Source organism: Grus americana, chromosome 1 (genome assembly GCF_028858705.1).
Source record: "Grus americana isolate bGruAme1 chromosome 1, bGruAme1.mat, whole genome shotgun sequence".
Classification (NCBI taxonomy): domain Eukaryota; kingdom Metazoa; phylum Chordata; class Aves; order Gruiformes; family Gruidae; genus Grus; species Grus americana.
The window spans coordinates 121554359-121683596 of NC_072852.1; the positions used below are offsets into that span (position 1 = coordinate 121554359).

The following is a 129238-nucleotide window of genomic DNA, read 5'->3' on the forward strand; positions in this document are numbered from 1 at the left end:
ACGTGTGTGTATATATACATATGCCACATAAACATATGCATACACAGACATACACACATACATTTATATAAAAATATATTAAAACATAGAGATACATAAATATTTTTTTCCTAACCAATGCAGCTACACCAAGGCTGCATTTGATATTTGACCTTCTGGTCAAATATCAAAAATAGCTGTGAACTTGAGGGTGTATTGCCTTCCACTATAAATAGGTCCAGCACAGGTCAATCCTTTAAGCAAAGGGCTACTTAGCGAAGTAGGTCTTGGCCTGCTATCAGAAGCAGAATATGCTAGTCTTCACAGTTTGATAGTTTCTCTCGCTTCACATTAGTCCCTAGCACCTATCCACACGTATGGCCATAACATCGCTGTGCAGACTGATGTGCCTCTAAACATCACCCCAAAGAGCCCCCGAGGGGGTGGCACTGCCCTGTTCTGCTTCCCTCTGGAAACAGACTGCTGACAGTGGAGGAAAGCCGTAAACATCAGGCATTAAAAGCGGGTTAGATGTAAACATGAAGCAGGGTATGACTTAGCTGTAATGTGAGAGTGATGCCACCGAAATGGTGAGCAATGTGTCAGGGACGGTCTGTGTGAAAAGCAAAGGGGGCATGTGCAAAAAGTCTCATCTGCGTTTCACCAGCGATGATGGGCTTGGTCGGTGGGGTACCTGCCTTCAGCCCCTCCCAAGGCCTTTTCCCCTCCATCCACTGGGAATGCTCTGCTGCAGCCCCAGGGACCAGCGGTCCAGCCAGAGTTACCTGCGCCATCCAGAGGTCTGAATCCTGGCAGCCTGTCACACCCTGCCTGGGCATTAACACACACCCCCCCACACACGCCCCCCAGGAATCCTTTCTTCTTGGTTTGTAGGGCACTGACCATGCATGTCGTACTGCAACCACCTGAGACACCTTCTGTGGCTCTTACATCCTTCTGCCGGGGGGGGATGAAGGCACCTGCATAAAGAACATTTCTGAGCTCTGTACAGCAAGGATTATACAGGATGATGCCATAGAAACTTATTTAAATAAATCTTGCTTATATTATTAACACTAGATCAACTAAACATTTAGAAAATCTCCTTTACTTCTGAATGTTGGCTTATTTTTGGAGTTCATTTAACTTGGAGAATGAAAATTGATTAGACCTTTTGTAAAGTAATCCTTTAGGGATGTTCCCAACAACACTTTATTTTTCCTTATGTCACATACATAACAGAGTGAGGGGCACCCATACACAATCTGAAGGTAGCTACATAGCTTTACTCCCTATGTCTCTGCTAGTAGAATGAGGCTGTTCGCTTTGAGCTGCTGGATAGTTTAAATCCAAAATTAAATCTACTTTTCACCAACTCAAGAAAGAAAGAAAAAAAAGCTGCAGTAATTCCTGACCAGATTCAGAAAAAAGCTAGTTTTGAGCTGCTCAAAAAGCAGCACTGCTGGGAAAGCAGATCTGTGTGTGACTGTGCTACCACGGCTAAGAGAAACACAAATCACTGGTGTCCTGATCTCTCCCTCCTTCTGACAGGAACAATATGGAAAGTGTCTTCATTTGCTGTGTCTGTCACGTCTTTCATGATCCCGTACCAACTGATGTTTTACCTCTGCACATAGCACGAGTATAATATTCACTTAATATTTAGTACTTCTTAGTAATGAAGCAAGCCCCCTGTGAAAGATATTTAGCAGCACACCTAAGGGATAGAGTTCATTTTCTTCCTAGCAGCAGGTATAGTGCTGTGTTTTGGATTTAGGAGGAGAATAATGTTGATAACACACTGATGTTTTAGTTGTTGCCACAGTCAAGGACTTTTCAGCTTCTCATACTGCCCTGCCAACGAGAAGGCGGGGGGCACCCAAGAAGCTGGAAGGGACAACGGCCAGGACAGCTGACCTAAACTGGCCAGAGGGATATTCCATACCATATGACATCACGCTCAGTATATAACTGAGGGGTGGCCCAGGAGGCAGTTCAGCTGGAGAACTAGCTGAGCATTAGTTTCAGGTGATGAGCAATTGTGCTGCCCATCACTTGTTTTGTAAATTCTTTTATCAGTATTATCATCATCATCATCATCTTTGCTGTTCTATTAAACTGTCTTTATCTCAACCCACAAGTTTTTTGGTTTTTTTTTTCTTTTCCATTTGCAATTATTTCCCCCATCCCACTGGGAGAGGGGAGAGTGAGTGAATGCCTGTGTGGTTGTTTTAGCTGCCTGCCATGACAGCAGTGCAGGATAATTTCAGATGGCTTGATTTTACACCCAGTACAACTGCTGGGTGCTGATACACCGACTCCTGTGCTTACCCTCCAGGACGCTGCCGAGCCCCACAACCCATGACGTGATGAGGAGCCAGAGCAACGTCTTCTGCATGGCTGTCCTCTGTCTGCAGGTTGTGTCCCCACAGAAAAAAGTCACTTCTGAGGCTTTTGCTTTATATCAGTTGTGTTTGTCCAAATACTCTGATTTACACTTGCCTGAGGAGGAGATTTTTGGCTGTTTGGGGTATTTTTGGTCACTCTTGATTAACATGTTGTTGGCACATTTGGTGTCGGGGGAAAGGTTGGCAAAGATACCCAATCAGTGTTAGGTTTGTGTGGTAGGGAGGTTCGACCATCAAATTGGTCATTCTCACCAGCACTAGCCCAGCTCTCGTTTATCACTGGGTGTGTGTTCTGCTAGTTGTTAAATAAGTTTTCTTCAATACGTTGAATCACCGAGTCAATGCTTTTATGTGTGTGTACAGCAATATTTTTTATTTACTTCTTAAATTATGCAGGTGATGAAGAGCCTTCAAATAATGCTGGGTCCGGAGACAAAATGAATGTGAGATGCAAGTACTGGGGAAAAAAGCAAGAAATGGGGTTTATTCTTTAGTGAGGCACATAAGCACAGAGCCAAATGAGAACAGATTTGCAGAGGGGCTTGTTATTATCCCTCCTTTCTTTTAACAGTGTCTGGTAGATATGTGCTCCCAGGTTAATAGCGGGAGAGCAGTCGTGCAGCCCCTCCACTCCCTGGGGGGCCGGCTCTTACCACCTTGCTGGATAATATATTCAGGTTTTCTGTAGCACTGGGGAAAAGTAGGACTATGGGTCATGTGGACCTGCATTTCTCTCTTTCGTGCTGCAAAAACATCATCAGTAAAACAGCCTGGAAGAAGTCAAGTTCCTGTGTAGGTCTGGTTTCTTTTGCTTCCCAGGAACGTCAACAGGAAGAACAAAGCCTCTTTCAACAAAGGCCCTTAAAATATTACACTCATTGCAGTTGCAAATGCTAACCATAGGGACTGATAAATGCTCAGTCAACATCAGGGCGCTGCTGATGTCGGTGCGTTGAAAGGGGTGACAGTGCTGCTCGCTGTGCAACATGGCCGGAGGGGTTATGGCAGCCCTCGGGTGCAGGCAGCCCTCGCAGGGCTGCAGGAGCCCTTCCTGGGGGGAAGCTGGCAGTGCGGGCTGGGGGCTCTCCCCTGGCTCCAGGTGGGCACTGGCCTTCTCCTGGGACAGCCCTGGGTCTGTCCCTGCTCTGCCGTAGTGTTCACGCTTCAGTGTGTGTGTGTGAGATTTATGAGGTTCTAGCGAGTGGCAAATCCCCCGTGACACGCAGGTCTCCGTAAGGACGGGTCCCTGGTGCCTCACGAAGGGATGCTGGCAGCGCTGGGAGCTGCCGGGAGCAGCAGTCACTGCTCTCCTCTCCATCTCACCCATGTCTCAGGCAGGGACGAGCAGCTTCAGGTCTCAGAGGAGTCAGTAGTCAGCATTTGCTTGCTGTCCTACTGCAATGTGAAGGGGGATGAAGCATCTGGAGCAGCATTTCTGAGTCTCCAGTCCCGGTCTGTTAGTGACCAGGGGTTGATCTGCACAGCAGCTGCCCCCCCCCGCCAAAAAAAAAAGGGGAAAAAAAAAAAATTTATAAATATGTACACCTGCCCATGCATACAGATGGGTGAACAAAAACCAGAATCTAGCATAGATAAAGAAGCATGTCTACTTGTCAATAAAAAAATCATTTTGGCTGCATGGTTCAGAAATGTGGGAAATGCTGATCCCGGTGCAGCACACATGCAGTGTATCTGGCATTACACAGCAGGCAGGGCTGCCAGTGAAAAAGACCTTGCATTTCGCAATGTGTAAACTGGGATGCTCCCAGTTTGCTCTGCCTGCTGCTGGCAGGGCGAGCAATGGCTCTGAGTCTCTCCGACGGAGGCAGGGGCTCCAGCACGGGGTCCTCAAAGCTGCCCGAGGCCGGGAGATGTGTTCTGCCTCTGCAGCCGCTGACCTGGGCTTGATTTTCTCCGTGGAGTCCAATCCCACCACGCACACCCTTCAGGGGTGCTCCTGGGCTGAGGGTGGCTGTGAACTGGGGGGAGCAGCAAGGTCCGGAGGGATGCTGGAAATGAACCACAGCCATAAAGCTCTTTTAACTTTTCCAAGGCTTTTTTTTGGTTGTCAGTTTCCTGGCTTATGTTTATTTTCAGGCCTATCTGCTTTTTTAAGGCTTCATTCTTTTCTCCACTTCACCCAAGAAGACAAACCTCTGAAGGCTCGATTCCCCGAGGCTGAAGGACGAGGCGGCCAGCGAGGCTGCGGTTGCCCTAAGAAGGAGGGGTGCGTGGTGCCCAGACAGCATGGCCACGGCGGGGGGCTGCATGTGACCCCCATCCCTGGAGCAGGGGACAGGGCTCTGCCATGTCTGGTGCCTGTGCGGGGACGGCAGGAGAGTCTTTGCCCCAAGGGGGTGAGGGGTTGAGGAGGGGGAGAAGCTGCTGCCTTTGGGAGGGAGTGAAGGCTTGAAGCTGTCCCATGCCTTGGGGATACCTGTGGGGTTTGCCTGGCTTTTGCAAGCAGGCAGCACATCTATCCTCCTCCTGCCTGGCCTCCGGGTCTCCTAAATGGCTCCTGACCCTGTTGGACATTTAAAATAAATTTGAGAGAAACTATTGAAACAGTCATACCAACTTCTGACGAGTTTTGTGCATGTTTGCAGCTGGGAGGAAAAAAAGAGATCTGAACGCCTGTCCCTGCTGAAGGAAAAGCAGGAAGGTTTCAGACTTTGGTTTGGTGTCAGCAGATCGGGGCCGCTGGGCTGACCAGCTGGCTGGTGCTTGTCCTGCCTCCTGCCCAGCCAAATCCCATGGGATGGGGACGCGAGGGGCAGCCAGCGGCCCTAGGGGAGGGAAGATGGGTATTTAGGGATATGGGGGATAGAGAAAGCCAAGGGCTTGTGAGGGAAGAAAGAGGTCTTGAGAGGTAGAGAGGATCTAGGGGTATTGCAGAGGCGGCACTATAAAAAGCTGGGATTATTGTGGTGTGGGTGGATGTGGGGACGCAGAGCCACGGAGGGGCAGGGACGCAGAGCCTGACCGCAGCCTCCCGCTGGGAGAGGCAGGAGGTGAAGGAAACCTTAAACAGGTGATCATCTTTCCCTTCACTCTCGCTGCACCCGCAGTGTGATGAAGTAATTTGTATCCTAGTAAAAGTGCAAGTAAAAAGTAAAGTTGCTAAATCTCTGAATAAACTTTTTTCTTTCTGCCATTGGTGAGTGACACAAAGTAATTTGTAGGGAAAAGCTTCTTTTTCACTGTTATTGTCCAATTATAGCTTCAGTCTTAGATAGGAATAGTCTAACCAGGTGGTTGGAGATGTGGATAATATACTGCTCAATAGAGCTCTCTGGATCAAAACCAGCTCTGCAGTGATATTTTACTGCTATTCCACCATAATTCTTTAATATACTAAATATATCAAATATATCACTTTTAAATATATCAAAGCATGAGAAAGCCTGAGGCTGTGATATCCAGGGCATCCTGTACCGTGAGGAGCCAGCAGCACAAACACACAGCACAGCCATGCAGTTTGGGGAGCTGGGGCCAGCACCCACCGGAGACGTGGGCAGGCTTGCGGATGCTCTGACCGCGTGCCCGGGTGCCTGGGAGTTGCCTTCTCTGCTCGGGGAGCTGCATCTCCCCAGTAACCTCCCCTCTAATAGCCAAGGGTGGGATGGGAACCATAACTGTGTTCGCATTACCCACTTCTGGCAGTTGAGGCATGAACTGTTTGGGTATTTATTTATTTTTTTTTTAAACAGAGGCTGTAGGCAAAATTTTGATGTATGCTGCCATCTGCTGTGGGCTTAATATTATCATAAGTGTTGCAAATTTGTTTCTGATAGAGGTAATGCTGCTGAGGGTAAGGGTGCTCAAATAAATGATACATGGCAGTCTCACTAGTAAAAAAAATATCTAAAACTCCTTTCCATTTGACCTTCTATGCAAAACATACTTCAAAAAGTGGGAAAACTGTAGAAAGGGATTACAGTTTACTGATTACTGTATTTTTAAGTGCAATTTTTTTCCCCCTCAAGTGCTTTATGCTGTGGTGCTTTAAGACAGTCTTAGTTTTTAACTCTTCCCTTCTCACTTTTCACTCCCTCACCGCCCTTGCTCTCTCACCTGAGAGCTTTTGGGGGACCATATTTATTTTAAGACCACACCTCAGAGAAGAAGGCCTCATTCCCAATATTTCCATTGGGAACCACTGTAATCATATTCGGCAACACCCATGTAAGCAAATCCTTTCTCAGGACAGCCGCAGGCGGTCACTCATCCACCAGAGCCCCACCAGCCTGCCCCGCTCAGCAGAGGACGGTCCTTGAAAAAATGGCTGCAGAGGGTGGCATCCAACTTGCGGCAGCTAATTTCCATTTACTTAGTCCTCTGCTGAAGGATTAAAGTGGTTGCTTTGGCCTTATCTTCTAAGGCTGCATTTTGCCAAGCTTGTTTTCACCGTGCGGCCGATACCCAGCCCGGGTTCTGGGGACACACGGATGCGTGCTGGTAACCTCAGAGCAGAGGTCTAACGTGGGTGCCTGACGCAAGACCGGGCTCCCCGCTCAGCTGCCAGTCATGTGCCTGCATTTACCCTGTGTAAATGCACTCCAGCATTAGGAGATGGGGTGTAATTTTATTTTTATTTTTTTATTTCCTCTTGCCTGTTACATTTTTACATTCATATTGCTCAGACTGGCAGCTACCAAAGCAGTCGTCATAAAAACAAGCCCGTTATGGAGTCGATTTTCTTTTAATCAGGAAAAATTAGTCTGACTGTTTTGTGCCATCCACAGGGTTGCGTTTTTACCTCTCCCCTGCCAAATCTTGAAGCAAACTGTTCAAAATCCTACCCATCTAACCAGTGTTGATGCTGGGAACACAACCTGCTGCCCTCTCCCGGAGCAAGAGCTCCACCAGCAAGAAAACGTGTGACAAAAGCAGGAAAGCAAACTCAGAATCCTCTGCTCATGTCAAATACATAAAAATAGAGATTAAAGGCAATGATCGAGTGTGCTCTTTCAGTTCAGATAGGAAACACTTCCTTGTACCTTCCCTAAACAGCCAAAGTAAGCTCCTTTCTTACTGTGCTTTATGTAATCTCAGCTCCTGCTGCCCACAAGTTTGCAACTGCTTCTCACAGGGCTATTAGTTGACAAAAATAAATTTGATTTGCACGTCTTAAAATGGTACTACACTCACAAAGATAGCGGAGAGTGTGTACCTTTCAGGGATCAAACTAGGTTTGTCACCACAACAGCAAGATTTACAGTGCAGCACATGGAATGTAAGATTTCAACCTGCTTTGTTCGGGTATTGAAGACTCTCAAAAAATTGGATGAGCCAGATCTTTTTCTTTCTTTTTTTTTTTTTTTTTAAGTGTAACGTGCAGTTCTTGTATTCGCATCTGCAGAGTTATATGAACCTTGATGGTGAGAGAGCCCCTAGGAGCAGAGCTCTGTGCCATCCTCACCTCTGTGCAGCGACTGATTCCTGGTGCAGGATGTGTTAGCATGGTAAAAGCACGTCATCTCTCAGAAAACACTTTGGCTTTCTCACACATCAAAACTAGGCATTTGTTTTTATGCTTATCTCTGTACCTTTACAGAAAGTGCATTTTTATTTGTATGTTTCAAGTGGGAAAAAAAAAAAAGAAAATAATTTCATATTGGCTAAAGGAGAGTTTGTGTGTGATGTTTTTTTCTGGGCAAACTGCATATTGTATAAATGTTACATGTGATTCATCCAAACTTCTTAGGTTTTTCACAGTTTCTGGACTCAAATGTAATGATGACAGGAACAGCTGATGAATGGCAAAGGAATTTTTTTCATATGCTGGACATTTCTTGTGAAGTTATATGTTGGATTCATTTTCTGAGAGTCTATTACACGTTGGTGCAAGTTTGCTCCACAGGCTACGCATACAAGGAGGTTGTATTTCTAAGGGTTATACTATGGCTGTAACGTAATCCTATGTTACAGCAACCATTTTAACCAGTGGTCTGAGTTCACAAGCTAGCAACTGTTTCATCAGCTTCTTTAATAACATAGCATATATACACTGCTCTAGTATAAAGATCTTAAACACTTCCAAGATGTTTACCATGAAACTCCTAATCGGGATTAGTTAAAATAGAGCTGCCTTGAGCCCCACCTCGTTTGGCAAGCCTCTGTACACGCACATGCAGTAGAGCTAATTATTTTCCTTGAACAGAGAGAAGAAAATCCAAGGCAAAGGAAAGATTTTGTAACCTGTCATATAACCTCTTTGAAAAATCACTTTACAGTCTACCTGTTCATTCCAGCCGTAATACTGACTACCAGTAGACACCAGCTCATCGGTCCTACCGCTCTTTGAATAAAATGCAATGCTTATCTTTGTACAAAACCCTTCCCACAGCAAATGTCCTAAAGCCCCATGTATCTTCACCTGAGTTAGCACAGAGAAATATGCTAATATTGTGATTATATTTATTTTTAAACCTCTCACATGTATGCTAATGGCCTGAGTTGAGGGAGGAAAATCCAGCTTTACAGAGTGACTCTTTTGTGTTCTGCCTATACCTGAGACACCACAGCAAGGAGCATAACAGAAATCAGAAGAAAGATTTGCAGCTCTGTGAGTGTGGGCTACGTCTACCCATAAGTGATTGTCATTGACCTGGGGGTCAATGTGGCTTCTTGCTTGGAAGACTTCACTAGTTTTCTACATTTTACATAGGATTTCTCTTTAATATAAAGGCAGACCACAATGGATACTTATCATACAGTCTTTTTACGGAAATAGAAGGAGTTTAAAAGGAATTTTGAGGAGTGTTTTCAGAAATATGAAGTAACAACTCTGTAAGCTCAGAGACTAGTCCCCTCATTACCAGAATGCTGATCATACTAAAAGACAAGCCATGTTGGGGCTGTGAAAATGTTATGATAACAAACAGTCAGCATTAAAAATCTTCTGAAAACATTGTAGTTACACAAAGGTTCAACATACTTTGTATTTATTCTGTCACAGTTCTGTCAAGTTGAAATTTTCCATTTCATTCCAGCTTTTGTGTCAGTTTTGCAATAATGTTCCCCTCTTCTTTTAAACAATATGCCGTTTCTGAAGTGCTGCTTCCATTGCACTGCAGTTTCTTTAGCCAGGGTGAAAGGTATTGGTGCAGTGTCCTCTGAGACCAACGTTTCTATCTACAGGACAACGTGGAGGTTGACAGTTCATGCGGGTTTGCTGTTCTCTCTCAATTTTCACATGACGTGTTGCAGTGAGAACGCAGTTCCAGTTCCGCCAGTGCTTTCTTGCAGCGGTAGTGGATGACAGTGGTCATGCAGATACTGATTTAGAAGCACACAGACTGCATCCAAAACCACATATCCAAGCAGATCAGCAGCACTTGATTAGATGATAAGATCAATTTTGGCTGGTATTGAAAAGCCCTGACAATATTATCCATTATTCAGCCTACCTAGTCCCTGGCAATCAAGTTTAAAATTGACAACTTTCATCCCAGGGTTTTTAGGAAGGGCAAGTGCAAAACGGTCAGGCATTTTCCAACCTAACAACACAAGGCTGTTATATTAAAATGGCTTGTAAATCAGGAAACCACAGCAACACTTCAGATATTTTGTCCCTTGCCCGGCTGGCATCAATTCATCCGCAACACTGATGTCACTGATAGGTACAAAGAGTGTGGGATCTGTGTTGTCCTGTCTGCAGAGAAAGGGAGGGAAAACAGAGATAGCGACTGAGCACGAGTGCCTGTACTACATGATGTGAGCTTGGGAGTATTCAATGGCTATTGCGCTGTATGGTACGTCATAGATAGACCAATGGTTTTGGCTCTACAGCCTATCGAAAGGCAGTAAAGAAGCTCCTCTTCCCTTTAAGACTGTTCAGTAATCTCAGGATTTTTCAGTAAAGTTACAGACTGTGCGTTGCTTATTTCAGAGCTATTTACCACAAGAAAACACCTAAGAATTCAATTTTTAGGAACTTGTTCTCAATCACATGATAAAGGATTTGAATCTAGAGATTTTTTGCTAACAAGAGTTGAACATACTTGCCAATGCTTGCCAAAATTGCCAGCTGCTTGCTTCCTGCTTGCTTTATGGCTTCAAAGAAAGCTGCCGCTGCCTGTGCAACAGAGCATGGATCTCACATACGAATACTTTCAGGAAAAAAGTCTTTTCATAGTATGGTTCTTGGAAGGTGAGTACTAAATTAATAGCTAGGAACCTGACCTGAAGTTGCTCTAGTCTTTTACTCATGATGCCTGCAAAACTTTATTGTGATAGCATCCTAGGTTATCAGTCTTAACACTTTTTCTACACGTGAAATTTGTAGCTGACGGCAAATACGCATGCCCATCATCCAGCCTCCAACTGCCTCTTCCATCCTAAAGAGGCTGAATGCTCAACAGTTTTCATTAAGTTACCAGTACCAAAAAGAAATGGTAAAAAGTAGTCCGTGAAGGTACAAAGCTCAGAGCAGGTGTCCAGAAGAGTGTGGTGGGTCCTTCTGTGGAGCTGGAGTGTGATGTGGGTTTTCAGAAGTCCAGCGCACCGCCTCTCTCCCTTAGGTCTGCAGTTCTTCTCTCTGGAAAGCAAAACCAGTTATGCATCTATCCAAATGCTCATGTTGTTGCCTATTGAATTCTGAAAGGGAATTACTTTTTTTTTCCCCGCTGTACTAGGGTCACCAAAGGAACCGCGGGGCTGCTGGAGCCAGTTCTGCCAGCTGAAGTTCTTTAGAAAAACACACCACCTCAGCAAAAGCAGTGCGATCCAATTCCCATTGCGTGCACTGTGAACCTGAGCAAATGCCATCAGCTTCTCTCACTGCTTTCATTCACTAGTTCTCAGCCTCACATGAGCTGAGACAGGAACCTAAGGCTCATAAATAAATATGGCTATGAGGGGTGGAGGAATATATTATTAATGGTGGTAGATACTGCACACATGGGACACATGCATACAGGCAGCTAAATAGGCTTTGAAGGGGTTTATTTTGTTTCCTCTTAGTTGTTCCATTGCTGGTTTCTTTTTTTTTTTTTTTTTTTCATTTTTGCTGGGGTGGGAACCTTTCATGTCTATTCAGATCTAATAGTTGAAGCATAATATTTCTCAGACAGTAATGTATGTAGGTACTGGTACTCCCCTTAGTGCTATAAACTTTTTGCTTCCTCCCTAGTGGGAGAGCTGTTCAAAATGGAGGCAGCAGAAATTCTGTTCACAATGTTGGAGAAACATCTCTCTAAATGACTAATTTTTACCACTCAGTGGAAAGCAATAAAAAACTTTTCTTTGCACTCATAGGAAGAGAATCTTTAGCAAAATATTTGTATCCTCCTGAAAATCTGAGAGACAGAAGTGCTTTACTCAGGTTTCAAAACTGGAAATGGAAGATCAGAAAACACAGATGCCTGCTCTTTGATCATACCTTCCATTAGATGACTGGCTCTGACAGGTGAGCTGTTATAAAGCTAATTTCTGGAAAGAAAACTTTTAAGGGCATGCTGATGGACAAACTCCTTATCTTGCAATTTTGCATCTCTCAGATCAAAATGGATCTCTTTCCTAACTCCTTTGCTAAACCTTAATTAGAAGAGTGAATTTTGTTTGAACAAAGCACAGAAACTTCTGGAGAGACCACATGAACCCACAGTGCGCAATAGCAGGTAAGAGCAGATCAGGAGCATTATGCCACAATACAGAATTGTTCAGGTGCAAGCCATTTCCTTGGTCCATTTTTCAAAGGCATGCTATTTCTACTTTCTTTTGGTTTGTTTCAGAGTCCATTAAACAGAGTCCGTGTTTCTATATTGCAGTTGAAAATCCTAAGAGGGTAAATGAATGAATTAATGTTTACATCTGAAGGATGTCCCTGTGAAAAATTATAAGATATTAGCATTTAGCTAAATAAAGATTAAGCTGTACTTTTTTCCACTGATCACTTCTTTATAATAGAAATCTGTGCTTTCATTGGATACAAATTCTTCATATGAAATGTCTGGGCTTCTGTGCCTGCAAATAAATCACAATGATGTATATATTTTGGGGTGAAGAAAAAGAATGTAATATCAGAGGTCTTAAAGATTTAGAAATGCTATCCTGTCTTCTTCAGCTTTGTTGAGTGACAGATAAGCATGTGATAGCATAAATCTTCATGTGTAAGATAGGTTGTGAAAACAGTGTGTGTCATACAATATACAGGTGGGAGGTTGAACTTAAAAGGCACACATAACCTTACTTCGGTCATTTCCTTGTGTGTGAAAGCCTGATATTGGCACTTCGGTTTGAGGAGGAAGTCTCACGTATTTCACAAACAAGACGGGGGCAGGAGTGTTTTCACCACGTGCCATCACAGTGGCACAGGCAGCTGTCGTGGCTGACGGCCGTATTGCTGGTGCTGGCATAGCATCATTGCTATTCGTTCATTCATTCATTCATTCATTCATTCATTCATTCATTCCAGCAAACTGGGTGCTGGAATAGCAGCACTGCCACCACTGTCTGTGAGGACCAGGCTAGAGCAGGATGGGATGTACACTTTGGTGCTTAGGGTGGCTTTGTCATGAAGCTAAGAAAATGACAATTAGGAGCCTGTGCACAGGTGTCTACCTGTGAGCTATGTGTCTAGGCTCCTACCAAGGCAGTGGAGGATGGTTCACTTGCCTTGCACGTGCACTATCTATTGCCACTTGAGGTGTCTTAGTGCACTTTGCCTGACCCCCAGCAGTTGGTCCCGAAGGCCTCAGATCTCCCGTATCTGCTATCAGATCCTCTATCGTATCTGCCTGAGCTGTTGCAGGGCATCTGAGACATCCCTGCGAGCATGGTGGATACAATCCAGGGCTACCTGCAGATCCTTGCCCTTCAGGGACACCCATGAGCCAGGCAGGAGAGCCTGGGATCTCTAAAATGGCTATAGATGCCTCTGCTTAGGCATCAGATCCCTGCCTGGGAGTCCACCTGAGGCACAACAACTGTCCCTGCTCAGCTGACTGAAGCCAGCAACTCTCTGCCAGCGCTGGAGGGGTGCTGACAGCAGAGGACCTGGTCTCCAGAGAGTGGGTTGCCTGCCCTGGTGCTCCCTGCATCTCTCTAAGACCCCCGCACTCTGCCCTGTCCGCTCTGCTCATGGACCTGCCCCGATCCCCAAATGCACCCTCGGGTCACACGTCTCTATACGATACAACTCAGCTGTGACAAATATGTGCTAAACCTTGTGTAGCACAGGCGGAGCAAAGTGACAACCAGAGGTGGAGAGACAGGGCAAAACCAGACCTCCATCTGTTCGTGTATCCAGTCCAGGAAGGAGGTGGTTCGGCTGTAGACACCTGGCTTGTTCTTTTCTGCACAGCCCACGCCAAAGCTGGTCGTCCCCACCAACTTCCAGACACTCATATCTTCACATGCTAAAGGGCCCCCACTATCTCCCTGGAGGACAAAAGATTAAAACAAACGTCAGTGCCCCAGAAAAGGAGAGGAACTCATAATTGGGGGGCAGGGGGAGAGGCATAGTCCAGTAATTCAGTGTCTCCTATTTCTGCTCTGTTCTGGGTCCTAGGAAAAGCATATGCTACAGCAGAAGTTGGAGACCTCTTGGAGATGTGTATTAGATCATATTTTTCCTTCTCCAGTTAGCAGTACTGTACAACAGAAGCAACACTGAAGCTTGCTGTTAAACAACATTTAGGTGCTGGGGAACGTGCCTGTCCTGCAGGCAGGACATCACTAATCTGCAGTCTCCATGCCATGGCCTTGGTCTCTCACAGCTGCTTCTCTCAAAAAGCTCCTAGCTATTGAGCCGAGCTGAGACCAGGATTGCAACAGCAAGCTTGTATCCCACCTCCTTCCCTGCCTGCTCCTGCCCGCAGTCTGGCACGCTGCTTTTCTGGCTTCCCAGAGACTGTGCTAGACAGATTCAACTCGATGGACTCACATCTAAGTACTGAAAAATTTCAATTTATTTTGCTGGGGCGGTTTCCTGCCCTGTGAACATCAAAGCCAGCACAACAACAGAAAAAAATGAAATTTGGAATGAGCCTCTCCCTCTGGTGAGCAGGGCTCATTTTGTCAGTTGGAGCCATACGCCAGACACAGTGACGTGCTGGTACCGGGTACTTTGCTGGGGAGGGTGGTGCAAGCAGGCGCTTCAGTGAAGATCTATGCAGCTAATGCCTTTGCCTCGTCTTGTCCCAGATGTCATTGGGACTGAGCAACCCTAGAAACATGAAGTTCCTCCCCAGCCCTTGCTCTTCATCCATGACTAGCTAGGTGAGTCCACATTAGTGTGTGTGGGGATGAGACTTGGCACGAGGTGGGCAGTGCCATGACTCTGACAATGATTTTGAGTCATCACCACCCTGTGATGTGAAGGATCCTCTGATCCGTCACTGCTATGACCCCATCTTCCCCAGAGTCATTACTAATACTCTGAGTTACTCAAACACCTCTCTCTTTCTTCTTTCTCCCTGCCTCACTCTGCTTTTTCCAAAATCACACGCTTCTACTTCTCTTCTTGATATATGCTTTGACTGCTTTTCACCATGGAGTTTCTACACCTTGCAGGTCTCTGGAGCTGCTCACAGTGCAGTGCAGTGTAGAGGCCACAGCCAGGGCAAAGAAAGGCACCATGCCGTAGCGCATGGAAGAAATTAAAAAATCTCTTAAGTAAATTTGGCTTCAGAAGTAGCAGATATGGTCCACAGAAGAAATATAAGAAGGGAATTGTAGCATATGAATGCATGCACAGTGAGTGGTCGATACTCATGGTAAACAGAGTAAATGGCACAAAACCAAATGTTTGCCCAAGAAAAGCCTGGGAGTGCCTTCTGATAACTTATCACTCATGTTTTTCCATTGCTGCTGTTAATGAGCACAGCTGCAGTTTGGAAACTTCCATACCTGGCAGGTGTCTACCCCTCCCTTTAGGAAACCAGCACAAAGCATTGAAGGAGTTATGATCCCACCGTAGACATCCCTGTGATTGCAAATTGCATTAGAAATCAAAGGAACACCTGCGTAATTCATGGTTTCAGATGTATCACCTGTTAAAAAAACACAAAAAAACCCCAAAGAAAAAACCCTCTCTATGCTTGAAATTAATCTCTAGTTATTAGCAGAAAATGTTTTAGCATATGAAGAATTGGCAAGATAGAGTGAAAGAAATACAGTTAAAATGAGAACATACTAGTAAGTCAACCAAGTGTCTCATTATTTACAGAATCCAGTAACTAGTGACTCTATAGAGCTGTGCATTATCACAGTATATAATATAAAGCTGTACATTATATGTTTCTACTTCAAACTAGACAATCAATGACAGTCATGAGCTTAAAAGCTAGCTGGACACTGTTTTCAATACTAGTGCCAAAATTTGTTTCGAATTTATCCCTGCAAACACTGGATTTATTTTATAAATATTTCTTTTATTTTATTCATACAATCATGGAATCATTTTGGTTGGAAAAGACCTTTAAGATCATCAAGTCCAACTGTTAACCTAGCACTGACAAGTCCACCACTAAACCATGTCCATAAGCACCACATCCATGCGTGTTTTAAATACCTCCAGGGATCATGACTCAACCACTTCCCTGGACAGCCTGTTCCAATGACTGACAACCCTTTCGGTGAAGATTTTTTTCCTAATATCCAATCTAAACCTCCCCTGGCGCAACTTGAGGCCATTTCCTCTTGTCCTATCACTTGTTACTTGGGCGAAGAGACCGACACCCACCTGGCTACAACCTCCTTTCAGGTAGTTGTAGAGAGCAATGAGGTCTCCCCTCAGCCTCCTTTTCTTCAGGCCAGTTCCCTCAGCTGCTCCTCATAAGACTTGTGCTGTAAAGCCTTCACCAGCTTTGTTGCCCTTCTCTGGACACGCTCCAGCACCTCAATGTCTTTCTTGTACTGAGGGGCCCAAAAGTGAACACAGGACTTGAGGTGCGGCCTCACCAGTGCTGAGTACAGGGGGACCATAACTTCCCTACTCCTGCTGGCCACACTATGTCTGATACAAGCCAGGATGCTGTTGGCCTTCTTGGCCACCTGGGCACACTGTCAGCTCATATTCAGATGGCTGTAGACCAACACCCCCAGGTCCTTTTCTGCCGGGCAGCTTTCCAGCCACTCTGCCCCAAGCCTGTAGCACTGCATGGGGCTGTTGTGACCCAAGTGCAGGACCTGGCATTTGGCCTTGATGAACCTCATAGAGTTGGCCTTGGCCTATCGATCTAGGTTGTCCAGACCCCTCTGCAGAGCCTTCCTACCCTCGAGCAGATCAACAGTCCTGTCTGCAAATTTACTGAGGGTACTTGATCCCCTCGTCCAGATCATTGATAAAGATATTCAGAGCCTGAATGAATCATTTCTATAAATGGGAGTATTTGCACACTAATGCCAACTTATAGTGACTTTTTATGTGGTAAACCTTGCTTTGATTTTTTCCCATCTTTTGCTATTATCTGTTAGTCAGGTAACATACTGTTCTTGTTCTCTGAACAATGGGAACAACACGTTAAATGAAACAAATGGATAATGATAAAAAACAATGACCTGAGAATTGAAGCATTTTCACATGAAAGTGATTCAGTATATACTATTGATTAACATGACGTGTGAGCCATGGTAAAAAAAAAAATATCCCTTTTTTTTTGTGACATTATTCACAGATCCAATTTCTACATCATCCAACCTGCCTGAAAATGCATACATGCTTTCTCTGAAAAAAATGGATGGTTGATTCTTGCATTCATGCTGTGCTTTCTATGCCTGAAGTTATAAAGGACACAGCTTGTTTGACTGAGGCTGAGTACAACATTATGGACAGTGTTGCTGTCTACCTGTAATTTTCAACATTTTCACAGAATGTAGCCATCTATTCCTTGTGATAAGGGTTTGTACAGCACTTTTGCAGTTCAGGATGAGCAAAAAGTTTAGGAATATGTCTTCTTCCCCCCCCCTTTATATATATATATAAAGTTGAACAATGCTCCAACCAAATCCTGTATTTACTGTATGTAAGATGTTTTCATGTAGTGTAATCAACAGCAAACCATTTAAAATACCTCCTTCCACAGTTGCTCCCCATCCTGATACCCAACACATTTTCCCTTCTGGGAACTGTTCACCAAAATTAGGCAGACAAATTGGCTCTGTGTGACCTATTAAAGAAAAAGAGAGAGAGAAGCGAGAATTGCTTTTAAGATTTAGCAAACATCTGTATGCCTCAGTAAAACTTTGAGGATTTGGCTTGCAGTGAACTTGTTATGACCACCACCCACTCCCCACATCAATAGCCTGGCAGTTCTGCAGGCCTTTTGTCTTATAGCCAATATCATAGTTTCGAAACAATACCTACATCAGGCCTAATTAGTTTCAAGCATGAAGAAACAGAAGGAGGTGTTGGCAGGTCAATCAACTGAAGAATGAGCAAACAAGAAATGCACTGTGTACACAGCTGACGGGCAGATCAGAGACCCCATGGCACGTTGCTCGGGCAGAGAAATGGCCTTGGCTAACCACAGCACAACTGCGTGGCACCTCCTCACAGGTTTTGTGCAGCAGCACGTGCAAAGAGCCGTGCGTGCACATCTCTGCGCTCTTCTGAAAGGGCAACAAGATGTCTGGGGTCCTCTTTGCTTCTCACCCATCGGCTCACAGAGTTTTAGGACCTCTCTGCTCTGAGGCACTGAATGCCATGCAACATGATGGTTGATGCTTGTGGGGACAAACTGGGACACGTCAAGATGAGCTGGCAATGAGCAAAGGGAGGGAGGGAAGATACGATGTGATACTGAGCATTTCCTCGTTGTTCAGTTCTCCATAATGCAAAGATCCCAGCTCGAAGCACCAAAAACACCCAGCGTTGAGCGTCCAAGCCCCCCTCGGCTGCCCCCAGCCCCCGGGGCATAGCATGGACGTAGCTCAGGTGTGAAGCTGTTACTGTTCTTGACAGCCTCCCAAACTTATTCCCAAGCAAAAGAAAACAGCACTAGCTGAGATTTTAAACAGAACAAAATCAAACTTAATTTTCATCTAAAGTGGAAGTTTAAAATTTTTCAAGAGAATTGATTTAGAAACTGACAATCTAGATGTGTCAGAAAGAGCCAGGCTCCCCTTTGCAGAGAGCTGAGAGTGATTAGGAGGTATTGTTAGGTGATTATTTAAATTCATACAATATTATTATACATTATTTCAATTCACTAACTGTGTCAGCTGTAGGTAGCATCCTGCTGAGAAAATGAAAGTAGTTTTGATTTAAAAGCATCATTATATTTGAACTGCCTTTTCTTCTCTTTGAAATTTAAGCTTGATTTTCAGCTTTGGACACTGCTGGATCTCCATGTACTCACAGAAAGGACACGATAAAAATCTCTGTGGCCTCCAAGTAAAACGAGGCGGGGCATTTATTTTAGATAGGAAAAATATTTAGAAAGAATAAAGTTAATGTTTGCCTATTATTAAATGTCTTCAGTAAGCCAATATCAGAATGGACTGGGAACATTTTGCAGAGCCCTGTGACCATGTCGTTGCTCTCTGCGCCTGGATATCGAGTACAGAGGAGTTCCTGATACGGAGGCCGAGGTTTTTCTGCCAGTTTAGTGTGAACAGGGATCGCTGCGTTGCCATCGCAGCAGCAGGCTGGCTATGTCTACACTGCATATCTCTCATTGCTTTTAGAGGTGGTGGGGATCCACTCGACTGTCCTGGGTCAGGCATAGGGCGCCAACAGGAATTTCCCTGTCTGTACTAGGAAAGACCCTTCTCACTTTTGGCTAGAAAGGTGAGAAAGTCAAGTGGAAGCTAACAGAAAGAATTACCATTGAGAGCAAGTGGTGCTGCCAGTTTCATCAGTGCTATGTCATTTCCCATTGTCTTTGGTTTATAATTTCGATGGTATATAATTTTTTCCACTGAATATGGGTGAACTTGGGTGTCTTGATGAGTCACAAAACCAACCTGCACACTCCATGAGCTCGGCAAGTACAGGCTGAAACAAAGAGGTAGGAGAGAGTGAAAAACCTTCAAGAAAACCCTCAGGTTTTCTAATTTTCTGCTGAGCTTACAAACCACATAAAACTCTACAGGCAAATAGCTACAGTCTGCTCTATTTGCTCACCTATCTATTAATATTGGCTATGTTTTGCATCTAATTTAAAAGAATATAGAAAGTGTGACTAATCTTAGTAACACACTGGGTCACTGCTATATTATCTGCGCAGCTTTCTCCAAATATATGAGAGTTTTGCATTGACCTACCTGTCTGTCCTATGTGACCCCACAGCCATCGATGCTGCTGCCTGGCACACCTGTGCTCAGCCATCCGGCTAGCTCAGCGGCACTTGTGGCAAATACGTATGTATGTATGTATGTATGTATATATGCTTCCAAGGGAGAGGCTTTCCTTCTGGAAGGTGTTTCTGCCCCCAGTTCATGAGCAGCCACATCTTTCAGCTTCCAGCACACGAGCAGCTGCTCTTCTCTTGGCTTCACCCCACTGGGCTAGCAGAGGGCTAGCAGCGGGCTAGCAGCAGTGCTAGGAAAAGGCTCCAGGGATGTGGGTTGTGCTGCCAGCTCCCACCCCCATCAGCCTTTGAACACACCACAACCAACTGGGTTCTGGGGAACAGAGCTAAGGACAAAAGTCCTAAAATGCTTAATTCCTAAGTAATTATTTTTATGGCAACAAAGGGCTCTAAACAGGATCTACGAGTGGGATTTGTCTGTCCCATCTCTTCTCTCTACTGGATATAAAAGCATCCTACAGGACTTGCTCAGAAGCAGGCATCCCTGTTGTGGGTGCCTAAACATGGCCAGACAATCCCATTTTAGTTGTCTAAATGTCTTTGGTGAAAGAGGCCTGGAGTTCGTAAGAGCAAGAAGAGTTCTCATGCACTATTAGCAAGAATGAGACTGCAAAACCAGACAACTCATTATAAATGAGAGGGCTATGTTTATAATCACACAAAAAAGAAGAGTCTAAATAACTATTTAGCATCTATTTACAACTCAAAGATTACTTCAAACAGCATAAAAAGGAGCAGTGCATATGTGGTAAGGGGCACTAAGCACAGAACAACTCGCTAACTGCCACTGATTGATCCTGTCAACTTGAAAAGGATCATGTAATTTATTTTGGAGCTCCAGAGTACCAGAGCAGCCAAGTACAAATTCCTCCTGAACTGTTAATTCATATGCAATGTACAGAAATTGCAGATCAGGGTACCTAAAAATCTAGCACTTAAATGTTGTTTTAAGCTGATTTCCTAGGAATCTGGGAGTGCCCAGAATATCTGAAAATTGAGGTCCCTGATTTGGACCACCTCTCGGGAGGACTTTTTTTCAATGAAGACTTGCACTCATGCAAGGAGAGAGAGAGAGAGAGACAGTTTAAATGTTTAATGGGAGCAAGCCCATAAAATAAGCATAACCTAATCTCTCCTGCAGTTTAAGAAAAGGCACGGTGCATTAGCCCTCCTCTGCAGTGGCCACACACACAGACCCACTGCAAGCAGGGTCAGTGGGACACACCGAACAAGGCGATTTAGGGACTTACTCATAGACACAGTGGGCGGCGGTGATGATCCAGCGCGGGGTGATGACGGATCCTCCGCAGAGGTGATGCCCATGGAACTGCAGGCTGACCTGCCAGGGCCACTGCCGGGGGGAGGACACGTTGCCCCCCACGATCCGTGGCCTGTAGCTGGCCCGTGTCCCGCACGCTGCCAGAAAGCAAAGGTTATGGTCCATGGAGGAAACACAGGAGTGGTTTTGGACGCCTTCATTCAGCCCCTCTATTCCCAGCCTTGCTGACGCGGGGAGGTCTCTGCAGCATGACCGTCCCCATTCCCAGGGCTCACATCTCGCTGTGGCTGCTCCCAGAGGTTTCTCGTCCACCCTCCCATGCCTGCGGCATCGTGCCTGGCAGATGGTATGGGGGCTGTGGGGCTCACATCTTCTCCTCTGCAGACGTAGTGCTCAGCTGAGCTGTAAACCCCACTGTTCTGCCCTCCTTAAATGCACAGGGGCTCAGGGGCCCACATAGGCAGGTTGAAGCATCTCCTCTCCCCTGGTGATTATTTTGCTGCTGGGTTTTTTTGACTTTTCATATCCCAATCTGAAAACTAGTTGACATGGAAAGATGTGGGGTGAAAGTTCAAATGTTAAGACAGAATTTCCCTTTCCCCACCAAGACGGCAAAGAGTTGGGATTACAGTATCAGTCCATGGACTCAACTCACAGTCCTTAAATGTCTACTTCCTACTGTGATTCTCACCAAAACGGTCCTGCTGCCTAATGCTCCCAATCTGCCCTTCCGGCCTATTCTCACTTTCTGAAATTCTTTTAAATTTTATATAAGAAATATAATTTTTCTCTGGTATGATAAACTGATGGTATAGTATGCCCCAAGTACACAAGTTCTCCTAACTCTTGCAGTGGATGAAGGACAGTGTCTGGTTTTATATTAACTTTTCCTGATTCTTACCCAGACATTTTAAGATGATCACATTTCCAGAAGTGCATTCCTCTCTAAGATGAAAAGACAGTGCAGTATTAGTTCCAATTCACAAATACTGGGATTTTTTTCAATATTGTGTCATTTTCCTGTACAGCTACATGCACATAAATACAAATAATTTATATATTGAAAGAGGTACAAAGTCGTGTACTCATCCAATCTACTTAGGGCATTTAGTTGAAATACTTAAATTAGGAGCTTAGACACCATCGGGAGCCTGCAGACCATATGCTGCCCTGCTGAAGAGTGGTTCACTTTTCCACAAGGAGAGGCTCATCAGCAATTTTCAACATGTGATCTGTAGTCTCCTTGGATCTATAGCTTGCTTCTCAGTGAAAGGTAACTGAAAACACCCAAGCAGTTGTCAGGAGGAAGAAATGGACCATAAAGGGCTCATAAGCCCACTGGGAAATATCTAGGGATCTGTAAACCAAAACAAACTGCTTCACAATGGAAAAAGATAAGTGCCTGGTGTCTATCCATTTGCAAAAAAGGGATCATGGGACAAATAGGCTTTTCAAACAGCTCATTTTAAAGCCTTTGTGGATTTTAATGGGCCTTGGATAAGGCTCTTAATTCATATTCTAGCAAGACTGCTACTGAAACTTGGTCTATGATGCATAACAACACTAACCACTTATGAAGTACTACATGCCTGAGAAAACAGGCAACAATCTCAAACTATTAGTAATTCTTCTATTGATTGCTCTCTTTCTGTCAGGATGAAGCAGCTGAGGCATACCTGAGGTTTGTTGCATTGTGCAGGGATGTCGCTTGGTCAGCTGATAACCAGTGGCTGAGGGATACGAAATGTCTTTGAAACTGTTTTTCAACTGCAGCCACGGGCAGGTAACCTGAACTCACGTAACTGCAAATAAACCATAAGCACAGCTTCCTCAGACAGCATTTCAGTAATCTGTTTAAATAATTCAGCAGTTCTGCTAATGAAAACGCAGTGTAGCAACCACAATAATCGGATTTTGACACTTGATAAAACAATCCTAACCTCCCCAAGAAACGGTTCTTATAACGTGCATGTATTTTTGCCATAATCATGTGTGGAAGTCACACATGCTGAGAGGCATTTAACAGGCAGAGAAAGTAAATTTTAATTCTAATATTGCAATAAAGTTCTTATCATAACTGGTTGGCACATTTCCTGAAGCACTAACAAGCTCATTGTCTCCTTTTTCCAGAGTTATGTTTTGCAGCAGGGAGCATGAATAATTTGTAATTTTTCTTGTCTTTTTTTGTTGAACAATTGAGATGTATTTTATCCTAAAGGCAACAAAAATTTATTCAAAGAAGCTTTATGCTGGTAACTATAATGTGCAGAAATGAGAATGACACCGTTGTAAGAAATAACAAAGCATCATTGCAAGTCACAGCTTCAAACTCTTTCTCAATTGTGTGAAAGCTTGTGTAAGAAACAGGTGCTTTTTCAGGAATGGGATCAATCCAGTAAGAACCACCTCGCCAGGTTCTTCCCTAATTGTGAGGTGGACCTTAATTCCTAACAGATGCCATGACATGAATTGTATATACAATTTTCCTTCAGAGGAAGTAAAAGAAATGGAAAATGCTCATATGTTTTTTTGTGCTGTAAGCTACTAGAGAGACAAGTAGGATTGAGGCACCTGTACCCCATAGGGAAGATTTAACCAAACTATTGTATTTAGCCATCGTTCAGGATTTATAGCAGTAATAAACGGTATTTGCAGTGCACAAGTATTCAGGACTATTTCCCACATCATCCTAAATCTCCTCAACCATGTCATTCACAAAGGTGGATTGTTAAGTCCTTTTTTCTTTTAAAGCGCAGACTAATACAGGGTTTCATTATAAAGATTGATAACCTCAGAGTTTGTTCAAAATACCAAATAAAGTTTCTTCCATTTTATGTTCATACCTTGAGAAACCCAGGTGTTTGCAGGTAGTATTTCCATACTCTGCTTTCCAGTCGTCAGAGCAGACCGTTCGCCAGGATCCAGAAGTGAACACTTGCAGTACTGCTTTCTTGCCACTCAACCTGACTTTGAGATTCAGGAGAAAAACCCGAGTGAGTTGTGAAGAACAACCACCAGGTACACAACAGGTACACAACAGTGTCATGCACCACTGCGGCATCCACATTTCTTCGCTTATCGAGTTTTTACTACTTGTCTTTTTCATCACTTGAATCCTTTGACAGAATTTTTCTGTGCTTTACCCTCCCTACCCCCATTAAGGAAGGGAACCAAGGTACGCTGAGCTAGAACAGCCAGGAGAAAAAAGTCTGTGCTCATGGGAACGGATAGGGGATGCGAGCTCTAACACAGATGGAGAAGGCTGCTTTGCCCTCCACTGAGCCTGAGCAAGTCTTGTTGATTGCAGTGAGTTAGAGCTGCAGATGCTTGGCACTGAGGAAACCTACGATCAAGATAAGAGATCTTATCATGGTTGGCACCTCCTGCGCTGCACAGCACAGTCGGAGAGGTGGATGCACTTGCACCCAGCCGCCCCTGGGCTTCCACTGAGTTTCCTGCCTACTTCCCTCTGCTGAAATGGGGCTGGCGTGTCTGGGCTGACAAGCGTGTAAAGGCTGGGGAGAGGAGAGATGCACAGGTTGGGAGCTCAGCTCCCGAGGGCTCCCCCCCTGTGCCAGCCTGGATCTGCTCAGCACAGCCCTTCCCCATGGGCGGACGGCTCTTCACGCCAGCCCGGCCCCATGGAGCTAGCGCTGCTGCGAGCCATGCTGCCTCCAGCCAAGAGACCGACAGGGAAATACTGCAGGAAGCCCAGGTATAGAACCATCACCCACGGTCCCTTTGTCCTGCATGTCGCCATGTCCTCCTCACCCCTGCACCCCGCACCACAGCTGCTGCCGGGGTGCAGAGCCCCGGATGAGCAGGAGGCACCTGGGCCTGGGAAAGGGCATGTCTACATGGACTTCCCAGGGAGAAAGGAGGCCACGCTCGTGGTCGCTGCTGGACGGGGGTTTCCCACAGGCGCCCATGGGCCACTGTTATGGCATTGCAAAGGTGGACAAGAAAAGCAGATTTATTGCCCGGAGGCTCCACAGAGGCCTGAAGCCTCCCTGGGGAAAACACACCAAAGGTTGAAAGCACTGTGCAGGGTTAGCTGGGGCCAAAACCTCATGGTTCTTGTCATTCCTCATATTGCACAGATGGAAAGCTGTGCTGCCTCCTTACCTATAGCTACAGGAGTCAGAATTACAAGTGCACTGCTCTAGAAATCATTTATTCTGTTTACTAACGTTAAAGTCCTTTCCCTCCAGTGGCTGCAAGCACTACAGTCATCTTCCATAGCACAGGACAGGGAAGGACTATTTAAAATGGCCCTGTGATGCCCGAAACCATTACAGAGAGAAGCTCAGACATGCTCAGACATGGGGGCGTACATTTCACAGAGGAAGCAGCAAACTCCGCAGTACTCAATGCACAAAAGGCAGCGCTGATCTCTCCCGTTCCCACATCCTTTAAGATAATAATGGGCTTCTGCAATCTTCAAAACCAACACAGTGCAACTGTATGCCAGTGAATGCAGAGTGTGCTGTATATACACACCATAATGCAGTATACCTTGGGGGCAGAGGAAGGGCTAGCAGTCAAAAAGCATCTGGACTTCTAATGGAGAAACATGCCGGATATGGCAGTGGCAATATTCAGCAATTAACACATTTATCCTAAGAGCAGTTTGATTTCTCATAAACTGTAAATCAATACCTCAGAGAGATTGTTCCCCTGAAGTGGTGATTTAGATAATCCATAAGTCTCTATCCTTCTTATCTCACCCAAACTCTTTACAACATGTATTTCTTGATAACGTGCCAGATGTTACAGGAGGAGAGAGGAGGGATTTATAATCAAATTTAAATTACCACATCCATACTCATCCTCCCCTTCTTTACAGTTGAAGACACCATTGCACCTGGCTGATTTCTGGATGCACTTAAAGGACGATCGGCAGCGAAACTTCCCGATGCAGTTGTATTGGACTAACAAGAATGAAAGAAAACAGGGTGATTAAAACACACTTGGATATTAATATAACGCTTCTGCCTTCCCTTATCTGACCAGATTTCTGTCTTGCTAAGGAAAAGACAACTCCCGTACTCTAGGAACTTTTGAAATACAACCTGGATGTTGCTACACGGTGCGGCTAAACTCATCCATTAGTAATGACTTGTAGAATGAGTCAGCCTTGCTGTCTGTGCTGACTTGTTCCCAGCTCCCTCTATCCAGTTTATGTTTCACTCCAGGACAAGTTTCTGCCTGGTCCCTCAGCACCTCAGCAGCAAAGCAAGGACACCCTTGCAAAACACAACCAGCGCACTCTCTTCCTGAGGGGATGCCCCAACCTCCTGCAAGCTTATCCCTGTTGCAGGTGTGAAGGCACTGCACTAGCATCAACATATTAGGCACCTAGACCTGGGCAGGTCACGCTTCCCAGTTGCAACTAAGCTCATTCAGTGTTTTCTTTTCCTTTGTAGCATTTATTTGTGTTAGGGGAAAGTTCTTTAATTCTTTGAAAACAAACTTAGAGAAGAGAATAACAGGACAAAAAAATGGTGTGTGTTACCTGAAGCCTCCCCCAGTTTCTAAACTCTTAGCTCACCACCTGAGAGGAATCCGTGAAGTTTTACTAGAGAAAGGTTTCCTGGAGCTGCAGGTTGCCCAGTGTTTTAAATATTACGCCAATCCTCTCATGAGTGCCAGATCTATTTTATCCCTACATGTAAATAAAATTTAAAGCCATCACATCAACAAGATTTTTTACTTCAGCAAACAAGCTGCAGTAGCAGTTTACTTCCATTCTAAGTAAAAGGCTCATGAAAAATTAAGCATTTGAATGGTTAAGCGAGAACTTAATGAATAACTAATTGTACTCACCACCCAGGCCAATGGCAACTGCTAGGATTACTGCAAGGAATAAACCACAGATATATGGAAAGTATTTTAGGGAGAGAAAAGCATGGCACATTGAAGGTGGTTCGATATCTCCTAAAAACCAAACAGAGAGAACGGCTTCTGTGAAGTTAAACCAGTTTGATTTTGCAATGAAAAAGATTTATCTAACATCAAACTAGATGGCAGTAGTAACCCCTGTGTACATTTCGTGAGCTGACCTGACCCGGAGGGGTTTGGATCCCCCAGCTCAGGGGCTGAGAAGGCTCTGGGTGTTTTGGGGCTTGCTGGTGCTCTCAGACACCCCTTCAGCATTTGCCTCATGAGGAGTCTCAATCGTGCCCTTACAGAGCACCTAGCAATCAAGAATATGAGCTCTAAATTTTTATTTTTGTGGGCTACATCACACGGCAAGCTTTAGAAGTATATGAGCACCTCTCCTGAAAATGTGAGTCCCAGAATAAAAATGAAATTCAGACCTGTTTTGTTTGCATAATCAAACCTGTGTGCAGAGTACAGGTATACTCTCTGAAGACTTCAGAAAGCTCAAGTGGACTAATGAATTCTTTCAGTGGAAGTAGCAAAGAACGAACTAGTTTGAGTCTCCGTATGACCATTCCCATCTGTGATGCCTCCTGACTCTTGCCGCTACCAAGCCCATGGTCCCAGTGCTCCCTCCAGCCGTAGCCCCAGTGGGACGCTGCTCTGAGCACTGTCTGGGACAATGGAAATTCTGGGACGAGGCTGGAGGTCACATAGCTCCGCCTCATGCACTGGGGAGCTAAATCCCATGCGTGATGCATTCCTCCAAAGTTGGGGTAACAGAGGCAAGGAAACAAGCAAGAAGAGCCTAAAGATTCAAACAAGAGCAGGGATATTGGAAAAAGACAGTAAATAGGTGTTCAAGACAAGAAGGAGGAAAGTCAATGGTCTTTTTGGACTTGGAAGCAAGGTTAACTGAAAATAATAGAAAGCTAAATTTGCAAAAAAAAAAAAAAAAAAGACCCCCAAACTAGTCTTGAAAAATGTGGGAAAGGTGATCTGTTCAAAGTTTTGCTTTAAAGACACAAAGAGAACTGAGCAATGGCTCAAGGCTGAGTTTTGAGTTTTCAAGGAAAAAAGATTAATTTAAAGTTAAAACATACAGCAGTACCAACTGATGAATACATTTCATGAGCTGGACTAGACCAGCTCACCAGCTACCTCCATAGCTGACCTCAACTTAGTGGTCTTGTCAATCTGGAAGACAACAACAGATTCCGCTGTCGGAATAATGAATGGTTCACTTGTTTCAAATGTGTTCTGATATACAAAGGGCAAACTACGGGAAAACAGCATACACAGCTTAGTCATGGGTACACACAGGAACTGGCAGAACCTTGTCTTCAATTTTAATTCATGCAGGTCTTCACCCCCTCATTCTTCAAGCTTTGAATTTGAGTTTGGCAGACACTTAAAATCAGTCAATGAGGAGCGTCTCCCAGCACTGATAGACTCAGAAGTAAATCCCAGCCTACACAGACTCTCTCAGCAGCAGCTGAGTAACTGGTTTTGGCAGTGGAGTTGGTGTCTGGTATGCCAAGAATCTTAGACAGCTGTAGTAGCTAATGGACTAGAAAATTAAATTGCACTATTTTCATCCTTGATGCTCAGCCTGCCTCTGTTGAAGTTAATGGTTGTTTTTGCCATGAAACCTATGGGAAGTAGCAAACATGCATGCTATTCCTCCAAGGCTGCTGTATTGTATATTCAGTTTTTTAATAGACCAATTTCCAGGCTGGTAAAATTTCAAATAAGCCATTCAAAAATGTGTCTGAAAAGCATGGGCAAATATTTGCTCTGTGGTTGAAGTGTGTGAATAATCTGGCTGTGAAAAAGGCTTGCATGTGCAAGCCGACACAAGATGTCATCACCTGTTAATATGCTAGCAAACCTCATGGCTGGGGGAGTGAGGTTGTGTTTCTTCTTCCTCTGAGTACTTTCTCTGACTGAGTGGGCAAGCATAGTTTTGCAAGGTTAAAGACTTACATTAGCTGTTTAGATTACAAAGGTCAAAAAGCTGTGCAATATCCCTACCAGATCCATCTGCACTGGGGTCCACTTTTGCTTGTGGTATGAAGAAAAATCTTTTGAAGGAAAATTGAATTTCTGGTACTGGTGGTTCATCTTCTGTAATGGAGATGATTTCAAGACTTCCAGTAGTGGGATTTGTCTCTTGTACCTGACTCAGTAGGAGAAAAAGAAAAGGGGGGAAAAAAAAAAAGAAAAAAAAAGAAGATAATCACCTTGTAAAATGTTATCATAGAATGGTTTAGGTTCGAAGGGACCTTTAAAGATCATCTAGTCCGACCACCCTGTCATGGGCAGGGACATCTTCAACTAGATCAGGTTGCTCAAACCCCCATCCAACCTGACCTTGAATGTTTCCAGGGATGGGGCATCTACCATGTCTCTGGGCAAACCTGTTCCAGTGCCTCACCACCCTCATTGTAAAAAAAAAAAAAAAAATCTTCCTTATATCTAGTCTAAATCGACCCTCCTTCAGCTTAAGGCCATTACCCCTTGTCCTGTCACTACACTCCCTGATAGTGTCCCTCACCATCTTTCCTGTAGGCCCCTTTAGGTACTGGAAGGCTGCTATAAGGTCTCCCCGGAGCCTTCTCTTCTCCAGCCCTCTGACCATTTTTGTGGCCCTCCTCTGGACTCTCTCCAACAGCTCCATGTCTTTCCTGTGCTGAGGACTCCAGAGCTGGACACAGTACACCAAGTTATGTACTTAATGTTCATGAGAGAAGCTCTTATAATTATTTTACCAGCAAACTACTTAAGTAATTTTTGTTCAAATTTGTCTAAGCACCATATATACTGTTAATAGCTCACACTGGGGGTGTGAATCCATCCCCTGCTCTTTAATTGCAATAGGAAACAAGAGAAAGACTAAAAAGTGTGTAACACCTGCACAGCACCTGGCAGGATCCTCATTCAGGGGCCCATTGAATTTTACTCCAGAAAACCTTTGATCATTTTCTACACAGTGAAAAACAATTTAAGCAGGCTACACGAGAATTCAGGGTAAATAGATTTGAAATGCTAATTTCTGACTCCGGTTCTGCACACTGTCACTGGCAAAAGGAATCAGATTTTTGAACTCATGGTGGTGTGAAGTATGTCCATGTTTGTTAAAGACGGTGGAGCTGGTAAGCTGTAAAAGCAGCATGTTTGCAGAGTCAGTCCTAGAAAATGCTTACAATGACACATTTTAGGCAAAGACTACGTGTTTTGTCTGTGACGCTATATCTTTAAGTCACCTGGAATATCTTTTCACCTTTCAGCAAACAACTGCAATGACATTTCTACTCTTTCATTTGATAAAATTTCATGTACATTTCAATGGATATATATTAAATTTTACATAAAATCTGCTGGCTTTAAGGCAGAGAAAAGGACAGCTTGCCGTGCATGATTTTTAAAAATTAAAAAAAAGGCGCCTTCTAACTGGTGCGTAAGTTGTCCGTCAGGAAACAAACCAGCACTGTGAAGTATGCTACACGAAAACTAAACACTGATGTGTCGTTTATTTAGAGGATATCACATGCTCCCAAAGCTTCACTCACCTCTTCCTGAGAAGTCATAGTTAAAAGCAAAACCGTTTTCTTTCTTCATTATCAAAAGAAAGCAAAAGGAAATTCTGAGGTTGCTAAGCCAGTCTGCTCTGGAAAGGTTTTCACTGAGCTGCCCGCAACTGCCCGTTCAGTCATCTGTTGCATACGGCATTATGGCAGCAGCCTGTGTAATTCAACCTGGCGAGGGGTATCGGGTAGCCCCGGATGGCGTGGCTATGGAAAGGGGAAGATATAAATTCAGCACGCTTTTTAATTAGCCTAAGAGCGTCAGGTAATATTGTAGTATTTGCAAACCTTTCTGTAACCCCTCAGCAAAGGAGCACCACAAACTGCACAGGCTGGCGCTTGCTCATCTTTTATCAAAACTCGTGCAGCTGAGAAGAGGAGTCTGCCGGTAGCTGTGGGTGGCAGAAGGCAGAAACCCCAGGTGCACTCATAGGCTCACCTTGCTCTTCCTTCACTTGCTTTAGCCTTTGCTGCGTGCTTGCAGCAAAGAGCACACTTAAGGAGGGGTTTTTTAAAACAAAAAAAACCCCCAAAACCCAACAAAAAAACCCCATGCTTTAGTTAGGGGTAACTTTTATAATTAAATATTGCACAATATTTTTGAGGTACATTGCAAGCAGTATCTCCTGTTTCTGAAATATCAACTCATTTGTACTGTGGGATATAGAAAATGAAAATGTATGCTCAGCATCATAAAGTGCTCAAAAGTAGTAATAATTTGGTTTGGGTTTTTTTACTAAGAAGAGAGATAGATGACAGAGGGGAGCGTGGGGGGAAAAAGGAGGAGGAGAGATGAAGCAGAACACCATGGCAGTGTAAGTGAAACAAGGCTCCTGAGAGGCCAGGGAAGAAATGAAGGGTTTCCATGACAAAATCCATGTCCCTGGAACACGTGATGAGGGAAGATGTTCAGTCCCTTTCTGTGCACGACTGAAAATGGCACTTCTAAAGGAGAGTGTGCCACATCATGATCCTATTAACTGTTCACATCTAGGCCATGACGTCAAGAGTTATTCATCATCTCTTATGCACTCCTTCAGCAGCCTTCCCTGGAAATGGAAAACACGGGGACATAGGGAAAAAAAAAAAAGCAAGCAGACAAGGAGGTATAAAGAAAGCTGCACTGCTTGAGTTTCTCACAGTACTCTCATGCTTTCCCCACTGGGCTTCAGAAACAAACGGTTGGAGAAGCAGCCCAAACTGGCAAGGTGCCCCAAGGGGAACTTTAGCCAAAGGGGAGAAAGTGAGGGCTCATTTCAAGACACCAGTGGCTCAGGTGACCCTTTCAGTCAACGGAGTGACACATCCTGTTCCACCCCAGGGAGCAGTGTTACCTTCAAGGAGGACAGCCCAGGCCAGGGAAAGCTGTCTCCAGCCATTTCAGCTGCTCTGGCCACGCTGGAAACCCTGGGGAACAGCCAGTGCAGCTTCGTAAAGGCTCCCGTGGTGGCACCAGCACCACCGGGAAGGACGGACTTCTCCCTGCTGCCACGCTGAGCTGCTCCAAGCCCATCCTCAGGGTACGATGTCTAGATGGGACATTGGGTTTGACCTTGCAGTGTTGGCTGGCTCATCGCCGTTGGCTGAGAAGACCACAGCGGGAGCCATGTACGATAGGGACTGTAGGACATGAATATTGAGCCCAAAGGGAAAGAATTCAGCCTACAGACTAACTTCTTACATGCTGAAGGACATCTCCACTCACCTCACCCATGCTGCAGTAGCAGCTCAGATGGATTTCTTGGCTTTTAGAAGACAATTTAAAATAAAGGGCTAAAGAGACTCCGTCTTAGACCCTTCAGTAGGTCCACCCTGATTGTGGTGTTTACCTTTGGACTACTAGTCGTCTTCTGCTGGGGCAGATGGGAAAAGCCTGCAGATAGCTTTTGCTTTTTTAGCCACCCTAAACCAAATATTCAGAGATGCAGATGTTACGAAAACAGGATGTCAGCTTTTGTCAGAAAAGATCACAAGAGGTTTGAGGGTTGTTTTTTTTTATTTTAGCTGCCTCTTTCTGTCTCTCATTTTCTTACTCCCTCCCTCCCTCCCTCTCACCCTCCTCCCACCTCCCAATTTCTGTCAGCACTCAGTGCACAGTCAGGGCACGAGCGGAGGAGATGGCGGTGGCTGAGACACAGCTGTATGCAAAGGTGTCCAACAAGCACAAGAGCAAAAGCACCTCTGCACTCCTCGAGTCTCTCCTTGCCAAAGGATTCCCGGCTCATATCGCGTGAGTAATGTGTTTGGCTGCCTTTGCACAGTAAGAGGTATTTAAGATATAAGAGGTATTTCTCAAAAGATCTTGAAAGCAGGCAGCTTGCTTTTTTCATCAAGAGAGCGCGCTGCTTCCTGGGGGTGATGTCCCTATACTAGCATCAGACCTGTCTTGCTTTGAATTTCTGGTAGAGCGGTGTGTATTGCTCATATTGCTGCAAAAACAAGCTGCTCTGTATTCATTTTTATAAACACTGTGTGTATCCGAAGACACATGCCATTCAACATCTTCAGGTTGAGAGGCTTCATAAGTTAAGAAGCTGATGTCCATAGTTTGCTCTTGGCACATAACCTTTTCCCTTTTTTCTACTTATCACTGTTATTATAAAGGAGTTAAATGTGGATGTAACTTCTATCCAAAGTTTTATTCAGGCCTGGCAAAGATCTCTTAGAAGTTTTGGTCACTGGAAACAGTTTTAAAAGAGTAAGCTTTCCTTAACAAGATGCCACATAAGTCTGTTGCTTTTTCTTCCTGTCTTGAATCAGGATCTTGTTCCAAAATCATATCTTATGTGTAAAATGTAATAGTGAAGAATCAGACACTATTCTTGGCAACCTCAGCGGATGAAAGATTAACTAATGGCAGCATTTCCAACCAAGTTAATAAAAAAGAAACGTCATGGTCATTCCTCCACAAACATTGCTCTGGTTGGACAGAGAAGTTTTGGGGAGTATTTTCAAACTTCCGAAGGGCAAGTATGGACACCTCGGTTCAAACTGTTCAAAAAATAGATCTTTTTATTAAATGTCAAAGAATCCCTCATAAAAATATTTTTAAAAGGAGAGCAATATCTCTCCATTTTGACTCTTCATTGAAAATTAAGCAAGTTGAAAAAGGCTCCATACATAAGTGCTGTGTTGCTTTTTTAGCAACACCTGTGTTCAGTGGAGCAACTTCAGACATGATGAGCACAGCTTACAAGGAAACTCTGGGTCCCTTGTTTCCAGTTATGCACAGCGGAATTTTAGCTGTGCAGCTGAAAACCTGGCTCATCCTTTCTCTAGTAATACTGTAAGTTTGGTCACCCCAAAGTAATGGCTAGTTTTTGAATTTTTTATCTTATATGTGATGTTCTTCGAATCCCCTTCAAAACACTTTCTACTGTTACTGAGATGGCTTTGTGCTTCCCCGGTCAAAATCAAGAAGCAGTGGCAGAAGTACTATGCAAATTGACATAAAATGACAAGATGTCCAAAAGCATTTTATTTTTTAATTTATTTGGTTATATTGACTTTAGGACATTAAAAAAAAATAATTATAAAACCTTTTAGTTGTGTCTGTAGTTCCTGGATTGAACCGTAAATGAAAGTACTGAAAAGTTGGGGTTTTTTGAGATATCCTGGCCTGAGAAAAACAAGGCTGGGTGGAAATATTACAAAATCTTTCATAATGTAGAACCACCATGCCAAAGCAACATTTCCCCAAAGAATAAAAACCAAATACGTAAGGATAAAGCCTAGCATCAGATCAACAAAATGGGCCTCTCCTGGTTCTTAGAACTGAACTGTATCAGCATTTTTCTGCTTTAGGGAAAAGCCAGTTTATTCTTACTGTAAATACACTATTTTTAATACAGATTTTCAATGGTTTATTCCTACCCTCTATCTCTGAGAATTTGGTATATACAGAATTTTTCTATGTATTGTATTTCAATCTTTGCTGCTCATCTTGGAAGCATAGCATGTCTAGTCACAGCTTAATGCTCTCCTGACGCTAAGGGCTCTACAAACCCTGCTGGAAAGCATCCCACAGCCAACGTATATGATGAGACAAAAGGTGGGAACAGGCACAGGGAGGAGCACAAAAGAGCAAGGAGATAGTACTGAGCAGCATGACAGTCCATGGTCTCAGGTCTCACTTGTCTTCCTACTACATTTATGATTGCACAGGCCTTATGGTAAAGAAAAGCTGAAGTCAAGCTCTGTTTGGCTTCAGGGCTGTTTGCAGAGCTTTTCTCCAAGTAGGAGAAACAGCAGGGCATGAAGCAACAAAACACTCACTTTGAGGTGTAACAAGTGGTTGATAAAGTCTGGCATCATTGGCTGAGCACTGACATTTCAACAGGACACGGCAGGAAGGGCTGCATGGGGAGAACGATGAAAACACAGGTTGTTCGTGTTTGATGTGACAGAGAAGCGGGAGCCAGCAGAGGGGCAGAAAGAAAATGTGTAGGAGTATTCAGTCACAGAGGGCACAGACAAGTTTTAGACCAGCTAGCTCATGGTTTTGCCTTGATTTGGCCATGGTAGTTGATTTACTTTACGGAGAAGAAAGGTAGAAGGCAAAGCTTGAGTGGGAAGACTCACATTAGCCCTCATTCACATTGAGACCCCACTGAAGAGCCAGGCATGGCTGCACATACACATAAGTACATTTAAATGTTTTTAGCAAGCCCACATGTAGTTTTTGCACTAGAGAGAAGACAGGAGGCTAAAAGGAAGCAGCCAGGACAAGCCTGAGTCCTGCTGCTTAATGTACTCATTGCACTGCTGGTGCATGCTCAGGTGTTACAGGGATGGATGGAGGATAAAAATGTGGGGAGACTAAATGAATGATGACCATGAATGATCCGCCAGAATGGATGACCTCAAGAGAGAAGGAAAAATGACCAGATGCCAAGTAATATAGCAGGTTTTTCTCCATGTCCACTGTCTCTCCCTCCCCTTTATGTCTTTTCTGAGGAGTTTGTAGGTGGGTTACAGGGCTGGAAATAGTGTTCATGGGTGCAGGTGCTACTTAAACACTGGAATCCTTCACCCATCACCTAGCATTTAGTCACAAAGACTTGTTCATGTGAAACACATAGCTGGCATTTTGAAAGCTCTAGTGAGAAAAGGAAATTTAATTAAATCTGGTCCCAGATAACGACAGTTGAATGAACAGAGAGAAACGTGAGATATTGCCCCTCATATTGGACTGAAGTGGTGGCTCAGATCTGGCTCTCTGCTGGCCTATTGGAGATCCTCAATCCAAATTTTCAAACACTAATATAAGTATGTTTTGCTCTGGTTAAATGTATGGGTTTGGGCCTGGCATATTGAACCAGAACATTATCCTATGAACCCAGCAAACCCTGCTCTGACAATATGTGGAAGGATGGTTTACCTAACCCTAAGAAAATCCATATATTCAGTAGGGCTGCTAAGGAAACACCTCCACAACACAAAGTAGAACATCCAGTGGGGAGGACAGTTACCAATCTTCAAGGAATTAAAGACTTGCAGTGGAAAAAACTATCTGGAAGGCTTTAAGTTCCTGCTGATTGGAAGAGGGGGAACATAAGCCCCATTTTTAAGAAGGGTAAAAAGGAAGACCCAGGGAACTACAGGCTGGTCAGTCTCACCTCCGTGCCTGGCAAGATCATGGAGCAGACCCTCCTGGAGACTATGCTCAGGCACATGGAAAATGAGGAGGTGATTGGTGACAGCCAACATGGCTTTACTAGGGGCAAATCATGCCTGACAAACTTGGTGACCTTCTACGATGGGGTTACAGCGTCCGTGGATAAGGGAAGGGCAACTGACATCATCTACCTGGACTTGTGCAAGGCATTTGACACTGTCCCACACAACATCCTTGTCTCTAAATTGGAGAGACATGGGTTTGATGGACGGACCACGTGGTGGATAAGGAATTGGCTGGATGGTCACTCTCAAAGAGTTGTGGCCAACGGCTCAATGTGCAAGTGGAGAACGGTGACGAATGGTGTTCCTCAGGGGTCGGTACTGGGACCGGCACTGTTCAACATCTTTGTCGGCAACATGGACAGTGGGATTGAGTGCACCCTCAGCAAGTTTGCCGACGACACCAAGCTGTGTGGTGTGGTCGACACGCTGGAGGGAAGGGATGCCATCCAGAGGGACCTTGACAGGCTGGAGAGGTGGGCCCGTGCAAACCGCATGAAGTTCAACAAGGCCAAGTGGAAGGTCCTGCACGTGGGTTGGCGCAATCCCAAGCACGACTATAGGCTGGGCAAGGAATGGATTGAAAGCAGCCCAGAGGAGAAGGACTTGGGGGTATTGATTGATGAAAAGCTCAACATGAGCCGGCAGTGTGCGCTTGCAGCCCAGAAAGCCAACTGTGTCCTGGGCTGCATCAAAAGAGGTGTGACCAGCAGGTCGAGGGAGGTGATCCTGCCCCTCTGCTCAGCTCTTGTGAGACCCCACCTGGAGTACTGTGTCCAGCTCTGGGGGCCCCAGTACAGGAGAGACATGGAGCTGTTGGAGTGAGTCCAGAGGAGGGCCACGAAGCTGATGGGAAGGATGGAGCACCTCTCCTATGAGGACAGGCTGAGAGAGTTGGGATTGTTCAGCCTGGAGAAAAGGTGGCTCTGGGGAGGTCTAATTGTGGCCTTCCAGTACCTGAATGGGCCTACAGGAAAGCTGGAGAGGGACTGTTTATCAGGGAGTGTAGTGACAGGACAAGGGGTAATGGGTTTAAGCTGAAGGAGGGTCGATTTAGATTAGATGGTAGAAAGAAATTCTTTACTGTTAGAGTGGTGAGGCACTGGAACAGGTTGCCCAGAGAGGCTGTGGATGCCCCATCCCTGGAAGTGTTTAAGACCAGGTTGGATGGGGCTTTGGGCAATGTGGTCTAGTGGAGGGTGTCCCTGCCCATGGCAGTGGGGTTGGAACTAGATGATCTTTGAGGTCCCTTCCAACCCTAACCATTCTATGATTCCATGATTCTATGATTCTAAGAACATTAATATTTGCCAGGAATAACCTAGTTGTTAAAGGTCCTGTCTGGAAAACAGACTTGGTGACCACCACAGCATGTCCATTCTTTGCTTTCTAGGAGTTTTCTTTCTGTTATTCTGATGAACCCATTTTGGTTTTTTTCTAGGCAAAAAGCCTTGGCTGCTACTGGACAAAAGACAATAGAAGATGCTGCAAAATGGTGAGTACCTGTGATTTCTAAGGAGTACTTTTGCATTAATCCTGGCTAAAAATCCTTTGTTCATGTGCTGATTCTGTCACTGAATTTGATGTTAGCTGTCATAAAACATCCTTCATCTGAGGCTTTTGTTTTGTTTTGTTTTGTTTCATTTTAGTTCATACAGAAAAAGAAATAATTATATTTGTGCTTATTCTGGGAAGTGAAGTTATTTGCAGAAGGTCTAGGGTAAATCAAAAAAGCTGAGGAAGAAAGGGCAGTCTTGGGCAGAAGCCGCTGCTTTTACTGCAGTGACGTTAGTTATTTACATTAAAATGTAAAGTACGCAAAAAATAAGCAGAAGAAAACCCCATTAGTTAGTATTTCAGAGAAAAAATTCGTAAGAAAATAACAACCTTGTATTTCCTTTTTCTGGTCTCTACTATGGATGCCTTCAACCACAGGAAACAAGAGTAAGCAGTGCACACACTTACTCGCTGCAATATGCTCTTGATTTCAGGTTGCACTCCCACTGCAATGATCCCTCTTTGGATGACCCAATCCCTCAGGAGTATGCTCTTTACTTGTGTCCCACCGGCCGTTTGCACAACCACTTGCAAGAGTTTTGGAAGGAGAGCAAGCGCCAGTGCGGGAAAAACAGAGCCCACGAGGTTTTTCCACACATCACTCTCTGCGACTTCTTCACAGTAAGGCACAAAAGACTTGGAAGGGTCACATATCAACTCCTGGTGAAAGTGGGCCACCTGCAGTTGTCTTACACCAGAACTTATCCTCGGTGATCAAACTAACATGACCTAGGTTCCAGCATGTTTGCTTAATATCTGAGTGTTCAGCCCCTGCATAGGCACCAGGGGCTTTCTTCCCACCACTTGCTTTAGCTACCCACCATAGATAGGCCTTGGCATACCTAAAAATCAGATGCTGGGACCAGTGGGATGCTTCAGGGTAATCGAGTGACACACGTCTAGCATCCATCTAGAGCAACCCTGTCCAGTCCAGGCTGCACATGGACCTGCCAGCAGGAAGCACTGCTCCCCACACGCAGCTATCGGCAGGCTAGAGAAACCGTGACCATCGCTGCATCAATGTAGGGTGTTAAACCTTCCTGCCCAGGGCAGCTGTGCAGCAGTGACAGCATTATCAAAGGATGTAGACAATTTTGCTATTATGCCTATTGGAATTTCAGGGAAACACCTGCCCGCCCCCCGCCCCCTCCAGAGAGCCCCAGCCAGAAGTCATTGCTATGGTGGTATGTCCCAGCCTTTATCCTTTCTGTTGAAGCTTGGATGTTGTGAAAAAGAGAAGGAGAATGCAGAGGGATGGAAGGAGCAAGGGGAGCTGGACTGGGGCCTGGCAGTGCAGTTGAGTGACTTTGTCAATAATTTAACATGGAAGTTAGGGTCCTGAGCTGAACTCCTGGTGGGCTGTTTTCTGTTTCTGGAGATGCTACTGTCCTAGCTGGCCTTCTGAACGGTGGGTAACCCTCTAGAGAACTTCCCAGCAGAGCTGCTTCTCCTGTGTGGGTGAATGTGCCAGTATCAGCAAAGACCAGCAAAGGTCTGGAAAAACTCTGGAGCCAACTGGTATACAGTTTTCGCATGTTGATGGTGTGGCAGATGAACATCAGCTGTAGCTGAGAGGTGCTGAAACAGACATGAGCTAGAACAGCTGGACAAAATTATTATGTTAATCAATCATACGTTCATGCTAAACCATGGCACTAAGTATAGACGATGAAAATAAGAGTATTTTGTTGCAAAATATTGAATAGCAGGGTACCCTGTGGCTATTAATCACAATTATACAGAACAAAACCCATCAATTAATAATGAATGCCATACTGTTGAAAGGTGTCAAGTTTAAAGGTCTGGCCCTGGAATAGATGACCGAATTGCAACCCTCGCCTCACTCACCTCAGCCCTGTTTCAGGTAGCATATTTCTAGGGATAACTGCACCCTCCGGTGCTGTTCTCTGCTCCTCAGCTGTCAACAAGAGCTGACCTGGGCGCTTCACAGGCAGAAAGCGAGACTCACTGACCTGGCTCCCACCCCCTGCTCCCAACCCAACCCTCTGCTGTTTCCTGACTCCCCACGTCTTTTGCAGCTCCCGCGCTTGTCAGCCCCAGAGGAGCCTGCTGCACGGCACTTGCCCTGGTCCAGGATCCCACCTGCCCTCTCCCCACCACAGCCCAGCAATGCAATGTTTCTGTCTTTGGCTAGATGGCACAAATTTCATCTTTGTCTGTTCACCGTGCAAATTGCTTAATTGCCACCTTTTGTGGAAAGGTGGCTCTGTACCATCCTTTCATTTGCTGTGATTAAAGCATGAAGGATCATAATGACAAAGATGCCTCACAAATTTTGCTAGAATTCTTACCTAGAATTGAAGAGGGAAATGCCCGCCTCATTTCAGACAGGTTACTGCACATCTGTCAGACAGCAAAATCTTCTGGGTCTTTCCTACCTGGACTAGGTACACCTCCTGGTAGAAGGCTCCATCTCCTATTATAGCACCAGGATACGGTGCTGATCAAACTGCCCAATAGTACTGATTTTAATACCAGGAATTTCAGACAAGTTCGTAGGTGTTGTCTTTCTCAGGAAGTGTAATGCCAGCACTGTTTTGTTATATTACTGTATGACACAGGCTATGGTAGTGACTATTGAGCTGGTGGGTAAAGCCTGCTCCTCCTCTGTTTTCTTTCAGTGTGAAGACCAGAAAGTGGAGTTATTGTATGACACCTTAAAGCGAGTCGGTGACAGCTTTTCACAGTCCTTTCCGCCATTCATTTCTCTATCACTACATTCATCCACCAGTTACCTTGGCTTCTTCATTGGCGACAGCCATGCAAATATCCTCAAAGAGTTTGCTCTGGCATTCTCATCAGAGGCTTCAGCCCTGGCAGGTAGGACCAACATCAGAGGGAAAATGGGTGGGTCGTAGCACAAATGCTTAGGCATGGTACTGAAAGCATCTCCTGTCTTTCTGGGCAAGCTTAGCTGATGTTTTATGTCAGCAAACACTCTTTCCTCCTACAGATTTGAAAACAACATTGTTAGGGGAGCATGTTTTAGACTTTGAAGACACAGTGCTTTTGTCTAGAAGCTGAAATGGTTAGCTGTGTAACTTGATGGGCCATCAATTGGGATATCCAAGATGGGCAGGGATATAATCGTCCCTGTCCCCAGACCTCCATCCCCATGGTGCTGTGGCCCAGTCTGATGGCCCAACTGCATCCCTGAGAAATAGGTCCTAATCCCCACTCCAGTGACATCCAAGGGAAACGGCATCACCAATGGAGACTGAAGGGACGCAGGCCCAGAACAGCTTCATTTGGGAGAAATGAATTCAATACATCTCAGACTGGGAGAGGATTTCAAACCCTGTTCATTTTTTTTCTCCCAGCTGAAGCCAGGGATCAAATCCAGTCCAGACTTGTGAATTATTTTGGCATGAGTAAAACCATGACATTCTGCAAAAACAGTTATTCAGCAAAACTATGATCTACTCTACTACTAATTACTATGATATTTCCTGTATCATGCAAAGCATGTAGGACAAAACAAGAGCTTTAAATGACCTTCATTTCTGTGTTGTGACATGATTGTTCTGTTCCTAGATTGCCATGTGAAGCCCTGCCTAAAGCAGCTCCACCTTACCTTGGCTCACAAGTTTTATCCTCACCATCAAAAGACTTTGGAACAATTGGCCAAATGCATTAACCCAGGGGAGACCTGCCAGTGGGTGGCTGCTCTCTACTCACGGGACATGCGTTTTGTGCATTACCAGGTACTGTCATCAGATTTGTTTAATTTCCTGAGCCCATGGTCAGACTCTTTGCTACAGTCATCTTGCCTTTTTTTTTTTTTTTCATTAAGAAAATCAGTGCATGCACAGTACAGTGTTTCAAAAAGCACAGTTGTTTCAAGTACCTCTTTGGGTTGAAAAACTGTACTCACGAATCAGTAGAAGATACCTTTATGGCAGCCTGCTTGACCCGCATGTCAGCAAGGTTGAATTCCAAATTCCAGCAGAAAAAACTAATCTTACCATGACATGAGAAAATGAGAGAGGCAGGAAATTATGACCTTTGAACATTTGCTAGGATTTGTCAGATCACAGCTTTGCAGTAAAATTCCATTCAGCCAAATTAGTTTTCTTGATTGTTCCAGCCATGATGAAAACTGCATGGATTAAATATCAGCGAGCAGGGCACAGTTCAGACTGATGATTTGCTGCTTAACAGACTCCTGGTTAAAACCAGTCGACATTTTTCCAATTCTCATTTCCAAATTTAATTTACGGAATGATCAACGTTTTTTAGTCAGATCAGTATATCGCTTTGTCACAAGTCTTGTATTGGATTTTGGTCACACTCAGGAGATCTGCAAGTGATCACAAAAATCACTGGTAACACTTTTGCTATGTCTGCTTTCAAATAAGTCTGTACTGGTTACTGGAAAAAAATATTTTTATGAAAACCAAATGCTGCACATACTGCAAATGTGGTATTGTCTTCCTTTTCTCTGCTGAAGCAGAGCACATTGCAAAGTGGAAAATAGTGCTGGTCACTGTGCCCAGTAGAGAGTCGAGCAAGCATCCCCCGAACCGCTGTGGCATGTGCAGCAGCGAGCTCTGGGCAGCAGCCTGACCCCGCTGCGTGTTTCCCCCAGACGCTGAGGGCCCTCTTCCAGTACAAGCCCCAGAACATCGACGAACTCATGATCAACGTCGGTGACTTTGTCTACGTTGACCCGACGCAGCAGTCCGACGTGAGCGAAGGCTGGGTGATTGGGACCTCACATCGGACCGGCTGCAGGGGTTTTCTTCCCGAAAACTACACTGAGAGGGCCAATGAGTCAGACACGTGGGTTAAGCACAGGTAAGTTGGGGTTTCATTGGTGTTTCTTGATGTCAGCCACTTTTTCTGCTGGGAAACAGTGGCAGTGTTCCTCCTTGTCATGAGCTGTGGGCTGCCAGGCGGGAGCTGGAGGCGGCGTGGGCAGAGAGGAGGGGGGTCCTGGGGGTCTGGGTGGGATACTGAGACTTCTGGAAGAAAAGACATAGGACACATACACACAGACACCGAGAGTTCATTAGTTCATCTCCTCAAGGGATGACCCCTGCTTGCTCTTGAACAACCTGAACACCCTAATGAATTTTAAAAGACCACATTCTGCCAGGCAGGCTGAGCCTTCAGCCTGGCTCACTGCTTTCTTCTTTCTTCTTTTTTTCTCACTTCAAGAGTTTACAAAGTTAACTTGAAATGAAACCACGCAAAGGTTACTCCACCACCTTGAGCCCACCCTGTATCAGCAGGCATCTCTCTGGTTTCCTGCACTTTGCTCTGCAGCTGACAGCGCGGCTGGTGCTACTTGTAGATTAGAGCTGATTTTTCTAAGCAGGGAGGTGTAGGTGCACTTCTTGCTGAGTCCTCAGAGACAGAGAGGAGGCAACCAGGTAGTATTTCCTGTTAGAAGATCACACCTCAGCAGGGTTACACCCAATATATGCCATCCGTTCATATTATTTTAGCCACATTTTTACAGGGCAGATTCTAAATCAAGAACAAAGTGATGAAGTGGATTGCAAGTGTGCAAAACATATTGAATGGAACATGAATCCTGACTTACACGTGTCTGTAGACAAAATCATGACTTAAAAATCCCTTCTATTTGTGTGTGCGCCCACGTTTGTGTGTGCGTCTGTGTTGCTTCTGCTTTTTCTGCAGAGAATATACTTTTCTAACAGCTTCGAGATCCTTCACCCAAACTGAAAATGAACATCATGAAAAGCTGAATGGAGAAGTCCATAATCCTAGTATGTCAAGGAACGTAACCAATGTACTTTCTCTTCAGGTAATTGGGTTTTTTCCCCAGTTTTTATCTTTGCCGTGTGCTTGTGCAGATATTCTATTAATTAAAAGCATTTAGTAAATTTAATAATATCTTCCTTTTTCTCCCTCACATTTTCATGTTATGTTATAATGAACATATATATATATATACACACACTCATATGCTCATACTACATGGTATAATATCTTATAAATACTTTGTAACACATACGATATGATACTCTTGCCTTCTTTCATAAAACTCTTTTCATTCCTGTCATAATAGCACAACATATGATTTCTCTGTGCAGGTTTCTCTGTGCACAGCATTAATGGGCAAGCTGTGCAGAGGTATGGCGACAAGTCTGACAAGTAAGACGCAAGGCACAATTTCCCCTGACTTTTATATGGGTTCTTAGCAGAGTAACTAGAGCAGAATTAGGCTCATTGTTACGTTTATGTCCAGATTCTGTGGATATCACCTTGGTGGTTTATGTGGTTTCAGGCCTTAACACATTTAAATGTTTCATCTTCTTTTGTATGTTTAGATATATAGCTAATGAAAATAACAGCATAGAACTGCAGGAAGGGAACAGCTAGCTGGAAAGGCTGGCAGCACTGATGGCATTACATTTTTGTTCCAGTTTCAAAATCAACAAGTATCAATATTTACCAGGTTTTCCACTGGTCTTCTGGTAGGAAGAGCAAAACAAATAAGGACTCTATTTTCTTTTTCCTATAGCAGGTTTGCTCCTGCACTGCTTTATTGGCTCTGTCAGGGATGCCAAGACAGTCCTTTCCAGCACACTGACATGCTGCAGAAACCCCTTTGGGCTTGCTGGCCCCACGGCCTCTCTTCTCGCTGTGCTAGGGGATAACCCCAGGTTCATTTCTGTTAACACCAGAGAAACTTGAGGGCACCTTGAGGGAACTTCCATCCTGGAGCCTCCCAGGGCACTGTGCATACGACTGTAAGACAGAAACTTCTGCACGAGTCACAAGTCCTTCCACCAGCTCGTGATTGCTCTTGGTCTCTCTTATCTAACTCAAATCTGGGGCAGAGCCACCGCTTGGCCTGAAGAACATGTTTTGCAGATGTGCATGTCTCCAGTCTAGGAGTTTCCCCAGCCTCTGGGTTCCTCCTAAGCAGAAGAGCAAGACCACAAAACTTTAAACTCCGATCTTGTGGTGACTGATTTGTGTTTCATGGCAGAAATGCAATAGTGTTTAGCAGAATACATGAATATAAATCTCACACCACTTCTTAAGAATTCCCTTCTCTGCTGCTGAAGATACACATCACTAATCTCAGTGCTGCAGCAGTAATGCTGCTGTGGGTTACTGTTGAAAAAGTTTTAAAGCCTTTGACCTGTTCGTCCTTATCTTCTCATCTGTATTTAACGTGCATCGCATACTAACCTCAAACAACTTAGAACTTATTTGTAATTACGTGCAGTCTAAGTAAAAAAGTGGCCTCAGAGGAGATCTGTGTTCACTGTTGACTTGGCCGCACAGTTATGAAAAGTGAAAAAGTTGTGTTTTCGTTAGGAAAAGAAGGATGAGCTTGATGTTAGTCCTGGTGTAGAAAAGAGCATTACCATTTAATCTTAGCTAGTTTCCCTCTTTTGTTTATACCAATCATACGATATACATGAAAATTATAATTCCTTCCCACGCTGGAATTAAAAGATCTGTTATCAGCACTACCTTTCAGTAGTGTAAACACAGAGTTAAAATCTAAGCTGTAGCCCATGAAGGTCAGGGATCTCTTTCATTTGCCTTCAGTGGAGAGCCAGTCAGGCTTACTATTGTCCTAAAGATAAACATCTATTACAGCTGCTCCTTTCTCTCCCGCTCTGTGCTTGTTATAAACTTCCCAGGACAGGTCTGCTGTTCCTTCTTCCGTCAGGCAGCATTCAGGAATCCAGACTATTCATGCAGGTTATATATAATACTGTCATGAAAACCCCTTTTTTTACGCAGCTGCCTCAGAATGCCACCTTGCGACGAGGCGTGCTGGTGATGCGCCACGGGGAAAGAGTTGATCAAGTCTTTGGCAAATCTTGGCTTCAACAGTGCTTGACTACTGATGGTAAGATATTGGAAGGATCTTAGCAAATCAGAACCAAAACCAATTAACTCCCGTAACAGGTACAAGAGATTCAGTTTGCTACGTGTAAATGTAAACACTGACACAAAAACGTGAGTAACATTGCAAGTCAGGTACAGCACTGCTTTGAGCTGCATGTAACCAGTATTTCATAATGTCCTAAAGTCCTTCGTGTTTATGTTGGATAAACTCTGCAGAACAAGCAAAGCTCTTATGATACTGACAGATGTGTGTCTCACTGATAGATGTACAAAACACAAGATCTCTACTGCTTGTTATACAAGGTGGTGGTTGTCAGACCCCTCCACCTTTCCACGCTTGAGTCAGAGTCACGGTCTGTTGGTCAGAGTCACAGTATGTCACTAGTCAAACTTGGGGAAGAAGAGGAAGAGCAAACCATGGTGGAAATGACATGTCAGCACTGACCTAAATTAAAAGCTGAATTTCTTGGCCCTCTCTCTCAAAAAAAGTATATTTTGAGGTGAAGAAAACTGACCGGGCAATATACATCAGGAGGAAGGAGGGGAACAAGGAGGTGGGAGTTCAGAAGAGGGAGCTTTATGCTGTATGTCTCCTTTGTTATGCTGGAGATCTCCTATATTAAGTGTGTGAAATTCACACTAGATAATGAGGGTGGTACCTTCTGGCTGCATAATCAATTCAGTGGTTTCATTTTTCTTCAGTGGAAATGTTGTTTTTTGTCATTTTGGCCATGGTAAAAGAATATCAATATGGAGTGAATTTTTGTTTCATTTGAGCCCCGTAAAGCCAAATTCTCACAATTTCCTGTCCTCTCTCTCCTTCCCCCCATTTGCTCCTTCAGAGCTTGCAAAAGAGGTGCTAGGACAGGTGATTTCCCAAGCCAGTGTTGTGACCTTAAAACATGATCTCTTTAAGGTAATAGTAGTCTCCGGGTTTTTTTTCACCAGTGAGACTCTGACTACGTCTGTAGTACAGAAATAATCCCGGAGGCATCTGAGTTCAAGAAGAGCCCCATGATCCCCCAAACTGCTTAGATCTTAGCTGCCTCACTGGCATGGTTTTGGCTGATGGCAGCTCCCCCTCACTCCAAGAGTTTCCAGGCAAGATCTGGGGAGAGCACAGAGCAGGGTGGGACCCCAGAGGACAGACAGCGTGGGTGTTTGACGTGGAGGAAAGAGAGACTAGCTCTTTGGGCAGACACCCTGTTTCTTCACTTGCCCTTGCAGCCAGAGAACGGGCCCCGACCTGTTTCATTTGCTGGTCGAGATGTCACCGAGCTGAGTTTTCAGAACCAGCTGTCCAACCATTCAGGAGAAACAAAGCCATTATAGCAAAATGCAGCTGTGTGTTAGCTGCTGCCTCCCTCGTACCGCGGCAAAATGTCCCACCTCGTTTCAGGAAAATACTACAGAGCTGATCTGAACTTCCCTTCCACCCTGCCGAAGCGGAAAGACAGCATGAAGCATTTTGAGTATGATCCTCCTTTATCTTGCTGTGGTGTTTTCCAGTCGAAGCTTATAGGTAAGCTGGATAATATCCTACTGCAAACGTGAGGCTTTGGGAAGCAGCCTTTCCTCATCTGCAAAAGCTCATAGTGGCTTTGTAGTAGAAAAACTTGCTAGCAGCGCTCATTCTGGTAACACTTCTCTATGGGCAACCGCTGCAAGATCTTGTTAGACAGTAAAATAGAGAGGGGCACTGGTTGCTCATCTTGGAGACCTGTTTTGCCAGTCCCGGGCAAAGAAAGTTAAAAGAGAGAAGCTGCCACGGTACCTGTGCCCGGCTGCATGTCTGCAAGGGACTTATGCAGTTGTCACTGCTCGGGCGGTGGGGAGCGAAGGGTCTGGCCGGAGAGAGCAGCGTCACGGTCAGCAGAGTGCCGTCCGCTCATCGCAGGCACCTGACGGCTGGGTGGCGCGGGTGAGTCTGACTCGGTTCTCTCACCAGATGAAGCCATTTCTGCCCCTGAGCAAGCGTGCCTGATTGTGACAGTGCAAGTCTGGGGCGAATGCTTATCTCCAGTGAGTCAGATACGTGGAGACAGCCAAATATCTAACTGCTGTTTGCAGATTTTGGGTGAACCTTCTGTAACTATCTTTCCAACACTCATTTTAAATTTGCTGTTGCAACCAGAATGAGCTTTTTAGTGATCTCAGTCAGCCAATAGTGTGAAAAAATTAATAGAAAGGGACTATCAACATATCCCATGACAATGAAACTGAAAAGATCTGAGCTGGTTTTTTGCAGAAAGTATTTTGTGGTAGTTTCTCATCTGTCATGATTTGTGAAAGAGCAACTCGCTTTGCTGTTCCCGTCCAGGGGAAGCTCTGCTGGACCAGGAGGTGACAGTCAGCTACGTGTACTCGTCACCCGCACTCCGCTGCGTACAGACGGCTCAACACGTACTGCAGGGTAAGGCAGCAAAACCGGCCAGGTGCTTTTGCCACAGTGAAAATGTCTTCACTAAACTTCTGTGAAGTCTCTGAGATGAGCAATTAAGAAGATGTATGACTTTGTGGTTATATTGTTGTTTATTTAAGCAGGGAGGACAAGGTGGATTTGTCTAGCTGCTAATACAGGCAGTAATAAACCTGCTGCCATGTGTACTCCGTGCAGAGTATGATCCCATTAACTCTAGTCCTCACTAGTTAAAATGGAATCTAATGTGATATGAAACAGAGGCATTTCACATCAGGTTGAATTCAACATTAGTAGCTAATCATCAAATCACCACTGCCACCTCTTCAGGAAAATATTCTGAGCCAAAATGCAAATGTTTCTAGTGCTCTGAAGGTTATGTATGTGAATCAGGGAAGACAGCTTTCCCTGAAAGCATTTGCCTTTGCAAGCCAAACTATTCTAATTCCTTTGTATTGCAGAATCTCTTCCCTTCTCTTTCTTCCCCTCCCTCTCCCTCTCTTCTTTTTTTCCTCTCCTGTCCCCTCCGACAGTTCTGTCAGAGGTTCACAGTTCATTGCCATGTTTACATCAGAATTATGACGGAAGTGCATTTCTTCTGGGAACTTGTGCCACTCGGTGACCTCTCTTGAGAATAATCAACAAAATAATGTGTCTTTTGACAAGAGAATTCCCTTTCTAACATTGTAGGACAATTTATTGCCCCACTGAGGACCACTGAGCAAAGTGCTATATAAAAATGGTAAAAACATTTCCTGACTAAAGTTTATTCAGATTGCAACATTACTGAGGTCTTTTCTTCTATTCTCTTCTGTACCTTGCAGATGATTACAAGAGAGTTCCAGAAATAATAATGATGATGATGATGATGATGATGATGATAATGTAATAATTTGTAGTGCCTTAACATTAGTCAGACAAAAATATAATGGTGGCTTCATTTAATCAACATGATCCTCTTTTGTTTGACAATAAGTAATTCATTTTCATTAATGAAAGTATTACAGCAAACAAGGCAGAATCTGTAGCCTGAACATAACAGTTCTGTAACAGTACCTTTCTCTTCTTAAATATTTCCCGTTCTTGCAGGGCTTAAATTAGACCAAAAAGTCAAAATCAGGGTGGAACCAGGACTGTTTGAATGGACCAAGTGGGAAGCAAGCAGAGCAATTCCTAACTTCATGACTGTGACAGAACTGGCAGAGGCATCTTACAAAATAGACACAAGTTACAGGTAATTGCTCCATATGTAGCTGTTAAAGTCTTCCCCCCCCGAGGTATTTCCTCATCTTTTTATATGTCATAAACCATTATGAACATTGCAAAAAATGGATGATTCTCGTCAAATTCAACCCTGCATGATCTGTTCCCAAAATAAGATGTGCTGTCAGCTGTCTTGTGACAAGAGTCAACTTTGTTTGCTGCTCTGACACAGAGACACACGTGGGAATGTGAGCGTACGTAGCACATGGGTGCACCTGCACACGCACAAACATTTTACACTTGTGTATGGGACCAGCCCTGCTTTGGTGTCACCTTCACACCTGCTGGCTCAGGCCCATGGTTTGTCATGCACAAGCATAGCTGTACTACAGGCATTGGCGCCAGGTACCAGGAGTTTTGGCGACAAAGAAATGTGGCTTTAGAAAAGGTTAGTAAGCCCTTTGCTGAGGGTCTGGAGGGCAGCAGCAGGAGGCAGAGGGTGAGCACAGCTCCACACCTGAAACACCCCTGGTTTGCGTCACTGGAGCAACAGCTGCAAGAGGAAGGGAAAGCAAGGGGACACCCCCATGTACCCCAGGGCAGAGCTGCGCAGCGTCTGGGGACAGAGCGGTGAGCCTGACACGAGCCAGGTCTCCTTCTGGTTTTGGGGGCAGGCAGGATAAAAGCATTTCACTATAATTGATGTTTGTGCCAAATTTGGTTGGGGAGGAGGGTTGTTTTGAGTTGCTCAGAGATTAATACTGTGCTCAGCAAGGACTTTTTGGGGCCCTCACAACTTGGTGGTGGGGTGGTGGTGATGCCTTTTCGGAGCGCTTGCAAACCACAGCAGGGCAGGAAATGATAAGCCTCCAATTCAGTCTAGCTCCTCATCTTGCTCACAAACCAGGCTGCTCTGTGTTGGCAGTGCACAGCCAGATCCAGGAAATTACTCAGCTAATAAAAGCATCTTTGGGGTTTCCCACATATACAAGAAAGGGGGAAAGGAAACTTCTCATGTCTTAATGCATTTATTACAGCCAAGCAAGTGTCTTCATTTGAAATTGCATGAAGGAATAAAATCCTTCATTTTCTTGGATCCATTTTCTTGGATCATAGTGCTTTCTGGTGTGTTTTACCACCAACAGGCTGTTTTTGCTAGTTTTTTCCGTACAAAATCACTTGCCTCAAATGAAAGTGTGCAAAGGCAGAGCAGTGGGAAGTTCAGAGGGGAAGCTCTGAAGCAATGCTAACTACAGATCCCTCACAGGTCGCTCCAGGCAAAAATAGGGTGGATGAGCTATAAACTTGCACATATGATGACAGTTTCTTCCCCTCACATGTGGGATTCAAAATCCTCAGGTCCCACGGGCTGGTTTTACCACATTCACCCACTGCATATGACAACTAGGTTAAGTCCCTGATTGTTCCCTGTCAGCAGTGGACCCGACCCAAATTCTCCTGTTTCCAGTGCCACTAAGAGGCAATGTGAGCGGTGCTGAAACATTTGCTGCCCATGCATTGTGTGCTGAGATGAAATCACCTTGAGGCTTGCTGCACCCATTTGCAGACATCTAAGAGCTGGGTAACTGGGCTGCGATGGTTAGCTAGCAGCCTTCTTGTTGGCAGAAGGAAGGGGACTCCCAAGTCAGTGATTTTCCATCTTAGCCTGTGTCAGACACATAAGATAGCATGAATTGCCCTCTGAAGGGGCTAACTTGTCTCCATTGACCTAGCCAGACACTTGAGCTGTAGGCAGCTGAGGTTGGGTGAGATAAACTCTGCCTCTCTCTCCTCTCATGCTCTCACAGAAGCAGAGGGTTGGTAGGCACTCCCTGTCCCAACACAGGGTAAATTCTGCCATTCCTACTGTTAAAGACTGCCAGTCACCGTGTAAGCTGCTCATGTCTTTCCTCTTCATCCTTTGCACGGAGGACAGATCCTTCCTTTGCTCTTCACAACAGCCTTTTGCAGATTGTTATCACATCCTTCTTCAGCCTTTCCTCTGAGCTGAACTCTTCCCATCCTCCCTCGTAGGCTGTGCTTTCTGGACCCCTGTTCATTGCTCCTCGCTGGATTTTTGATTGTTGGTCCTCATCTCACCTGCCCTATAGCACTCACAGCTGGACACAGCATTCCACCAAGACCTCAGCCTGGGCTGAGTGCTCCTGTTGTAATTTAGCCTGGAAAGCACCTGGGCCAGTTCTGGGGATGCTCAGTTCTGCTGCAGGGCAGCTGGTTGATAACAGGGTTAATACTGAAGGGACTAGGGTGCCAACAGGACAGCACATTAAAAAAAAATTTGAAGCTCTGCCAAAAGGCAGACTAGTTTTGAGTACCCCAATCTAGACTTGTCTGACCTAGCCAGGATTAATATTAGCTATGATTAACAATCCAGCATGAGCCTTTCACACGATTTTACCATCTATTTTCTACTTCTGCTGTATGTTCTGACATAATGTACCGAGGACTCACCTGTGAAAGTACACTGTGATACCATACCTTACCACAATATATTAATCTAATCTCGCTCCTGCCTATTCACTGAATAAGGAGACAAACAAATCAGGATGAGGTGGGCAGTTGTTTGTAGAAAAAACTGAACACCCTCTATTGTATCACAACACACGGCTAACTATTTGCCACCTGTAGCAGTGAACACTTCCCATTCCCAGAGAAGAGAAAGTAAGATGATTACATGACAAACAGAAAGTGAGTTTGGGAAGGTTTTATTCTGTTGCCAAGAAGCCTTGATTCAAGCATCAGCTAAGTGGGTAGATGTCAAAAACAGGAGCCTGTTGAGAGGCAGCAAATGACTGTGGTCCTGCTGCCTATTTTGCCTGTCCTGCAGCTCTGTGAAGGCTGCCAGGGCCTCCCATCATCGGGAATTTGGTGTTCCCAGTCACCTACCCTTGGCACCATTGTCCACGACACATCAGGGCCCTGCAGGCTCTTCCCCGCTGCTGCCGGGCTGAGGCAGCACGCAGCCGTCCTGCGGGGCTGGACAGAGCTGGTGTCCTGGAAGCTGCTGCAGAACCTTGGGACAAATCTGTGCAGGGTCCGTGGTGTCCATCAACCCAAGCCCTACTGGTCCTATGGGACTGCCCTGATTTGCAGCAGTTTGAAGGTCTGGATCTTACTTTTGGGGGAAAATATTATTTCAGTGCCTGAAGAGCCCGGGTATATAAAAGAAAGAAGAATGCCTGGTCTCAGTAGAAGTGCTGAGATACTTAGGAGTGGTGCATTGTGACTAGAGTCCCTGGAAACACTTTCTTTTTTACTCTAGGAGTAAAAGTCTTTACTATCCATTTGTCCAGCTAATGCAGATATGCCTTATTTGTTGTTGATTTTGATTTGCTTTGTTTATTAAGGAGACTAACACTGAGCAGCCAAATCTTGAAAGCATGCACATCATCAGTGTCTCACCTTGGTTTGAACTCAGTCATGATTGCTAGAGCTGGGCAGCTTTGCAAGTCTGCAGTCCATAACCGGGCAGTGGTCCTTGCAACAGAATTGCTCAAAGCGTAAGCTTTTCTTAGGCATGAATTCTACTTTAAATAATCTCCACTGTAAACTACAATTTTTATTAAAGCATGGTTTTCCCTGCATCTAGTGCTTTATGAGCTATGAGATTTAGCCATAAGATGTAATGGAAATTACTGTGGGGGAAGCTGATGCTCCATGCAAGCTGAGGTAGCAGTATGTCAGCCAAGTCAGTAGATGAACTTTTATCTTTTTAACCAAGTTCCTTTTCTCTGGTCTAGTCATTCAATAGTGCTAACAGCGTCCCAGTATTCATCTAGATTAACATATATTTGCGATTTTATTGTCAGGGGTAACTTCCCACTCTCTTCTCTGGTGCCATCGGAAAGTTATGAAGAATATGTAAGCAGAAGCTCTGCGGTTATAAAACAGATCATCACTGCCTGCCCCAGCAAAGGTAAAGGTTTCAGATCTTTGTATATTCTGTCACTTTCAGTAACAGGAACTGGCAGAGATTCACCAACAGAAACACATTTAACATGAGTTGTTGGTATCGCACAGAGCTTAAGGTAGACTCTTAGTCCTTGTCCTGGGCTACACTAAACTAAAATACATACAATTTATGGGATAGCTAATGAAGAAGCAAAATTAAACAGAAGACAGTAGAGTGCTAAATTGCAAGAGACTCTTTGCGTGGTCTTTCTACATCGGGATGTAGCTCAGCATAATATACTTTTCTGGAAAGCCTTTTTTTCTCTTTTCCTAGCAAATGCTTCCTCGCCTAGCTGGCATGCCTACAACACACCAGACTTCTTCCGACCAGCACAATACACCCTGCCACATTGTCAAAGTGGTTTACAAAGATGAACGGCCCCAAAAGAGCCTAATACCCATCTGCTGACAGGGAACCTGACAGTGCTGCAGCTCCCTCACTACTTTTCTTTGCTTTTTCTGGTGTATCAGGTGTCATCCTCATTGTGGGCCATGGCTCTTCCTTGGCATCTTTTACCCGACCTCTGATAGGGCTCCCTGCCAGAGACAGCAGCAACTTTGCCCAGGTGGTACGAAAGGTAAGAAGATATTTTTTCAGCCCAAAGCTTTCTTTTTGGTTTATTATACTTTTAATAAGGTGCCTGCTTACACAATGAGACATGCATGTAACTGCATGCCAATACCAATGACATTAGCTTTCTCATCACAAAGGGAATCCCATGTAGTTTTAGCAAAGCACTGGAGGCCAAGAGAAGGAGTTTCTCCTGGTGAACGGCATGTGACTAGCAGCTAAATCTTTGGAGAAGATTTTCATCTAACTCCCCTGGAAAAGCGAACGTAACACCTGCAGACAAGAGGCACATTTGGAAACCTCTCTGTCTGGAGCTAGCCTCCTTCCTTTAGAAACAGGACTAGGAGCCTTCCCTCTCCTCCCTGTGGTGTTGTCAGTGTACCCTGCAGCTACATTCAGAGAGTCACTCTTTAAGAAGTTGTCTGTTTTTCGAGTCACTGTAAGTTCATAACTTCGGTGCTCAGCTACAGAATGAAGTGGAGAAGGGTTTTCTTGCCAGCTTCACAAGTGGGGGCTGTGCTTCAGACTTGGTCGCCAAGGCTTTTTGTTTGTTTTTGTATTATCACCAGTGGCAGAATTATTCACCCCAGTTTTCCTTACCATCTGCCTTGGTATGACCAACCAGAGAATTCAGTCTTCAGACATATTTTTACTACCACTGTTGATGCATAAGAAGGAGTGAATATATTTTGATCATCAAATCCAGGTATGAATTGGGATGATGAAACAAGTTCAGTTTTCACCACACAGGCCTCCAGTTTGTTTTTAGTTCATTTCAGAAGTGGCAAAATGTCCTCGTCTCTCCTCCCAGAACAGTCTCTGGGTCTTGTCTCTTCTGTACAAAGCTCCCTCTTTCATGTCAAAGCAATGACCCTGCTAGTAACTCTGCTGGTAAATTCTTTCCTAGATCCCTTCGCTGGGCATGTGTTTCTGTGAAGAGCTGAAAGAGAATAACAAATGGCAGATGGTCAACCCACCAGTGAAAACGTTAACTCATGGAGCAAATGCAGCTTTTAACTGGAGAAATGGTATCGTGGAAGATTAGAAGGCCGGCTCTGCCTTTGCACTTGTCAAAAATGAGCCAAAGACAGGTCATGGTTCAGCACAGTCCAGTGATTTATCCAGAAGACTTACAGAGGCTGGGAAATACCCTCTCTGAGTTGTCAAAACACAGAAAAACACTTCTGAGATTGGTGCCTGAATTTTTCCTTTCAGTGGCTGAGAAGAAGGAGCCTAGGAACGGGTACGCAAGTGAGAAATAATTCTTCTGGTGGTGAAGAAAGTACTTTTTAACCTTTTCTGAGAGTACCAATGTTTAATAGATATGGAACTACCTGATTATAAATTCCACTGCTAAAGGCACTAAAGTAGACAATGCATTTTCCAGTAAGAATCGCTTTTTTTCATGTACTTGGATATTTTCAGACAAGCAGAGAAACTGGGACTGAAAAAAAGTCATCTCCTACCTGAAGAGGAGACCAGCTCTACCTAAAGCCGCTGGTTTCCTGTTCACTCCGTCAGTTCTGTGAGAGCAAATATACCACACTGACTATTTATTTACCTCTTCTACAAAGGGGGTCCATTTTCCATCACAACAGCTCCCCATTCAGCAATTCCCAAGTGATTCATATTGCAAAAGGGACTAAATGATTCCTTTTTGAAGAAAACTGAACTGATTGCTTTATTGTTGCTGGGACAAGAAAGACGCACTGCGTTGTCGTACTGGTGACAAAACCGTGACGTGAGCAACTCTAACTGCTGAACATTTCCTGAGATGGCACTCAAAGGACAACAGCTTTGCTTTGTGCTGTTCCGTGCCAAATTGTATAAATGGTGACACACCTACTGGATAGGTTACCCGAAAGGTCTCGGTAACTCTTCTCGTGGTGATTTGTTTAATTAAGGGAATGTAGCCCTAAAATTTTATGCACAAACAGGAACATGCCTTTCCACAGTCTGTTTTCCTTTGTAATTTTCCTTCCTAGTTATCCTCTCAGATAACTACCTCTGTGTTTCTTTCAATGAAAGGAAAGAATGGAAGTTTCTCTTTCTCTCTTCGCATGACGAAAAATGTGTTCATTTTCACTCTTCATCTCCCTGCTCCTTCTTGACATATCTCTGCATGCATGCTGTTAACCATCAGAGCATGCAGTAGATCCCATTCAGCATTCAGGCTTTGGGGCTGAGAGGTGTCTGACAAGCACCCTTATCTGTGGGTGTGGAGATTTAATATCTTGGTCTTGCACCTGAAATGATTCATTTTGACTTTCCAGCTGTGGTGAAGTTACTTCAGCTCTTGCTTTTTCAACAGTGCTGTAATTTTAAAGTGAAAATCAAATGTCCCAGGGCCAAGACAGGAGCAATTTAGCTAGCAAGTGATGCAAGGCATGGCAATAGGACTGCATTGCTGGTTGCAGCTCAAGTGCATGAGATGGGTGGCTACGCGTGCAGCCCTGGAAAAAGGTAAAAAACCCAAATGCCATCACAGCCTCTTCTTGCTCTGGGGGAGCAGGATGCCATTGCAGCTCTGAGAAGACCATGGCTTGGTTACTTCTCCACATCTTGCCCTGTCTCAAGCTTGCTGTCCACTCCGAGGGGCAGATGTGGTGAGGGATGATTTTGCAGAGCCCTGAAGGCAGTGGCAAGGCTCCTCTGTGGTCTTCAGGGAGGGCTGTGAGTCAGAGGTCTGGCTGAGAAAGGGCTGTGCAAGAAAATTAGCACATAGGAGGAGAGCAGAGTGATGAGGGAGAGAAGAACATCTCTGTCTTGCACTCAGCCATGATAACAGCAACCAGCAATGGTCTCCCACCATACCACCTGCTCCCTTAGGCTGGCTCAGCCCTGACCGTGGGGGCAAGCCCGACCCTCTGTTGGTGAAAAGCAGCTCCTTTGGGAGCCCTGTGTCCTCACCAAAGAACCTGTCCAAGTGGGAAGGGAGGGGGAAATAGGGACAGTGGGTCAATGGGGATGGCATGGGGCAAGGACCTGGCCCTGGGCATGGCACATCTCTGGTTGCTTCCAGGAGGTTCAAGCTCAGTGCCCGCAGAGGAGTCTGCTCCCACCTCACAGTGCTCCCATGGGGCATTCCTCTTTATGAAAGCTGTTGCTTTTGGTGTGATTTGCTCTGATTTCATCAAGCGATTTCAAGCCATAGGACAGGTGTCATATGAGAAGTTGTTGCCCCAGACTGAAATCCCCATGTGAGAGATGATCCCAGCTCTGACCAGGGCTTGGGGGTATGCGGTACCAGGATTGTGAGTTCGTGTGTGTTTCTGGGTCAAGCTTTCGCTAGGGATACGGCCTCTGGATAGGGACCAGGCTCTGTTTTTACATGTTAGCAGCTGTACTTGTTATGGTCCATGCTACCATTGTCCCTCATCTCTGAAAAGCTGCCTTTTGAGACAGCTTTTGCAGTCTGAGCCCCAGGTTTCAGCCTTTTGAGTTGTTCCAGCCTTGGGACTGATCCTTCCTCTCTACGCGAGAAGAAATGCAGGCAAGTCGTGGGCAGTGCCTTTCTTCTCCAGTGGGGCGCATGTCTATGTAACCATATTGCATAAGGAGAGGTCTTGATCTCAGTGGTCCAGGCACAGAGGCTGGTTGGAGTGAAACAAAAGCCCAGATGAGGATAAGGATGGGTGAGAGCAACAGCGGTGTTCCAGGTTCACGCAGGAAGGGAAAATGCCTGCTGCTCAAATGACACCTCATGAGACTGGGACATGATGCCACACTGCCCACCTGGGGATGGAGCCAGAGGCAGATGAGGAGAGGCAGGTGAGACCTGTGCTACTACGCACGGGCCTACGGCGTATGGAGCTGGCTCTAACCAACAACAAAGAGTGAAAGGAGACTTCCTTCAGGAACAGGAGTCTTCAAAGCCACTTAAAAGACTGGTCATTTTTAAAGAATTAGTGACATAAAATTTCAACTGCTTTCATGAGAAACTTTCCTCTATCTTTTTAGAAATAATGTGGGTTGGGTTTTTTCCATAATGGTTTTATCCATTAATCCTAGATTGTGCTGCAAATACCAGTTTGGGTTAAGAATCTGGGTATTCTTTTAAAACACAAAAATAAAATACCAAATGACATCTATCACTCCACCCAATGTCATCAGAAGTATTGTCAGGGTGGGTCTATTGTGAAAAGTAACCCATAAGAACAGCATCATCTCCTCTCTTTGAACAGTTTTCCTACGCTACTGCCACTCTGCACAACATAGCAATTAAATACTTCTCTTTGCTTTTCAGTCCTTTTGGTCTGCAGAAATAATGTTACTGAAAGCCAGTTTACAGCACTCTAATCCCATTACTACCCATCAAGTTCCCATCCAAAACGAGCGTGTGCAGGCAGCCCTAGAGGCGAGTGTCGAGAGGGGAGAAGGACAGGGCTGGGGGAACTGCCTCTCCCTCTGGTAGGACCTTTCTTACAGGTGGGGGCATGGGGAAGGATTCAACCGGTTCACCCAATCTTGGCATCTAATCAAATGACCACAGAGCATGAACAACACTGTTCAGAAACTAAATATACTTAACAGGCAGATTGCTAAGACACTTGAACCAAAATCATGCTGTGCTGTTGTTTTTTCAATACAGATACACTCCAATTAATTTTACTTCAATGAATACAAAGAATTAAGCTCCAGAGCATGTGGGAAAGAGGGACTGGGGACTTAAATATTTCTCTTGCGATGGCTTCTAATCCAGACACTGCAGCGCTAAGCAGGTGAGGACAAGTCGCAAAATACTATCTTTAACTTATAAAGACGTCTCTATTTCTACCGTCCAAATCAATTGAACAGAAAGAACAGGCAGCAGAAATAGCAAGACATTGAAAATGTATCTCAGTCTCAATAACGAAAGGGCAAGAACAAGCTCTTCTACTTGCAAGGACCCTGCTTTTGGCTTTCCTGAGACCCCATGTGAGCACAGGTTCACCTCTAAAGAACACTTTTTAGGGACAGAGCTGAAATTGTATCTTTAACGTACAAGGGTTCATAGTTGTAAAATCTAGTTGCTTAGGAGAGAGAATTCCTAAAGCGGTGTGTTCATAATATGAAACTAATTGTTGAACACAAGTGAAATGAAGAAAATTATCTTGAAAGCTTCAAAGTTGTTTTTGTAGTAAGTAAAAGAAATAGGAAATTCTTTACTAGTTTCTTGATTATTTAATGCAACTTCAAAAAATGGATGTTTCTTTACTCCATTGCAATTTTCTTTAATTGGATTTATTTCATTACAAAGTTATGTACTTTAACAGATGCTTTTAGTACTACCTAGAGAATCTGAATATTTTGTTTATATCTTAAAAACTGAAAATATACATTCTTTTGATAAAGACCTACAGTGAAGTTAATCTACGGTGACACCTTGTGGGAAAACTCAACCTCAGATTTACATGACTAAGTAAGGTCTGGTGTGATTGAGGGATGGGGAGGAGGAGCAGCATTTTTTCAAACAAGAATGCTCCTTCCATACACTTTGAAAGGATAGTAACATAGACATTTATGATAATGTTTGGGACTACTTTTAGGCAGAACTGCTTGGAAAGACACTTGAGTCTGGTTCTTCTGAAAAGCAAGATAAAAAAATGCTATGAATGTTTTGTTCCTGATTTTTCCAAAACTTTTTCCCTGTGCCAGCATTGATACTAGTGCAAGGCAAATATGCAATTCTGCTGTCTCAGAACAGTAGTTACTTCTATTCACTTTGCACAATTTTAAATCATCAGGCAGGGGGTAAAGCAGTTCTGTAGATTTTTTACTGTGTCCTGAGAAATTTGTTATTGAAATGCTCCAAAACACAAGGAAATTTTTTTGAAAAAAACGTATGCAGCTGTTTATTGCGAGTTCAGAAGAATGTATGGGTCTGGTCTTGACCTTTTAGTGCTTTCTTTAATGGGTGATTAAAAATTAAAATGTTCATGAGTCTTTGAACTTGAGAACAGCACGAAAGCTTTGAACAAATGAAGGATTATACTGTGGGGAACAGGAAGGAGTTAGTGAATCATTGAATTTTACAGGACAGTTTTTTGTGGAGATCACAAAAGTTCTGGAGAGCTCTTTGGGGCTCTTGATTCTAACACCTAGTTAGAAGGAAAACTTGGAGAAAAACTGTGCAAAACCTCCAAATGGGATCTCCTTGAGCTTCCTTGGGTTCTCAGGGAGGATACCCAGGAGGGAGCATCTCCTACCTCTACAGATGCAAAGAATAAAAACAAACCGTATTTTTAAAAGCATTTAACCTGATCCACCTGAAAGTGCCTCCTTAATGGAACTATTTGTGTAATTAAGTGTTTTGAAAACCAGGTCCTCAATCTGTAGCATTTTGGTGTTCAGATACTGCTGGAGGCAGTGGGTGGGGAGCAAATAGAGAGAGATGCTACTAATACATGCATGCTTTCTAATTCACAGCAGGAATTTCTGTTGCAAATCTGTTTATGAAAATCCATTAATCGAATTCTGACAGAACACGTTTTAAATACAATGACCTTATTTCTGTCTTTTAAAGCTCAGTTTTCCCTAAATTTGTCTGATACTAAGGTACCATTTCCCAGGTGTTCTGCCAGATTTCTCGTGCCAAATAAATAATTCACAGAATGGAAAATCCCTATGCACAATATAACCTATTATCTAGTACCAAGTTATTCAAAAGAATCTTGCCCAAGCATCTGTCTTTACAAAAGAAATAGCAAGCCAGATCTATTTAAGAATGGAGTTTCGTGGTCCCACAGAACTTGTGTCAGGAAGTTGTTAATTTACTACACGTTGTGGTGTTCACTTTAAAATCATCTGGTACATGACTGCAACTGAGGGTGGTTCAGAAACTACTCCAGCACATAGGCATAACTATGCTATTTAAAAAAATTCTAAAGAGTCATTTATGGAGAGACCTCTGCCAGTGAAAACGTCTGTGACTGTGTGGGTTGACAAATGAATCACAAACAATTGCTCGCCTTCAGGAATGGAGCCAAGCTGTGTATTTCAGGCAGAAGAATAAGGAATGCACATGTCAATCTCTCTTATGGCTTTGTTTCCCACTTTATATACACAATAAAACTTGCTAAAACAAGCTCTGCGGTCCTCTGTGCTCTCCTGCAGGGCTGAAATGCATGGACACCTGCACCTGTGCTGTAGTTTCTTGCTTCACTTGCCTACACGGCTCAGCAGCACTTCGTGCAGAGACCTTTGTGTCCATGCCACACCTGGAGAGATGCTCTCGGCACAGAGTAATGCTGATGTTTCTTACCTTAATTCCTAACGGTGTCTATTAGCTGAGGCACAGCATTGTGCCAATGTGGCTACAACTTTGGGACGCTGAGCCTGTAAAGCACTGCATTCTGCTGGGTGACTGTAAGAGTTAGCACAGGGATGTGAGCACTGTGTACCTTTACAGAGTCTAGTCATGTCTTCTTATGTCACTTAGAGAAGCAGATTACAGGTAACGTCTTTGCTGGGCCTACAGGCTGAACAAGGCAGGTTACCAAAGACCCTTTCAAGGGATGTCACCTTTTGGGATACTGTACTGGTGTTGGCTGGGATGGAGTTAATTTTCTTCATAGTGTCTTGTACAGGGCTGTGTTTTGGATTTGTGACCAAAACAGTGTTGATGATAACACAAGAATGTTTTAGCTGTTGCTGAACAGTGATTACACAGTGTCAAGGTCTTTTCTGCTTCTCACGCTGCCCTGCCAATGAGGAGGCTGGGGTGGTGGGAGAAGTTGGGAGGGGACACAGCTGGGACATCTGATCCCGACTGACCAAAGGGATATCCCATACCATACGATGTTGTGCTCAGCAATAAAAGCAGAAGGAAGAAGGAGGATGTCTCTCGTTCCCTCCCCGATCCCATTGTGTGGGGCTTAGCCACATACTGGGGTTAAACCACGACAGGTATGTATGTGAGCAAGTTGTTGAATCAATTATAAAAGCAATTTCATGTCTCCTTAACCTGTTTTCTTCCCCTAACATTTGATTTCTGACATTATTTCTAATTTGGTAAAAGTCCCCAGGCTGAACACATTTGAAAAGTACACGACCAGTTTACAAAAAAAAACCTACCTTACACTATATGACAAATTTATTGGCCTTGGATAGGGGGGAAAAAAGATAGCCTGCTGGAACTCTTCCAGCACAATCCTCCTAGAAAAGAGGAATGATGTTTACTCATGTTCCACTGCATGTGAAGTCTTTTTAAGAGAGACAAGGCCCCAATACTGCAAGATTTCCCTCCTGCAGCCCCTCAAACTTGCAGAAAGTGAGGACTCATAAAATTTGACAGAAGGCATGTTTCCTGCATCTTGCATGCATAGATCATAGTAAGGGATGTTTCCTACATCTTGCATGCATAGATTGTAGTGCTCTGGAAAATGACTTACATTTCCTTAGCATGAAGTGGATGAAAGAGGGGAAAGCCTGCTTTATGCAACAGCTCAAACAGGTCTTTGTTCCCTTATCATCTGTGAATGTAAAACGGACCTCTCTCTGAAGGGGTTTAAAAGATTTGCATTTTCAGGTGCAAAGAGGTGCACTCCAAGACCTTCTTGGTGTGAGAAGAACTTGAGAACCCCAAGCACCTCATCTAGCTGCAATGTCAACAGTGGAAAAAGTCCCACCTACGGGGAAGAAGTAGCTCTGCAAGTCACTTACAATACGGTTTCCTGATGTTTTTCTAAGATATGTGGAGCATAAATACTCTCAGCACTATTTTTTTTCATACACAGCTTTATATGTGGGAGAAAAATTACTGACTCTTAACCTCAAACTCATAATGTCTTACACGTCATTGATATACCAAGGTCAGGTTGGACAGGTCTTTGAGCAACCTGATCTAGTGAAATATGTCCCTGTTCATGGCAGGCAGGTTGAACTAGATGATTTTTAAAGGTCCCTTCCAACCCAAACCATTCTACAATTCTATGATTCTATGGTTTAAAGGCAAAAAGCTGAGCACCCAAACCAATATTAGATGCATAGGGTAAAATGGTCTAATACTTTTAAAGAATACTTCAAAACCTTTGGAGTAAGTGATTTGGACACCAGAGTGATAACCTAAGGAGGAAAATCTGGAGGGGAAATATTCAAAACCTTAGGTTCAACATCATATCCTTTCATTCAGGACATCTTTTTTTTTACTCTATTTAGGAAGAGGTCTGAAAAATGACTGCTCTCGTACTATCTAAAATGGTCTTTCTTCATTACTGAAAAGTTAAGAGGTAGAAAGATGAGAGAGGCTTAGCACACCTTAATGCAACAAGTTTTGGCAGGGGTTCCTCTGTCTCCGAGATAGGAATGAAGGAACTACTATTAACTAGTTTCCAAATTATCCTTAAGGTATCTGAAAAATACAGTGAAATAAAAAGTTTCCTCCAACAAAAGTACTGGTGTCTCCAAAAGGAGCAAGCCATCTTCTTGGGAGCACTTTGTAAAACTTTAGAGACTTCCAGATGTTCTTAGTTTTCCTTGATTGTATTCTAGACAGGATGCTTTTTATATTTTTTTTAAATTTTTTTTTTGCAGGTATACCACTGGAGGTCACTCATATACTAATAAACTGTACAGTGCTGCAAGGGAAATGGTAATATAAATTATCAAAGAATGAACTCAGCTTGACCTGAAGATTACCTTAAAATGAAAGTGAGTTGGGAAATATGTGTGCAGATATTTCTCAAATTTACAGTAGCATATAATAAAACTACCAGTAAACTAATGGGTTTTAGTTTTTTACAAAAAGACACAAAAATCAACACAAGCAAGCCAAGTTTGCTTTGATCTAGCTACAGTAATAATGGAAATGCAGCACTTTTCCTTGCCAAAGAAAACAAAAAGAGGAAAAGATAGCCACCTCTAAAAATGCTCAGGGAAGTCACATCAGCGTGACAAGAAATTGCAAATGCAATGACATGTAAGATAGGAGGGGAAAGATTGTATGGCAGTTTTCTGACTATGACATTTCTGATAGGAGAAGAATTGCAAGGAAGAAGTTGTAAACTCTGTTTATTTCATATGACTCGTTTCCTTGTCTCCACTTTCTGTTAATCCATTTTTATCACTAACTTTCAAACTTCTGGACGTATCTTTGCTGAAATTGTGAGTTGTAGAGAAAATGAACTTGCTAAAATGTTTTCCTTCTTTCCCCTAAACTAAAATTTTAGTATAGATTTCCTGTTCTGAGGTGAAGAATAAGAAAATTCAGGTTCTGTTTCAGCAATATCAGTACAACATCTCTTAGCCCAACTGGGCCAAAACTACTTATTTTACTTCAAAAGCAAACTGCTACTGGCTGGCAACTCTCTGTCTCAGGCTCCAGGCCCAATGAACACTCATACCAATATTCCCACAGCACGAGAGAGTCAAAGTCAGATGGATGCATATGTTAATAATTAAGGTATTGCTTACATATTATCAGGAAAAAAATGTTTGAGAGCAGCTTTATTCACCTGCAGAAGAGGAGAAAAGATCTGCCTGTGGCATTTAGCATTTTTGTACAATACTTTGTGCAGCTCTGCCTGGCTCTGTACTTTTAACTTACTATTTATATAATGTCATTTGACTCTGGTTGCTTCTAGGTGGTTTCTGCAGCTGCTATATCCTGCTGGCTGCTCCCTGATTGACAGGTTCTTGATTTAAAAAGAGCTGCATGTTCAGTAGTTAACTGCCTGCTGATTCGGGGGTGCTGGACTGGTTTTTGTCTGCTGTGTAAGGATGCTTATTCAGCTGGGAGATGGGAATTCAGCAAGCAGAGCTTTGGGTAATTTGTGTGGGTGCTGGGGAAGGGCAGAGACTCTCCTCCAAACAGTGTGGGACGGTGCAACACCAATGCTGATAAGCTACTGGGCCTGATGTCCAGCACCAGTGAAGAAAGTACCCTTGGCACGTCAGTGGTGACAGACAGGGTGGTGTTGTGACAGTCTCTCATGGGGCTGTGGGTGATGGGTTCCTCCCCTGTGGGAGGTGTGTACTGGTCCAGGTGCTATGTGTCCAAGGACTTGCAGAAGGAGGTATGCAAGACTGTTCACTATTAAGAAGGGTAATGAGATATCAGCAAGGTCTCCACAGAGGTGAGGGTCTGAGCCTGAGGTGGAGGGATGTCTGGGGGCTGTGCTGGATAAAGCGCTGGATGGGGAGTCCCCTGAGGGACATTGCTGAAGTTCATGACTTCTGGCAGTAGGAGAAATGTTCCTCTTCCCTGCTCAGACCTGAAGGCAGGGAGTTGGTATCGAGCACTAATAGCCATGGGAGGGGAACAGATGCTGCTGAGGAAAGCTTCAGAGCCAGCTGTGCCCAGCTTGAGCACCCCCAGTAAGTGGTAGCAGTTGGAGATCCCCTTCTGTAGGGAACAAAGGAACCTGTCTGCTGACCAGCCATGCTGTCATGGGAGGTTTGCTGTTTGGTAGATGCCCAGATACTGAGTGTTGTAAAGAGATGGCCAAGGCTCACCCGGTTCCCTGACTGTTACCCCTCATTTCTCATCAGTGTGACCATCAGTGATACTGCTGAGGACACCTGGAGCAAAACAAGAGTAACTGCAGGATTCTGGGTGGCAGAAGACATGGAAACCCATAGGATGTCCCCTTGACCCTCCATGGGAAGAGGTCAGGTAGGAAAGGACACTATCCTGAGAGGTAACAACTGGTCACATGGCTGTTGCCATAGGTAGTGCTTTGGCTTTCATGACCATGGAACAAGGAGATCTAACAAAGTAGGGTAAGAGTATCTTTGCCAACAGGTCTGAAAATCTGGTGAGGAGAGACTTCAACTTGATACATTGGAGGATGGCGATAACTGCTTACACTAAGGAATGGAGTTCAGGGGTGGTAGGTAAATGGGCCGGGTGATGGGAGCAAGATATCCCTTGGGAAAGATAAAACAAGTCAAAAGGAAGCCTACCTTAAGTATACGTACACAAATGGATCCAGCCTGGGAAACAAAAAGGAGGAACTAGGAACTGCTCCATGTCCAGATGCAGAACTGTGACATCCTTGGAAAAACTGAAACATGGTGAGACAGCTCGCACAACTGGAGCTCTCCAATGCATGAAGGGCTCGTTAGTAAAGACAGAAAGAGAAAACGAGGAGGACAGTTTTCCTCTGTATGAAGAGGCAGCTTGAATGCATGGAGCTCTTCTATACTATGGACAACATGCTGGTTGAGAGCTTGTGGATCAGTGAGGGTATTAAGTGTGGCATAGTGTTTGGAATTTGTTCCAGATCCACTTCCTCACGCTGATGACTTGACAGTCTCCTTTAAACAGCTTAAGGAAGGCTACATGCTAAACAAGAAACTTGGGTCTGAGCTGCAACACACATACACACACACACACAAAAAAAAAAAAAACCAAACAAGTAGTATATAGAAAGTAGAAGCAAAAACAGACTACAAAGGAAGAATTTAAAAACACTGCACCGGTGTGTTATGAAAGCAAAATTCAGTTTGAGTTCAAACTGGCAAGGGGAGAGTTAGGGCAACAAGAAGAGCTTCTACACAAACAATAAAAAAATAAATAAGGAAAATGTAGGCCTGTAACTGGTGGTCTAGTGACAGGGGATACAGATAGAGCTGGGAAGCTCAATGCTGCCTTTGTCTTCACAAGCAAGACCCCCAAGTCTCTGTGCCCCGAGGCAGGGTTCAAGGAAGAGAAGAACTATCAGTAGTGGGACAAGATTGAATTTGCTTCTACAAACTTGTGAGGACACAGCCTCATGAATCCAGAATAATCCTGTACTGAATTCAACAACTGACTACCTGTTACATGGAGTAAATAAAGTTCTTGTGAGATTGCACACTCTGAGATCATAAAAGTTCTAGAGATCTATATTCCAGACACAACAGTGACAGAAATGTTTATTCAAAGTATCTTAACTCAGCCTTTTATGAATGAAAATATTGTGGGTTTACCGTAATAAATGATTTACTCTGAAATTTCCTTTTTTTGGCTCTTTGTCTTTAGTTGTATCCCATTACTCTGCTTCTTTTGATTCATCCTCCTTATCCTCTAAACTAGCAGTTCCTGTGGAGGTGAAGGAAAAACAGGACACAGAGATGCATTTTATTATAAAATACTGGAAAGTAATCTTAGGAACCTAAAACATAATTCTAGGACTATGCTGTCTACCTCAGTCCTCCTTCCTCACTGCCTTTCACTGCCAATACTTGAATTTAACTGCTATACATTGTTTGTCAGCTGCCAGATAGACTCGGTACACACATATTGACTGTCAGCCAGCCCATATGTAACTCCGGAATAACCAAAGAAAGTCTCCTATTTAGACGATATCATAAGAAACATGGAGCAAGAAGGATGGAATTCCTGTGTGGAAAAGAATGATGGTAATGGGGCACAGAATACAAGGCTGCAAGGAAACAGATTTCGTTACATCTGCTTTTCACAGTATGTGTATTTTCTTCAAATCATTTCCTCTTACTGTAACTTAATCTTGCTAAACATAAAGACAAGGGGAACAATATGCTGTCTAATTAATTATGGATGTAGACCTATGCTGAAAAATGTATAAAATCATCCAACTCTTTGATTCTAGAAATAAAGAGCTGGAAGGAGCTTTAATAACATCTATCACATTCCTATGTTTTCATGCATTGGTATCTGCATCTATGCTGTCTCCAACAGATACCTGGGTCCATTTGTTCTTTAAAAAACCAAGCCAAATAAAACAAAAAAGACCCAATGGGGATACCAGAACTGCTTCATCGTGGTAGGCCAGAAAATTTATTAGAATCAAGTTCAGTCAAAATGGTTATTTGAGTCCAAGAGATTTTGAGACAAACCAGGCTCAATGAACTTTTGCCAAATCCAAAGCAGAGCTATGCAGGAAACCTGCTGAGATTTCTGCTGGATCTGATCCAAGCCCAGAGATCCTGTAAGATGTCAGTCCTACACACCAGATCAGCTAGCTGGCTAGTCTGCCCTGAAGCAGTAGAGCACCTTCAGAAGTGATGGGTAACAAATGAGAGGAAATACACTACAAGAATTCCAAGAGCTGACCTAAATGTTTCGTGTATACCTCCAGGCATTTTCACGTGGTTTAATAGTCTTTCTGGACATTGCTTTGCCTATGGATAGTGCTTTGCTTTGATTTATTGAAAAATGGACTGATTACAAATGGATAAATTTATCTTATGTTTTCATACATCAGATATGTAAGCTTGTAAATATTAACGCTTAACAAATACAAACAACACAATTGGGTGGAGGCCTGTAGGCTAAATATGAGTAAAATAGATGCATCCTTCGGTTGCTTCTTAGTAATTTTGTATTTAAAATAGGCTTCTGAACTGCCTGGAAGAAAACCTGAGCATCTGAATTCCAAATCTCTTCAGTTTGTAGGAGAAACAAATCAGCCAGAGACTGTTCAAACCATAATGCATAACAATACCTAATTTTTTTTTTCAGATTTCTTTTGCCTGCTTTTTAACTTCAGTGGAGAGAATAAGAACACACAGTCCCATTCATGAAAGAAAAGCGGAGTGCTCAAAATCCCCTGAATTTCCCCAGATCTGAAATCTTCTCTCGCATTTTTGTACAAAAAAAAAGTTTGCAAATGCAATCACTTACAAACTCAGCTCTGCAAGTGCTGTCAACTGTGTATGCATAGATAATGCTGCACAGAAGTGTCACTTTAATTTGTACTGTTACAGTATATGAACTTGACTACTCAAAACCAGTTTACATCTACAGAAGACTGCCCCCCTTATGAAAGGTAGAGATTCCCATGGTCTTTTCAGCTTGGTAGTGGATCTCTCAGTAGCAGCATGACTTCAGCTGATTGACATACATAATTTCAAACCTTGATTGCTAACAGAAGAATAAGCAAGCATGCCCCATTCCTCACCTTGATCCTCCTGATCTTTGTTTTCTTCTTCCTCTCTGCTTCCCTCGTCTTCCTCTCCTGCATCCCTTTCTGCGCTAAAAACTTCACTGGATACTTCATGAAGAGAAGGCTCATCATCCCTACCCTCAGCAGATTCATCAGTGACTGAAATATGGAAATTAGAAATACCGTAGAAAATTTATTTTACAAATTTGCACTCAGCTATTGTTTTCAGTGATTCACCCACTTCCCCAAACAGTTGTACCTCATTATGCTATGTGAGATAAAACAGACATATATAGATGGTGCAGTTTATGAACAGACTTGGAAGCTCCTAGCATTTAATATGTGGTAAATTATAAGGAAAAAACCCCCAAACAACAAAACCAAAAAACCTCTTGCACCACTTGATATTAAACCTAAAAAACACGGTTTCAGGGGATAGTCAAAGCATGGAGTTGTGAGCTGTCCAGCAGAACAAACCTGCAATTGATGGTATTTTCTCCTCTTCAGTTATTCCTGCCGCTGCTCTTTCTTCCACTGCTTCTGCTGCTGTCACTAGGGATGCTTCTCTGGGAGAAGGTAGGTTTTCCCCATGAGGAGTCCAGAGTGTTAATTTGGTAATTTCTGATGCTTTCCATTTTGGTGCAACAAGTAATGAGGGTTCCTCCTCTTCTTCTCCTTTATCCTAGAAGACAGCTTATGAAATCCAGCATCTCATCTTACAGGTATTAAGGGAGTAACTAAGATGATGGTTTTATGTACTAAAACCTCTTTACCTGGGGTCAAAATGGCAATGACATGGCCTTTTAAAGTATTTACAGGTGGAGGAACTTCAACAGCCACGAATCTTGGAAGACAACTACACTTTGAACCTTGATGAAGTCAACGGACTATTACTAATGATCAAGGCTTGCCAGCTTGCTTTCTTTGAGGTATAATTTTGTCTCTCCCTTAAACAGAATGACTGTAAGGGGCCCGTCAACTATGTCTCCTCTTCTGTGCCTCTCTACAGTGTAACAGCAGCAAGTAAGACCTGATGCTCGGTCTGGTAGATGCTACACTGTCTATCAGAGTGGTAAAACAGCTCTTTCTGCCTCATTCTTTGCTTAGGGGAGACTGGAATGTATCTAGGAAGCAGAAAGGTACTGCAAAAAGGTTATGTTTTTGAAATTTTAAGATAATTTTTTTTTAATGTAAAAAATCATGCTTTATTTTATCCAAGTATGAAGGAATCTTAGTAATGGAATCATTAACTGCATTGCAAGCTAATTTCTTTTTTTTTTTTTTATTAAATGGCCTTGTTCTGCATTTACTTCAACTAAAGCAAAAAGGCAAAATTTAATCTTACTTCAGTGACAGCACTGTCTCTTCCTTTACACAGTCACTACAGTATTCACATGAGAAGAAATTATTGTTCCTGAGAGTAATCATTTTCAGAAGATGAGTGCTTAACCTTGAGTTCTTAAATTCATGTTTAAACTTTCACAGCGATGGCCTAATATTCCAAAATCAGCACATCCAACAATTCCCAACTGAACTGAGGATACTAGATACACATCACTTTGGATACTCATATGAATCTGATACTTAATTTGAGGATCTCTTGCTTTTAGTAAAAAAACACCCAAAACAGTCTCCATGTTTTGCAAATATCTATCACTAATGAGAGCATTATTTTATTATTACTATTTTGTCCTTATCTTAAGAAACAATTGCTGCACTGGAGAATTTTCAAAGAGTATGTAATGGGAACTAATGTGAGGTAGCAGACTCTAAGCTAAAATGTGGCATATTTTCTTGAAGTCAAAACAGTAATATTAAGATATATTTCTTATTTCTATAGCTATTTTGCACCATATTAATCAGAAACATTTGAAAACATTTATGCATGAAGGACAAGGCAAAACAGTCCCTGATCCCAGGTGCTCCCTACAACTATTAGGACCTGTGGATATTAAGCTTCTAATAGGACCAGGACAACAATGGGACATATTTCCAAAACATGAATCTGCTGGAAATTACCATTAGTATGCATAGCATCAAGCAATTCAGAAATATAAGAAAAAATATTTTTGTTTTCTGGTGTTCAGAACAAAGTAGAATACAGGCTAAATGTACAGACAAACACATCTACATTCTTCTGTGGTTTGAAATTCAAATGTTTTGGGAAGGTCCTGATTCTTCTAAACTTTAAGCAGAAAGAACTCCTGTTTGCAAATAGTGCAAAAATCACACCTTGTACTTGTCAAAGCTTACATGGTAGAGAAGGTAAAGAAAAAAGCAAAATGAAACCTCATTTAGTTCTTAAGAATGCATGAGTTTCTATCCATTTTTGACTGGTTAGATCTACTTTAACATCAGTGTCTATATGGCATTTTATAGATCACTCAACAATAGATTTGATTTACTGAATTCTCTGATATTCAGTATAATTTGCACCATTTCCTTTACCTGCTCTGATAGTATGTATTCACCATGCTGTTCACATCCAATATCAAAAACATACTTGCCACGACCTACAGGCTGCACAAAGATACAAAAAAGTCAGCAGAACTATAAAGTTAATACACTCTAAGCATATAAATGTAAAATATGCTTTACTACAAAATTCATACAGAAGTCTACAACAATATAGTTTGAAAGCAAAGTTGCAGAGAAACATGGCATTCTGTCCTATAGATTAATTCCATTTCCGATGTTATACTTGTGGTACAAGAAAACTACAAAAGATCAGGAGCCTAGCTTCTTATTTTAAGTGGAAACAGATCACATTAAGGCAATTCCATGCTAACTGTTCAGATGAATAGAGAGTTTTCCAGCACACTTACATTTCCGTTCAAAAACTTGCCCTTAAATCTATGGTTTAGGTGGATAACTTCAGCTTCTCCTTCCTGGTTTCCATTTACCCAACCACCAACATACTTAGATCCCGTGTCTTTATAGTCATATGTACCTTGCCCATGCCTAAGGAGAAAATTATAATTTTGCTTTATATTAATGAATATGAAGAATTTATGATGTTGTTATATTTAAGGTATTAAAACTGTATTATTTAAATAGCTGAAATGACTCAAGTTGGACTAAATTGCCAAGGTCATTCAATAGCACTTGATTTGCTGCAGCCAGCCATGCTTTGAAAAGAACCTTTGCATTTTAATGCCATTGGGTGACTTGAAACATCACTGTAAGAATGAAACAAACTTGTTGTGGTTAAACCATTCTCCAGTATAGATGTCTCCATTTGCATACGTATACTCTCCATAGCCATGTCTCTGGTCATTCACCCAGTCACCTTTAATGAAAATAAGATAAAAACAGAGTGAGATGTGGTTTATTTCATTGTGTGCTATAGTGGTCAGTTTGTAAAGTTATCATACATGAATTGTTAGAGAAGGAAAAGAAAGCTATGACACCATTGTGATTCCTTACACCTTTCCTTACTCTAAGCCCTCCCTCTTCTTTCTTCTGTCTGACCCTCTCCACACACATTTATGCAGCTGCCTGACCTCCCTTTCATTTTGTCCATCACAGTCTGTTTCCATTATCATTCTCTATTACCACTGCGAACACAAGAAGCCATGTAACATCCTGCTCCTATCTTTAAATTTGCTAATGTATTACAGTTCCATTAGATAATATGATATTTACACTCAAATAAAAAGAGGGACTACTTTAGTTTGACTCATTCGCTAAAATTGTCTTGTCAGTCAAAGGACATATATACTCAAAGGGATGCTAGATTGTATGTTTTAATTACTCTTCTATTGAAATTTAAAAGAAATATAAAAAAAAAATAAATCACAGAGGCATCCCAGTCCCTGAATAAGTGCTCTAACCAGTAGACTATTTTTTAAGGGTGGACCTAATAAAGTCCTAAAATACTTTATATGGGACACATCTGTGGTTCTAATCATCATTCAGAAATAAGTAACTAAACTCTCTTCTACCAAGATTGCACTGATTTGTAATAGTTAATATTTCTCAGGACTTGGAACACCCCACTTGAAAGGAGGACATGACAAGAATAAACTGCTACTAAATACCACACTGCTCACAATAATGTACATAAATCCCCATAAATAAAACCCACACTTCTCAGAGCTTGTAGTAAAAAAGGAATAAAAGAAAAACATTTCATAGCAAATCTATCTTCTTAAAATAATACATTCTCCAATTCACTACCTCCTTGCATTTGGGGGGTAGGGGCTGAGGGGGGAATGTGTCCTTTCAGTTACAGAAATCCTTTCAACTGTGTTCAGTGTTTTACCTTCATATTTTGATCCATCTGGATAAAAAAAAGTACCCTGGCCATGCTTTTTGTTTTGAAGATATTCTCCAGTATAGTAAGCACCACTTCTAAATCTGTAGGTCCCCTGAAACATATTTGGTATAGATAAAATACTTGTCAGTTCTCACTCTGGGTTCAATATAGTGCCCAAAGTAAGAGAATTGCTGAAATATAAGCACGACCACTGTCTTCTGTCACTGCCTTACCCGTCCACTTCTGAAACCGTGTTCATATTCTCCATCGTATGTATCACCATTGGGTAGGCGTGCTTTTCCACGTCCATGTCGCTCACCTTCTGAATTGCGTTCACCGTCATACTCCTGATCAAATGTGAAAAATAAATTGTTTAAGAGGGCTAGACCTGACTGAATCTAACCTCTTTAGACAGAAGAAAATAGGTGTTTGCTCAAAGCTGCTCCAATTTGGCTTGAATCAGAGACTGCAGGAGCACCTGGCCAACAGATGTACTGCTTATGCACTTTCATCAGATCCTGGCACACAGAGGCTTTCCTTCCTTCCCCACACACTACTGGGAAGTACGGATGACTTCATCCAGTGGAGAAAGTTAGGCAGGTCTCAACTGGAATGGTACTTTTGAAACTCCTGTGCCCACCGACGAAGTGCCTCGGCAGCTCTCCCAGGCTCAGCACGGCCGGCATACAGTATCTAAGACCCCGTGAGCGGTAACGTTCACTCTTCCCTTCCCCGCTGGCGCTCCCCCACCCTATGCCCGAGGCGCCCGTGGCCGTGAGCCGCTTCCCGCCCCGCTCCTCCCCAGCGCCCTCGGAGGCGGATGCTCCCAGCGGGGATGGGCCTCTCGCGGCAGCAGGGGCCGGGAGACGGCTCAGGGCCGCCTCCGCCCGTGCTGCTGAGCCGCCAGCGGCACCCCGACCGCCCCGGCGGACCCCCAAATCGGCCTCGATCTCCTCAGCCTCCTCTGAGCCCAGGTCCGACATGGCCGCGGCGTCACCGTCACCGTGGCAACCAAGGCGCGCGGGGGAGGGCGGGGCGCGCCGCCGCCGTTGCGGCCACAGCAACGCCCGGCGGGGCGCGCGGGGGCTCGCGCTGCTGTCCCGGGTGCTGAGAGCAACGGCCGGCCCCGCCCCTCACCGTCCCGCCCTGCCGTCTCGCCGCTGAGGAGAAGCGGCGGTAGCCTGCGCTGTTTCCGAAAGGGGAGTGCCCCGCCTCCCCTGGGGGCCTCTCGGGCTGCCTGCTGGCTCTCGGCGCGGAAGTCCTGGGAGGGGTGCGGCAACCGGCAAAGGACTGTCGTGTTAATAAACGCTCGGGGGCGTGGGACGCCGGCCTTTCCCTGGCACTGATCTCCCTTCTGCTTCTTGCGCTTAGTTTTTCCCGACCTGTACGGTTAGTGTCGTGAAACAGGCTGGTGACATTTAAGATGTGACCTGAGACCCCTCAGTCTTCTGAGAGCTCCCAGTAGTTTGGCTGATTTGGCCTGTAAACAACATTTTTGCTTTTAAAACCGTTCCTGCATCTAGATTTTTTTTTTCCTGTCAGGTTTAATAATGGTCAGAAATTCCAGTCCATGGATCTTATCTTTTTGTTTATACCTTACGGTTTCAGCCTTATGATGAGTCTCTTTCACCTGCTCAACAGACCAGACAAGTTCCACCTGCGCAGCCTGGTGAGTCCCACTGGAAATTCAGCACCCTCCTTTAAACTGGAGCCAGAAGGAACGGCATTCACCTCCAGTTTCTGAAATCCCACAGGATTTCTAAAGCTGGCTTGATGGTGCATGTCTGACACCGCAGCTGGAGGCAGAGGACCCATGTGTACTCCTCAAGAGGTGTCACAGAAACGTGCTTGGGCTGTAACAGGTATGCTTGGGGCACTGTCGTGCTGTTAGCGATTAGGCTCTGTGTTTCAGGGTTCTCTGAAGAGATTCCTCCCTCTTCTATGCAGAATGGTCCATATGGGTAATTCAGGGGTCAGGACAGAGGTGGGGAAATGCTCTGTCACTGATCGCTGCTGGAGCTTAGGCACTGGAAGTCATCAAACAACTGTGTGATCTGGCGTGGAAAATCCTGTGTTTCTGCATAAATGAATCAAAGGAGTGCAAGTTATCTCTCCCGTTATTTTTTCGAAATTGCACTAACTGCTGTGGTAACAGGGGCACTGTGCAGTTCTAACAGAGTTACTAATGAGAGAGCAGAACGATGAGTCAGTCAGGTTTTTAAATGACTTAAGCATCTTCTGCTTTCACACAGACAACTACTTTTACTTCCACTATTTTTTTTTCCTCTCCTTTCAGTAATGGTAATTCTTAATGATCTTAATATGTAGGAGATTCTCCGTATTCCGACTTTTCTGCAAACTCTTCTACTCAGTCAGCCTCAGCAGTGTTCTACCTAACTCGGATGACAAGTTTAGTCACCTCAGCCAGTCAAGAGCCTCCCATACTAATATCATTACAGCTAAATCAATGCAGGTAGGTAAGAGGAGGGCTCTCCTTTCTCAAAAGGCCAAGAAGAGAGGAAGGGAGTAGCTCACAAGGAACAGGAGAAAGGATAGTACATCACAGCCACCCTCAGTCCATATTAATCATTAATAATACCCCAAATGGAAAAGACCTGCTTTGTATTTTATGTAGCATTTTTTTATGTTTCATATAGGAGCTGCAGTATTCAAAAGCAGTCACTCTTTAAAAAGATCTTATTTGCCTCAATGCAAGGTAGTGCTTTGTTATTATTTGCAGAGGAAAATGCCCTAAAAATCTACCTTGGCTAAGGGAGTCGATGGTGACAGCATTACAGCTCATGCCCACCTCCTGCAGGTGTTGAGGACAGCTTGTCTTGCAAAATGCAAGTGGTACTTGACTCTTCTGCAAAGCAGCAGCTTCACAGTGCTTGCAGGAGCTCGGCAGAACTCAGGGCCAGCCAGTGATACAGGACTCAGGCGAATCACCTGTCACTTTGCACAGCAATTTAATGGCTGAGGTTTCATGAGAGGAGCCATGCGAGGATATGCGTGGTGAAAAGCAGTCAGCTAACTAAACACTGGGCAGAGGAGGTGACGCCTCTGAGGTAGGCAGCAAAAGGAGTGGCAAGTGGTTGGAAAACGTGGTGGAGGTCACCTTAAACCCTAGGTCAAAGCTTCACCACACAAACCAGAAGAAAAACAGGGTCATCTCTATACAAAGATACACCATATATTCAGGTAATTTTCTTAGTTTTTGTAGGCAGGAATCTAAATAGCCAGTGTGTATATAATAAATAAATAAATAGTATTTATTTACTAAGATGTGTCACTTATGTTGTATATGTGTCTTTCTGTTTTCAGTTGGGCAAAGATGAAACTGAAAGAGAACTATTGCTAAATACCATCATGTTCCTAGCTCATAGGAAGCGTTTGGGCTTCTGAGCTAACACGCAGTTACTAATTTGAGAGTGCTTTCTGTTTGAAACATTTAAAAGCACTGAAACTAAATTTTATTAGCTGACAGAGCTTTAAGAAGCTATACATTTATTAACTCAAAATTGGTTATTTCTCTGTCCTGCACATCTCCAGCATTTGACTAGGGAAGCCTAATTTGCATAATGGTTCTACTGTTAATAAGTAACCGCAGAGTATGCAAACTACTGCTCCGATTGCTTACCTCCTGCAGAACTGGATATGAGTACATGTTATCTGAAACACAGTCTGCTCGTTTCCTCCTTTCTCACTCTTGATGATGCCTCAGTTTCTTCTTTCACCTAAGGATGGCTAAATTCTTTTATCTACAATACAGTAATGTCTCTAATTATAAAACTGGTTACTTAGTCTGTGAATGGCATACTAATTCTAAACAGACACTGCTGCTCAGAGTTGTAAGGGAAAATATGTTCAGGATGCCTACAGAAGTGCTCCCTGTTAAACTCAATGACAAAAATAACCGGATATGTCTTTTGGCTTCAAAGTTGACGTAGCCCAGGGGACAGCTCTGACACAGACAGGACACAGTGACAAGCCATCAGATACAATGCCGTTAATGATCACTTACTCCTCCTGCTCAACATATTTCTCAGAGTCCTGAAGGAGGAACAGTTCACTTTTCTTGGGAAACAGCCACAAACTATTTCTTTATAAAATTTAAACTGCTCTGAACCTAGAAATGGCAGATAGCACAAATGTCTGTATGTTGGGATCACATAGTTTGACCTAAATGAGGGAGGCATCATTTAAAGTTTTCTATATCCAGAAACTATCTTATATGGATGCATAGAATTAATGGCAAGGAGGATATATTTTGTAGTTTCTGGTCTTCCAGCTGCATTTGGGTGTTTCAATGTCAGATTAAAGTTAAGCTTTAAGTATTTTACTGTTGAAACAAGGGCTGCTATCATCCTTATTCTCTTGTTCTTTTTCTGTCAAAAGACCAACATAATACCATAAATATTCTTAAGGTCCTGCTGATCTTGTACATAAATTTCATTTGGCAAACAGCTTGAGAGAGTTAGTGGATGTGCTGATTATCTGCTCTGTTCTTACTGCTGGCTCAGCTGGCAGCTGCCGGCACCGACTGCCAGTCACCCTGGCAGGAGAGGGCAGAAGCTGCCATAGCTGTGAGCTGCCCTGGAGAACCTCCTGGTTTGCAGTTTGAGTAGAAGCCCCATAGGGAAAAAAAGCTCCAGAGAAACAGCCCCCGCCGTTGCTGCCAGAGGTGCTTACAAACCAGGAAAGACAGTGACACAAAAAGCAAAAGGCTGCCAGGCACAGGACCCCATAAGGCACCTCCAGATTTGTAGGTCCTCACTTTAAGTTTAGCCAGAGAGCTCCTCTGTAGGGAGGAAAGGCCAAAAGGCGCTTTTAGAGCTTGCTATGCTCCCGGCTCTCATTGGACTTTACCCGGTGTTAGGAGTGGGGAGACTTTTGGCAGTGCAGAGGTTTTGCAGGGAAAAAGCTGCTGTGCCAGGTTGGGCCTCAGGGGCTCCTTCCAGCCCTGACCAAGCTCTGAAAACATGTAGCACAATGAACATTAGAAACAGCAGTACTGCTTGTTCACCTCTACGTTGCAATCAGTGTCTCCCTTCAAAGGGGTGCTAAAAATACAGCAGGGTGCACACATTACCTCTGATGTGGTAAAGGTGGCATGCTTCTTAATTCACATTGGGTGCATTTTGGCATTCCTGCCCTCTAGGAGAGGTCTGTCCTGCCATGCATCCTTCTCCCAGGGGCAATGCCTCTGTGAACCAGCTTTTCTCCACCCGGCCAGTGATACGGCCCTAGGGAGCTCCCTTTTCAAATTCTGCCATCAAAATTAATAGGGAGAGTGGAGGTCATTTGCCTGATTCACAGGTTGGTTTCCTTACTTCACATACTGGTCAGTCATTACTGACAGAGCTGGTTACTTCATGAGGGCCAGTTCTTGGGCCAAGTCAGTTTGAATTTTGCTCTGGGCTAAATTAGAGATGCAAATGACCATTTATTGCTTTAGGTAGGGCAGACCTGGGCAAGCTTATAGCTTTTGAAAGGAACTTAAAGAACAGAAATCTGTAGGGAAATGTTTTGTTATCTCTTAGAATATAACAATTTACAACTAAAATTTACAGCTAAAACCACAGCCTAGGGTACTGCATGGTCAGTATCAGATCCTAGCAAAGTGTAAACTGGATTTGTCAGGAAAAACTTAATGAAATCAGCTCTCTTCCTCCTGAAATTTAAACATAAACCAGGTTGATTTCATCAACCTTTTGGAGGAAAACTGTGGGATTAGGGAATTAAAATAATACCTAAAGGGGAGTTTCTTGTTTGAGACTATACATTTCAGGTCTTTTTATTATTCTGCAATATATACTACCATACACACTTAAAGAATTCAAAATACTTTCTTAGATTATGGGACCAAACAGTGGAAAAAGTGGAATTTACTGTCACTAACTTCCATATATTGGGTTTTTTCCCTCCAATTCAGAAAGAAGCCAGATTCTGAAATGTCAAAATGCTTTGCAAAATAGGAACTTCTCTCTGCACAGCTCTTTTTAAGCCCTTTACAGGCAAAATTAAAGCTGCTTAGTATGTTTGTATGCCAAATAAAGATAACCTCTTTTTGTCCTCATAACCAAGCCAGAAAAACAAGTAAATGACCTTTCTAGCCACTCAGTTTACAACTGCCTCTTCCAAGTACAATTAACATTGGGATATCCTGAAGGCAGGATGATTAGGAAAGAAAAGTTCATATGAAGACCATTCTTGAAATACTGGTAATACTTTTTTGCATCTTGGCTAAATATAACCTTTCCATTCCCTCCTGCAAATTATCCACGGGAAAGCATTCTGCTGTATTTATACCCTGCCTTCCATTTCTCTGGCCTTACTGTTCATTTTGAAGTCCAGAGCACATTCCATTCTTCAGACATATGGGAAAATTGTCAAGTTTTTCTTTCACATAAGGGGTCTCCTTTTCCTCTAAAGTGCAATAGGGACATATACGGATCACTTCACTTCTATTCCATTTAGGAAATTGTTAGTAATGTCTTTTCTCAAGACTTTTATGACAGTCAGTGTTACTACTGCTACCAAGAAAGCAGTTGGCATTCATGAGATAAAAAAGTATCTTATGGTTAGTATGTGGATAAAGCAGTGTTAATATTACACTTTTCTCTACTTCTCTCTGGAAGAGGGTTTTGTTTCATTAAATAAACAAAACCCCAAACCTAAGCTTCTTTATTTAGGCACAGCTTGCAATGACATAAAGCTAAAGGAGCCAAACCCTTCTGTCCATACCATCTGAAGTCCTAACCTGGTAACTCAGAATGAATTCAATAGAGAAGAATGAACCGATTGAGGTAGATGGGACTAATTTGCTGCCTCCTCATTCCTGTCAGCTTGAATACCTTCGTACTTCATCTTCTGATACATGACTTGCAAGGCAATTGCTTTAGTGTAAGCTCTCTGTTCTGGTCTGCTTTCTCTTTTACCATGGTATTTGTAACTGTTCCGGTATTTGATTTCTAGTAAAATATGCCTCATTCCTCCCTTGTCATATAACTACCTTCCAGTGATGAAGTTTGCAAGCATGGAGAAATGAAATCTCTCAGTAGTCTACCAGCCTATTTCATTCTATTTATTCCTCAGCAATTGTTTCTGTAGCCTTTTCTTGCACTTCCACAGCTCTCAAGGCAATTTAAGAAGAGTAGAAATAAGGGCAAAGTGACAAGAGAAACTTTCCCATTTCCCATTAAATTCTTCAAGATAAGTTCCTCAAAATAGTTGTTCTTCTTTTGTAATGAAAGATGGTCTATATATTGTTTTACAGATGCAATTTGTAATAATACAGTTTGGTTGTGTTTGGTTTGGTTTTTTTTTAAATCTGTGTTCTCAGTACATTCTTGTTCATTTTTCCAAGAGCAAGTGGCTGAAGGTGTAAGAGCTGATCTGGGTCTCTAACCAGGGAACCCCCATCCTAGCTGTGGGGGCTGCTGGGCCCTGCAGCAACAGGTCATGTGCTCTGCCCAGGACTCCCTCCAGTAGATCCTACCCCAACAGACACCACTGTTGCTATAACCACTTTTTTTACAGATCTTTCTTTAGATGGCATGAGGTGATTTAACAGTCCCAGTCACCACCCCTGGGATGAGTCAGCAAGCATACTGTCAGCAGCACTGATGTCATTTTTCTGAATGTGACAGGAGACTGATAGGCAACTCATAGGGTTCAAATAAATGCCATTATTCCTAAGTGTCTCCTGCAGTTATAGCAATATCTATGTTTATGTAGGAGACCTGGAGGCATTTTTACTGCTCCCCCCCCCCGGCCATGTTCTACTTGCTATAGGTTTTTTTCTTCATAAGTATCCTGTAGTACTCAGGTACCATCCTGCTCTGGCTGGGGAAAAGGCTGTGCGGGCACAGTGGTCTTGTCCACTGGTCTCTTTTCCTAGAGACACCAACTGGTGATCCTCACTAGCTTTCTGGCAAGCTAGATGCGATGAAAGTACCAGTCTGGAAACTACGTAATCATATTAGTGTGGCACTATGCCGGCGCTAAAATTTCTCATCAACAGGCAGGACATAGTGTGCTAACTGAGCTAGACAGCTTCCAGACCACAGCTGTCTTACCTCCAGCCCGTTCTGAGTATGGCCGCAGCAGGGCTGTACCTGTCTACTCCTAGCCATACAGGCATGTCCTTCACACAAAGCCCCTTTCTTTTTTTCATTCTTTCGGATATAATTTTTTTTTTTTTTGTCTGCCAAAGCTCAACGGCAGGTTATATTTGGATTGCACCCAGTGTTAATGTGAATTGCTTATATAATATCCCAGCTGCTCTGTTGGGAAAACAAAGCATGTAAAACTAATAAAGGCAACTAAAAGCTGTGATTATATCAGTCCTGAGAATCCTGCTACATGTGTGGAATAAAGTCTAAGTAAATATCAATTTTTATATAGCAAGATACTATTTAACAACCCATTATTATGTAAAGAAGTTATAAACTTTTCTGATCCCCTAAGACAAAGAGATCACTCAATGGCTAAACAGATTAGACTTTTCCATCTGTGCAATTGTGAATCATAACATAAACTTGTGCAATTTACTGGAAAGAAAATAAATACATTCATCAGCTAAAGGATGCAACAGTCTGCATTCAGACCTCTGTTCAGCCCATATCACCTATTCAGCAAAGGAAAGACTATGCTGACATCCGCTGACTTAAGAGTTTTAAATCAGGACTTGAGGAGTTAAGAGCAGCACTCTTGTTCAGTGGAAGTAAAATTTAACTGTCAACCAGGAAATTAGGTTATCTTCTCTGAGAGAAGTGCCAGCAGAAGCATACGTAAGCATGTCAACTCATACATCTTTATTTCTGTTTGGTTTTGCAGACAAGAACACGCCCTTTTCTATTTCCTCTAGCATGAACATTGCCGGAGGCTTAGAAAGCCAAGCTGCTGGCATGCTTGCTACCCAATAAAACCATTTACTGGACCGTATCCTTCATTTGTATTTCCTTCTAGAAAGGAAGTGGCAAAACATCCTCTCTGTTGTTCTCTGTGAGGCTCTAGATTACATATGTTATTTTAAATAATGGAGTTTTGTGTTCTGTTTTTCAACCATTTACTCCTGGCTGTAGACCACTTCTTATCTCTGACGGACCTCTGGCCCTCCTGTGATACTGGACACAAGCAGGCTGTTGTGCAACCAGCAGCACAAGCTCATGCTGCTCCTTTTCTCTACGTTCTTACTTATTTGATGGCTTCTGGCAACTGTAGCTGGTGGTGACCAGCACTGGCACAGCAGGGAGCAGCTGTGCCAAGTGTGGCAGCCAGGAGGTTTCAATGATGTTAGAGGAATGGAATATGGAGGGACCTTTATTTTAATGGGAGATAGTTTCTGCTTTAAATAGGAAAAATATCATAGGTTTTTGTGGCTGTTGGGCTCATGCTTCTTGCAAGTTGCTTGTAACTGAAGAGAGAAAGATACTCAAGAAAGGTTAAAGTATTTAAGGAAATTAAAAAGGGCCAAGCCAAAATAAATTAAAAAAAAATGAGGATCCTGCATGATGGTGATAGTAGTGATAATTTGGGATGGCTAATCATGTATACAAACAAATGCATTGTGATGGGTCTGACCTTTTCTGCTGTAAAGAGACAAAGCTTCATTTTTCTATGTGCCTGTGCCAGTCAGAGTAGATGGTGCCTGGGTGCTTTCCCGTGCTGGTGCAAAAGTGCAGCGACATGAGTCATGCAAATCTCTTTTCCTAGAAGAGCACTCCCCATCTAGTTTTTGTCTCTGCTAAGTGGTTATTACAACGGAAATGAACAAACGTCAACATACATAGATGCTCTGCTCTGGCTGTAACTACCCCATCTATAGCTGCTGTTAGCGTGTGCTTTGCCAGCCCAGAGAACAAATGCCCTCTCCCTAGGACAATGGCATTGCCATGATGCACCTGCTCAGTATTACCTTGTCCGGTTCATGCCCCATTATACGGGGACAGTAAATGTGGAGAGCTAAAGCAGCTCTGGAAATGCCTGTTTACGCTCTACCTCCCAAGCGTTAAGAGTTGGCTAAACTTAGTCCTGCTGCCCAGGGCATCAGCCATTTCAGCTGAGCTGGTGAGGGTTTGGGGAGATGATTTTTCTTTCAGATTCACAAGGGGCATAGGACTGCAGTGTCAAAAAGCAACCAGGCAGTGTCCTCTCCCCAGACACTGGATGAAATTGTGGATTGTCTTATACTGGGTGATGGTTCTGTAAAAGCTGTACTAATGTGAGACTTTTTGATGCTGAGTAGCCGCTTTTGCTTTTATCTGTGAACCAAAATTGCCTCCTTAGAAGATAAGACTGATGCTAATCAAGCGCAGTGCATTAGCTTTTCAAGTAGGAACTTTGTAACATTTGAGGAGCTGAAGACTTTTTTTTTTTAACCTCCGATTCACTACTTACAAATCTCAGCTAGAAGGATGTGAGCCTGAGTGGGAGTCAACATCTGCCAGTGACAAACGTAACAGCAGCAGGTTGTGGAACACCAGTCTGCATCGCACTGGTCTGGGTGCAGCTCTGGGACCCTGGTTATTGTAAGGGCTTGTTTATTGACCAGGTGGAAGCGAAGGGAAGATGCCACCGGGATCATGGAGCAGAGCCAAGCACCGTGTCTAAGCGTTTGAACTGTGGAGCCTAAGTAATATCACACTGGGAGTCAAAGAGTTTCTTTTATTGGTATTAGCAGCACAGGCAGCGCAAGATGGCAGGGCAGAGACAAAACAGAACAACATTTTAGTGAGTGCCTTAAGCGGGTTGCTTGTGCCAGGCAGGTGATTGCTCTACAAGGGGCAAACAGTTATAAATTAAAACCTGCACAAGGTAAATGTTAACAGCTATTCAGTTTTGGATGAAATAAACAGCGTAAGGTTATCCACACAGGTGAGGCAGTCATGAGAAAGAAATATACCTGCAGCTGGAAGTACACATTTATATAAATAACTAAGCGTTGAAATATATATGCTTGCTGAAAATGAAAAAGCACTGCAGGATCAGGAAACCAGAAGGCAAATAAAACAAATATTTATTAAAGAAGCAGCACCGGATTTTTCTGTCAGTTTTCAGATGATAGTGCATGATTTCTTAACGTTTGCGGTTTGGCACCAGGAATACCATCGCGTATTTCAGACGAGCAGCCGACAGCGCTGCGGTGGAGCACCCCCGCACCCCCACCCGGGCCGGGGCCGGCTGCCTGCCTGCCCGGAGATCGCGTCGGGCCGTCTCTGGGCCGTCACTCTGAAGCGGGAGAGGCCGCCGGGGTGACAGGTGGGTCGGCGGGGACGGCCGGCGGCACTGGCTCAAGGAGCGGCTTTTCTCTCTCCGGCGGGCTGGGGGTGGTGCCCCGCCGAGGAGCCGCCGCCCCCTCAGCCCCGCGGCGGCGAGGCCCGGGGAGCCGTGGGAGGCCGGGCCGGGAGCAGCGGTTCCTCTCGCAGGCTTCGCCGGCCGTTACAGAGGTGGCCCAGAGCCTCCGCGGGTCGCGCTGCTGGCACGGACCAGCCCACGGGGCGATTCTTACCAGCCGCCGTGGCACAGCCCGCCCCGCCGCCGCAGGGCGCCCTCCTCCTCCACGGCGCAGTGGGGAGGGGCCCGGGCAGACCGGTCCCGCCGCCAGCTCCCGCGGCCGGGCGGCGATCCGCAGCCGCGCCCGGCCGCTCAACTCCGCTCGGCTCGGTGCAGGCCAGGCAGGAAGCAGGAAGCTACCGGCGGCGGGAGGGCGAGAGCAGCGACAGCGGGTAGGTTCGGCGGGTGGGGGGCGGCCGTGCACCTGCCGTTCCCGCGGCGGGGGCGGAGCGGGGGCGTCGCCGCCACTTCCCGCGTGTGCGGCGGCCCTTTCCCCTGCGGGACTGCTCGGGAGCGGCGATCGCGCGGGGGATATCCCGGGCGCGGCGGCGCCGGCTTTCTGCCGGAGGCGTTGGGAAGGCGGCTGGCTGCAGTGCTGCCGGGGCTCAGGCGCTCACCTCCCCGGCCACCAACGCCCCCGGCTCCCCGTTTTCTTTCCTTCCCCTTTTGTCTTGCTTTCCTCATTTTATGTCTTCGAGGCTGGGCTTGCTGTGAGACCTTCTTCCTCCGCCCCAGCCGGCGGGGTCAGGCCCCGGACCCGGGGATGATTGTTTTGGGGGCACCCTTACGTTTCGTTGGTAGCGGAGGGACTAGCCGTACGGTTGTAGTCCTGAGGGTGCGCGGCTGGAGGCAGGAGCCCGCCGAGCGGCTGTAACCCCGAGGCAGAGACCAGCCCTCGGTGGGCATTGACCTGCCGTGAAACGTCTCCGTGGGGTACGAGTGGGGGCTCCCGGACGCTACAGCACCTCGTACCGCTGGGGAAGGCCCGCTAAAGGGGGAGGCATGTGCTCGTTACCTTCCTCCTGGCCTGGCCCCGCGGGGTGAGGGTGTGCTGTCCTCGGCCTGGCTCGATGTTTAGGGAGGCTGGACGGCCGCCCTGGCTTCCACTGGATCATCTGGTGGTGTGGGAGTCCCTGGCGGGGCGCAGGTGGTAACGCGGGGTCCCGGGATGCAGGGCGGGATTCACTTGTCCCCTGTTGTTACGCCAGGATTAAGTGTTTTCTGCCTTCTGTATTAAACAGAAGGACTGAGGCCATTTAAGGTTCAAAGCTGATGGATTTGGCAGTTTATGGCTCAGGTGCAGAGCTGCTGGGTATTAAGCACAATATGCATTTGATCTGTGTGTGTCTAAAGGCTTTTTGAGCCCTTAAGGACACCCTGAGGAGGACTCGCGTTACCCGTTGTCTCTGCATGCACAGAATTAATGTCTGCCCTCCGGGGGAGCTGTGCCTGACGGGGCAGGGGCCAGGCAGGGGCTGCAGCACAGCTGAGCCAAGGTTTGCAGTATTTGCAGTGATAAAGGCCAGTCGCGAGTGACTGTGTTTTCCTGAAACAGGGAGGGAGCTATGTTTCAGCCAATGCAGCAAGAAGCCTGAAGAAGCAGTACAAAGTTTGGAAGGTAAATATGGATGCAAAGTAAGTACCAGAATATTGCTTTATACCTTGCAGTAGGTACAAGGAGGAGGAAGTGAAAGTATTTGTTTTGACTGTCAGGTAAAATAGTTGCTGAAAATGAAAGAACATAAAATCGGTTTGAGTGATTGAATTGGGAGTTTGTCCTTGGGCTTCGTTAGTAAAACGGAAATATAAAGGATGTATTGGTAAACTACCAGTTATGTGTTGTAGCCTGAAGAATAGCTTGGTTTTAAAATCTGGTTTAATCTACAGCAGGATGTGATCTTTATAACCTGTTAACACAAGTTTTATTGCCAGAAGTTTTTTTGCTTTTGTGGAGGAAGTTGTGTTTGTTTATTAAAAGCACGTGAGTGTCAGAGGAACTTAGGGATATATGGGGAGAGAGATCAGTTGTTGACAAGTAAACGAGAACTCAGATGTCTCTGCCTGCAGTAGATAAAATGAAACCAGCCCCTGTCAAATAGAGTTAGGGCACAGTTCTCTAAATGCTGCTGATAGTCCAGTCGTCTTTGCTAGGGCCTTGTGACTCGATTTGTGGCAGGGATACACTGTTAGGAGGTGGTGTGAGTATGATCTGTGCAGCAGGTGCACAGATGTGCAGCCTTGTGTGACCGCTTAGTGATGAAACCTTTTGTAAGATGTGTGAAGTCTTTTTCTGTTTACACTAAAGCCGTTCAATAGTAACCTGTTAAACAATTACTTTTCTATAATGAGAATTGCCTTGTTCCGTTATATTTTAAGGGAACTGTTTAAAGATGTTTATCACCTCAGATTTTTGTTCTTTGCTGGCCTCTGTTTTTTCCCAGTAGGCATTTCTGTCACCTCACTTAGTGTGGTCAGTTAAATAATAGTTTCGGTGTTTGCTATAACTGTGAGAGAGGGGAAATGGGGTTTGAGATCACCCTGAAATAGATCTGTTACTACTGGAAGAAAAATTCACTCCTAGTGCCCACCTCTTCTTCTTCTTCTTCCCTTTCTTCTTCCGCTGCAGCTATCCAGAGCTCATTTCAACCAAACAAAAAATTACTGACAAGCAGTTGTTGGTTTGAAATTGGAGTTCAGCTGACTTAACTAGCTAGCCAAGGCTGTAAGGGGTAGTCCCACCTTTAGCCTCTGCCTTTATGCTCCTGCTGCTTCAGATTCATCCTGCACAGCAGTTTTGTGGCCACAGAGTGAGTTAATATTCTCTATTGGATCAGTTGTTTTTCAGGGCAGGCTTTCTGATGTATTAGCCACCTGAACCATCGCTGTATGGGAAGGAGGTGGAACATGCCAAACAGGATTAGCAAGTCAATTCACTTTTAGGGGAGGGAGGTGTCAAGCTGAACCAGGACACTGGAAAAAATAAAGGTATGACAAAAATGTGTTAGCATAAAGGAGCAGACCCTTGATCTTTTGTTGAGATACTGTTAGGTGAAGAGGTGGTAGTTTTCCTCCATTCCTGGGGAAAAAGCCTATGTGGATAGTGAAGCTCACAAGTTGCCACCTTTGACACAGCAGGCACTCTTTGGTGTTGTCATTCAGCTGGCTGAGGAGGAGTAGTTTTGATTTTTGTAGTAAAATGGGGCAATAAAGATGAGAGGAGAGAGGCTCACACCTTTGCCTGCCCTGTGGCAGCCTCTAAAATTCCAGGCAAAGGCAAAACCTTGGTCTTGGCAGGTGTGTTTTCTTCGAAGGAGATTTTGCTTTAGCATGCATCCCATCAATTACCAGGAGAGCTAGTCCTGTATCCTACCAGCTTCCCGTCAGGAGCACGGCAGTGGCTGGTGTTAAGCCCGCTGACTGGGCTACCGGGGGGGTAGAGGTTATGTTGCAGACCCTGGCATGTTATTTGGCATCCTGCTGGGGTGGCTCTGCTGTTAGCACACAGGGAGGCTTGGCTTGCACGCATGAGTTGTGGTCACACCTTTTGCCTACAGTGCCTTTTGTCATGTTACTCAACAGTTGGCTCAGACTTGCTGTGAAATAACAGTGCAGCTAGTTCCTGTTGCAGTGCCTGTAATAAAGGGTGCTGTGCATCTTCTTCTGTTGAGGGGCTTTGGCCCAAATTTGAACAAACAGGAGGAACTCTACAAGATTTTAAACCAAACTGAATTAATGCTGCCACAGTCTCACTCTTCCCTGCATGTCATGTATGCACGTAAGTCCGCCTTCTCCCTTGTGCTGGATGAGCTGGTGTTGGGAGCTCAAGTGGTGAAAATACTTTTTTTTCTTTTTTATAACCTTTTCCAAGTTTTCTGATGATGCGATGCTTTGTGCAGCACTGATACTGGGACAGGGAAATTGGTCTGAAAGAGGGAGTGCTGGTCAAGTTTTGCTGGCAGCATTGTTCAGCAGCACCCACTCTCAAGCTGGAGGAGTCTGTTCTGGGCTGAAAACGCTACAGTCATTTCTGAACAAATTTCAACCTCATTAATGTTTCTGACCTGTTAAAATAGACTTTTGTAAGGTGGGGAATTGCCTATTTCTAGTCTTTCTGGGACAAAAGCAGAGTGTTTTAATGTCAGCTGGCTTTGGATCATGTTCCAACTGCATCTTTCCCTTGTGTCCCCACTGCTTTATGCTATGCTGACTTCTCAAAATAGATTATACATGATAAAATTCAGAAAAGGCTGTGATTTTTATCAGCTTAAAATTCTCCCTTAAGTTTTTGATGTCTAGAAGGTTAGTTATGGTAATTACTTGTCTCTGAAATAGATAATTGCTGATTCAAACATTATGATTAGAAAATATTACAGTAACTCAATAGGAATATTTACTTACCAGCTTCTCTTATTTGAAGATCAGCAATTAACAAAGGCAGAGTGAAGAATTTGCCACGTCGTGACTGAAGGTATAAAAAAAAAAAAAACCCTACAGGGAGATCAACTCAGCAGCATATCTTCCACGTTTGTTAACAGCTTACCATTGCATGGCTTTGGGAGGACCTTTGTTAAGCATTCTGAAGAACAGCTAACATCGTCACAAGTGCATAATTGCATCGCCTAAAATTTAATACCAGCTGTAGAGTAGATGGCTCGGCTTCCTCCTGGGATTCACTTCATCACTTCATTTTCACGAGATCAGTGGTAAGTCTCGAAGTATGGTGGTGATCTTTGTTTTGGACAATGTGAGTTTGTATCTGGGGAAGATGATACTGTTGCCTTGCTCTATTTTTGCTTTTTCGTTGCTTAAAATATACAGCAAGAAAATATAGACAGTTGTATAACAAATAAATATTGCTGACACTTAAATATTACTGACATTTAAAAAGTGAGATACTATGTTGGGGGAACCCAGACAGACCCTTACTAGTCAAGCGTGCTAGAGAATAAAGCCTTTTGTCCTTTTCTTTGCAAGGTATGTATTTGAAGGGATAAACGTCGGACTTTTGTTTTCAAACTGTTGGGTGGGAGGGGTGCTCAAGCTTAGCTTTCTCTTCTTAACCAGAAGTGTATTTTCTCCCCCCGTAATTTGATGTGTAGTATAGACTTGTAGAATTGCAGTTTTAATTCTTGCTACTGTAATATTAAAAAAAAAAACTGGGGGAAAAAAAAACAACAACAAAAAAACCTCAAAACAAAATGAAAAACTCTTTGCTTTAGGAAAACTAATCCTGGAAGTTGGATGGCATCAGTTCTTGTGCTTTCTGAGATAGAATACTGAGTCAATTGTGTACAAATAACAAAAAAATAACAAATGAAAGACCAAGCACTTCCCATTTGAGTAATTTTATCACATGCTTTCTCTAGTAGAACAGCATCACTTGTGAGGATGTTTTCAGTTATGGGGGTGAATAACTCAACTCGTGGGATAACTCAGTCTTTTTTTTTTTTTTTTAATGTCTTTGTGAATATGCCAGAACCATAAACCAAGACCCTTTATAAGGCAGAAAATGATTGAAAAAGGTTAATTAAAAATTAGGGACCATAGTAGGCTGTGTGATATTAGATATAATATGTACTTTTATTTACAGATGTTAATTTTAAGATCAAGGCTAGAAGGAGCCAGTAGATACACTCTGATCTCTGTGTATTGTTAAAAGCACCAATCCACAAAATGCTCTCCTTCTTAAACAACTGAAATGTGCTGTAAGTAGTGACAGGGAGTTTAACATGCCTTTTTTATTTAGATGAACTGCAGAGAAGGACCCAAGGATGCCAGTGAGGTGCAAAGGAAAATTTCTTCCCAATCCCAAAGCTGGTTATTTACGTTCATGTGCTCCAGCTGACAGTACCCACAGTCAGGGTCAGTCCCCTCGTCCATCTCTAGAAATGGCTGACTTCTGTTGTTACAGAGAAAGGCAAAAGTAAAGCAAAATCCTAAAAGCAGTAAGGAAGGAAAGAAGTAATGACCCACAGTAGCCAAACAGTTCACTGAGCCATCATTTATGTCCTGGTCATAGCAGAAAACCTGATGAGACGGTGAAACGTGAAATCTGATTATCAGCACGTTTAATGTTAAACTGCCTTTTAATACCCCCCAAAGGAAGGTTGTAAACAAGGCAGATGAGCTCTGTGGACTCCAGAGCACTGCCGTGTTGTCCTGCCCGTACCCGAGTGCTACGAAGCTCCCTTCCAAAGCCAGACGAGAGCAGGTGTCGTAAAGCAGCGTAACTGCTACGGTGGCTCTTCAAGCTGTTAGAGAACATGAAAAAAGTTGTCTTCCAGTATTCCAAGATTGCCAATGACTTGTGTAATGTTTTTATGTAATTTAGTACTAAAAGTAAATTTGAATAAAATAATTTCCAAATACTTTTTATTTTTTTATGTTGTAGGTATAGAGCCTTCATTTTCTCTCTCACTTTCTTGTTGTACGCCAGCTTCCATTTATCAAGGAAACCTATTAGTATAGTTAAGGTAAGCAAGGTCGTGTCCTTGTTTAAACATCCTTCTACTCCTGTCAAACACGGAAGTAGTCATCTTTTTCAGTATTTCCTTTTGTAAAAGGCAGTGTTAAACTTTAACTTGGAATGGTTTAAAAGATGAAAAACTGATAAAGCTAGTACGCAGTGACATTTACTTGATAAATTTTAGTGAGACCACACCTAGAATATTGCATATACATCTAATCTTTGGGCTTAACCGCTCTGCCTACACTTAATTCATCTGAATTAATCTAATTGTAGATATTTTAAGAGTTTACAGGTTTGCATTCATATGCTCTTAACTGATGAGTCAAATGTGATAAAATTCTACTGACGTGTACAAGACTGTTTTAAGTACTGTTGAGTGTCATAGTTGTCTGTACACTGGGGACTCTGTTGCTAGTGAAGCTGGTGGCAAAATATTATCCAATTCTAGGTTTGTTAGTTTAATCTTTGGCCTGTATAACTTGCCAAACACAAACCAAATCCCCCAGGGCTGCATTGTGTATAACTGATAAAAGTGGGCGAAGTAGATTGATGTTAGTGAAGAATTTTGAAATTCTGCAGTATCAGAAACATGAGTTCACTATAGCATGTTGTTTCTAACCACGGAATTACTCTTTCATGTAATGCTGGCTTCACCCAGCAGAATACCAAGCAATTAATAACAGCTAACAATTCTACTGATTTCAGTGGGTTTGACGCGGGTTCATAGAGAGCTAGAATTGTTGCAGTTGTTGCTGTATGAAGATTAACAGCCACAATTGAATTTTCCATTTTTAAATTTCCTTTGTGTGTCAGGGAGAGCTGCATAAGCATTGCGCTGCTTCACATGAAGTTGAACTCAACTCCTACAAAGAATATGCTGCCCAGATTCAGCCTGTCAAAAAGCCATCTAATGTATCTCAGTGTGGCTGGGAACCTTTTGGTAAGGGTTGGGGTTTTTTGTGGTGGGGTTTTTTTTTTTCTTTCATAATAATGAGCTGATATTCCTAATCAGGTTATTTGCCTCTTGCTATTTCTTCTTCATGTGTGAAGGGATTCAGGAGATGTGTATGGGAGGAGTGTTTTGTTTTCCGTGGTTTCACTGATTTTTTCCAAGGAAAGTTAAGTTGTGACTTACCTTATCATGTCTTTCCTACTTAAAGTTACTTAAACAACTGACATTATTTTACCTGTTACAGCTGTGAGATGGTTCCGTAGATCAATTTGCAGTTAGAAAATGGGATTTGTCTTTAGAATGTCTATTAAGGAAAAAAAGGGTAAAGAATAAAATAAATCATTATCATTTTGTGCTTTTTTAATTCAAGGTCCAGCAATCATTTAAATAAAATTACTTGGTGTTTATCTAAATTGGAACTTTTCAGAGTCCTTATCTGCTAGAAAGAATATTTTTCTCCCCATTTTAATGGAGAAAAATGGGACATTATTGCAGAATAGCATTGACTACTTACTGAATAGCTTATGAACCTGGCCCTTCGCTTAATTTTAAGTAGGCAAATATTTTTTTCTATTTAAATTCGAATTTAATTGTATTTGAATTTAATAGAGATTTTGAATCCTTCCTTGACACTTTTATCACTACCAAGAACATCAGTGACATAGAATATTCTGTCAATATGCCAGTCCAGTCTATCTAGCCATCCATTCTAACTTTTATTTAATTAGCAATTAAAAAAAAGTCCTACATTGTTCAAAGATAATTAAAGATCTGAGCTCTGGATTTTCTGTGGACAAAATTCTGTGTATTAACTCCTTGCTGCACAGTAATCAGTCTACTGAAATTATTTAGTCCCACAGGTTTTTAAATTTATTGGAATGCAGTTAAACTTTGTTGCTGTTTCTTGTCCCTGGACCAAGGGGAGACTGAGTTTGCTTGTCTAAAACACTAGTTAGATTTCTTCATGGAGATTTTTGAGCTCCAGAGTCCTCCTTTTTCCAAGAACGCACAGGTTATTGCAAAGTTATGCTTTTGGGATGGTGCTCTAGACTTGTTCTTTCAGCTCTGTTTTTCAGGCAATATAGCTGGCAAACTGGGATTAATGCTGAAAGAAGGAATGCTTTAGTAACTGTGACTTTATTCTCAAAGTCAATTGTGGCTCCTTGCAAATACACAAATTGTCTTTCTTGGTATGAGCTCAGGTCTCTTGAGATCAGACTTGGTGTTTCTATCTGGGTGGAGTCCCTCCTGCTCCCTCCATCCCGCCTGCAAGTCCCATTTAGTTGTGATTATGATCATTGGCTGTACAGAGCGGAACCCTGGGTTTTTTCAAACAAGACTTCTATCTCTATTCCTTATGAGTAGTTGGAAAATGAAATGCAAAAGGCTTTAACCAATTTAAAAAAAACATATATATAAAGCTGGTTCCTTAAAATTCTATATGATGATGGATTTTTTTTTTAGCCATTTTAGCATATTTAAACTGATAATTTGTTTTGAAAACTATTCTTAGATAAGAACAACTACAAACAGTTACTGGGAGCACTGGATTACTCGTTCCTCTGTGCATATGCAATTGGAATGTATTTAAGGTAAACCTCACTCTCTTGGAAACCTGCTTTATCGCTTACTGTTAATTTATGAGGTTGTATTACTTCTGAGATATTGTCCTTTCCTACTGTAAAGTTTCTGGTGAAAAGAGTGAGAATTTGGTTGCTGAGGAAAAAAACCACATCATCCTGAGTCCTCAGTGGTATCATACCTGTTGGTATATAGAAGGCTTCTTACCTGCACCCATCCTGACTGCCTCGTACAGAATGCTTTCCAACTTGCAATCTAGCCTGTCTTTCCTTCATACGGAATATGGAGGAATATATGCCGGAATACGTCCTCAAACTTCATCAGCCTCCAAGTTGCACGTGTAGACTAAACTGATTGTCCTGGCTTTCTCTATAATCAAAGGACAGAAGCAGACATCTCCTAAAAAATACTACCGAACCCATCTTAAAATGCACAGTATTAGCTGCTGTTTGGAGATGCTTTTTTTTATTGACGAAAACCAGAACCTTGGTAACTAGAATCATTAGCAAGGGAGACAAGTCTCACTGTAAATGGCTGGAGACACGTCCCACTTTATGGGTCATTTGGAAAATGTAAGTAAATGACTTCCAGTGTGCTCCAGGTGATTATCTCCGAGAAAGATGGTTGTGCAGATGCCAGTATTTGGCAGTTAGTGAACATGAAATGTTTGTTGTTTGTTTTGTGTCAAGTGCTAAAAAAATGCTCATTTGGTGCTGTGAAGGAAAACAGCAGTTACCAGTGAAGTTTCTCCTCAACCAGAATTAAAGAACGCAAAGTATTCTTTATTTGTGAAGGCTTGGGGTATGATGTCATTTTTAATTGTTGTCTGTCTTTTTATTTCCTTTCACGTTCCAAGTGGAATAATAGGAGAACGACTACCTATCCGGTACTATCTGACAGTTGGGATGCTTGCTAGCGGACTCTTCACTGCAATGTTTGGATTTGGTTATTTCTATAATATACATAATCTGTGGTTTTACATAATGGCCCAGGTAGGCACAATGTTATTTAGAAACTCTGAGTTTCCATAGCGCTGTTTAGTGTTGTACTGGGTTTTTTTTCAGTTGCAAACAGTGATTAATGGTTGGATGGGAGGATGTAAGTGCTGGCATACATTGTTGTTGATGACAGGCAGAAATGATAGAGTGGATAGCCCTAGGTTTTATTTTTGAAAAATGTTTTTTTAGTGGAAGAAATCTTTGAAAACAAATTAAAGTGTTTCAGTCTGTGTCAAATCAGCGATCAGATCTTTGCAAGCTTAAATGTGGGTGAGTTTTAAAACAAATGTATTTACTTTGTCAGTCTGCCAAGACCTGAGTGACGCATCCTGGCTTTCTATGCAGGAAAATTACATTTATACTGCTAGTGATGAACAGTCTCCCACGTTGGTGTGGCTGAGAACAGGCAGCTTCTGTAACGAGATTCATTGTACGAGATTTTTCAGAGCACTTGTAGATCTGATCGGGCGTCACAAGAATATTTACCAATGACCTAAAATGGGATTCAGGTCAGGACCAGGACATGGTTAGCGCTTCTGAGTCACTTTGGACAGGTCTCACCCCGCACTGCTGCTTGCTCTGTGTTACTGCAGTAGCACTTTCACCGCTGGCACGTTTGCATGGCACTGTGCAACACGGCACGCAGCAATACTAACCTGGGTACTGCAAGCTTTTGTAACCATTTCACCGAGTCATCTGTTGACCCATGTCACCGCTGGCTCCTTTAGGGTTAAGCCAACTATCTCTGACACTGCTGCGCTGCGTGATGTGGCCAGTGAATCCTGTGATGCCAAGGGTGGTCTCGCACTGCCAGCCTGATTGGGTTTTGTTGGGTTGAGTGAGGTTGTTTCATTGCATGTTCAAATGCTCCTTGTACATGTGAATTATTGTATTGTGATCTTGTGTTAATGTGCAATTCTGGGTGGGGAGCTTTTTAGAAGTTGAGATGAGTTAGGGCTAGGATCTGTGTGATACGGAGGCTGAAATAGTTCTTACTTCAGCCCGAATATAGTAAGTTAAGTTTCTCCTCTCAGTTTATTTACAGGTGTCTGTTAAGCCCTTTAAAGTTAATGTCCAAAGTTATCCAGTCTCCCCTAAAGTTTTCTTTTTTCCCCGCTTTATTTGATTGCAAACATGCTTTGCCATATGTTCAAATTGAGATAAGTATTACATTGCTATTTCAGTGTGGGGAATTGGTTTTTCTGTTCGGTTCAGTGCAATGTGATTTTTGGTAAGCCTGTGATTGAATTACAATTTTTTTTTGTGATTTAAACCATAAAATAATTGGAGAGATGTAGGTGGAGGGAAGAACCTCTGCAAAACATTGTAACTTGTTTATTCTTGGAAAAGAATGCTTTCAAACCCCCCTACTAAATTTCTAAATTCAAAGCATTTGTGTAAGCTTCCTTTTCCTAATGCAGAACTCAGCAGGAATTGTGTAGGAACCTGGCTTATTATAGGGTATGTTTGTTTATTATTATTTTTATATACTTTCAGATAGCTAATGGGTTGGTGCAAACTACTGGCTGGCCGAGTGTCGTTACATGTATTGGCAACTGGTTTGGAAAAGGAAGGTAAACAACACGTAATCCAAAGTTTCGGAAGTACAAATCAACGTGTTCTACGCTGTAATATTATAGTCAATTTAAATGTCTTTCGCTTCAGTGGTTTTGGGGGATGAAACTACCTAGTTAGGTAGATCCTTGAGAGGAGTTTTCTTTGTTAAACTGATTAGTTTGTATATTGGTTTGAAATATTCTGTCTCGTGTCAAAACAGTGTTCTGTGGTAGCTCTTTAGTCAGATGTTTAGTTTTTCGGATGAAATATTTCAGAATTGAATTAAGAATAATTCTTACAAATATTAACAGTCTAAACCCACTTTTAATAAAGGCTGTTGTTGTGCTATTTTAATGTGGAATTTCCCATGTTTTTATTTGTGTTTCAAAGCAGTTGTCAAGGTGTAACTCTAAAAGGATCTTTTTGTCTAATGTCTTTTATTTCTAACACACTTACAGAAACCTGAAAATTTAATTTAAAAAAAGAAAATACAGATGGCAACTGATTTAACCTTTCTTTTTGTCACTTTCTTTAAATCCTTTTTTTTTTTTTTTTTAATAATCCTTCATAGAGATCACTCATAATGTTTGTTCTGTCACATCATACAGGAGTTTTCCATAAATTTTGCAAGAGCTGCATGCTAAATCCATTGGCTCTGATAACGGTTGATGCATGTAGCATATAGTAATGCTACTCTAGTGCCATCCATTATAGATGCATACCATTGAATGAACATTATCGTCAATCGGTTCAAGAGAAGGGCATACAAAAATTAAGTATATGCTTTCTGTATAAAATCATGGGATAGTTAAGATGATGTAAGCTCAAACTAGTTTTCCATAGTCCCTGCAGCCTTTTTGGTGAATGTTACAAAATGCAGAGAATGATAACCATCATGCAATACTGAACGAAATTGGTGAATGTGTGCAAAACAAATGTGTTTATTCAGATTTTGCATGTGCAAAAGTAACAGCCTTTACTTTTAGGAGACTGCATAGTGGACTGGTTTGAATGTCAGTGATCTGGTTCTTGTTTTCATTTTGTTACAAATTCTGTGAAACATGAGCAGACCCCTTAGATTTTGTCTTCAGCCAAAGGAAAAAGATTTGGTTTAGTTCAAATTAGGTTGCTCCAGGTAACCTCCTGCTGAGGCCAAGGCAGTTTTCCCATGATTTACGAGGAAAAGAAAACCTGTTAACTGTCATGACTTTGGTAGGATTCTTGTGGTTTACATTAGTTCAGCTGGAGCTATTCTACAGCAGGTCTAATCTGGGATTTCCAGGCAGACAGCGGTTTGATATGTCTGTTAGCCAAGCTTGCACAGATGTTATCTTCTGCTAGTGCCTAGCGAATCCAGAATGTGATCAGAAAATACTGAATTTGCTCTACCTATCCTGTACAGATTGTTTTCTTCTGCATGGTAAGTCTAACATATCCTGAAAGCATTAGATTATTGGTGCTATGTGTCTGCAGGAGGACTTTCGTTCCCAGAAGCATCAGAATTAGCATGCATATGCTATGCAACATCTGCATACTTTTTTTTTTTATCAAAGAAACTCTATCCAGAAATATGCAAGCTGTAGTGGTGCCTTTACATACCATTAAATGCAGGATGAGTTCTGTCCTGCACAGAGAAGTATTTAGAACACTTCTATTATTACACTACTATTAATATTTAGGTGCCTTGAAATTGCCAGATGAAAGACTGTAGCATAAAGAGGTTGTCAGTTAAAGAACAAGAAGATTGCAGATATTTCACTGACATTGCAGATGAACAGTTATTTTTGATACACTTTTCTCGAGATAGTAATGCTTATTGTTGGAATAATAAGAAATGTTTGGGTTTTGGTTTTTTTTTTAAATGCAGGAGAGGTTTGATCATGGGAATCTGGAATTCACACACTTCAGTGGGAAATATCTTGGGATCCTTAATTGCTGCTTATTGGGTGTCTACGTGCTGGGGTCTCTCCTTCGTGATGCCTGGTGTTATCATTGCTGTGATGGGGATTGTTTGTTTCCTGTTTCTTATTGAACGTAAGTGCTTTGATGGGGTAGAACCATGGAGGGCTCATTATGGGTGAAGAACACCAGCTGTTTAAGCTAAATGACTCAGTGCAAAGTATATTCCTCAAGCTATGCCAGTACTTAAAGAACTTCTTCGTAGAACACTAGATGGAAAAGAACCTATGTACGTCTAAGGAGTTTATATGGTCAGACTCTGGCATACCAGTAATGCTTCAGGATTTAGTCCACTGCCCTGTCATTAGTTCCCTGTCATCATAAATTGTTCAAGTGTATCTTAGCAGAATGTCCCACCTGGCTGCAATGCCTATTTTGTGCTACCATTCAACCCATGCCATCCATATTCTGTGCTATGAAATACAGAAGTCAGCTGATAGAGCAAGTTTTGTCACTTTAAATTAGAAATTAAAAAGGAATGCCCCATCTTGTCCCTACGTAGACTCAGAGGTATTATGAATGCTTATTTTACTGTAACTGTCCTATCTCAGGAAGTAAAAAGTACTGCAGATTTAACTAGAATGCTGTAATGAGCCAGAATAGCATGTAATGTGATTATAGGATGGGAAGGGTACCATGCAGCACCCTTTTCTTTTTCCCCAAAGCTACAGTTAACACATTTCTACGAGGACTACTTCTGTGTTATCTGTACTGTTGGTTTATTGTTGGTAAATTACACTACCAGTAAGTGTTTTAAGAGATATTCATTATGCTTTTTTTCCACTATTAACTATGCATGGTATTGTATTTCAGATCCTAAAGATATAAGTTGCTCCTGCACACCATCCAATGTAAGTGAATGCTTTTTCTGTTTTGGTGTTTTGGGGTTTTTTTGCCTCCCACTACACATGTTTATTATGATAGTTCTGGAAATCAGATAATCTGCATGGCCCTTTTGTGCCATGCTGTTATAACTGAACCTATACTTGAGGAAATGATTGGTCTTCTGTGCTTCGCTGGTAAACCAGTAGCTTACTTCCTATCAAAGCAATATGAATCAAGAGGTGAATGAGTTTGTTTTAACAAAAGTTTTGGAATAGATGATATTACTGCAATAAACCAAGTAAAAACTGTTCATCGTTTTTTTGAGTTCTCTTACTTTCCTCCAGTCTTCCTGGCCATCTTCAGAGCATCTTGACCTATCTCCTGCTCTTGCCTTCGTTGCATAGGTATGGCATAATGAGATAGCTGCCAACCATATCCAGGGAAGTGTCTCACTGTTTGAGAACCCTGTATTAGGCATTGCAGAAAGTAAAGAGCAAACAGCCCTTTTGCTGACGTAGCGTCAATGAACCATTGGGTCACATGACAAATCAATGCTTTAGGTTTTGTGGCATCACAGAATAATTTAGGTTGGAAGTGGGAGGACCTCTGGACGTTGTATGGTCCTACCCTGTGCTTGTAATAGGTCTAAATTTGACATAGGATCAAATTGCTTAGGGCTTGCCTGTCAAATTTTGAAATCCTCAAGGATGGAGGTGCTGTTTATACAGAGATGACTTATTTATTTATTTTTTAAATAGTGAGCTTTTAGAATACATTGATCACATGCTTTACTGGCGTCAAGGCAGTGGATCTTGCTATTGTATGAGAGCTTATACTTCAAGGGCTTAAATTTTGGTAAGGTAGTGAACCTCACTGAGCTGTAAGTATGCTATCACACAAACTGTGGAACGCATACTGCCTGGATCACAAGGGAAAATGCAACTCTCTTGACATAAGAGTTTGAAAATCCAGCATCAGCAATTGAATGCTTAAGGCATTGTTGAAGCAGGATTGAAGTGTGTGTGTGTGCAAATATCTAAGCTTTCTTTGGGTTGCTGAACATTGCGCGTATACTTCCCGGTGCCATTATAACTCTTAATTGTTTCTAAAATGAAAGCTTTCTCTTTAAGTATTAGTATTAGGTTGTTCAAACGTTATTTTAAAAATAGGTTGGAAGCAGTTAAGCTCTGGTACCAAGATGTTTGCCCAATGCTTTTGAAACAAAAGTTCAAAAGACATTTTATGTACTCAGAATCAAGTAGTGTAGAAAGCCATGTCAGTGGCGAAAAGGCATGCCTTAAAAAGCTTTAGCTACTACGTGAGGAGGTGATTCCTTTCTTGCCTTGTGTAGTTCTGACCCAAGAGGAGGGAGGCATCCAAATAGAATGAGAGAAAAATAACAAGCAAGGAAAGGGAACAAAAGAGAGCGCGTTAGGAAGATCGGCTGTCTGTCTGTAACTTCTTGTAACAGAATGTCATTCGTAGCCCAGTTTCATTTAGGAGTGTGCTTGCAGGTTCATGTCCATTTCACGTTCCGTAAGATTCTGGTACGTGTTTGTCTCTGACAAAGAGCCTGGAGCAACACGCTGCTCTCGGTTTTTCTCCTTTGGCTCCCAGGGACTCGTGGGCAGTCAGGTCTGCCACGTTTTCAGCTAGTTCTGTGGAAAAATAGTAGGGGGAGATTGGCAAAGAAGGTCCTAAGGTTTCCCAGGTGTGAGGGCACTTCAGGGCTGTTGGGGAAAGTGTTGGAGGGAAGGTCCCAAGGGAATCCCACGTATGTTTTCCACTGCTAGGGAATTATATGTAAAGATTGGCTGCATGTGTAGGTAATTATACTATACCTTTCAGTTGCAAATCTCGCAGGTAGATTGTACGGGGATGATTGCTCTAGATGGCTTTTTACATTTTAAATGCTCTCCTCTTCTTGAATAGTAACCGAAGGCAACTTTTCTAGTCTGTTATCTCCTCTTTACCAGTTAATGGGGTTTTTCTCCTCATATAAAGTGCTCCTGATAAAGCTTCTGAAAACTTTTACTGGTCTGTGGAACTCCTATTCTTAGTTTGTTACTGTGAGATACAGCACGCTCACAATGTGCTCTGTATTTTTCATTTAATTCTCTTTCATTTCTTAAAAGTAACTTCTGTCAAGTATAAGAATATTTTAAGTGACTCTTAGAGACCCCTAACAGGGGGGATTTTTTTCCTTAGCTTTTATATAGTTCAGAAATGCTCCCATGAACATTTCAGTTTATAATACCTAGAGCGTAATGTTTACGTAATTTGCTGTTAAGCTTTATAAAAGAAAAAGTTATTTGTTTCAAATCCACTCATAGTGGAACGCATAACTAAAGAGTTCTGTACAGTGTGTTGCTCATATGTCTCAAGGAGCTGGTATGGAAAAATTTGACATTCAATGTCTACTTGTCGTGATATTTTTAACAAAAATTTAGTATTTTAGGAGCTTTTTTTCCCCCCTTCCATTCAGCACCCCTTCCTCCAGTCCCAGAAAAGGGTCAGCATTTGACCTAATCTTCTCTAGGGCACCAGCAAGATCACTGGTCCAGGCACAGTCTCATTGTGTAGGGATGCATTTGACCTTCTGTTTCCCTGGAAACCTTGCTCTCCAGAGTAAAAAGCATCACTTCTTCCTTCCCTATTTATATATTCACATCTGCAGATCTTGTAGGAGGTTTATAAAAGTGCTTCCCCACCTGCCTTGGACCCTTGTCAAATTAAGATTCGCCATTGTCTTGGGAAGCTGTATGCCATTCAAACTGCTGAAATACCTCTCTTCAGACCTGTGTAGTCTGCAAAGTACAATGGATTCCAAATCCTTAGTGAATAGGGCTCACAGCTTCTGTTCACTGCGTGGAGGGTGGTTTTAGAAGTTAAGGAAATTAATAAGGTAAGAACAGAAGTTCAGCAAGATCTTCACAAATGCAGATGTGGTAATGACAATGACTGTAAAGAAAACTGATTGCTAATCGAAGTAGTGAAATAGACTGTGTTATTACTGGGAACAAAAAATGTCAGCTGTGTTGTACAAGGAGTAGAACTTGCTGGCAGGCATAAAATCCTAGCTGTCCTTTTTTGCTCAGTCGTTTTAGTGACAACCTGAACAACCTGTGTGCTTTTGCACATACTCAGAAATGTTTTTTTCTAAGATGTTAAAGAAACATATGCACTTTCTTTGCTCATAAGGCTGTAGTAGGTCACTTTGGACAGATATCTTGGCAGAGCTGCCTGTGCCTAACCAGCTGGTGTCAAAAGCTGAACCTCATTGTGGAAGAATGAGGCTGGTTAAATTTAAGCACAACTAAAATAAATGCTCAACACGAGGGAAGGATTTAGGGTAGATCTATGTTAAGATTTGTAGATCAGATTCATCTCTATGTTATATCACTATCTTGGATGAATTTGGTCTACTGTTTATTTGCAGCATGATCATGAGCCCAGTATTTCTACCGAGTTTGTAGTGGTGAGTAATCTGATTTCATTGCGTTGTCTAGAAGCACAGACAGAGCGCCAGGCACAGAGCCTTGAATGCGCGGTTCTTACTCTTTATTCACCGATTTCTTGGGCTGTGCTTCATTTGCTTGTATTCACCTTGGCTCTGACTTATGAATCTGAAATTTGTTTCAAAGCAAATATTTGAGTACAATAAAGTGCTTTTAAATGCTAGCGTTGGAGGCTTAATCTATGACTTTCCAAAAGGCTATATGCAAGTGAGGAGTCAGTGTGCTTTATTAAGCATTGGTGCACTTTCATAATGAAAGTTAAAGAGTAGATTTAACAGCATCTGTGAAATGTGATGATTTAGAACTGTTTTATTGCTTCTCATCTTTTCTCCCTGTACCTCCCCCCCCCCCCCCATAAGTAAACATGTTAGTTGTAGCATGTTCATACAGACCTGTCTTTATGTTCTAGGAGTTTCCTTTAACCTGACTTTGCATTTTCAGGAAACTTGAACTCCTGTGGCAAAGTGCTTGTGCATTTAAAAGATACCAGGCTGCAATTTTTATCTTCTGAAAAGGAGAAAAAAGTTGAAGTATTAAATGTGCAGCCTCTGTCTAGTCCTTTTCCCCAGACATTTCCTTCTTAGCAAAGTAAATCTTATTTTTGACAGTCAAATGAAAAAAATCTTTCTTTTTTTCCTCTGCTGAGCAAAGATGTAGATGACTTGTCTCTGAATAATGGATATTCTTCCCCACAGATTATTGTAAATTACTTTTTTGAAAAGAGCCTAATTTTCTGTAAGATAAAACTTAAAAATCTGTTTTATCAGACCCTGGGGGTTTGAGTTTTGTTTGTTTATATTGGGGAATGCACACCCAAGACTATTTGCGCCTCAGCTCTGCATTGAACAGCAGAAATAATTTAGTTTATCCTCAAATTTTTTGCCGCCTTAAGAGGATTTGGTTGATGAGTGGCATTTTGTCTAAAGAATACTGCAATACGTATCCTTCTATTTTTGTTGAGGAAGAATTACCCAGTGATTCATTTTGAATTAAAATGTTCAGTGAGGATGGGCATTCTTTTTCTTTGGTTTGTGGTGGTGGGTTTGGAGGGTTTTGTTTGGGGTGTGTTCGGTTTGGTTTTTTTTTAATGTGGTATCCAGAGTGTGATTAGACACTTAAACAAACTTCTCATCCCAGAGGAATGCACAGTGCCTCTTGTGGTGTTAGCAGTACGTTGTCCCAACCTGACTGCAAACCTACTTTGAAGCTGTATGTTTAATTCGGCGGACAAACTTTAATGTCCCTGGTAAATCTTTTTAGACCAAGGATCTCAGAATGGTTTTCCAATGAATGCAATTTTGATGTCAACTGGTACACTAATGCATTTGTTAACAAGTAAGTATAAAAAACTGGTCTATCTGGGGCCTAAAAGATAGCTTGTTGCCTGCATTTCTGTACTGAGCGTGCTAGAGGTGCTCAGGCTCTTCGTTAACCCTCCTGCCCACAAGAGCACAGCCAATATCTGGGTTAGAAGAATACAGTGAGCATGAGATAAATGGATAAACTTTTATCCAAAAGGGATAGGGAAGTGAAGAATCAAGGTTTTCCTGAAACAGATGAACTTCTGTAGTTGCTCCTAGGATCATCTGCCTATGAGAAAAAACTAAGTTTGCAATGTCAGTGAAAATTCAGTAGAGAGAAAAGCAGCTAAAGATGCCAAGAATGGCATGACTGTGCTCTGAATTCAGTATGCCGCTTCTATATAAAAACAGTATGGTTAGCCTGCAAATAAATTTGTGATTGCATCTAATGTACATTGCCATAGGTCTGCATAAGAACTTTAAAAACCAAAAAAACCCACAGTTATTAAATTAAAGATGTTCCATTTGGGGTTGTGTTTATGTTACAATGCACAAAGACTTTTGTTGCAGAGAAATTATTAGCGTTAATGTAATCCTTTTAAAAAACAAGCAACAGAAGTATGAGGGGTTTTTTTGTTGTTTTTTTTTTTTTTTTTCCAGAGTTCTAAAACCTTCCTGAATGGTGCATCTCGATTCAGAGTCCAGACACCAATCTTAAATACTAAGGAAACCAGCAAACCTCAGGTAAAATAGAACGTATTGTTATAAAATAATAGAGAAGATTTCCTAAAGCTCACATGGAATATTTACAGTAGATTTACTATTGATAAAGATTGCTCTTCCTTTTACGATGCTGAAATCTACTTCCATCTTCATACACAAATGTAACTTCAGACAAAGGAACTAAGCATTATCTAACATAAATACTGCAAACTGAGCTGAATAAAATAGCATGCTTACTCAGTTGGTCTTATCTTGTGATCTTCATGCAATTCCAGCAAAAGTAAGGCACTGCAAAATATTTTAAAGATAGACCATTTGAAATTTTTAAACTACTTGTACCGTGTTTGTCCTGTGCTTGCAGTCTCACTTCTCTCCTTTTTTAATGTAATAGATGTATGTACTTAAAAGATTATACATGGAGATGGAGAGTTCTAAATATGAGCAATTATTCACACAAATCTTGCTTAAAACTTGTAACTGTAAGTGCTGGTAATTCTCACTAGAAACTGAATTCTGGATTTGCCCAGTTGGGGGCAAAAAGACATTTTATCTTGTGATGGACATTAACTGAAAAGTTCCATTTGAAACTTTGTATTCAGTAGTCTTGGCACATCATATCCTGAGAGGATAACTTTTTTTTTTTTAAACTTTTCAGACTTTTACATGAAAATAGAAACTTCCTGTTCTTTTCATCCTTTGCCCGTAGAATAATAATCAGCATTCACAGGGTATAATAATCAGTGTTGATTAAAAGGGTTTGAAATTTTTGCTAAGGAAACACTTTACTCATAATTTTGGTCACTCCAGCTTAAACCCTCTCTGTACTGAGTTTGATTTTGGGCAGCTCAATATGAATGTGAATAATCTCCAGCTCAGTAACTATTTGGCAATATTATTTCATGACCAGCTGGAAGATAAGGGGAGAAGATGTAAGGACATCAGCAGGTGTCTTTAGACAAGTCACGAAGCCAGAGCTGCCGTACAGTCAGCAAATTAGTAGAGAAAGATTTCTCTTAAGTCTGCTAGTACCTCTGCTGTCAGCCTGTGCAGAGTCTGCATAGCAAATGGGCCAGGAAAACGTACCCCCTCTCACGCTGGCTGGTGCTGCAGCTGGTACTGTGAGCAGGACAGAGGGACAACGTGGACAGCAAAGCATGAGGGCACTTGCTGGCAATGCTGTTAGGGCCCCCTGATTTTCTGCCAGTGACAGAAGCTAATCTTTTTCCTGTCAAAGTGGAGTTGAACATCTTTCCTTTGTACAGTGGTTGTGTTACAGTTACGCTGAGCTGATTATCGCAGTCAGCTTTTGTGCCTGTGCAAACACCACACGTTTTGCACTTATGAGCTGGTCTCCTCCAAGCGCACTGGAATGACAATTTTTACTGATTTTTCATTGACCTCTTCAGTTACTGTAAAAAGAAAGCAAATATTCAGGATATGCAGTGATTGAAAGCAGAATGTGGTTTTGGCTGCGTGACCTGAATACCTCTGTGTGTTCATTACTGCTTATGTCAGGTTGGCCTCTTAAAAATTACACAAAATTGAGGGATAATGAATCCTGCCCCAGAGATCAAGAGTGCGCCATGTGCCTAATCACACTCTATGACATGCTGGCAAGGCTGAACGTTATCTCTGCCAAGCACAAACTGCTGGTTTTATTTATCATTTAGCTACATGCAGCATAAAAATCCCATGTTGTCAATAAAAGTTTCCAGCATGAGTTGCTAAATAAGTTATTTGGACTTTGGTCACTTCCACTTCAATATTTAACCCATTCTTCTTACGCAGGCTTAGAGCTACCTGTCTGGGAAATGAGCAGCATTACTTCAGGCAATCCTGGTTAAATTTGCCGTGCAAATTGTGCAAGAGAAACTCACTTAAGACACTATCTAGAAGTGTCTTCCATTGAATCCAGTGGAGACCTTCCCTGCTTAAGCCCTTCTTTTCCCTCCCCTTTTCCCCACCCCATTTTTTTTTTAAGTTCTAATAACTGATGGTTTGAATTGCTACTGTTAAAATAGCTGCCCCAGTAGTTCAGAAGATAAATACTTATGATGATGGAGTGACTTGTGTGCCACAACATAGGTTTTTAGTGCCATGTCAGTGGTCCCTAGATGTTTTTCCTGTCTTTAGTTAATGATTCATCAGGGTGCAGGTTCCCCTGTAAATCCTGCATCCTATCCTGTACAAACATTTTGGATGCTACATGGCAGCTTCTAAAATTATGTGAAGTGTCTGGGCTCCGGTGCCCAGGTGGTTCTCTAGCATCTTCTCCTAAACGAAGTTCTTTAAAAACAGAATTTATTTAGAATCACTGAGTGTAAAATGGCAGAATTGAATTTGTCTGGCACTTGATTATTTTTTTTTTCTTTCTTCCTCCATCACCTTATCAAATATTAATCAGAAAGTTTTCATCTTTGTAGTAAGTACTGGAAATGGAATGGCCTGCCATTTTATCCTTACTAACCTACAGCCAAATATATATTTGAGGCTTAATTCTTCACTAAGGCTTTATTGAAATGCACAAGGATTAGGAGAAGGAAGACAGTATGTAGAATACATTCATAGCCAGTAAAAGTACACAGCTATGCAAGGTTCTCAGTGAGCAGGTGAAAGTGAGGATAGCTATATCCTGTCCTTCGTCTGAGTTGGAAAAGAAGTACTGAGGACTATTTATACTTGAAATTTCTTTTTCTATGTATAGCTGTAAGATGTAAATTTCTAGTTCTATTCTGAGAGTTTGCTTCAGTGTGGTGGATGGGTAAAAATAAGAAGATATCCTTATGGCTAGACTGGAATGGCTTGTTGTTGAGTGATAACTTGCTCTGCAAGTATTCTTAGCAGCCAGTATTAGAGTAAAATCCTTCCTAGTTCTAGAAAAGAACTCGGAATTCACAACTTAAGTAATATTGGTAAACTCTAGGCTTTTATAGTTTGTGGAGTGCAGTGTTCAAATGAAACAGAAGTGAAAAAATAAGTGATTGCTTAACATAAAGCACTCAGCATCCATAATTCAATTGAAAAGATGGCTTGTATTTAAATTGGTGAATAAGATGATGTTACGGTATCTGAAAAATGGGCTTCATATTTGTATGGAAAGAAGATAATACATGCTATTACGCAGAAACGTGTTGTAGTACTCAGTAGATTGTCAGTTTTACTTAGACCACATTTATGTAGTGGGGTAAGGGAAGACTGGAAATTGTTTTGTTCCATTAAAACGTACTGTAATATGTGGTTTTTTGCAACTTGAAATTGTTCCACAATAGAACAGAAACTTGATTCTGTAATGGAGTGTATGCACTCAGACATAAACAACCAGGCTTGTTTCACTTAATATTCTGTATATACTCTATATACACTCTGTATATCCAAATCAAGAGATTTTTTTAAAAGCTGTAACTTTCTGTGATAAAATAGATAAAATTAAGAAAAAATACTTTGTACTTATTTGATTCCTTCGTATGTGTTTTGATACACTGTTCCTTTGTTTTTCATATGGTGTTGCTGGGGAAAATTGCAGGATCCAGAGATGCAGCATTTGCTTATTGAGAGTGAAAATTGTGGTGTGTCGCTGAACTCCAGCACTGTGGTCACTGGGGAAGGTAGACACGGGACATCAGCTATCAGCTTCCTTGGGGCCTTGCGAATACCTGTGAGTATATGTGCTATTCTTGCCTGTTCTTCTAAGAATTTTTTGCCTCAGAATTCCTTTTCCATGAAGTTCTAGATGGAGTGGTAAATGACATTAGCTTTGCATCACAAGCCCTGGTGTATGTAGGCTAACGCAGAGTCTGGTACACAAGACAAGGTGTACCCCTCGCAGAGGAGGAGCACAAATCGATACAAGAGTACTCTCTTCCCCAGTAAGCAGATAGCATAAGCTCGTTGGTTGCATCTTAGAAACTACAAGCATATAGGTGCCAGTACCTATATAAATGGCGCTTTTTTTTTTTTACTTCATTATAACTAATACTAGAGCAGCCTATAATGTAAAAGTTTGCTGGTCTTAGTTAATGATACATGAGTATTAAGGATGAAATAGCTGGCTGAGCCTATAAGCACTTCTGTGCATCAGAACTTCCTTCCATGGCTTCCCTTTTACACTCCTCAACATTGTTTTTAAAAGTTTTTTAATTTTAAAATCTCTTGTATGGCTTATATTGAGAAGTTTCAGACACCCCAAACATTCAGACTGCTGGTAAAAGGAAAAGATGTTTCCTTTAGGTCAGGGAGTATCATCCTTGATTGTCCTCTCAGCTTAAAGCCTTAGCAGTGTCAGTAGGTTGCACAAGTTGAATGATATGCAAATTGATTTTGACCAGGTGTAAAGGTAGGGGAGGAAATCTCCAGCACCAAACCACTGTATTCCTTTATCTTCTCATCCTGTCCAGCCTGGTCCTGTGTCTCAACTGTATTTTCTGCAGCAAAGTGGAAGTAACAGGTAGAAAAATTGCTGCTGCTGTCACCTGGAATCTCTAAATCTCTGGTGTTTTTCCTGCCTGTTGTTGGAAAGGGTCACAGCTGTATGTGAAGTAGAGTGAGCTGTGTATGTGTGTTGTCCATGCTGGTAACTGCAGTACTCCCCATACTGGGGAGTTAAGAAATCCAGTTTCAAACAAAAACATATCAGATGGTGAGGGGAATGAAGATAGGGTAATTTGGCAGTTTGGTTGCAGCTCTGTGCAGTAAGTATACTTTTCATATATCCAGCAGGAAAGAGGATGGAACAAATTAGTACTTTAAATAGACATATGCCCTGTCTGTAGTGTGCTCTGACCATACACTGTGTCATACTGGTTAACTGACTTTTTGTAAAGAGTTAAACAATAAGGGAGAAATCTTGGACCCATCTGAAGGAAAGATCTTAAGAACACAAAAATACGCCAATTTCTCTGGAATACACTCCAAATCTGCTACAAAGCTATATAGAAGCTCTTTACTTGAGGAAAATAAATGATGCGGGTCTCCCAAAGAGTATCAAATCCTTCTTGTTCATTTTAGTGTTCTCTCTTTGGTCAAATCAGTAAAATTAAGAGAAGAGAAAACATGTAAGTAAAATACCACAGTCTGCTCTGATTGTAATCTTTCTGCTCTCAGGGGAAGAATGCTTCTTGGGAATTCTTGAGAGAAAAAGAAAAGCCTAAATGCTTTTTAGAAACCATTTTCATAATGGTCTTTGAAAGTAAATAGCAGGCTCTATCAAGATACTAACATCCTATTTTCTTTATTCTTTCAGGGAGTCATAGAGTTCTCCCTTTGTCTTCTGTTTGCAAAGCTGGTGAGCTACACTTTCCTCTTCTGGCTTCCCCTCTATATCACAAATGTAGGTAAGTATCACAGTAAAGGGGATACAGAATTGTGACTACAAAGTGTCTGGAAATAAGAGCTTGAAATAAACAGGAAAATGAACATTACTGCTTCTGAAATAAGCTCTCTTTGCTACAGTAGCAAGAGAGTTGTAAGTCACCAACTAACACATTTCTCAATTTTATGAATTCAGAATTGTGAGAGGGCATTTTCAAAACAAACAGAAAAAGAATCTTCAGCAATTCCAAGCATCAATGCTGTGCCTTTGGCTCTTGCAAGCCAATCTGAAAGGTTTACTTTCTAATAATGTTTTAACATGATTGAAGTGCCTTATTAAAATGCATACAAAAAATCTAAATGAGCTTTTTTATCTGTTCAGTACTGCTTTTTTTGTTTTGTGCTGTAGAGTGGAGAGAAAGGAGTTCTCCCTAGCCCGAGAAATTCGTCGTCTTCTGAGCCATGATGTGACCGTTAAACCCCTAGCTAACAAAAAAGCTGTGCTGGGCAAGTGTGGCAGTAACAACCAGCAGAGACAGACAGGTTGAATGCCCTATGGAAACACACAGACCTGCAGATCCTATAGCTAATGGTTGTTGTGTGTGGACTTCTGCAGGACTAGGTGCCTTGAAAGCAGTGGGCTTTTAACAGAAAGGTCACAGTACTGCCATCTCTGCTGTGGTAGGCATTGGTGAGGCTATGGTAGTGCCACTGACCCCACTGTTTTAGCACATACTGGTCTTTCAGAGACTTTTTAAAAAAAAATACCAAAGCGGTTTAGAAATTCAGCTCCTTTTGAAACTTCACACTTAACACCATAGGACTGGGTTGCCCAACTTCCTGATGTACTTTTGGAAATCTGATCCCGTAGGGTATCAGTAACTACATTAGACTAAATGTAAGTATTTGCAAACAGGGGAGTTAAGGAAATAGCTGTCTCTTCATAGTCCCCATAAACTGCATGGTGCATGTAGTGCCAGGCAGGGTTGCCAGACATAATTTAATGATTTTGTTACTGGTCATGTGATGGAGGCCTCCAGGATGAGGCTCTATAAGTGATCCAAATGTACGCTAATCATGCTTTCAGAGCAAAGAGCCTCATGAGCATTTGTTAACTGTTATGAATCTGTGGCTATTCACAAATGGGAATGCTTTTAGTCCAGACTAATCAGCAGCTCAATTGCTTGGACTGTATCTGTAGTTAAAGCGGTAAAATGTCCTGCTGTGAGTGTAATTGCATTCAAAAGACTGTACCCCTGAATACCCAGTTATGATACAATCTTATTTGTCATATACAGTAACAGCTTATGGTAGCTTATTCCTGTGAACAGACAGTCCTGCCGTAAGATGCCTTTATCCTAGCATGACAAGACTGTGTTGAAATTTCTACATTTTGTAGTCTGGAAATGAGACAAATGTTTTTATTCTGTCACTAGAGCATCTTGATGCAAAAAGAGCTGGGGACCTTTCTACACTGTTTGATGTGGGTGGAATCTTTGGTAAGTTTTATATATTAATATTTCATCCTTAATCAGACCAGTTTAGGAAAAGCTGTGGTACACACGGCTTACATATATTATTAATCCTCGTGCCTTATGTCCACTGAAGAAGAGTAGCAGTAAAGGTACTAAGCTGAGAGCTGGGTTTGTTGTTGAAAACCTAGCAAAATATCTTTATATTGAACAACTGACAGAACCAGTGCTATTGTCCAGTACAGATTGTAAGAGCGAAATATTATGGAATCTTGTAGTTCTGTCGGCTCTGGCCCATGAGTCTTGGTCACACCACCTGTCAAAATATCTTTCTTTTGTCACTCTAACATAACAGAACTATCCCAGCTTGAACAGTTGTGTATTTTTTGTGGGTACAGAGGCAAATGGCCACAGGTGGGGTTTTTTTTGTTCTTTGTTTTTTCCCCTTGATGCCTCATATAATTGTATGTGATAAAATTGGGAGACTGTAGTAATAGAGTGAGAGGATTCCTGTGTCATTTGTGGGGGAACCAGTGAATAATTAAATTTTTATGCCAATGCAGACAGTATAGTTCACAATAAAACAAGCAGCAGCATCTTGATGCCTGGCTGATTTATCCCTCTTGCTCACTCACACCCACCCATCTATTCTGCCCCCACCCCTGTCATCTTGGATATTTGGTTGGAATAAACAGTGAGGAAGAACAACTGTCTGCTTCTGTTACCTTCCAAGTCAAAACCGCTTGAGTTAATAAGGATATTGCTAAGTGCAAATTACGGTGTTAGTCTCGTACCCTGTGCTGCTGTGTATAACTGTACATTAAAAGTCATATCCTATTGTATTAATCTGGGTTAGGTTTCATTAAGTATAACTGATGTCATTTGTGTAAAACACGCACAGAGTGTTTTCCTCACACACCTATCTCTTCTTTCAGGTGGAATTTTGGCAGGCCTCATTTCAGACAGGCTGGAGAAGAGGGCATCAACCTGTGGAATGATGTTATTGCTTGCAGCACCCACGGTAAGAGCTTGCCCCTCTCTTGCAGCTGTGGCTGATGCTTTGACAGCATTCCTTGGGAAGTTCTGCAGACTTCTAACTTGGATATAGAGAGTTCAGGCCAAGTTAAAAGCTGGCATGAAAAGTTGAGCATGTGAGCAAGTATAGACATTGGGGCTGCCTTTACTAAACAAGCAAACAAGTTTAATGTATTACTTGTTATAGGATTATATAGAAAGTTTATCACTCTCTTATAAAATTTGATGTTCAGTTCTTAGCCAGAATCTTAGCTGCTCAAAGACTAAAATTTCTGTGCTGTGTTGTAGCTGACAATTTGAGAGTTTAAAATTGAGTCTTCTCGTAACATAGCCCTTCATTCTGAAAGGATCTACTGGGGAATAGGAGCGTACCCCTTACCTCCCTCCTGTATCCAATCAAACAATCATTCTGCTGTGGTCTAAAAGGGTTTAGTAAAACTTAGAACTAGCTTTCACATAATACCAAGTAAGATATTTTGTAATTAACATAGGGAAAATGAGGAACCGAGGATTAGTCCATATGTTGGTATTCAACACGTTCATTTTTTCGTCTTTACAGTTGTACATGTTCTCTGCAGTCAGTAAAATGGGCCTTGAGGCTACTGTAGGTGAGTATTTTTAAATTATTTTCTGCCTGGCTTTCTGTGAACTTTTCACTTATAATCCTTTGATGCTCTTTCTTTTTTTCTTTTTTCTTTTTATTTTATATTTTCCCTGAGAGGAGGAAGTATGGAATCAAATTCCCTAGACTTTGTCTTGCAGGCTTTTTACAGGGTAAGGAAGAAGGGGCTAGAAAATGAGTAAAGGGTGACATGAGAACAGTGATTTAGTTAATATCATTAGTCGTCTTTCTGGAGCTGCTTGTGTCAGCACAGGCTTCGTTATAGTCCCTGTGCCAAATGTCGGAGGTGTTTAAAGACTACTTTTAGTACTTTGACAGCAGCATTAACTTTATTATATAGACTGAATTCACTTGTGGCTTTCTATCTGTTACCTCAAAACAGAAGTTGAAACACAAGTGCTGAAGTAGCGTTTCAACGAGGCCTTTAGGTAGGTAAGTTTTAGGGCCTCTGCTGCTTGGTGCTGTATAAGCAGAGAAGGGGCTTATGGGTGGATCCTGTGAGCATCTCCTGCTCTTAGGGTCAGCTCGGTCAGATTTCCCCCTGTTCCTTTTCCTCCTTTCCCAATTCTATAATGGGGTCAGGGGAGCCGCGGAAGGATTAAACCACTTGAGAACCATAGGCTGTGTGATGTCTCCCATTAACAGTCTTTCAGGCAACTCACATTTTCCATTTTTGTCTAACTTATAACAGTGATGCTGCTTATCAGTGGTGCCCTGGTAAATGGCCCTTATGCGCTGATCACCACTGCTGTCTCTGCCGACTTGGTGAGTTTGGCTTCCCCTCCAGTGTAGCACCTTTGCCTCCCGAGAGAGCCTTTTGACTTCCGCAGGGTCGTCAGTGAAGGGGCTGCGTTGTCCCAAAGCAAAGGGATAAGGACCTGGATAGGCAGTGCTGAACTCGGCCATTGAGATGGTTTTAGAGTTCGTGTATCAGTACGAGTGAGTGTCGTGCTTGTGAGAGGCTTCTAAATTATTCTTGCCTACTAACAAGACGGCCCAAATCTTGTTGATGACAGCCCAAAGTGAATGTGGAGGTTGTGTGCAAGGTCAAGGTACAGGTGCTTTCTCTCCTTTTATACTTTGCATCTTTAAATGAGGGGAGGGACTGTGTCTGTGTGAGAGATGAGCCAAAGACTTAATTCCCATCAGCGCAGAAAGCTATACATGGCACATACCCTTACTTTGTCCATGCTGCCCTCTGCCCTTTCTCGTACTGTTACTCTGGCTGCCGACGCCTCTAGCTGGATCAGGTCAGTCAGTCACAAATGCCGTGTGAAAGCATTGACTCTGGTACCTTTTGTTAGTGAGGCTTTGGAAGGTTGCTTTCAAAGGTCCTCGTTCCTTGAGGCACCAAGCAAGAGGCAAAACTCCTCTAACAATAAATGCCCTAAATATAGGAAAAATGAGCAGGACGGAAATCTCCAGACATCCTCTGGAGCGCTGTCCTTGGCATGGAGGTCTTGGCAAGACAAAAGTGGCCACCATGTATCGCCTATTTTATCCTTAGCCGTGTTGAAGGTACTGCTACCTACAAAGTAGGGCCTGAAATCGCAAGATCCCTACTTGGCCCTTGGGAAGAGGGTTGACACCCAGTTCCTAGGATGTCAGCAGTCAAACATCTGACATGAGCAAATGTAAATTGCTGATTACCTGACTGGATTCTCCTTCGTGTACCGGAGATAAAGGACTATCTGTCATAGCAGTTCTCTGAACTATTCAGTTTTTCTGTCTTTCTAGTAAGTCACTCCCTTTATCAGTTGTTTTCTTCTGAAGACCTGGCTTCTGAAATTGGGACTGAACAGCTTCTTTTGGCTCAAGAATTCTCTGAATTAGCATTTCAGCATGTATCCATAATTCTGGTACTCCAGTATTCCTGTCACGGCAGTGACCTTTTTTTTATTTTTTTTTTTATTTTTCCCTTTTGTTCTGCAGAGTTTTGCTGTATTAGCAGGGGAATAGAAGGCCATGGAAATAGCCTTGCAGCATAATGCAAAGCTGAAGTACCATCCTTGTTGCTCGAATCCACAATGTGGAACAGAAAGCTTCTTGGCTCCTGTGGCTTAAATAACATGATTTAGTAAAGGAGAACACCGTAGGCAACAAGCTGATAGGGTAGAAGGCTTCTTTAGCAGCTATAAAAGAATCTAAGCTAGGATATTTAAGGCATCTTCACAAGGCACATCTAATGTGGAGGGGTGTGAGCTAGATGACACTGTAAGGACTTTTTTGGAGTTCAGCTCAGGATGGGTCTAAGCAGTCTTTGTCACTTTAGGGTACCCATAAAAGCCTGAAAGGGAACGCAAGAGCCTTGTCCACAGTGACAGCGATCATCGACGGAACAGGATCTGTAGGTAAGCCAGAGCTGTAAGGTAGCCTGCCTTAGTGGTGGTAGGTTAAAACAAAGGATTGATTAACTAGGCTCTCTCCAGTTCACATTTTGCCAGGACTCGGTACAGCTTTGGAAATGGGGAGTAGAGCAAACTTAGCCTTAAACCTCTCGTGGTCCCACACCTGAGGGAGGGAGGGAGGGAGGAAGAAGGTGGTAGACTGATACTGGGCACAGACAGCGGAAGTAGATGCTGTTGGGCTGTTTCTGAGATCAAGGATATTTTATTCATGCCCTCCGCACTGGTATGTGGAAGGGAAAATTGAGTAGGATTCACCTTAATACTGGATGGGCATTTTGTTGAGACAAAGGCAGGCATTTCTCAAGTTTCTAGTCTTCCAGCTTCCCATGTTAGCTGTCCCATTGGCTTGCAACTGTACCAGTAATGTTTTGCACTTTCTGGGACCTTATAATACATAAGTTAATACTGAGTTAACTAGGTGGAGAAATTGGTGTTCTGATTCAGGATAACTATCTTTCAGCATAGTAAATCTTACATTCCATCATTCTGATGATATCAATATTATATTTTAGGTGCAGCTTTGGGGCCTCTCTTAGCTGGTCTTATTTCCCCATCTGGTTGGAACAACGTGTTTTACATGCTCATGGTGGCAGATGCATGTGCCTTGCTAGTAAGTCTGAAAATGCTATTTAGCATGTATTTCCTTTGTGCTAAACTAAGTGTAAATTTTCCTTTAGCAATATCAATGCTCCATCTTAGAAGAAACTTCCAATTGTGTACGAAATTTTCAATTACAGAGCAAATTTGCTCATTTGGAAATTCTCATCTAATTTTAATCAAAAGTGCAGATAAGTTCTGATGCACTTTAATTCCTGAGCAAATACACATCTGTTAATTGCTGGCTGAGCAGATCACAGGAGGCATAATTGTAAGTAAACCTTCATCTGTAGACCTAGAAGATGCCTCAGATTCCACTCACGGAAGAATTACTTCTGTTTTCTTTTAAAGGCGGTTCAGCGAAGCAGTAACAAATGTTTTGCTACATTGCTATATCACCAAAATCACAGCGATAATGAAGCTGTTGAAAGTTAATACATCACATTCTCCAGATGGGCCCTAAAACTGCTGTACTAGCTTAGACGCCAAACTGACATCCTAACTTTTGACAGTAACCAGGAGCAGATGTTTAGGGAAAAGGAGTGCAACACACGTGTGGTGGCTCGGTACAGAGCACATCCATTTTCCTTTTCTCCTGTTTGAGATTCTGTATAATGGATAGGAAGATCTGAAAAGATTTTTTTTTTTCTTCTCTTATCTCCACTCCTGACTTGCCCTGCTTTGCTTTTAAAGACCAAAGGAGACACAAGATGAGGCAAGGCGAGTCTTGCTGTACCTTTGAAGTCAGTCTTGCTGCACCTGCCTGTAGGTTACCCTGTGGGTTATGTTTTTGCATTTGCTACAGATTTCCGTGGCAGGCATCTGTACCGGTTTTGTTCTCCAGCAGAGCAGAATGTTTCTGTGACTACCTCAGAGATGTCCTGAGGTGTCACCTGCTTATCCTCTCCTTTTGAAGTCCCAGGTAGAAGTGCTCATGAAAGGGCAGGGTGACTGAAACACCTTGGGAATACTCCTTCCTCTGGACTGGCTGTGCCCAGGCAAAACCCTGTGCCTGCATGGGATTGCACCGAGCTCTGTGCTCCTGCAGAGGAGCTAATGCTGAGTCTTGTCAGACCGTTCTTGCGTGACACAAGAAAAGCAGTAGGTCTTGCTTTGGGTTATGATTGAGGCTTTTTTTCTACATTCAACTTAAACCCAAAATTTTAAAGTAAATTTTTCCACATTTAAGATGTGAAATCTCTGAAAATTAAGTACAAAAGTAAGCTTAATAGTTGAAGTGTGTTCCCGCTGGTAGTAAGCAGCTCTGTAAATCCTGATTTGTGCTGTTTTCAGTATTGGGTATTCCTTGCTGCAGAGTGAGGTTTGGGAGATAGTTGTAGTTTTCCCAAGCAGACTTAAAGCTCTGCTTTTTTTTTCTTTTATAGTTATTTATTAAAAACAAATGAAAAAATCCCACATGTCTTTGCAGCATCAGTTAAAATGCCTTTATAAAGCTCTGCTTTTTGAGAGGGTTGGCTGTGCTGTTGTAATAAATCCTGGGGTTTTTAACTCTTGTTCTGCTCTTCCTGTTCTTTGCAGTGCAGCATATAGATGCTTGTGTTCAGCTGTTATTTCTTCGAACATATCTGGCAATCACCAGATTTTATTTGTAAATCACTTTCTTGGGTACTATCTTAGTGCACCTTTTAAAGTGCACTTGAAAGCCCTGATCCTGCACACACAAGTAAATGTGACCAAGTTCACTCAGAAATTTTGGAGCATAAAAGTATTTTAGCCACTATTCTGAAAAACAGCTGTGTGTGTGAAAAGCTTCTATCTGCCATGTTTTCTTGAAGTCTTGGGTTCCCTCTGCTGGTTTCTTTACACATCTGCTGGTAAAGTAACTTGAGAAAACCATTCTGGTTTTTATGAAGAAATTGCTCTCAGATTTCGAAAAGGAAATTATTTTCCTCTTGCCTATTCATTGTGAAAACTCCTCTTCCAAACACTGACCATCTGTAAATATTTTGAGGTTTTTGTGTTTTTTGGTTTTTGGTTTTTTTTTTTTCTGAATTGAGCATTACAGGATAATGTTTCTAATGAGGAACTCTGAATAGCAGTGTACATCTTAACCTGAAACTTGGTTTATTTGTATATCTGTATAGATATTAACACAGATACTGTGACTGTTTTTACAGTTTTTACTCCGTCTTATTCAGAAGGAACTTCGGTGTAATGCAGATCATACCCTGTAAGTGTTATACATGGCTGTTACTCTTTAATGACAGTTTAAAAACACGTTACTAAGCCTTTGCCCTGTAATACCTCGATGTAGACTGAACATGTTAAGTTTTCTGTATGACCATTTCTGTCTGATTTTAATTTTGCTTCAAAAGAGTAATCTCATTTTGATGTTTTCAAATGATGAACATTTTTCTTCAGAACATCTTATTTTGAAAAGCATCTGAAAACAAATTTCTCTGTCACAGTCTCGTAGTTATTGTTTGTTTTTTCCCAAATACACAGTCTTCCTGGTTTTTCATCATAGAGCACCCAGGTGGGATAAGATGCTACTTCATTGTTTGCTCTATGTTTTCTTAATATTTTCAAATGTAACTTTTTCCAGAAGATTTCCTTAAAGAAAAGGGTGACTCTGACTTCCCTGTGTGATTCCACTGAATCAATGGAGTTACAGCTGCATAATCAAAATCTAAATTGGGCCCCTCGGCTGTAGTTTTGGAGAAGTAAAACGGACCGAGAATAAAAAAACGCATAGCAAGGGATGGATCCTGCATTTTGAAGTTAGTGGCTGTTATGCCTTACACCTCAACTTTTCCTGCCTGATTGCTGTTCTTTCCCAGGTTTAAAGAACACTGAGTTAAGAGACCAGATGTGGAATAAGGACTGCAGAAATGATCAGAGCTCTTCCCTGAAAAAAACTTCATGGAATGCGTTATTCTATATTTAAGAGAATCTATTTGGTGAAGAACTTTGCACGTTTACTGGAAGCAATGCGAGAAATGCAACTGGTAAATCCCTGAAGCTCTTATTTTTGCACATGAATAAGTACCTCAGGATGGCAACTATTCATCAGATGAAGAGAGGAACTGTGGGAAGGTTTTAGCAGCGCGCCTCAACTGAGCCAAAGAGAAATACCAAGTGCCTTTTTATTTCTTTTGATAGGATGTTTTTAATTAAAATGCTGAACTGTGTATTTTCCAAAACGAAGTCAAAACTAGAGCAGAAGGAAGTTGAAATAGTAACAGACAGTCTAGCAGTAAAATGTCCCAGTGTCAGTGAGCAAAGTACGTATCCCTTGTGTCATCTTGCGCACATCAAGGGCATTCCTTTATAGAGGACAATACCAGCTGGTTATTAAGATGCACTGCTATTAGTATTTTGAAGCTGCTCAAACAATAATAACCTCACCATATTATTAGTTTGTAACTACAGCACTACTTCTAATCCCAAGGACAACATCCAGCCGTTTGGTAGGTAATTGAAATGGAATTTACTGTTGCGGTGTACCGCAGTTAGCAGTTTTCACAGACTCTCTGGATGGATGTTAGTCCTCAATTAGGATTGTGCAAAAAGGAGTCCTAAGCAACAAAAAGTAGATTCTGAGTCAGAATTTCCAGTGGGGGGCTCTAATGATTTTCAGGGCATTATAAACTGGTTGTGCAAACGTCATGTAATTGTTGTGCTGCTCCACTAGGCTGGGTTGAAATGAGAGGTTGTTCCTTTGGGGTGGTGGAGGACTACGAGCTGTCAGGCTTTAGCACTACAGGATTGAACAGATGAGCTGCTCTAGTGCCCGCTGCCACAGTGATCTCTGGTGGGTGCTCCCTGGTTTCAGCGCTGGTGTGCGCGCATGGAAGTCGTCAGATCAGGGCCTTAATGACCAGAAATCTTTCAAGTGGCTAATTTTGAGTGGTTCTGAATTTCAGATTCAGAGTCAAAATATGTTTATATCAGAAAAGAAGAATGACCTAGGTGGTAGGTTGTAAGAGAGCATTTCAGTAACTAGTGTTACCCAGCAAGTAGAGGGTTTAATGTCTTTGAAACATATCATTTCTTTGTACAGTTGTCTCCTTTGCAAAGCAGATATTTCTGTGATTTTTTTTTTTAAAGACGTACAAAGTAAAAAGGATTTTTTTTGTATGAGGTGTTTATACTTAGATCATGAAGGCTAGATAATTTAAACTGTGTATTATTCTTAGCTGTATTTATTAAAGCTCTAGGCATATGTCTTGTTCTGAACTACGCTCTAAGTTTTGTGAAACAATGCAGTAGTCTTTACACTTGATTAACAAAACAGCACTCTCTAAAGTAGTCCTGCAAAACATGGAGAAATGTTCTCATCGGTTGCTGGTGGTGTTCCACGTGCTGGCACAACACTTAATTTCTAGGGCTGTTTTGTAATTCTTCAGTCTTTGATCAGTTATTTTACTCGTTTGATTCAGCACATGCTTTATGCTTGACTTGAACAGTGTAAGAATGTGGGGGTTCTTTTTAACTGTTTTGCTGAATAGAGGGAAGACCTCAGTCCCACAAAGACGTAAGGAGGGTACCAAAGTCCTTGCAAGTGAATGCTCTGTGTAGGCTCTGACCTTGCAGTTACCTGGACGAATGGTTAACCTCACACATTTGAGTAAACCCGTTGATACCAGCGAGGGGATACTCAACATGTGCACTTGTAAATCTGTGCTGTGTTTGGACTTTAGGCTGTAGTTAAATGCGACAGAATTCTGCAGCAACGTTACTTGAAAGTTCGACTCCCATCCTGGTGGCGTGGCACGCTGCCCCTTGCTCAGTCAGGCTGACTCTCTGGGGGACTGCTAGCCAGACTGGGGGTGGAAAATAACATTGCAACCCCAAAGCAGCTGTACTGGCACAACTTCAGTGGCTGCGTGAGGAGGGAGGGAGGGAGGGAGGACTTCTTTAGCTGAAGATGTCAGTCCCTTCCCCACAAAAAGGTATGTAGAGCTGCATACTAGTTTATTGAAACAATTTAAACTCTGCTGCACTCAGATTTTTGCAAGGCTGTTCCTTATGGGCTGAAGTCTTAAGTTAAAATGCTTTCAGTTGTATTTAACAGTTACAGGTTGTAAAGATATTTAACTGTCTTGGATTTTACATGTTTTACTTGTTGGGGCGGCTGCTGCTGTTATTTATTTATTTATTTGACTCGGTTTTGCACTGCAGTGACTCGGGTGTGGGATGACGACAATGTTGGAGGTGCCACGCTGAGTCCTTCCTTCCATCGATCGCCCGAGGGAGTTAGGACTCACAGTGTGCCGATGTCTCCTTCCTTGCTAATGTGCAGCATCTCAGTTCCAGCTACGAATTTGTTGGACAAAAAGATGAAAATTTGCTTTTCTTTCTGAACAACCCTAAAGGTCCCCCAAGTTGTGAATAAACGGTGTGTTTTTTAGTATCGGGTGTCGATATCAGTTAATCTGGAAATGGGCAAGACTGACAAAATCTTTTGTGTAGAAGTGTGAGTGACCAGTAGTGAGCCAAATTTAAATATGACTGCTGGGTTTGTTTGTTGTTTTTTAATGCTGGTTATTGTGAATGTTACTCATTTACCATCCTGTGTTGAATAAAAATAGATTCTTCTTTAAAATGAGAAATGTCGATTACTTCATCTTTTACATCTCCATGAAGAAATGCTCCATTTATTGGTTGGAAGGATAGACATCCCTGCTGGGACAGTGCTCCTGTCTTCTGTGAGGGTGATGAAAATGGTTCTTTAGGAGAACAAATTAGAACTTTTATTTTGAAAACAGTGCCTTTCTCAAGTTGAATATGTAATTTTTTTTTCTTCATTTTGTGGAATTGTGGGTTATACATCAACAGTATTTCCAATCACCTGCATCAGATGGGTGCATTCTGCCTCCTTATTTCAGTCTAGTAGGAAAGGACAACACTCACCTGAGTCAGGGACTGAGCCCAGCTCCTACAGCATAATTTTAAGGTGACTTTTTCTGTTGTCTGCTTTGCTTGGCCTTCAATTTTTATGGAATTGAAACTGAAAAGCTTAACCTTTTCTCTCTATCTCTAATCATCTTGAGCACTTACTGTCTTGATTCTGTTCTGATGTTTGATGGGGTTTGTGTGCCTCTACCAGAAATGCAATGTCCAGATGACAGATGTGCTGGGGAAAAACTGCTTGGGAAGGAAAACAATTTCTGGTTAGAAAAAGGTGTCTGAGGGACTTGGACAGAATTTCTCATCAAAATGTGCCCAGAGCGCCTCCCAGGATAAGGTAAAAGCTGGGGCATTTTATAAAAGAAGGGAGACTCGGATCCAAGTTTCTGTTCTGCCGGATTCGGAGCTGGAGCCTCCAGCAGAGAACTTGTACCCTCGTGAGCGCTGTGGCTGTTGCCGGACACGCTGCAGCGGAGGTTTGTGTCCGTTGTGTGTCGGATGGGTTTACAGGGTGGGAAAAAGATGAATGGGTAGCAAGGAAGGTGGTGGTGAATTCACAGGTTGCTTTGAGACTTCTTTTGCCTCTAAGTTGAACTGCTGACCGCTCCATGCACTGATAGACCTAATACTGTATGTTTTGCCAGTTAAGAAATTCCAGTAGGGATTTTGCCATCCACTACGGGAGGTCATTGCATGTGGTTCTGGCATAATACCCTTAGAATAACAATGGCAGTCCTCCACGCGTGTTTGTGCCAACGTCATGCTGCCCTGGGCTCCGGCTGGCCTCAGGGTGTTTACGCTTGGGAATCTGTTTGGTTGTTGCCGGTAGGTTTCTCCAGTGACTGATGTGTGGGGTTGTTTATGTGAGAAGTGCTGCTCAAAATTAAGTAGGCATAAGATGGTATAAATGAAATCAGAGGATGTTTAGAGCTGTTGGAGACAACTGTTCTTCACGTGGAATTAATTTGAGGAAGATTGTTTACAATCCCATCAAATGATGAGGCCTGGATTTGGTAACAGTGGTGTTCTCTAGTCCGAATGAAATTTTATGGCCTGCATATTATATAGGAGGTTAGATTAGATTATTTCATGATTTGTCCCAACCACAGAGTTCATCTGCCATGATGTTCTGATTGCTGCACTACATAGGTTTCAATTTACAGCAAGTCTCTCTGGATTTTGTTTTGCTAAACTAGCCACGCGACGGTACGGACTCTTCCTCCCGCCCTCCTCGCGCAGCCTGCTGTGCCTGTGGGGGGCCGTGGGGACGTTTGCATCTGCGTGCTCTGCGGCTTTGGTAACCTTGAACTACATTTTCCTCCACACCGAGTTAAAAATCTGACTGTCATCCTTAAAGCTGGGGAGGGGGAAGGAGAGGATTTAACTGCTGGTACGCTTCAGCATCGTGTCCAGTGACCTTAATGTTGTGTTATGTGTCGTGCTGCCTCAGAGCTTATTAAACTCATTTGCTATAAAATGTTGGGTTTTCCTCTTGTTTCCCCTTCTTCTGGTTAGTTTCCAGTTTGGAATAAGGAGAGAATTAGTTAACATCTCCAGCTGATGCTTGGGGTTTATTTTTATTTTTCCCTCTGTATTTCTTGGTATAGTATACCAGTTATCCTTCTGCTGCAGTGAAACTTTCACAGCTCTGAAATTGCGAATACAAGAGCCAAACTTTCTTTAGGCATGTTTCAGGGAACCCGCTCCTCTCCCGCAGCAGATTAGCTGTCAAAAATGTGTTGAAAGTCTCTTTTGTTGCTGTACATAGCTAGAGGATGTTTTCTTCACCTCCTGATGATGCTGGGGGTAGGGTTTCTGTCCCTCATTCTCTTATAACAGCACCTGACAAATACTCAGCCACATTTCCGCAGTGATCTCTTTGGTCCAGTTTTTTTTCAGGCAGAAGACACTAAACTGACTTCACGTCTACTGCCATGTAAGTAGAAACACTGAAATGCTGTTAAAAGGCTGATGCAACACATAATGTGTCTCACTTAGATGGATTGCAAAAATATTTCCTTCCTGGTGGTTGATTACAGTCTTCACGCCAGGCTTTTCCAGCCATTCAGAAATGGAAGACATTTAAGCGCTCTTTTCATGAATGATTTATGCTGCGACTTCACGTGCTAAGGGACTGCCTTTCTGGTTGAGAGTTGGTAGTTGTATTCTGTGCCATACGATAAAGGTACATACACACACATCCACAGAATGGCCTTGCTTGTGGCTGTTAACTAACTAGCCAGGTGTAAATAAATACAAATTAGTCTTTTTGTCTTTTTTTTTTCTTCTCCACCCCTTCCAGAGTATATCTGCATGTTAGTGAGGTTTTAAGGCAAGGAAAAAAAGGCAAAGGAAAGGGAAGCACCCATTAGCCGTTAGCATATGTTAGCAGAAGGCTGCAGTCAAGAGCTGGAACAGATTTCATCTGAAAAAGAGCAAGGGCCTTTTTGTATGAAAAATTGGCTACAGCTAAAGAAAGGAAGTGCAAAGACACAAAGGTGGTTTGATTTTGGAAATTAAAAGAAAGAGGAGGACATCAAGTGGTGACGCATAATTAAAATATGGTGTGTAATTGGGGTGCCATAGAAATGTGAACATGGGATGGGGTAATGGTAAAAATGTAAAGATGGCAAGAGCGAATTGGCTGGGAAACTGCAGACAGAGGTGAAATCTGGTGTTGGGATTAAAAAAATGGGGAGGGGAAGAGCCACCTCGGCCCGAAGGTCCTGCGTGCTGAGCAGCGTTTGCAGGCAGGAGGGAGGGGGCTGCTCTGCCCGTCCGCCTCGGGTGGGCACCGGGCTTGGCCTCCGAGACGTGTCCCCAGGGGAGACGAGGGCTGCCCTGGCTGGATGCGGAGCTGGTCAGCTGCTCGGTCCTTTCTCCTGTCTTATTTAGGCATACCTAACCTGCAAGACAAGTAGGTGCTTTGGCCTGAACAACCTTCTGATTTTTCAATTGCCTGAGGGTTCGTTTGAAGTTTGGTGGCTTTATGCTAACATCTGTAATTTCTCTCCTCTTTTTTTTTTTCTCTCCTCTTTTTTTTTCCCTCCTCTTTTTTTTTTTTTCCCTCCTCTTTTTTTTTTTTTCCCCTCTTTTTTTTTTTTCCCCTCCTCTTTTTTTTTTTTCCCCTCCTCTTTTTTTTTTTTTTCCCTCCTCTTTTTTTTTTTTTCCCCTCCTCATTTTTTTTTTTTCCCCCCCTCTTTTTTTTTTTTTTTTCCCTCCTCTTTTTTTTTTTTTTTCCCCTCCTCTTTTTTTTCCCTCCAGGAATTAATTGGTTCCTGTGCTTGTAAGAAACGCCTGTCAGGGCTGGCCCTATCTCAACGCTGCAGCTGCCGGGTGATTCTGCAGGTGCCTGGGGAGCTGTCGTGGGACTGTTACCGCTCAAAGGGCAATAAAAACTTTCCAAACAGCAATGCAGTTTAGAAAGCCAACATTGGTTTATTCAGCGCTGGGTGCATGGGGGATCTCTCCTCCTAACATGCCCACCTAGCCTACAAACATACCCGTATTTATAGTCTCAAAACACACATAGTTACAATTACATCACATAGTTACATAGTTACTTTGTTATGATTGGTGTAAAACTTTCTTGCTTTGCTTTTAAAGCTATAGACTTAAAGAAATTCAGAGAGCGTGCCCAGTGAGGGGTGGTTGTACCTTGGAGGCGGGTAGCTTTTAGCATGGAGGTGTGTTTTGGTATTGTAATTAGATTATAATGAACAAAGTTCACTCAAAGGACATGATTTTGACAGAAAATGAAATGTTACTTGGCTCATGTACCAACTACACAATTTATCAGCTCCGTGGTACCACCAAGCTCTCGGGTTCTCATTCTTAAAATGTTTTTATTGGTTACCTGTTAGGTTGGGGCTGTACAGGGACCGTAGCAGCAAGACTGGTTACTAACAACCCAGTCATTCGACCATTACCTTACTGTTGCTAATAATCTCATCACCTTGATCCCATCACCCTGGTTACAAAGCCTATAGACAACCTATCCCATCACCATAGTAAAAACAAAAGTTGAACACATGGGTTACAGGACTTGCATCCTGTAGCGTTCAGTTGATGTTTCACTTTGTGGCATCAGCGTGTTCCTTTCTGCTCGTGTGATGGGAGGCTGGACACAGGGTCGGATGCGCAGCTAGTGGAAAACCTGAGGGGGGCTGAAATTTTGGATGTCCTTTCCAGGCAAGGTGCTGACGTGTCCCTATGGAGCCCAATTTGAATTTCTTCCATCATCTTCAGGTTACCATAGTTTCCTGAATCTGGGCTTGGGGCTAGAGGTAATGCTTCAAAACTAAATGTCTTAGAACCTGAATTACTCCGATATTTGCATTTATTTACCATCATACTAATCAATTCTCCTGCTCTAATCACATTTATAGTGTGTTTTTAAAAATGCAACACGACAACTTGAACTAAAACTTATTTCTCATTTTTCCTCACCCCTAGAGGTCACTTTCTTGCATAAACCTGGCCCTGAGCTTGTAAGGTTTCTCCCAATATTGGAGGATGCGGATTTCTTATTTGTTAGAAAATTGGCTTTTTGTGGTCTGCCATCAACGGCCGAGTGAATTATTTTGTTTGTTTCACATAAAGATTCACAGAAGGCAAAGCCTTGGCGAGGTGGTAGATGAACTGCGGCAGAGCGAGGTGAGGTAAGTTACTTAACCTTTCCCAACTGTGAGTACTTTGGCAATGGTACTCACAGGCTGCAGCGAAGATGTAATCACTTCCAGCCTTTACTCCTAGGGAGTGATTTCGCTTTTGCTTGTGCAGCTCGGGAACCAGCATTTGGAGAATCCAAAAACTCCTTGCTGTCTTGGGTGCTGGAGTTTTTCTAGTTTATCTGGTACCCAAATCCTTAACAGGTGGCCTGCATTTCTTAGGTTATTCAGAAACCAGCAGCAGCTCTTAGCTTTGAGCTCAGAACTCAAAGCAGCAGCCTGAGGTCATATGCTAAATCAAGAGGGGTACAGATGCATTTGTGTGTGTGTGTGTGTGTGTGTGTGTATATATATATATATATATAAAAAAATACATATAAACAGACAGCAGTTCCAGCATGAATTGGGAACAAGCTGAAAGGGCTGGATTTCACTCCCCGACAGGTACAGGGAGTCTAGCTCAAAAGAGAAGCAACAAAATGATGGATCCCTCCTGGATTCTCACCATCTCATTTTTGTGGTACGAAGGCTAGTCAGTATAGGCAGCCCATTGTAGCCAAGTGACATACAGGCAAAACTTGTGGAAGGAGTGGTTTTCTTCTGAATCTTCTGCCAAGCACAGCGATGTTATTTTGGCTGCAGAGGATGGAGTATTGTATTTGAGTCTGAGTCATCCAATTTTGCTGCAGACGGTTCTGAATCTATTCTTAAATCACTCTGATCATCTGGTAGGAAACAGCTGAACGTTGTGTCATTCTGTGACAGAATCTGCAGGTTCAGTTTTGTACCGATAGGTGTAACCATGGGATTCAATTTAGCCATCCCTGTTAGAAGTCTCTATAAAGCTTCCTCCCCCTTTTCCTTTGGCTGCGGCTTTCCAGCTACGTGAAAGGAAGAAAGCACGTTAATAAAAAAGTAGAAGAGGTCACAAAAACATATCAAAAGCACATTCTCTCTCCCAAATGGAAGAAAGAGCTGAAATGACGTGCAGGGTTACCTGTGCTGGGGTGACCATCACCCCACCGACGCGTGCGTGTGTTCAGCTCGGCGCCAGCTCTGCACTCTCCTCTGGGCTGGGTTAGGGGTTCAGAAGTAAGAAAGCTTCCTCGCTTGCTTGGCACTGAGGGGCATCTGCTACCGCAGCTGCTCTGTGTGTCTGCTCGCAAAACAGTGCGGTCGCTCGAAGCGGAGAGAAAGAGCGAGAAACCTTCTGGTTTCCTTGCTCTGGTTTTTACATCGGCACTTCTCGAAATTGGGGTCACCAGCCCAGAATGGCAGAACTGGGCTGACTGACAAATCTGGGGTGCAGGCAGCAAAGCCTGAGCAAATGTAACTCTAATACATGTATCCGTCCTAAAATGCACAGGCTAACTTCCCGCGTGCTTTGCTGTCAGGAAAATCACGAGACTCTAAACTTACCCCAGATTTCAGCAAATAATTTTCTGAGGAGGAGGAAATCCCTCTCCAGCAAAGCACCTAGAAATGGTGAATGGATGACATTCCCCGAACATCTAAAGTAGAACTAACGCATCTAGCTCTCAGAACAATTTTCACTGTCATTTGAAATGTGACCCCTTGGTAGAAAGGTTACAGGTGATGTAACTCATAGAGTAACAGGGAAAACAAAGCTCCTCTATTTGCCTGCTTGAAATCCTCTAATAAAATAATGTGTCTGTCAAAGCAACCTCTAAATGTCATTTCTGTTTGTCATCGGAAAGGAAATGTTATTCCTAAACACAGACTGGATCCTATACACGGGTTTTTCAGCCTTCCCAGACCTATAAAAGCAGCTCAAGGTGGATGAATAGCAGCTCCCGTACATTCACCTTATGCATCCCCGTAAACACCAGGAACTGCCTTCTGCGGTGGTTTTGCTGTCTCTGTTTTTCAAGCACCGTTGAAATTCTCCATGTAAATGGGTTCTGCTGAGAACAACAACAAACAATGCCGTGATAAACTGTCTTGCTAGTCTTATTTTTTTAGGCCAAAACCTGGATCTAGTAAGCACTCGGGTGCTGCGTGACTTTCCAGCTAGTTGAGTATTCTGTGGCACGAGTCTATTTTCAAGCAAGTTTGTCCAAGCAATTACTTTGTGAATTACAGTTCGATTCACCCAGACTCGAATCCTGGAGCGTGCAGCCTTTGCTGGGCCCTGCCCGTAGGGGCACCCGGGCTGTCCGTGGCAGCTAGTGCTCCCGGGGGGGATGCGACGCGCTGGCTGGCGGAGGCCGGGCCGGGATGCCGGGGGCAGGATGCTTTCACACAGCGATCCGCGGTGATGGATTTTGTGTCTCGGGAGAACTCGGCTGAGCTTAAACCTCCTCACCTTTAGAATATGAAGCAGAGCCGGTTGCTGAAGCTGGCAGGCTCTCAAGCAATCGCGTCAAAAGAAACACGTAGCAGATGCCCCCAGAGAGCAGCAGCGCTGGGGAGAAATTGGACTCCAAAGGCATGAGGAGAGCGTGTGGCTCCTCTCAGGTAGTGGTGGGATGTCAGGAGGTTTGGTTATCCTCGTAGAGGACTCTCAGGAAATTCCTACAAATAATATTCAGCAATGCAGAAACAGCTAGTAATGGTGATGTTTTGCATATTGCGATGTGATGCTATAGCATGCTAGCAATATTTAATTCATGGTAGCCACCACACATCTCGGGGGGGTGATGTTCATAATGCATGCCATACCTTAAAGATTTATAAAGACTCACACAGACACGTATGTGCCATAGTTCTTCAAATAAAACTCTGGTCTCAGTCGCTCACTCTGGGAATATGGTGTGATTGGGTTGGCCGAGGGGAGAGGGATGTGTAGAAGACAAATAGACCAAAAGCACCATTTTATTAAGAGAAACAAAGTGATGTGTTGCCTTTGGCCTTTTCCCTAGCAAGTGTGAGGGTCAAGCACTCATACGCTCCAAAGCAAGCAGGGCTCGGCGCCTCTGCAGGAATCCGGTTATGTTGGCAAGTGATTCTGTGCTCCGTGGCTTTGCTGCTGCTCGTGGGCACCGTTCCTTGGGCAGAGGGAAGGCGGAGAGCTGGTTGCAGTGCTGGCAGGAGAGCAGGATGGCAAATGGCGGGGAGACTGCACCCCTCGGATGAAATGGGGCAGGGGGAAAAGCGTGGAGCCCCTTCAGCCACAGGGGGTGAAGACACGGGGGCAGATAGTGGAGAGCAGAGCACTGGTCAGAGGAGATGATGGTGGAAAAGCAGCAGGAGAAACAAACAAAGAAAGAATAAAAGTGCAGGGAAAAGGTGTAGGGTTGGCGAGAAGAGCTGGGTACAGTGT

The 129238-nt window shown here is 43.0% G+C and overlaps 4 protein-coding genes across 32 annotated transcripts; 2 read left to right on the forward strand and 2 right to left on the reverse strand.

Moving 5' to 3' along the window:
• Window positions 1-10585: 10585 nt before the first annotated feature.
• TMPRSS3 (transmembrane serine protease 3) lies at window positions 10586-30400 on the reverse strand. Its single transcript, XM_054846393.1, has 13 exons — window positions 30383-30400; window positions 28845-28989; window positions 26754-26864; window positions 25742-25858; window positions 23771-23894; window positions 22604-22729; window positions 21829-21872; window positions 20899-21064; window positions 19163-19332; window positions 17408-17503; window positions 15243-15385; window positions 13620-13772; window positions 10586-10929 (listed from the first exon to the last, which is right to left on the reverse strand). The coding sequence occupies exons 1-13, from the start codon at window positions 30398-30400 to the stop codon at window positions 10909-10911; spliced, it is 1434 nt and encodes a 477-aa protein (XP_054702368.1). The 3' UTR covers window positions 10586-10908.
• Window positions 30401-32505: 2105 nt separating this feature from the next.
• On the forward strand, window positions 32506-55842 carry UBASH3A (ubiquitin associated and SH3 domain containing A). The gene is made up of 14 exons (XM_054812826.1): window positions 32506-32627; window positions 37518-37571; window positions 38068-38254; window positions 40276-40474; window positions 41189-41358; window positions 42243-42451; window positions 43301-43427; window positions 45389-45497; window positions 46896-47018; window positions 47817-47909; window positions 49005-49149; window positions 52949-53055; window positions 53562-53668; window positions 54569-55842. Exons 1-14 carry the CDS (start codon window positions 32515-32517, stop codon window positions 54704-54706), a joined length of 1881 nt encoding a protein of 626 aa, XP_054668801.1. The 5' UTR covers window positions 32506-32514; the 3' UTR covers window positions 54707-55842.
• RSPH1 (radial spoke head component 1) lies at window positions 53862-73813 on the reverse strand. 2 transcript variants are annotated; one of them, XR_008575419.1, is made up of 10 exons: window positions 73680-73813; window positions 72981-73094; window positions 72754-72859; window positions 71688-71778; window positions 71315-71450; window positions 70938-71009; window positions 68967-69171; window positions 68505-68648; window positions 66553-66664; window positions 53862-54601 (listed from the first exon to the last, which is right to left on the reverse strand). XR_008575419.1 is itself a non-coding variant. In XM_054812827.1 (9 exons), the coding sequence occupies exons 1-9, from the start codon at window positions 73728-73730 to the stop codon at window positions 66615-66617; spliced, it is 969 nt and encodes a 322-aa protein (XP_054668802.1). In that variant the 5' UTR covers window positions 73731-73813; the 3' UTR covers window positions 66479-66614. The 2 variants fall into 2 exon arrangements, 1 of the variants encoding a protein (XP_054668802.1); XM_054812827.1 differs by lacking the exon at window positions 53862-54601 and having other exon boundaries at window positions 66479-66664.
• Window positions 73814-74001: 188 nt separating this feature from the next.
• Window positions 74002-120987, forward strand: SLC37A1 (solute carrier family 37 member 1). 28 transcript variants are annotated; one of them, XR_008575893.1, is made up of 22 exons: window positions 83295-84479; window positions 85643-85722; window positions 88505-88790; window positions 90479-90560; window positions 91370-91496; window positions 93022-93100; window positions 93946-94081; window positions 95585-95661; window positions 97512-97678; window positions 98417-98454; window positions 103908-103991; window positions 107494-107625; window positions 109210-109300; window positions 110714-110776; window positions 111685-111770; window positions 112344-112392; window positions 113098-113171; window positions 114679-114757; window positions 115327-115424; window positions 117550-117602; window positions 118213-120327; window positions 120557-120987. XR_008575893.1 is itself a non-coding variant. In XM_054816769.1 (22 exons), the coding sequence occupies exons 4-22, from the start codon at window positions 88735-88737 to the stop codon at window positions 118226-118228; spliced, it is 1587 nt and encodes a 528-aa protein (XP_054672744.1). In that variant the 5' UTR covers window positions 83295-84479; window positions 85643-85705; window positions 88505-88555; window positions 88623-88734; the 3' UTR covers window positions 118229-120987. The 28 variants fall into 28 exon arrangements, 23 of the variants coding, with proteins under 23 accessions (XP_054672801.1, XP_054672776.1, XP_054672792.1 ...); XR_008575894.1 differs by having other exon boundaries at window positions 118213-118380; XM_054816769.1 differs by having other exon boundaries at window positions 85643-85705; window positions 88505-88555; window positions 88623-88790; window positions 118213-120987.
• The last annotated feature ends 8251 nt before the right edge of the window (window positions 120988-129238 follow it).

Coding starts and splice junctions, on each gene's coding strand:
- TMPRSS3 (XM_054846393.1), bottom strand. Junction 25,859..26,753: donor AGTTGCCATTGGCCTGGGTG/GTGAGTACAATT, acceptor CATTCTTGTTAG/TCCAATACAACTGCATCGGG. Junction 13,773..15,242: donor GAGGGGTAGACACCTGCCAG/GTATGGAAGTTT, acceptor TTTGTCCTCCAG/GGAGATAGTGGGGGCCCTTT.
- UBASH3A (XM_054812826.1), top strand. CDS start 32,515: ATGGCGGTGGCTGAGACACAGCTGTATGCAAAGGTGTCCAACAAGCAC. Junction 41,359..42,242: donor TGCGTTTTGTGCATTACCAG/GTACTGTCATCA, acceptor TGTTTCCCCCAG/ACGCTGAGGGCCCTCTTCCA. Junction 45,498..46,895: donor ACAGTGCTTGACTACTGATG/GTAAGATATTGG, acceptor ACCTCGTTTCAG/GAAAATACTACAGAGCTGAT.
- RSPH1 (XM_054812827.1), bottom strand. CDS start 73,730: ATGTCGGACCTGGGCTCAGAGGAGGCTGAGGAGATCGAGGCCGATTTG. Junction 71,779..72,753: donor AGATGGATCAAAATATGAAG/GTAAAACACTGA, acceptor TTTTCATTAAAG/GTGACTGGGTGAATGACCAG. Junction 68,649..68,966: donor GAAAATACCATCAATTGCAG/GTTTGTTCTGCT, acceptor TCCATATTTCAG/TCACTGATGAATCTGCTGAG.
- SLC37A1 (XM_054816826.1), top strand. CDS start 88,735: ATGGCTCGGCTTCCTCCTGGGATTCACTTCATCACTTCATTTTCACGA. Junction 88,791..90,478: donor TCATTTTCACGAGATCAGTG/GTAAGTCTCGAA, acceptor TTTATGTTGTAG/GTATAGAGCCTTCATTTTCT. Junction 111,771..112,343: donor TATTGCTTGCAGCACCCACG/GTAAGAGCTTGC, acceptor TCGTCTTTACAG/TTGTACATGTTCTCTGCAGT.